Consider the following 144,179-nt stretch of genomic DNA (forward strand, 5'->3'; position numbering starts at 1 on the left):
CCCTTAATGTGTGTGGCTCCTTCTTCCACATGTGGTATTTATGCCATATCCATATTTTTAGCCCTTAGAGCTAATAATAGCACCTTTTTCACTTTTGGGCTTTTGCTTTATATATAAATAACCTTTTTCAAAGTTTCAAATGTTTACACATGCTAAAACCTTTGCCCAATATTAAATCTAATGGATATACATACACAACTACTTGTGTATACACAATCTTGTGCACATATACACATAAAGTAACCTTATGCACATACACACATAAACTCTAGCCACATTAATAGGCTACAAATGTGATCGATTAAATGCTAATACAAAAATATCATAATTAGCACATGATCTTCGTCTTCAACCCACCGCTCAATCCACCATCCGTATGACACTCAATTGGTATCCTTGTACTATGAGACACCTCAATCGGTACTCTCGCACATCTCATCACCTGTACTCGTAGACATAATCCACGTTAGTTAAATAATCAATTGAACACATCAATCAGTCCCAACATTGTCATGAGAAATAGGCAACCATAATATCAAATCACACGTACTCCACTAGCACAGCACACATGGGCGTTCCCGATATAAAATAAAAAATAAAATTTCCATTAACTCAAAAGTGTTTTTCATAACACAAGCCTTATGCAATGCAAATCACAAAAAAGCATAAAATATTTCTTTTTTTTATAGACAGGAGATTTTTTTTTCGTAAAATCATCTTAATGATGAAAAATGTGTAGGCATACCTACTAGGTAGACTTGAAAGTTGATGGTGTTGTTGCTGCAAACTTGAAAGTGTACACTATATATACAAATAGAGAGTTAATACATCATCAAGTTAGGCAATTTAAAGTTGAACTTGGGAGCACTTAGCTGGCTCAAGCTGGCAGTTGCCTGTAGGTCGTGAGCTCAACTATGAAATGTGACATTGTTGTAGATCATGACATGAAGTTAATTCATGGAATATATATTCCCATGTTTTCTATTATTTATGGAGTTAATCCATGGAATATATATTCTCTTGTTTCCCACTTTTATGAATTAGGACGCCTTTCTAAATCTGGGCGATCGTGCATGGGAGTATTGGTTCCATCGTCTTAATGATATGAAGTTTCATATGCTTACTTATATTTTTAGTCAATTAATTTATTAATTGTAAATTAATTGACTACCGTAGTTGATGTCAATGCAAATCATTGAATGTGATAATGGAAGCGAGTTGGTGGTGGTCAGGAATATATTTTGAGACTCAACCTTGGGTGTGACAGATATGCGTGCCTAAAATGACTATTATGAATAAACTAAGGTTGATTATTATTATAATTATCTTTATTCAATGTAAAATAATATTAAATATTAAAAGTAAAAATACATATATTTTAATATCATATAATAACAATATATGTATACTAAAAAACTAATTGATAGAAAAAGTAAAAGATCTCTGTAAAGTACTCTATTTTTACATACAATCGAATTTAGCATTAGGTTGTAGACTGCCACTATTCTAGTAATTTTAAGTATGAACTGAATTATATTCTGGCGAAAGACCAGAGAGTTACAACCGCTGCAACTTGTAGGCCTTTACCTCCTACATACAACGAGCCAAGACAAGCCGAGATATGAAAACATCTACAGAGAGTATTGGTTTCTTTTACTATTTTTCTTGTATGGTTTAATTATTTCTTGAGGAGAGAGAGAGCTCTATTAAACATGATTTGTAAGAATTGCAGGTTCTTTGGATGAAGCTCTTCTTTCTTTCTAGATTCTCCTTTCTTCTCTAATGAGATGAGATGATGTCTCGAAAGAGATTGATTGTACCAAATTACTTCATATCTTAATAAATTATTGATATACTCATGTGTGAGACCGTGTCTCACACATGGGAGGCAAATGTTTTTCCTTTTTCTTCTTGTAGCTATTTTAGACTAGCTTGACAGGGAGCACGATTTCGACCTAGTAAATCGAATCAAATTTTGACTTCTTTTACAAAGTTGTAGAGCTACTGCTGCTCAATTATCTTTTAAGTATATTTACCAAGTAAGTGAATTTATGATTATCTGCTATTCTTAATTACTTTTTTTTGGGTTAATTGTATAATTGAAGAGAGGTATTAAAGGAAACATTTATCACATATATTTGGTCAAGTAGAAAGAACACCTCATCGAAGATTCTCAATGGCTTCCTGATCATGCCCTCTCTGCCTGCATCTTACAGGGATACTCGCCCATGATTATTTATGATTTTGTGACAGCTGAGGACAATTGCTTATCACCCCCGGGGCATGTTATGAGGAGTTAATTCATGGAATATATATTCCCATGTTTTTTATTATTTATGGATTGGAGTTAATCCATAGAATATATATACCCACGTTTCCCACTTTTATGAATTCTTTTAGATGGGTTTATATTGGGACGCCTTTCTAAATCCGAGCGATCATAGCTTACTTTACACATCCGTAGGTGAATCCATACATGCGTAGGAGTATTGGTTGTATCATTTTGATGATATGAAGTTTCGTATGGTTACCTTTATTTTTACTCAATTAATTGATTAATTGATTAGCGTAGTTGATGTAAGTGCAAATTGGTCAGGAATATATTTTAAGACTCAAACTTGGGCGCTAAACAGACACGCATGCCCAAAGTTGATGTAAGTGCAAATTGGTCAAGAATATATTTTTAGACTCAAACTTGGGTGCCAACAAACACGCATGTTCAAAATGACTATTATGAATAATCTAAAGTTGATTATTATACTTATTCAAAATAAAATAATATAAAATATTAAAAGTAAAAATAAATATACTTTTGTATTATATAATAACAATATATGTATATAAAAAACTAATTAATAGAAAAAGCAAAATAGACCTCTCGAAAGTAGTCTATTTTTACATACAATCGAATTTAGCGAAATGGCCAACCTTCAATTAGAAGGCCAAATTTTACTTTGACCCTAGGTAGCCTTGAGATTCACATAAATATGCATATCTTATATGTAAAAAATTCATATTGATGGCGTTTTACTAAGGCTCGTTACACATACCCCATCGCCCATGTATGGGCGGGCGAGATTGCCTGCCCATGAATTATGGGCGGTTGATACCCTGTGTGGATTCGAACCCAGACCGTTTTGAATGACCCACCCAAAAATAGCTTTCATAACTAAATTAACATGATGGCCAATATATATAGGCAGCCGTCTTGACAGTCGATTTTTCTTTCAATCTTTTGTTTGATTCGCGATCGTTTTAACGCTACCACAGACAGTCAAGCTTGAGCTCTCGGAATTCGCAGGCTCTCAAAATTTCCTGTAATTTCAGAGGCTACGCTGGTAGAGCACATGGGGGAGGCATTGGCGGCGTGGCACTCCCTGCCTCTGCAAGTGTTGTATCAGTTCTTGGGCTGGTTCGCCTTCGCAGCATGGTCCTGCAGCTTCTACCCTCAGGTCATTCTCAATTTCCGAAGGAAAAGGCGAGTATGATGCATCGATCTCTACCAATTTGGATCGTTTTATTCGAGATTGTAGTCGATGAATTATTTGGCATCTGTGTTGAACAGTGTCGTGGGTTTGAACTTCGATTTCGTGATGCTCAATCTGACAAAGCACACGTCCTACTTGATCTACAATGCCTGCCTTTATTTTAGCCCTGCCGTGCAACGCCAGTATCATGAGAAATACGGCTCCTCGGAGGTGAGTCACACGCCATTTGAAAGAGTATTACATATCTATATATAAAATGAGGCATCAGGAAGGTTGCAGGGGCACTTTCCATGACATCCTTCTGTTTTTCTCTCCTTGTTTTAACTCTTACCACTCTTTTTCACCCCCCCCTTTGTTTGTCCTTGCAGTTGATTCCTGTGGCAGCAAGTGATGTGGCATTCTCCATCCATGCCGTCCTTCTGACTGGTGTTACCGCCTACCAAGTACTTATTTATGAGGTGTGTAAAAAAACCCCACTACCATGCACTTGAGTATCAAGTACTCTTTTATGAGGTATATGTAGTCTCAACACAGGTAATCGAGAGGGTTCGGGGATGTGTTTGGGTGCTTCCATAAGAGTTGGTATACGGTGAAGTTGTGTGGATGGTTTCATTTTTTGTTGCACTCAAGGACTCAATTGAGGACCTAGATGCACTTTGCGTAGTGAGGTGAGAGCTTGATGGGAAAGGAGAGTCTGTATTTATGTGTCGTGAGCCCCTACATGGCATCCAACTGTTTTTTTGTGGCTTTGCTTTATTAAATCAATATTCTACGCAGCACTTTGTACCAATGTAATTCTGAGCAGGCGGGGGTTTCACAAAACACTTGACCATTAATGCAATTAAAAAGGATATTGTCCATTAATGCAATTAAACAGGATATTGTCCACAATCTTTAAACATATGCCACTTAATTCCACAAAGCTGTAAAAGAGAGATGTGCACATCTGACACCACATAGAAGCGGGAATGGGATGACCCCTCCTTGGAGTATTTTATTACCCAAGAAGAAAAATATCATGTACAAGCTTTGGGGGAGCACATGCTCTAGATTTATCATGAATTTCTCATATACATGGGCTGTCATCCAAAAACCCCATGATAATGCTACTTGCTTCCACTTCATATTCACATATTCTCACACTATTGCCATTGGGCATGAAATTGAGCCATTGGGAACTTGCTATTGCCATGGTGTAATGTATCTGAGCCATATTAGCTTATGGACAACTTTATGGACCTATGATTCAGCCATACGGGCTCATGGACAGCTTTCTGGACTTATGATTCAGCCATATGGGTTTATGGACAGCTATGTGGACTATTGGATAAGCTATGTTGGCCGGTACCCAATTCATTCAATACATTTCAGATCTTGGCTGTCTACTTTCTCTTGTTTGATCTCTAGAAATATGTATATTCCGTGTCTTAACGAACAATGTCCATGCTTATATACATATCTGTAGAACCAATCCGTTGTAGCAAAAAAGCTACTAGTTTGGACAAATGATAAAATGACTAAAAAAGCCTAAACTAAGCTATAAAATAGCTGAAAAATGTGGAAAAAATCCCTAATAACACAGATGAATATCTGGATAAAAAGTGGCATAAAATGGACTGGAGATGACATGTCCAACACCTCCTCTTAGCTATTCGACTCCCATACGGGTAAGGAGCTCATCAATAGTATCTCGAGGAAGATGTTTGATGAAGAGATCAGCAAGGTTGTTCTGAGAAGGACAATCCTCAAGTGTAATGATGCTATTGGCGACCAGAGCACGAATGAAGTGAAAGTGGACCTCAATATGTTTAGTCTTGCCATGGAAGAATGAAGTTCGAGCCAATGCCAAGGCACTTTGGTTGACCGTAAGAATACGGATCAGATAATCCGAGAGTACATCAAGAAGCATGGTACTCAGTCTTAGTAGAAGATGATGAAAATGTATTCTGCTTCTTGGATCTCTAGGAAATAAGACGAGAACCAAGAGTGAATCAATAGCCAGGAGTGAATCGTTGAGTATCCTGATCACCTGCCCAATCAACATCAGAGTATCCAACAAGCTCAGTGCCTCCTTTCAAAGAGAGATGTATCGACCAATCTCCTCCTCGCGACGTCCCATACCGCCATGAAGCTGCCCTTGCGGGCCTCGAGATTGCTGCCGGCCTCGGCTGCATAAAGCAGGTGCACGTCTGCACTAGATCCAGGCTCCAAGACCATAGAGCTCTCATAAACTCGCGAGACTCTCTATAATACAATAACTAACCTTGGCCACCCTTTTATAGGCTCTTGGCCGGTCATCGGGCGTCCACACTTGGACGCCCGCCCGTCCATACTTGGGTGCCCGCTTGTTAGTATTTCCCTAACTCAGCTCGTCAATCAGCTTGCCTAGTTCCAAGCTTTCCCAAGCCTCGAAACTAGTCTTGCGTGCGTGTAGCACACGGTAGATACACACTGTGCACATGACATACTCCCCTTCCTCTAAGAGCTCACTCCTGAGCTCACTAAAAAGCCAGGGTAATCTCTCTGAAGAGTAGTCAATGTCTCCCATGTAGTGTCCTCCTCAACACGATCCTTCCACTTGATCTTGTATTCCGTGGATAAGCGTATTACGCAATCTTCTTTCATGAAATCCAAGAATCTTTTCAGGTTCATGCGGAACAAATGTCATGTCCTCGACATCTATAATTTCTTGAGGAGTAACTAACTGATCTGCTCCACCTAGTACTTCCTTAAGTCTACTGACATGAAATACAGGATGAACTTTCACATGAGAAGGCAAATCCAATTCATATGCAACTGAATCAATCCGTCGTGTAACACGAAATGGTCCACAGTATCTAGGGGATAATTTCGGAGATCTACCTGTCCGTAAAGTCTCGGAGTCTTTCGGAACTCGCAAATACACCATCGTTCCTTCAGAGAACTCTCTGGGTGAACGATGTCTATTAGAATAAAACCTGTCTCGATCTTGAGCACTTCTAATAGATTCCTTCACAACTTGTAATATTTCCTGCATATCTTGCAAAAAATTACGTGCTGCATCATGCTGAAGTCCTGAGAATCCTACTGTAACAGGTGATCTAGGTTAAAAACCATACATAAGCATGAAAGGACTAAAACCTGTACTTGTATGCTTAGTACTGTTATATGCAAATTCTAACATAGGAAGATAATCCTCCCATGAACTCTGTCTTTTAGATACATATGCTCGAAGCATATCCTCTAAAATCTGATTCACTCTTTCAGTCTGGCCATCAGATTGAGGATGATCAGAGGAACTCAAATTCACAACTTCTCAAAAACAAGTTTCCAAAAATGACTCGTAAACTTAGAGTCCCTATCACTGACTATGTCCTGCGGTAACCCGTACAGTCTAAACAATTGCTCGATAAACTGTCGAGCTAATTGCGTAGCTATAATAGTCTTCTGGGTCCGTAAAAATCTAGCCATTTTTGTCAAGCGATCTACCACAACCCAAATAGAATCATGGCCTTGATGTGTTCTTGGCAATCCGGTAATAAAATCCATGGAAATACTTTCCCATTTATTACCTGGGATTTGCAAAAGGATGCAACAACCCAGCCCGTCTAAAGCGTTCAACTTTATTTGCCTGACAAATTTGACACTTGAGAACATAATCTTCTACATACCCTTTCATCTTCGGCCAATAAAAAGTGTGTTTCACTAATGATAGTGTCCTGTGTACCCCAGGGTGTCCAGCAGAAGGGGCGTCGTGACACTCCTTAAGAATCTTGGACCTAATGTCCGGGATCTGTGGTACACAAATTTGTCATTACGGCAAAAATCTCATCTTTTGTACGAAGGATGGGTGGCAATACCACTCTGCCATAAATAATCTCAAACGGGGCCTTTCCCATGGAGGCATGGATCGTATTGTTGTAGGCAAACTCAACAAGTGGAAGATACTTCTCCCTTGCAGTCTTTTGATCTGCCACATAACACTTCAACAAATCTAACACGGCTGAATTTGCAGCTTCACTTTGGCCATCCGTTTGGGGATGATAAGCTGATGAAAATTCAAGTTTAGTGTCCATGTTATCAAATAAAGCCCTCCAGAAGAGGCTCGTAGTCCGGGGATCTCTATCCCCAACAATGGATTTAGGCATACCATGATGTTTGAAAATATTAGCAAGAAAAAACTTCACCATATGATTAACTTTGATGGTTTTCTTGACGGGCAAGAAATGAGCTTGCTTGCTTGCTAAACATGTCCACAATGCTCCAAATAGCATCATTCCCATGATTGGATCTAGGCAAGTCCATAATAAAATCCATAGTAATACTTTCCCATGGCTGCGAGGGAATAGGTAATGCTGAAGCAAACCTGGAGGTTTTTGCCTGTCGAACTTCACTTTTTGGCAAGTAATACATGCACGTACATATGCCTCAATGTCTCTACGCATGCTTGGCCAAAAGAAATATCTCTCAATCATGCGTGTAGTAGGCATGATACCTCTATGACCAGCGTAAGGTGGAGCGTGACATTCGTCCATAACTTTTGGACGCATATCCTTCACCACACATAAGCAGTTATCCTTCATAAGATAACCCTCTATGATCACATAAGAGGCATGCGAGTGACCAGCCATGAAATCAGTCCATATATGACAAAAATCAGCATCCAAATGATACAAATCTCACATAGCAGATAAGTCTCCATGAGAGGTCACTGAAACTGTAGCCACATAAGGCCTCCTGGATAATGCATCTGCCACCACATTTTTCTTTCCCGGAGTATGGACAATCTGAAAATGAAACATGGAAAGAAAGTTTGCCATTTTTATCTGCTTCTCCGAAAGCTTTGTTTGAGATAGAAAATATCTCAAGCTTTGATGATCTGTCTTGACTACAAATTCAGCCCCAAGAAGATAATGTTTCCATATCTTTAAGGCATGAATTACAGCCAAGAGCTCTTTCTCATAGATATCCATATGAAGCTCAGCATCATGCAAACGACGGCTCTCATATGCAACTGCATGCCCTTCTTGATTTAGGACAGCTCCTATACAGTCGCCACAAGCATCACATTCCACTATGAATGACCTTTGTAAGTCGGGAACAATCAATACGGGTCCACATATGATAGCATGCTTGAGTTACAAGAAGGCATCCTGTTCTTTTGGAGTCCATTTGAAAGTTGTTTTCCAAAAGAACAGGATGCCTTCTTGCAACTCAAGCATGCTATCATATGTGGACCCGTATTGATTGTTCCCGACCTACAAAGGTCATTCATAGTGGAATGTGATGCTTGTGGCGACTGTATAGGAGCTGTCCTAAATCAAGAAGGGCATGCAGTTGCATATGAGAGCCGTCGTTTGCATGATGCTGAGCTTCATATGGATATCTATGAGAAAGAGCTCTTGGCTGTAATTCATGCCTTAAAGATATGGAAACATTATCTTCTTGGGGCTGAATTTGTAGTCAAGACAGATCATCAAAGCTTGTGATATTTTCTATCTCAAACAAAGCTTTCAGAGAAGCAGATGAGAATGGCAAACTTTCTTTCCATGTTTCATTTTCAAATTGTCCATACACCGGGAAAGAAAAATGTGGTGGCAGATGCATTATCTAGGAGGCCTTATGTGGCTGCAGTTTCAGTGGCCTCTCATGGAGACTTATTTGCTATGCGAGATTTGTATCATTTGGATGTTGATTTTTGTCATATATGGACTGATTTGATGACTGGTCACTCACATGCCTCTTATGTGATCATAGAGGGTTATCTTATGAAGGATAACTGCTTATGTGTGGTGAAGGATATGCATCCAAAAGTTATGGACGAATGTCACGCTCCACCTTACGCTAGTCATAGAGGTATCATGCCTACTACACGCATGATTGAGAGATATTTCTTTTGGCCAAGCATGCGTAAGGACATTGAGACATATGTACGTGCATGTATTACTTGCCAACATTACCTATTCCCTCGCAACCATGGGAAAGTATTACTATGGATTTTATTATGGACTTGCCTAAATCCCAGCATGGGAATGATGCTATTTGGACCATTGTGGACAGGTTTAGCAAGCAAGCTCATTTCTTGCCCGTCAAGAAAACCATTAAAGTTGATCATATGGTGAAGTTTTTTCTTGCTAATATTTTCAAACATCATGGTATGCCTAAATCCATTGTTGGGGATAGAGATCCCCGGAATACGAGCCACTTCTGGAGGGCTTTATTTGATAAGATGGGCACTAAACTTGAGTTTTCATTAGCTTATTATCCCCAAACGGATGGCCAAAGTGAAGCTGCAAATTCAGCTGTGTTGGATTTGTTGAAGTGTTATGTGGCAGATCAAAAGACTGCATGGGAGAAGTATGTTCCACTTGTTGAGTTTGCCTACAACAATACGATCCATGCCTCCACGGGAAAGGCCCCGTTTGAGATTATTTATGGCAGAGTGGTATTGCCACCCATCCTTCGTACAAAAGATGAGATTTTTGTAGCTGAGGAGTATGTTCGTGACTTGGATGTAGCCTTTGCTCAGGTACGGACAGCCATTGCAAGGTCACAAGATAAGCATAAAATGGCTGCTGACAAGCATAGAAGGGACATGCAAGTCAAAGAAGGTGATTGGGTTTTGCTGAAATTTGAGAAAGCTAGGCTTCGGAAGAGGCCAGGACGAGAAAGATCATATCCTAAGCTTTTTCCTCGCTATTATGGATTCTTAAAGGTGATTCAAAAGATCAATGAAGTGTCATACAGGCTTGCTTTCCCTAGTCATTGGAAGATTCACAATGCATTTCATGTGAGTCTTTTCCGGAAATATGTTGGGCCAGATTGTCATGTGCACAGTGGGTATCTACCGTGTGCTATACGCATGCAAGACTAGTTTTAAGGCTTGGGGAAGCTTGGAACTAGGCAGGCTGATTGACGAGCTGAGTTAGGGATATACTAACGGGCGGGCACCCAAGTATGGACGGGCGGGCGGCCAAGTGTGGACGCCAGATGACCGGCCAAGAGCCTATAAAAGGGTGGCCAAGGTTAGTTATTGTATTATAGAGAGTCTCGCGAGTTTGTGAGAGCTCTATGGTCTTGGAGCCTGGATCTAGTGTAGACGTGCACCTGCTTTATGCAGCCGAGGCCGGCAGCAGTCTCGAGGCCCGCGAGGGCAGCTTCGTGGCGGTATGGGACGTCGCGAGGAGGAGATTGGTCGGTACGTCAACCTAGTTAGCTCAGCTCGTGGCTCGGTGGGGACAGCCAAGACTGTGGGCTCGCCCACGGCTGTCATGGTTGGGAGGTGAGTCAGGCCTGCACCCCCTTGCTTGTTTGTTGTTCGTTTGTTTGCAGGATTCGAGCTTCGAACCAAGATCGATCACGAGGGGATCCGTGGGGATTTGACAGTGGTATCAGAGCATACCTCGTGAATGAGCAAGTCGGTAGGTAGAGAAGAAGAGGTCGAAGAACGGTATGTGTTAAAAAAAAACTTGCTGTTTTTTCTGTGCATACTGCAGTTTTCATATTTTGTGTGTGTTTTTTTTTCATCAAAGAACCCCATGTTGATGGGAGATGGTAGTGTAATAGGGTTGATTACTAGGTTCAATGGCTTTGTTGAGCTTGACTAGGAAAACAACTTGTCTCTTACGTGCTCCCTTGAGAAGGTGTTTTGCCTTGACTACCCTAGATTTAGGTTTACCTGTTTTTTTCTGAATGGATACTACTTGGCCATTCTCATTTTCAAAAGTGATACTCCCCTGGTTACAGTGAATGCTAGCTTTGTTTGTAATTAACTTGTTTATCCCAAGGATTCCATCATAAATTCCTAATGGCAGGACTCTAAAGTGGCCATGAGTTTGCTCATTACCCAGCTCAAAATCAAGGTTTTCTACACAGTGGCAAGATACTACTTCTTTTCCACTAGCTAACTCTACAATCATTCTTCTAGCTGTTTTTCGACCCAAGTTTAATTTTTGCAAACACCTAGGAGAAAGAAATGAATGGGTACTGCCACAATCAATCAAAAGCTGGAATGGCTTACCGCGATGAGTGGCTGGGATTTGGATTACACCAAATTGTTGATTCGGACCTTGATGTTCTACCGCCGCATGGACGGTGGCATGCTCTTCTCAGCCATTTCCAAGGTTGCTTCTTCACTTACAGTGCAGGCGGTTCTAGCAACTGCTTCTCCGCGGCCTCTGCCACGTCCACCACCTCTTGCACCTTGGTGGATAGGGGTTCCACGGCCTTGATTTGCTTTGCCACCTTGGGGAAAAAATGTTGCCTGCTTGGGACAGTTGGTCCTAAAGTGTCCCGGCTCATTGCATTCAAAACACAGAGGGCCTTCTCTGGAAGAAGCAACATACAAGCGGGGAACAAAAGAGTTGCTTTGTCACCCCTCGGTTGTAGCAGAGAAAACTCTGTTGGGGTTTCTTGTAGGGCTGATCTTTAGGGTTTGCCTCAGGGTAAGATCTCTTTTGAGGCTTAGCTTTGTCGGTCCTTAGTTCTTTCACAAGAGGCTTTGCTTGTATGAGAGTGTCCTGTAACGTACTTGGCCTCATTGCTTCGAGGCGGGAATCTAAGGGTTCATTTAAACCTTGGCAGAAATGAGTCACTTGTTGGGAAGTAGTCATAGCTGGGGCTGGGGCATACTTCCGAAGAGTGATAAATTTGGAATAGTAGTCTTCGAGAGTTAAGCTGCACCGCCTGAGACTAAAAAACTCATTCATCTTTATGGACTCATGGGATGGGGGAAGATATCTTTCCTTCACAGCTTGCTTGATGTCTTCCCACGTTTGAGAATGCTCGGTGACTCCCTTGTCACGACACCATTGTTTCCACTAGTGTTTAGCATCTCCGGTGAGGCGAAACCATGCAAGCATAGACTGATTTGCTGCTCCAGTACTGGCAGTAGAGAAATAATCGTCCATTGCTTCAATCCAAACTTCAGCATCCTTCTCAATCTTTGAACCTTCTCCCTTAAAGGAGGGAGGTTGCATTTGCTTGAGCAGGAGCTTCCTCTCTTGGATATTGGTGTAAAGCGCATTGGGAAGTGGAGTCTGATCGTCCTGTCCATCATTGTAAGATTAAATTTTTGAGATTACAAGATTCATACTTTGCACAATGCTTAAGCTTTTTTGAAAGTAAAACATTGAAATCATTTTATTTCCCAAATATTTACAAGGACAAGTTTTATTACAAAGATTTGAGACTAATATAATTAGTCTTATTCGTCATGAAGGGAAATTCCTAAGCTCGACTATGACATAAGGGTAGAGCGGTCTACATAGGTGAAGTATGGGGGTTCCGCTGTAGTTTCTAAGACTTGAAAAACTGATGGTAAGGGTGGTAGACTTTGGATTGGGCTAGGTCCCAACACGGCTACTCTGTCGCGGTAGGTAAGACCTGCAGACCTGCATCACTCGGTCATACACCCAACGGTCCTGTGGTATGTGAATACCATCTATAGTCACAGAGGAGTCGGGCCTGGGAGTACCCATGAACCAATAAACGGACCATCTTCAACTTTTCAATCCAACGAATCTGCTCGGTGGTAAGGTTCCCAACTCGATCCGCTCGGATGAAGAAATATCTCGGCCCGTGACTCTAGAAATCTCTACCCCATCCTCTTTCGATACGAGAGAAATGGGGGAGGGACATCTTCTCTAGTATCTGCACCATGGTGTTACGGAACTCAAAATTTGAGGAGTGACAACGTTTAAAAAAAAATGTGACTTGCGTTAAGCTGTAGGAAGAAAGGGTTGGGAATGGAAAATGCAAAAAAGAGGGCTGCAAAATACAAAACACAAAAAATGGGGTAGGGATAGAATAGAGAACGCAAAAAAAAAAAGCACAAGGAGAGGAGGTTGGGAATGAAAAACGTTGAAAAAAGGAGGCTGCAGAATAGAAAACGCAAAAAAATGGGGTAGGACAGAATACAAAGCGCAAAAAAAAAAGTGACTTGCATTAAGCTACAAGGAGAAGGGGCTGGGAATGAAAAACGGGGGCTGCAAAATACAAAACGTAAAAAACAGGATAGAGACAGAATACAAAACTAAAAAAAAAGCGACTTATGTTTAAGCTGCAGGAGAGAGGGCTGGGAATGAAAATGGGGGCTGCAGAATACAAAATGCAAAAAATGGGGGAGGGACAATATACAAAACGCAAAAAAGCTATTTGCGTTAAGCTGCAAGAAGAGAGGTTTGGGAATGAAAATCGTAGAAAAAAGGGGGCTGCAAAATACGAAACGCAAAAAAACGTGGTAGGTTCATAATAAAAAACACCAAGGAAAAAATGCAACTTGCGTTAAGCTGCAGGGAGAGAGGGATGGGAATGAAAAACGCAAAAAAGGGGGCTACAAGATACAAAAAGCAAAAAATGGGATAGGGATAGAAAACACAAAAATATTTGCGACTTGCGTTAAGCTGCAAAGGAGAGAGGGTTGGGAATGGAAAATGCAGAAAAAGGGGGCTACAGAATACAAAACACAAAAACATGGTAGGGACAGAATACAAAACGCAAAAAAAAAAGTGACTTGTGTTAAGCTATAGCGAGAGAGGGCTAGTAATGAAAAACACAGAAAAAGGGGACTACAGAACACAAAACGCAAAAAGACAGAATACAAAATCCAAAAAGAAAATGTGCAAGGAGAGAGGGATGGGAATGAAAAACGTAGAAAAAAGGGGGTTGCAGAATACAAAGCGCAAAAAATGGGGTAGGAACAGAATACAAAACGCAAAAAAGAAAAAGTGACTTGCGTTAAGCTGCAGGGAGAGAGGGATGGGAATGAAAAACGTAGAAAAAGAGGGCTATAGAATACAAAACGCAAAAAAAAGGCGCAAGGAGATGACTGGGAATGAAAAACGTAGAAACAAGAATACAAATCGCAAAAGAAAAAAATGACTTGCGTTAAGCTGCAAGGTGAGAGGGTTGGGAATGGAAAACGTAGAAAAAGGGGGACTACAGAATACAAAACGCAAAAAATGGAGTATATAAAACGCAAAAAAGTGCAGGAATTGAGGGTTGGGAATGAAAAATGCAAAAAAAGGGGCTATAGAATACAAAACGCAAACAATGGAGTAGTGACAGAATACAAAACACAAAAAATGTGACTTGCGTTAAGCTACAGGGGGAGAGGGTTGGGAATGAAAAACGCAAAAAAGGGGCCTGTAGAATACAAACCGCAAAAAGATAAATGAAATTTGCATTAAGCTGCGGGAGAGAAGGTTGGGAATGAAAAACGCAAGAAAAGGGGGTTGCAAAATACAAAACGTAAAAAACGGAGCAGGGCAGAATACAAACGCAAAAAAAGAAGCGTAGGGAGAGAGGTATGGGAATGAAAAACGTAGAAAAAGGGGACTGTAAAATACAAAACGCAAAAAACGGGGTAGGGATAGAATTTGAAATGAAAAAGAAAGCGACTTGCATTAAGCTATAGGGAGAAAGAAAGATATATTAAGCGTCCACTAAAGACCCAATGGGCCTATGAGACCAGAGTGGTACAATAATGTCCATGCCATATCTCATCATGGAATGGAAAATAAAACAGAATGAAAACATAAATATAGCTATCTCACTGGGGTGATACAAAACTGTCCATGGAAACTCGTGATGGAATACTAAGAACATAAAAACATGGGAGCAACATCAGCTCCGAGTAGATGGTATACCACTCTCCAAAATGTCAAGCATGGGGTATGGCCGAGAGGTCTCCCTCAGCTATGTCACGTGGAAAGGTAGCTCAATGGTGGTGGAGCATGTCCTGGATTTGGAGCTAATGAGGTGATCGTGGCCGACGGGGGGGTCGAGGGTGTCGGGCACGTTGGAGTGCAGAGGCTCGGTCGGAGGTAACTCTTCTCGGGCGAGGTAGGTCCAGAGCAGCTCGTGGAGGGTCCACAAGATCCACTATGTCGGTGTTCTCCACCTCCTGGGTCTGGAAGAAACTGGTGATGGTTGGCTGCCGAGAGAGGGGGTGGGGTGGCTGGGGCCTGTCTCTCAAGAAGGTGTCCCTGTGTCTGCGGAGCTCAAGCAGGAAGAGGCCCAGGAAACGCTGGTCCTGGAAGTCAATGATCCTGGAGAGTGGACCGAATCCCTCATGAAATAGACAGTGAAACCTTCCGCGGATCTCATAGTATACTGGGCAGCGGCATATGTAATGCTCCTCCGTCTCGACCTCTGTTTGGCATAGTCGGCAGATCCTCTCCTCTCTGGGTGTCCGTACGAGCTTCCCGGCTCTGAAGATGCGCTCAGCTCTACCTGCCTCAACTTTGAGTCGGTGGGGAAATCCACATGGCATGGGACATGTGAACACTCAAGTAGCCCGGCTGCTGGATGAATCGAGTGTGAAGAAGTGGTCTCTGTAAAAGTGCATCTTCATGGGGAGCTCCGGGGGTGTGATCCATGTGCAATGTGTGTAGAGGCTAAGAAGATCTGACCGGATAACCCGGTTGGTATCCTCGTGAGACAGCCGGAAAAAAGGAGAGTCCAAACTATACTGAAGGGGAGGTAGGCGGTCCATGCAGAGCCCGTATACTGAGAACCATTGAAAGTGACACCAAGGTAGACATAGGATGAGACAATCTCCATAGGATCCCCTCTATATGTGAAGCTCAATCTGGATGTGACGGGGCGAGAGGTATTGAAGACCATTACCTTGGTTTTACCAAGGTTAATAGAGAGGTCCCACTGTTGCAAAAGTCATGTAAGGCATCCAACTATCTCTGAAGCCCTTCGGCTGAGTCTGAGAGGAGGACGATGTCATCTCCATAAAGTAGTATGGGGATCAATATGCCTGCCAGTGTGGGACCAGTGTCATGGCCCTGTGAAAATGGAGCAGGACAAGTGTGGGCATGGTGGTTGCAGAGTCAGAATATTTTATGATTCACATGGGGGGTGCCCGGACAGTGTTTAAGATGTGTGGATATCCCTAGGTGTGAAGGGGGGGAACTAAAAACATTAAGTTTTAATGTTTATTGGAGTTTGCCCCTAGGCCTTAGTGGCCCTAGGAACTTATTAAAGTTTGGGGCCCTAGGGATTAAATTGGGGAGGAGTTTTCTCTCTCTTCTCTCTCTCTCTTCCCTTTTTGGGGAATCGTGTAGCAAAAGGGGAGTTCCTTCATGCGCATGTTATCCTAGCGTGGAAAAGCTCAAGAGAAAGGAGAAGGCGGCTGTTTTGCTATGGATTGTTGCTGTTTTTCTGAGGGAATCAGCCGTACAGCACTGTACGGCCAGAACTGTGCAAGCTCTTTCTCTCTTTCTCCTCTGTTGCTGGCTGCGCACAGGTACTGCTGCTGGAATACTCTGCGCACAGGTCTGGACAGACTGTACCAGCAGGTACAACAGCCCATACCCTACTGTACGACTGCCGTACAGTGTACGGGCAGTCAGATACAGCAAGTACTGGTGCAGGCGGCGCTTTTCAGGGTGCTGGACAGAACTGTGTATGCTGATTCAGGCAGGTACAGAAGTGGACAGCAGGCTGTTTATGCAAGTACAACGCCTGGCACGTATCCCGAGGCGGTACAAACGGGTACAGTGCTGATTTTCAGATCTGTACTTTTCAAGGACAGCATAAGAGTGAGCATCAGGAGGAGGATACAGGCAAGTGCAAGCACAGATTGGTGCTGTTGCTTCCTCCAGTGTTGTTTCACGAGCTGAACTTGGTAAGCTCTGTTACTGTTCATCCATCTCTCTTTCTACTGCTTGATGTCTGCTACAGGTATGTGTTATCTGGCTCCTTGTGAGAGGAGGGGTATGGCAGATTGACAAGGAATTAAGACAGAGATTGAACAGCACATGTATGTTTGAGCTGAGAAGATGTATCATGCTCTTGAGTTATGCCAGATGTAAGCCCATGGCTGGCCTGCTTTGTGAACTTGGCTGATCAGAGGGAGGCACAGTGTGTTGCTTGAGGACACAGATCTGTGTGCATAGATCCTCTGTGCTGAGAAGGATTTGTGGGCCGTCAGATTGGACTTACAGGTGTAGACTCTTGGCTGGTCTTTGTGTTGTACTCAGCCATACATATTATTTTTTAATTGAATAAAGAAATACCGCAAGGGGCGCCAAGCTTTGGGGCCAACAGGTGTCGCTGTGTTTTCAGATTTGGGCACTCTAGCTCCAATCTGTGTTTTTGTTTCTTATCTAGACTACAAGTGGACGGGTGATTGCTCTTACCGCACTCTGGTTTTCTATCAGAGGCCGGTTTCAAGGTTCCGTTGCCGGGACCAATCATCAACTTTCTGAAGGGGGTGAGCTCGTGGTTGCTTTGAAGAAAGCCATCGCTGAAAATTCAGCAATCATGTCTGATACAGAGGATGAGTACTTCTATCATGAAGAAGAAGAGCAAGAGACTTCTCCTGAAAGAGATGTATCTGAGGATATTTTTGCAGGAGAACAGGCTGCAGATGTTGAGCCTTATGAGGATGTAACACAGCCAGAAGATGTGCATGGTAAAGAGGATGATGATGCTCGGTTCAAAGATCGCTTGGCTAGTGTTATGGATACTTTTATGCAGCTCACACAGAGTGAGAGATTTGCTGAATTTTTAAGATCTCGCACAGAGCCCCGCTAAGAGCCCCAGAAAAAGAAGAAGAAGGTTCGTTCAAAGAATCTTTCTCAAGGTCATAGTGGTACCACTCCACAGGATCCATCTCCTGCACAGTTTCCGAATATGCAGCATGCTTTTGGTGCTAACCCACAGAGTTCCTTCTATGGACAGCCACCTATTCCTCAGCAGAACATGCATCCAGGTTATTTTGGTGGTGGCTCGGTATTTCAATCCATGACTGGGGGATACCCTCAGGGAGGCATGGGTATGTATGGGCCTTTTGGAGCCAATTTTCAGCCTGGCATGCAAGGGAATATGTATGGTGGTATGCAGTCCGGTATGCAAGGAAATGTGTTTGGAGGCATGCAACCTGGGATGCAAGGCAATATGTTTGGTGGCATGCAGCCAGGTATGCATAATGGAATGTATGGAAACATGGCTGGGATGTATGGTATGCCTGGTGTTGGAATGGGAAATGTTGACCCAATGATGGGTATGAATGTTGGGGGCAGCAATCTCACAAAACCACTTCCATATGATAATCTAACGCCTATGGGAAAGGCGAAGGATTACAAGGAAGGAGGAGCTGCAGTGAAGTTTGACACTTTCAGTGGGGCCAAGGATAAATTGAAGGCACTTACCTTTTTACAGCAGTTTGATGCTGCTTTTTCTGGTGGAAATTACACAGAGTCCTCAAAGGTGAGGAAAGCTGCTACTTTTCTCAAGGGCAATGCTTTGCAGTGGTGGTCTACTCTTCTTTTGCAGGGCATAGCACCCACCACATGGGTTCAATTCAAACAGGTTTTCTCTTCCGTATGGCTCACATCTACATTTGAGGTGGATGTTATGACCGCATGGCACAAGCTGGATGCTTCAAAGTGTGATAGTTTGGAGGATTATAACAAGAAGTTTTGGGAAGCTCTACTCCCAGTGACTTCTTATCGTGCCGTGCCATTATCTGAGCAGGTAGAGAAGTATTGTTGTGGGCTGCCCAAGGAGGTACGAGATTATTGTATAAAGACAAGAGTAACGAACATGTCACAGATGATTGAAAATGCTATGACAGCTAATGCGTTACTCACAGGTGGTTCATCTGGGTTTAAAGGCAGTAAGAAATTGAGCAAGAAAGCTGAAAAATTTGGGCATGCTTCTCGTGATGCTAAAGGGTCTTCAGAGACAAAGTATAAGAAGTTGCCAATGCCCAAAAGGACTTCTGAGGAAAGACAGGCTTTGAGAGATGCTCAAAAGTGTTTTTACTGTACTGAAGAGGGGCATATGTCATTCAATTGTCCCAAAAGAACGTCCAAAAAGGACCCTGACAATAAAGGAGAGCCCAAGCCAAAGAAACCAAAGCCTTCTGCAGGCTTAGTTCCTGATCTTGTGGGGGAGCAGCTAGGTGGTGAAGCTACAGAGTTGTGCAGGGCATGGGGCAAAGTGAGAGATCAGAATGCTTTGATCTTCTTTGACACAGGTGCTAGAGCCAACTTCATTTCACCAGATTTGGCTGGCCGATTGGGGATTCGCGCAGAGGAGATGGGGCCGTTACATGAGGCTAATATGGCTTGTCCAGGGTATGCAGAACCCGTTACTCCTATCATTGGGAAGCTTCGGCTTCATTTGCAGGGTTATGTGGACAGCGAAGAGTTCTTCATCATGCCTTTGGATGGCTGTGATGTTTTGTTGGGGATGCCATGGTGCCACAGGGTACATGCGGTGGTGGATACTTACAATAGGAAAATTACTCTGACTCATAGAGGGAAAGAGCATGTATTGGATGTAAAACTCAAAGGGGAATCTGTTCCTATTGTATCCGCTTCGGCGATTTCATCAGTAATGAAAAAGCATCTTTCCGCGTACTTGATTTATGTAAAGGATGCACAGGATGATGAGTCTAAGTCTAATTTGTCAATGTTAGATAAGGACAGGGCTGATTTCTTAAGTGGGTTTCAAGACTGTTTTTCCGAGTCATTGCCAGGAGAATTACCTCCTGAGAGGCCAGAAGATCATGCCATAGATCTGATTCCTGGTAGTACTCCACCGAATAGACCGCCGTATCGTGTTAGTGCAGCCCAACAGGAAGAGATTATGAGTCAGGTGCAGGAGCTATTGAATAAGGGGTTGATTCAGCCTAGCTCATCACCCTTTTGCTCACCTGTGCTCTTAGTGCAGAAGAAGGATTGTTCTTGGCGCATGTGTATAGATTACAGGGCGCTGAATAAGAATACCATCAAGAATCGATTCCCCATACCGAGGATCGATGACATCTTGGACCGCTTACAGGGCTCCACAGTTTTTAGTCGTATTGACTTGAAAAGCGGGTATCATCAGATACGCATCAGACCCGAGGATGTGCATAAGACAGCATTCCGAACCACGTTTGGGTTGTATGAGTTCTTGGTTATGCCCTTTGGTTTAACGAATGCGCCTGCCACATTTAACAGAATGATGGACAGGATTTTCAGGCCTCATAGAGAGTTTGTGGGCACATTCTTTGATGATATGATTGTGCATTCACAAACTGAGGAAGAGCATAGAAGGCATTTGGCCATTGTGTTTGCAGAACTCCGAAACCATAGATTGGTGGTTAATGGCAAGAAGAGTGAGTTTTTCTTGCAGGACATACATTTCTTGGGGCATATTGTGTCTGGTCATGGAGTCCGTATGGATCCAGCAAAGGTGGAAGCAATACTTAATTGGCCAGCTTTGAGGACCGTGCATGATGTACGCAGCTTTCTAGGATTGTGTTCCTATTACAGGCGTTACATACGGCACTTTGCTGAAATTGCTTCACCTCTTCATGCTTTGACGAAGAAAGCAACTCCGTTTAGATGGGCTGATCGGGAAATTACAGCATTCAAAAAGCTCAAAGAAAAGCTTACTTCGGACCCAGTATTGGTGTTACCGGACCTCCGAAAGGCTTTTGTTGTCCAGTGTGATGCATGTGGAAGTAGCATTGGTGCAGTTCTCATGCAAGAGGGACATGTCATAGCCTATGAGAGTAGAGTTTTGCAAGATGCCGAGAAGCATTTACAGGTGTATGAGAAAGAGATGTTGGCTGTAATTCACGCTCTTTCTACATGGAAACACTACTTGCTTGGAGCTGATTTCACTGTGCAGACAGATCATCAGACCTTGCGATATTTCCTCACGCAGACTAAGCTTTCAGAGAAGCATATGCGTTGGGCAAACTTTTTGTCAATGTTTCACTTCCAGATTGTGCATGTGGAAGGCAAAAAGAATGTAGTGGCAGATGCTTTGTCACGCAAGCCACAGGTCTCTGCAGTTTCACTTGCTTATCATCATGAGCTTGATGAAATGAAAGAGCAGTATGCCCATGATGAGGACTTTGAAAAGTTGTATGATCAGATGTCTGAGGGTCAGCGGCATGAGCATTACACTCTCAGAGATGGGTTTTTATTGATGCATGGCAGACTGTGTGTTACCAGGCCATTGCGACTCAAGGTTATGATTGAAAGTCATGCTCCACCGTATGCAGGTCATAGAGGAATTGACGTCACGGTCAAAGCAGTGGAGACTTTCTTTTATTGGCCAACCTTGAGAAGAGATGTTGATGCCCTTGTGAGGCAATGCATCGTATGTCAGAAGGTAAAGTTTGACCGTCAGAAGTCACCAGGGTTATTACAGCCTTTACCTATTCCGGATAGACCTTGGGAGAGCATTGCCATGGATTTTGTATTTGATCTTCCACGGACTCAAACGGGAAATGATGGCATCTGGACTATCATATGCAGGTTCAATAAGCAGGCACATTTCATTCCCGTGAGGAAGACAATTAAAGTGGATCATATGGTGAAGTTGTTCATGGCGAACATCTTCAAGTATCATGGCTTGCCTACGTCTATCATTAGTGACCGTGATCCACAGATGACGAGTTTGTTTTGGAGAGGGTTGTTTGACAACATGGGTACAACTCTCAAGTTTTCATCGTCATTTCATCCACAGACAGATGGTCAATCAGAAGAGGCTAACTCTACAGTGTTGGATCTTCTCAAGTGTTATGTGTCAGAGCACAAGCAACAATGGGAAAAGTATCTCCCTTTGGTGGAGTTTGCATATAACAACACTGTACATAGCTCGACAGGCAAGGCGCCTTTTGAGATTGTAGAAGGAGGGAAGAAGGTTCCACCCATTTTGCATACAAAGGATAAGATCTTTGAGGCTGATCAGTATGTGGAGAGCTTGGATGAAGCTTATCGTAGAGTTAAGTTGGCCCTCCAGAAAACTCAGCAGAAGCAAAAGAAAGCCGCAGACCGTCACAGACGTGATTTACAGTTTGCATTGGGTGATTGGGTTCTTTTGCGTTTTGAAAAGGCTAGACTCAAGAAAATGAAGGGTAAAGAGTGCTTATTCCCTAAGTTGAGCATGCGATATTATGGGCCTTTTCAGGTTTTGGAAAAGATTGGTGAGGTAACCTATCGTTTGAAGTTACCAGATCACTGGAGGATTCACAATGCTTTTCACGTGAGTCTTCTTAGACCTTTCCGTGGGGATGTGCCTGAGGATGTATCCGATGAGGCTCAGCCGGATGAGGTTCTGATTCCAGAGCAGATACTGGCACATAAAGAAAGGAAGGTACAAGGTAAAGTTTCCCGTCGCTATCTTGTGAAGTTCAAGAACTATTCACCGATGGATGCGAAGTGGATGGAGGAAGGTGACTTAACAGATTCACCTCAGGTTTTGCAGCTTTATCTCGATGCCTTTGAGTTAGAGCCGACTCTTATTGTGGCTCATTCAGGTTCAGCAGAGCATGGGTCTGGAGCATTACCTGATGCTCAAGAGGGGGGTAGCACCTCCACTCCCTTGATACAGACAGGCTCAGATGACATCTAGAGGTCGCTTGGTGCAGATCTTATCTCACCCGAAGGTACTGAGGCTGACAGTACATCTGTTTATGGGACTTCTATGATATATGTGTACTAGTCACATGGAGATTTTTGTGGATATGTATGGTTCACAGTGGTATACCACTTGGACTATTACTATGCCATTGGTTTGCAGTGAATGATGATACATGTGTATGGCTCAGAGAGATTGGGACGCTGATCTTGCCATATTGTATATTTCACTTTGGATATTTTGATACATCGCCAGAATGCAATCGAGGACGCTTGCCATCTTTCAAGAGGGGGGGTATGTCATGGCCCTGTGAAAATGGAGCAGGACAAGTGTGGGCATGGTGGTTGCAGAGTCAGAATATTTTATGATTCACATGGGGGGTGCCCGGACAGTGTTTAAGATGTGTGGATATCCCTAGGTGTGAAGGGGGGGAACTAAAAACATTAAGTTTTAATGTTTATTGGAGTTTGCCCCTAGGCCTTAGTGGCCCTAGGAACTTATTAAAGTTTGGGGCCCTAGGGATTAAATTGGGGAGGAGTTTTCTCTCTCTTCTCTCTCTCTCTTCCCTTTTTGGGGAATCGTGTAGCAAAAGGGGAGTTCCTTCATGCGCATGTTATCCTAGCGTGGAAAAGCTCAAGAGAAAGGAGAAGGCGGCTGTTTTGCTGTGGATTGTTGCTGTTTTTCTGAGGGAATCAGCCGTACAGCACTGTACGGCCAGAACTGTGCAAGCTCTTTCTCTCTTTCTCCTCTGTTGCTGGCTGCGCGCAGGTACTGCTGCTGGAATACTCTGCGCACAGGTCTGGACAGACTGTACCAGCAGGTACAACAGCCCATACCCTACTGTACGACTGTCGTACAGTGTACGGGCAGTCAGATACAGCAAGTACTGGTGCAGGCGGCGCTTTTCAGGGTGCTGGACAGAACTGTGTATGCTGATTCAGGCAGGTACAGAAGTGGACAGCAGGCTGTTTATGCAAGTACAACGCCTGGCACGTATCCCGAGGCGGTACAGACGGGTACAGTGCTGATTTTCAGATCTGTACTTTTCAAGGACAGCATAAGAGTGAGCATCAGGAGGAGGATACAGGCAAGTGCAAGCACAGATTGGTGCTGTTGCTTCCTCCAGTGTTGTTTCACGAGCTGAACTTGGTAAGCTCTGTTACTGTTCATCCATCTCTCTTTCTACTGCTTGATGTCTGCTACAGGTATGTGTTATCTGGCTCCTTGTGAGAGGAGGGGTATGGCAGATTGACAAGGAATTAAGACAGAGATTGAACAGCACATGTATGTTTGAGCTGAGAAGATGTATCATGCTCTTGAGTTATGCCAGATGTAAGCCCATGGCTGGCCTGCTTTGTGAACTTGGCTGATCAGAGGGAGGCACAGTGTGTTGCTTGAGGACACAGATCTGTGTGCATAGATCCTCTGTGCTGAGAAGGATTTGTGGGCCGTCAGATTGGACTTACAGGTGTAGACTCTTGGCTGGTCTTTGTGTTGTACTCAGCCATACATATTATTTTTTAATTGAATAAAGAAATACCGCAAGGGGCGCCAAGCTTTGGGGCCAACAGGTGTCGCTGTGTTTTCAGATTTGGGCACTCTAGCTCCAATCTGTGTTTTTGTTTCTTATCTAGACTACAAGTGGACGGGTGATTGCTCTTACCGCACTCTGGTTTTCTATGAGAGGCCGGTTTCAGACCAGCCCCGCCTAATCCATCAATGAAGCTCAAGATCTCATCAATGTAGAGGCCGAAAAGAGTGGGTTATAGAGGGCAGCCCTGTTTCACCCCAGTGGTGCTGGAAATCTCCTCTGATGTACCTCGTGGGGCTCTCACTCGTCCGGTGACGGACTCATAGAGGGCGATGATGCTCCAAACCATGTTAGATGGGACTCCGATCTCCTGTAGACGGTGTAGGAGGCGGGCTCGGGGTACAGTATCAAAAGCTTTGCAGAAATCCACAAAGCAGTAGTAAGTCCTCTGGTGTTGTGCTCTACCCTCCTCGATGATGGCACGGAGGGTGAAGATGTGGTCAAGGGTAGAGTAGCTCCTGCGAAAGCAAGCCTGTCCTGAGGCTCTGCATCCCTGGCTCTCTGCAAATGAAGTGAGCTCCACCTCTAGCACTGATCCATAGAGCTTGGCCAATGTGTGGCCAATCATGATCGTCCTGTAGTTATTAGGATCAAGTGGATCTCCTGCTTTGAGGATGGGGTGATGGTGTTGGGAATAAAAAATGTAGAACAAGGGGATTGCAGAATGCAAAACGCAAAAACGGGGTAGAGACTGAATACGAAACGCAAAAAAAAAAGTGCAGGGGAAGGGTTGGGAATGAAAAATGTAGAAAATGGGGGCTCCAGAATACAAAACGCAAAAAACAGGGTAGGGACAGAATACAAAATGCAAAAAAAGGGGGCTGCATAAAAAAAAAAAACGCAGGTTTCAGGGTTGGCCAAGATGAAGGAAAGAGGCTGAAAATAGCCTAGAGTCAGTGCCAAGAGAAGCGCTGATGTGTACTTGAAGGAGATCTCCAAAACGCAACCACCAAGGGAACAGAGGAGAAAAAACGCAGGCTGAAAACTCTTCTTGCTGATTTGTGGAAGCACAAGATATTTTATACCATGTGAGAATATGTGAATATGAAGCAAAAGCAAGTAGAGATCAAACAAGAGAAAGTAGATAGCCAAGATCTGAAATGTATTGAATGAATTATGGATGAACAATGTCCATTCTTATATACATATGTGTAGAGCTAGTCGGTTGTAGCAAAAAAGCTACTAGTTTGGACAAATGGTAAAATGCCGAAAAAAGCCTAAAACTAAGCTATAAAATAGTTGAAAAATATGGATGGCTGTCCATATATGACCAAAAAAAAAGACAAATGTCTAGCCTTTGAGAGAGAGAAAGAGAGCAGCCATCATTAGAGCAGCCCATAGAGGTAGTAGAGAGCCTTAATCATGGAGTAGCCAACATGGTAGGCTAGTTTTCAGCAATAGAGCCTACTCAAACGAAGAAAGAGGGTTGCAATTTATAGATTTGGGGCTCCCGTGAGCTAGAATACAAGTGTAGAGTGGAGATGACAAGTGTGAGGCCACTTGTCTCACTTTGATCCCTGGCACATGTCCCAATTTTGTGAGATGGTCGCTCCCAAATTTCAACTCTAAAAATATCTCAACTCGTAGGCATTCTGTCAAAGGTGCTTTAGCAAGTCCCCCTATTTGCTTAGCTTAGGACGTAATGATTTGAACGGAATTCCCATTGGGGCTTGTCCAAAAATGGTAACCTCGTAGATTTTAGGAGTGTTTTCCTTTGTATTCTACCTTATTAGAAGGGAAGGCTACCTTTGGCACCACTTCGTGACTTGCTAGGATAACTACCGCAAGATGGTCTTGAAGCAGTTTATTCATGTGGACTATTACTATGAGCTTGGAGTGCTTTGCCTAGAAGTAGAGTGAGCAGGAAATTGACTGCCTAGCACGTTTTTGGAAGCTTCTGCTCATGCTTTGAGGATCGTTGACAGACGGAGAAAGTTGAGCGCTTTGCGTGATGGTTTGAAATTGTCCTTGCACGCAAATGTTCGAGCAAATCAGCCCCTTGAGCTTCCATACACAATTTGTCTTGCTACGACCCTCGAGATGCAGGAGAGTTCCAAGTCTTGAACTCTAGAGAAATTCTAGTAGCAAAAGGGCAAGGAGATTCCTATAGATGGAGTTGTTAAGGCCATGGAGGATAGCAACACTTGTAGTGGGGGAGAGTTGCAGAGACGACTATCTCTTGTGAGCGTTGCAGACACGACTTTCTTAAGAGTTCCGAATCAAGTGACTGGCCGGTCAATGTTTCAAGTGTGTGTCAACCGAGCACATCGCGAAGGATTGTTCATGGACCTTGGAGGAGTAATCCGAGGAGGTGTCTTCTTCACAACCAGAGGAGCAATTTGAGGAGGCGGCTTGTTTAGGAGTAGAGGATGAGTGTGAAGGAGATGCATGTGTGCACATCTTAGGTCTTTGAGAGAGTCTTCACATATTTTTTGGGGTCGTTCAAGAGTATCCTTCTCACTTGCCGTTTGCATTGGGTGGAGTATCTTTAGTGTTTGATGTCATGGAGGTACCACAAGAGGACATATCATCAGATTTGTCTTCGTGCTGGGAGGATAGGGGCCAATGGGCATATCTTAACAATACTTGGAGATTGTATCAACTCCCGTGTAGCAGCGGATGTAGTACTTGGAGTATGCACCGTACATGGGTGGTTTATGTTAGAAGTCATCTCCTGTCTAGTTTTATACACCAGGGCCTTTGTTGTGGGTGTGCCCGCCCTTATGAGGTGTTTTACCATTTTTCCCCACTCTCCGTATTTTTTCCCATTTTCCAGTGGTGTGGAGGGATGCCAGAGGTTGGCAGGAGCACATAGTGGCTGGCCGACTGCCCATCAGCAAGCGTGGAGTGTTTTATTGCTGGCCGACTTGTTGTATGCTGTTGTGGGCTTCATTTATTGCTGGCCGACTATCTAGTGCCTAGGCTCTGATACCATGTCAGAATACGCAGCGGAGATGATGACCAGATCTGGGAACACAAGAGCAAAAACGCATGCAGAAAAATACAGCACAAATCCCAAGAACTATCTAGTGCCTAGGCTCTGATACCATGTCAGAATACGCAGCGGAGATGATGACCAGATCTGGGAACACAAGAGCAAAAACGCATGCAGAAAAATACAGCACAAGAGAAAGAGAGATATAGGCGTGTAACTCTGCTCTATATACACAAGATCCCGCAAAAGACTGAATGAGGAAGTGGTGGGGGCATGGGGCCTATTTATATGCCCCATGTGAGCAGTCGGCCAGCATTGGTGGCCCTCCACATTGTGTGAGCAAGAGGGGGACTGTTGTGTTGCTGATTGGTGGATTGTTTTGGACTAATCGGGAAGAGGAGAAGCAAGAGGACAATGGGCTGATTTGCTTGACTGTCACATGCACTCTGCACTCAGTGCATGGTGACAAGATGGCTCATCATCAGAAGTGCAACAGTTGTATAGTTTTAGAACCCAATAGGATGATAATTGTCGTATGCCGTGACCCCGTTGTACATCCTCAGTCCAGGATAAGTCAGGCGCGAGCTACGTAGGTCATTCCTCAGCCTTAGCGGGTCAGTCAGTCAATCAAGTCCCTTAACCCACTTGGAGAGAATCATTCATGCATGTAGAGTCAGTAGAAGCCTTAGGGTTTGCATCAGAAAGCACTCTGCAGCTTGCATAATATGCATTCATATGCTTGTGCATCATTCAGAACATCCCAAAAGCCTTAGGGAATTTACTAGGATTTATCTGGTATTTTTTCCATATTTAAAAGTATTTATTTAGCATTATTTGCATTATTGGGCATTTATAAACATAAACTTTATTAAATGACCAACCTCCAGTTAGTATAAATAGGCTTGCATAGAGCTTAGTTATTCATTCAGTCTTCATTGTGCTAAGAGCTCTCCTCCTCAGCCCTAGGAGCATCCTTGCCTTCAGCCCTAGACTAATCCAACCCTTGGAGCTCATAAGCTTGCTTCTCTAGCCCCTTGAGAACCCCTTGCTTCAGTCAGCCCTAGGCGCCTGCCATCAGCATCAAATCAGCCTGCATTCAGCTTCAGGCCTTGATTCAGCATACAGACCAGCCACAGTTCAACGCCAGGTTTCAGCCAGCAGATCTGTGTTTTCTGTCCAGCAGCCTTAGAACACCTGCGTTTTCAGTCCATCAGCATCCCTACAGGTCTGCGTTTCTGTCCACAGCAGTTTCCAGCCCTGAATCAACAGTTTGCAGCAGTTTCCAGCCCTGAATCAACAGTTTGCATCAGTATCCAGCCTTCTGTGCATCATCCATGCATGCAACAGTCATCTGGTGAAGGTAACACAGCATTCATAAGTGTTTTCAGCATTCTAACATAGTGTAGAACAGTCCACCTTCTTCTTCTCTCAGCCTCAGGTGTGCAGCCCTTCCTCATGCCTTTGGGAAGAGTGCATAGGCTCGAGATCAGGTCATCGAGGTGTTTCTACAGCCGTGTACAGATCAACCACTCTCCGATCCTCCGAGATCTTGCGTTTGGCTTATCTACAGTCCACAGTCATTCTCTCTAAAGAAATAAAGCAAATACTATCTCATTATCGGGATAGGGGGCCCTTCAGTGGGTAATTCGGGACCCAATCTGGTGTACAGTTCTCATCTCTCTCTCTCTCTCATCTCTTTAAAGTTTGAAGTATTGAAATGGATTGCTAAACTCACGAAACTCAGGATACAGAAGACGGTGTGAGCATTTGTGTGACAGGATCTTCCAATACAAAGACTTCTGCTGCATATCAATTGGTATCAGATTCAGATTGTCCACACACACACACCGTATCCTAGCGTGGGGGCATCCTTGGATGGTTAGATTGCATTCCGGCACGACCACCGACTTCAGCATCATGTCTACAGGAGAGAGTACTCATCAACCGGAAGATGTCTCCCCCAAAGGAGACCTTGTTCTTCCGCCTACAGCAGACACCATAGCTCTTCTTAGAGCTCAGAACCAGCTGCTCATGGAGCGTCTCCAACTCTTGGAGGCAGCAGCAGCACGTCCTTCTACACCTCCAGCAGCACCAGCACGTCCTTCTACACCTCCAGCAGCACCCGACTACATCTCCCTCTTCTTTCAGATGGAACAACAAAGGAGAGAGGACGAGGCCCGAAGGAAAAGAGAAAAAGAAGAAAGACGGGACTATGAGGAAGCCCAACGCAGGATTGACGAAGACCGGCGTCAGGCTGAACTCGCCGCTCGGGAACGCCAACATGAGCTTGATCGAGAACGTATGTTACTCGAACACCAATAGGAAAAGGAGGCCATACACTTGAGGTATCAGCAGCTCTCCTCAGTCTCCCCAGTCATAGGTGTCACCAGCCAGCAGCCCGCAGCAGCATCAACCACCATCATTCGCAGTCAACCAAACTTCAGTAAGTATGATGGTAAGTGTGATCATTCATCAGTTAATCAATTTATTCATCAGTTTAATGCTCATTTTCCATTAGATAGGATCACAGACCCACAAGACAAAGTCCACTTAGCGGCTCCCCATCTCACTGGTGAGGCAGTCACTTGGTGGCAGCATTGGTCTAGTATTCATACAGACCAGGCCACAGGTGTCACAGTCTTTGACTGGGACATCTTTGTCCATGACCTGAAGACCAGATTTCTCCCGCCCCAGTACATGACCGGTCTGAAAGACGAGTTCTATGGACTCAGACAGAACGGATCCCTAGTGCTTCAGTTTTCTGGTAAGGTTATTACTTTAGCACAGCAGTTAGGGTTATCTGAGCAGGCCAAGATGGAGCAATTCATTCGTGGATTGGACTCTAACATTCGGTTCACAGTTCGTAATTTTGAACCAAGTACATATGACCGGGCTCTGACTCTCGCTCAGAATGAAGAAATGAAGCTTAACGGGGGCAAGCCCAAGCAGGCATCTCAGTCCAGTACCAAACCCTAGCAGCAGCAATCAGCTGCACAGACAGGGAAAGGTAATGCGTCTTCTAAAGATGCTAAGAAGGACAACAGTAATAGCTCCAGTTCAGGGGGTAAGAAGGATAACGAACCTAAGAAAACCCCTGATGAAAAGGCTAAAGCAGGCATTACTGAAGGTTATCCTCCTCCAGAGGAGCAAAGGAAGTACCAGTCAGAAAATAGATGTTTTTTCTGTCATATTATAGGGCATGGTAAGAAGGATTGCCACAAATGGCAAGCGGCACAAGCCGCTAAAGCTCCTTCTGCCACAGTTGCCACAACCTCCCCAGCTCCTCCAGCCCCGCCTCCTACCTCAAATGCAGTTCAACTTTTACCTTCCATGCATCCTATGCCATCCGTGGTATTTGATGCTAAGCAGGAGGGTGAGAGCGATGCTACTCAGAAGAGCCTCATCCGAGCTTATGGCTCTGCCCAGGGCCGACAGTTTGTAGTCCTTTTCGATATGGGTAGTTCTGAAGATGCCATCTCTCCCCAGTTGGCTAATAAATTGAACTGCACATTAGTCCCATATCATCTGGATGTGGACAGGTTTACACCTGGTCTTCGCACCCCACAGCAATTTGCCTTTGAAGTTCAGAAGGCCTCATTTCAACGAGATTTCATTGTCTCCTCTCTGTTAGGGTGCGACATGATCTTAGGAATTCAGTGGTTCCGTCAGTATGAGCCTATTTCCAATTGGGGGCAAGACACTTTTACTATTTGTAAAGGTTTTCCTGAGCTTGTCATGATTCGGAGGGATAGAAGCATTCTTGGCATCCCATTGATTTCGCATCTCCAGGCTAGACGAGCTATCGGCAAGGGAGCAGAAGGAGCACTCCTTTATGTTCGTGCTCAAACAGCCCCTCCCTCATTAGTAGCATCCCTTACATCTTCAGTCCCTCAGTTAGGAGACCTCCTATCCAGACACCAGGACATTATGCTTAAGGACGATCTCCCGCTCAGTCTCCCACCCTCTCGCCTTGAGGACCATCACATTGATTTGGTCCCTGGATCAGATCCTCCTAGCAGGTTTCCCTATCGTCTTTCCAAGACTTTAGAGGGCGAGTTAGAAAAGCTGTTATCTGAGCTTCTCCGAGCCAGATTCATTCGGCCTTCTTCCTCCCCATTTGCTGCACCTATCCTATTTGTCCAAAAGAAGGACAAGTTTGCACGCCTTTGTGTAGACTACAGGGCATTAAACAAACTCACTATCAAGAATAAGTTTCCTATGCCCAGGATAGAGTACATTTTGGAGCGTTTAGACGGTGCTAAGTTTTTCACTAAGATCGACCTCAAGAGTGGTTACCATCAGGTCCGCATTTTTGAAGCTGACATTCCAAAAACAGCTTTCCGGATAGAGCATGGTCACTACGAGTTCGTAGTCATGCCTTTTGGGCTTACAAATGCACCCGCAACGTTCAATAAGATGATGTCTAGGATTTTCGCAGTCCACGTTGGGAAGTGCGTTTTAACTTTTCATATTCCTTGATGACATACTAGTCTTCTCAGCCATTGCGGAGCAGCATGAGAAAGATGTGGAGAAAGTCTTGCAACTTTTGCGAGATAATCAGCTCTACATAAACGCCAAAAAGTCTATCTTTGGTGTTCAGGAAGTTCAGTATTTGGGCTACATCATTGGTTCCGATGGGATTCGACTGGACCCATCAAAGGTTCAGGAGATCTTAGATTGGGACATTCCTAAGACCGCCCAAGAAATCCGTTCATTCGTAGGTCTTTGTCAGGCCTATAGTACCCATGTCCATCAAGGGGGTGAAGACTCGCAAGCAGAAAGTCACAGTTACAGGTAAGGCACTTGATGCATTCCGTGCACTCCAGAAAGCTGCCTCAGAAGCACCTGTATTAAAGTTAGCATCATGGGACGAGCCTGTCGAGGTCATCACCGATGCCAGCAATGTAGCCATAGGTGCAGTCCTCCAGCAGGACAATAGATCCGTGGCATATTATAGTAGAAAGTTGGATGTCGCCGAAAAGAATTATTCGATATATGACAAAGAGCTTTTGGGTGTGATCACAACGCTCAAACATTGGAAGCCTTTTCTTTACGGATAGGCTTTCACAGTGAAAACAGACCACCAAGCACTTAAGTGGCTTTAGACTATGCCAAGTGCCCAGTGGAGTGATCGACAGGCCAGGTGGAGTCAAATCTTCCAACAGTTTGGAGGTATGATTGAATACATCCTTGGTAAGCATAACCCGGTAGCAGATGCTCTCAGTCGAAAGTCCAGCATCCAGGCAGTCCAAGAAGCTACCATTCTCTAAATCACGGGGAAGGACTTGGATAGTATTGAAGGCCAATGGAGAGTTAGGGTTAGGGTTTAGAGATGCTGCAAACAGGCGTGGAGAGCAACAGAGAGAGAACACAACTTTAGTGTATTCAGTTGGTAAAATGTGAAGTACAATAGCCACATAATAAGTGACCTAAAGAGATGTGTTCACATGTGACCATAAAATGTGCCGGGTGGACCAAAACACCTATAAATTGCTTATAAGTGAAACTAAGCTAAACTGGGGGGAAAAAACCTCCACTAACTGAAGTAAAAAGTGCCCCAGTAATCTACTGATGATCACTAGCACTCCTCTGGGTGCATACACAGCATAAAACCCAACAAACCCCCCTGGAGTGATATGTGATCACTGTACATCATCCACCAAAAGGAAACAAATTCAAAGCAGTGCGGAATGCTTCGAATTTCGGACATGGTAATGCCTTGGTGAAGATGTCTGCCACATTCTGATTAGTAGGACAGTAGATCAGACTGATATCTCCTGCCTGGGGTCTCTCCCGAACAAAATGATAGTGAATCTCAATGTGTTTCGTGCGAGCATGAAACACAGGATTCCTGGCCACAACAATGGCACTCTGACTATCAGTATAGATAGGTGTAGGCTCCTCCACTGAAATATCCATATCAGTCATGAGACGACGCAGCCAAACACACTCAACAGTAGTAGTGTAGGCTGCTCTGTACTCTGCCTCACAAGACGAAGTGGCCACTGTGGTCTGTTTCTTGCTTAGCCAAGAAATGCATGAAGAGCCAAGAAAGAAACAATTTCCACTAGTGAAATGTTTGGTATCAAAATCACCAGCCCAATCTGAATCACTGTAAGCGTATAACTGCATGTCACCCCCCTCAGGATAAAGCAATCCAAGAGACAAGGTACCCTGCAAATAACGGAATACACGCTTCACAGCTTGCCAATGTGACAACCGCGGGCTGTGCATGAATCTGCTCAACTGAGAGACTGCATACTGAATATCTGGCCTTGTATTACACAAGTAAATAAGGCACCCAACAGCCTGAGCATATGTAGTGGCATCAAAGGAAATGCTGTCATCTTGTAGTGACAGTTTCATCCCAGGCTCCATAGGAGTACTAATAGGCTTGCAATCCTGAAATTTAAACTTCTCCAGAAGTTTAGCAACATAACATGATTGCAACAACCCAATGCCTCTGTTATCCCGCACAAACTGTATGCCCAAATAGTAGTGTACAAGCCCCAAGTCAGACATGTCAAATGTCTGTTGCAGTATCTCTTTAAAAGCTGCAATTTTGTCATCATTTGATCCCATGAGCAAGAGATCATCCACATAAAGACTGATGACCAGCAGATCTGTCTCTTCTTTCTTTACATACAGAGTGGCTTCTGATGGACTGTTCACAAATCCCTGAGTGAGTAGGAAAGCATCTATTTTTGCATACCAAGCTCGTGGAGCTTGTTTCAAACCATACAAGGCCTTTTTCAGCCTGCATACTTTCCCCTCATGACCATGTTCTGCAAAACCCATGGGCTGATATACATAAACTTCCTCCTCGAGGTCCCCATGTAGGAATGCAGTCTTTATATCCAAATGGTGAACAACCCAACCACGATGTGCAGCCAATGCAATGACACACCTAAGTGTCGACATACGGGATGTAGGAGCAAATGTCTCCTCATAATCAATGCCCTTCTTCTGTGCATAGCCCTTTGCAACTAGACGGGCTTTGTACCTGTCAATGGATCCATCTGCATGTCTTTTCAACTTATAGACCCACTTAGTACCAATTGCTTTCTTGCCTTTGGGCAGATCAACCAAATCCCATGTTTGATTCCTTTTAATAGAATCAAGCTCATCCTGCATGATGGCGTTGTTCCAATGCACATTGTCTCGTGCATCCACAAATGAATCAGGCTCATCATCATCCTGTAAACTGGCTGCCATAACCAGATTCAAATCCATGATGTGTGCATGCTCATTGGTCCGTGTCTCCCTACGAGAACGACCAGCAAGAGGACCCTCTAAATGGCTGTCCTGTAATGTCCTCAAATACCATCTAGGTATGTGTCTGACCTGTGGTGCCTGCTGCCCCATATTTGGTTCAGCTTCTGGCTCAATTTGCTGCTGAATTTCTGCACCACCTTCATCATTTGCTGGCTGTCCTGTACCCTCATGAGTTGGTTCACCAACTGTGGAATGAAACTCCATAGGTAGTAGACCTTCAAACACATCATTTTCAGCCTGATTTGCATCATAACCAGCCATGGATATTTCTGATTTTTCATCAAAAATCACATCCCGACTAGTGAATATCTTCCTGGATAGTGGGTCATATAACCGGTAGCCCTTGCTCTCACGGCTATACCCAACAAAAATGCATTTTGTGGCTTTATCATCCAACTTCCTCCTCAACTCTTTGGGTATGTGTGCATATGCAAGACACCCAAAGATACGAAAATGTGATACCGAAGGCTTGCGACCATGCCAAGCCTCAAAAGGAGTAATGGAAACCAATGCCTTTGTGGGACATCGATTCAAAATATGACAAGCGCACATGACAGCTTCCACCCAAAAGATATGTGGTAGCCTCTTTGCCTTTAGCATACATCTGGCCATCTCCATGAGTGACCGATTCTTCCTTTCTGCAACCCCATTCTGCTGTGGAGTATAAGGAGTAGTATACTGATGTTTTATACCTCTACTCCCAAGAAAGGAATTCAGCATGTGTGACATATATTCCCCCCCTCGGTCAGAACGGAGAGTCTTGACCTTGCATCCTGACTCTGTCTCAACAAGTGCTACAAAGGCCAAAAATGCATCATACACCTGTGATTTCTATGTCAAAGGATAGACCCAGCATATACGAGAGAAGTCATCAATAAATGTTGCAAAATAGAAGCAACCACCTAATGACTTCGTCTGCATGGGACCACAAAGATCACTGTGTATAAGCTGCAACTTTGCAGTTGCTCGTAGAGCCTGATCACGTGGGAAGGAAAACCTATGCATTTTTTCCAAAATACATCCTTCACAAATGTGATCTGGAGGCTTCTCCATGAGAGGTAGATCTGTAAACATGTTATGTCGCTGCATAAGCATAAGACTACCAAAATTTACCCCCATGCGAGCATGCCATAACTCCGCATCAACCATAGCTGGAGTAAGAGTGAATGCATTATAAGCAGACTGATCCACTGGCTGAAATGCATCCAACTGATAAAGTCCATGACATAATGTACCAGTAAGCATCAAGGTCAAAGCATTAGCTTTGTCTCTGACCATGCATTTATCATCATCAAAGTGGACTTGCATACCACAATGTGCTAAAGAAGAAATGGACAACAAATTCTTCTTTATCCCTGGTACATATAAGGCATCTGTAAGGCGGAGAATGGAGCCATCAATGGCTGTGAGCTGAATCTCCCCAATGCCACGAACTGGATATGAAGCATTGTTGGCACTCTGAACAGTTTTGCCAACAGGGGCAGGGCCAACATGACTAAACAAATCCCTGCGAGATGTGATATGCTTTGAGGCACCACTATCAAAATACCAAGTACATGCATGCTCTGTCATACTGAGTGCTTGTGAAGACCAAGAGGCATCATAGCTGCATGTATAAAAACAGTAATCCCTGTCCTCAACAAAAGAAGCAGTCTCTGGAGGAGCTTTAGAAGCATCATTAACAGACATCCCAGCTTCTTTTGCCTTCTCTTTGGCAATCCTCTTCCTACATTCAGTGATGTAGTGACCTGGCTTCTTACAGTAATGACATTTGCCCTTCTTGTTGGGCTATCCATCACCTTTCTTGGTATCCTGAGAAGAACCACCATCACCTGAATTCTGATTTGAACTCTTTGGCTGAGTTTTTCCTTTCCCCTTTTGACCTGTAGTAAATGCTTGTTCAGCACTTGTGTTCATATTCATATTCTTCCTCATTTGCTCTTCTTGTAAGCAAGAGAGCAACAAGTTCCTGATACTTGAGGGGTTCAACAGCATTCCTCATGCTGAGGTTCAAAGAGGTATGAAAAGCCAAGTAAGATCTTGGCAAAGAGTGCAAGATGGTGGACACAAGCTGTGTCTCAGGAATAATCTCATCCACATTGATGAGTTGCTCTCTCAAATCCTGCAGCTTGTTTAAGTGGCTAGACATATCATCTTCTTCATTCATTTTCTGATTTTCTAGCTCTCTTTTCAAAAATGAGATCCGAGCCTCATTACGAGCAGCATACATCTGCTCCAAAGTCAACCATGCATTCTGTGAAGAGCCAGCTGAACGAATATGAGGTATAATAGACCTCTGTACTGACAATGCAATGAGTGACAAAGCTTGTGCATCCCTGGCATCCCATGTCTTCTGAGCATTTGTTCTTTGAACAGGCAATGGCTGACCTGGAGCCTGTACCTGTTGTCCTCGTCCACGAGCACCCCCTTGGGGAGGAGTCTCTGGAGCCAATGGACCTGGACGTGGTTCATCACCACTAACAAAATCCCAAAGACCTTTTGCCACAAGCACATTTTTTAGCATAAAACTCCACAAGGAGGAGTTCGTGCCGTCCAATTTGTCTTCCTTAGACAAATACGTGAATACATCACTCTGCTGTTGATTTGCCATTATGCCTATGCACAATGTTGTACCTGTGTATCAAAAAACCCAATAGCAAGAACCCTGAAAACAACTGTACTCCACTGAATACAGTTCACCCAAATATGCCTGCACTCTCAATCCTCTGAATGTGCAACTCAATGCACCAATGACTGAGTAGAGCAGCAAAAATGGCGTACACAATGCCAAAATGCCCCAAAAATGCCCAAATTTACTGCATCCTAAATTGTGCGAAAAGCCTGTAGACTTCTTTGCAAGAAAGTCTGCCTGTAGTGCTTGTAGATTTTCACAGAGAAAATAGAATTGCCCAAAAAACAAAATTTGTAATGCTTACCACAGTTGTACTGAGTAGGTTGAATATATGCAGGTACAGTCCACCAAATGAATAAGTACAGTTGACTGTAGTGTGTAGGTACAGTCGACTTGTACTGTACGGAACAGAAGGCAATTGCAAATGTTTACTGTGTGCAGGTACGTTTACCGTGTTGAGCGGGCAGGGCGACCAGGTACAGCTGGTGCAGTTGACTGTATGCAGGAAGGCAGGTACAGTACGAGGGGCTCTAACAGATGCAGTCGGCGTTGACAGCTGACTGGTGCAGTCGGCGCTGACAGGTGCTGTACGGGCTGGTACAGTACGATACCAGTGGAAGGCGGCGCTGACAGGAACTGAAGCTGCAGTACGGCGGCGAACAGGTACGGTAGCTGCAGGCGAAGCTGTTGCTGGCGAGGCTGTATGGGTACTGTAGATGGCGCACAGTGTACTGGCAGATGTACGGATAGTGCAATACGAACAGTAACAGAAGGCGGCTGTGTACAAGCTGGGCAATGGCAGGCCAACACAGCTCTGATACCAAATGAAGGCCAATGGAGAGTTAGGGTTAGGGTTTAGAGATACTGCAAACAGGCGTGGAGAGCAACAGAGAGAGAACAGGACTTTAGTGTATTCAGTTGATAAAATGTGAAGTACAATAGCCACATAATAAGTGACCTAAAGAGATGTGTTCACATGTCCGGCCATAAAATATGCCGGGTGGACCAAAACACCTATAAACTGCTTATAAGTGAAACTAAGCTAAACTGGGGAAAAAAACCTCCACTAACTGAAGTAAAAGGTGCCCGAGTAATCTACTGATGATCACTAGCACTCCTCTGGGTGCATACACAGCATAAAACCCAACAAGTATGAAAGACCAATATGTCGACTCCCCTGAGTTTGGTACTTAGCATAGTTTGGCCCTCACTTCTGAGCCTGGCCACTATTCAATACAAAACGGTTGGTTGTTCTACAAGAACTGTCTCTGTGTTACTCGGGAAAAGCGTTCCGCTCTTCTCCACGATGCCCATGACTCCTTAGTTGGAGGACATAGGGGTATCAACAGTACCCTCGAGAAATTAGAACGGTCCTTTTATTGGCCAAAGATGAGGCGTGATGTCTATGCACATGTACAAGCTTGTAAGATTTGTCAAAAAGTCAAGGTTCCCCATACAAAGAAGGCAGGTTTACTTCAACCTTTGGCTATCCCCGACGGACCTTTCATCGACATATCTATGGACTTTGTAGGGCCTCTACCAGCATCCACTGGATCCCGTAACACTCAGTGTTTTACCATTGTGGATCGCTTTAGTAAATTCTGCATGCTCATCCCATGCAAGCATACGGCCACAGCCGAGGACGTAGCACGTCTGTTTCTCAAGCATTGGTATCCAATTTGTGGTTTGCCTAGCACCATAACATCAGATAGAGATTCCAAGTTTACCTCGCATTTCTGGAGGGCATTATTTGAAACCTTTGGAACTAAGTTGCAGTTGTCTAGTGCATTCCATCCCCAGACAGATGGCCAGACAGAAATTTATAACCAGTTGGCCTTTGATGTCCTCAAGTCATACTGTCATGACCAGCAGTCCAAATGGGAGCTCTATCTTTCATTGGTCCAAGCTATCTTGAATGACACTCATTCATCCAGTGTCGGACGGACTCCATATGAAGCAGCCTTTGGTCGCCGTTTTTCTTCTCTTTTGACGAGAATGGTGTCTCCATCTTTAGAGGCTAATAAAACCACGGAAGCATTTTCCGAGATCATTGAGTCAGTCAAGGACCGCTTGACCAAAGCTCAGGAAGCATATAGCATACAGGCAAATAAGTCTAGACGAGATGTCCACTTTAAAGAAGGGGATTGGGTCTATTTGCATATCATGAAGCAAAGATTGAAACAAGTGGACAAACGTTGTTCCAAGCTTTCATTCCGTAGTTTTGGCCCTTTTCCATTAGTTAAGAAGATAAGTGATGTCTCAAGGAAGTTAAAGTTGCCTGCCAGTTGGACAATGCATGATGTTTTCCATGTTTCTTGGCTAAAACCATATGTTGGTCCAGAAGTGTTTGATGTTTCAGATGAACAGCAGCCAGACGTGGTAGACGAGGCAGAAGTTATTGAGCCTTAGCATATCCTTCTTCATCGATTCCGGTCGACGGATTCGTCAGTTCTATACGAAATTCCAAGATCGAGGCACCCACGAAGCCGTATGGTTGACGAGGAGTTCTTCCAGGAGTACCCCCAGTTATTGGCGGACTACTTGGAAGCCATGAACCTGCCGCCAAGCTAATTAGGAGGGAATGTCACATGCACTCTGCACTCTGTGCATGGTGACAAGATGGCTCATCATCAGAAGTGCAACAGTTGTACAGTTTTAGAACCCAATAGGATGATAATTGTCGTACGCCGTGACCCCATTGTACATCCTCAGTCCAGGATAAGTCAGGCACGAGCTACATAGGTCATTCCTCAGCCTTAGCGGGTCAGTCAGTCAGTCAAGTCCCTTAACCCACTTGGAGAGAATCATTCATGCATATAGAGTCAGTAGAAGCCTTAGGGTTTGCATCAGAAAGCACTCTGCATCTTGCATAATATGCATTCATATGCTTGTGCATCATTCAGAACATCCCAGAAGCCTTAGGGAATGTACTAGGATTTATATGGTATTTTTTCCATATTTAAAAGTATTTATTTAGCATTATTTGCATTATTGGGCATTTATAAATATAAACTTTATTAAATGACCAACCTCCAGTTAGTATAAATAGGCTTGCATAGAGCTTAGTTATTCATTCAATCTTCATTCTGCTAAGAGCTCTCCTCCTCAGCCCTAGGAGCATCCTTGCCTTCAGCCCTAGACTAATCCAGCCCTTGGAGCTCATAAGCTTGCTTCTCCAGCCCCTTGATAACCCCTTGCTTCAGTCAGCCCTAGGCGCCTGCCATCAGCATCAAATCAGCCTGCATTCAGCATCACTTCAGGCCTTGATTCAGCATACAGACCAGCCACAGTTCAACGCCAGGTTTCAGCCAGCAGATCTGTGTTTTCTGTCCAGCAGCCTCAGAACACGTGCGTTTCTGTCCAGCAGCCTCAGAACACCTGCGTTTTCAGTCCATCAGCATCCCTACAGGTCTGCGTTTCTGTCCACAGCAGTTTCCAGCCCTGAATCAACAGTTTGCAGCAGTTTCCAGCCCTGAATCAACAGTTTGCATCAGTATCCAGCCTTCTGTGCATCATCCATGCATGCAGCAGTCATCTGGTGAAGGTAACACAGCATTCATAAGTGTTTTCAGCATTCTAACATAGTGTAGAACAGTCCACCTTCTTCTTCTCTCAGCCTCAGGTGTGCAGCCCTTCCTCATGCCCTTGGGAAGAGTGCGTAGGCTCGAGATCAGGTCATCGAGGTGTTTCTACAGCCGTGTACAGATCAGCCACTCTCCGATCCTCCGAGATCTTGCGTTTGGCTTATCTACAGTCCACAGTCATTCTCTCTAAAGAAATAAAGCAAATACTATCTCGTTATCGGGATAGGGGGTCCTTCAGTGGGTAATTCGGGACTTCCGCTGCATATCACATGGACAGCCACTTGCAGGTATTAGTTCTTCTTTGTTCCCACCCACCCACCCTTTTCAGAGTACATCCCCGCAATGGCAGATCTGTTTGAGATGGCCGAGAGGCATGTGAAGATCCCGACACTCCCCACGTTCCCGGTGGACCGTCAGTTGGACGGGAGCAACTACGGCATATGGAAGGTTATGATGGAATCTGTTATGGAGTCTTACGACCTCGCTGATTTCGTCGTTGTTGGGGTTCCACAGCCAGAAGTAGAGGAAGGGGAGTTACCGTCGATCCGAAAGGACTGGGAGGCTCAGACACAGATGTGGGATCGTGTCGACGCCAGGGTCCGTTCGTTTATCTTTCTCAACGGCACACCGCAGGTAATCAATCATGTAAAGCACATGACGCTGGCCAGAGGTATATGGCAGCATTTGGCCTCTCTTTACAATAGGGTATCGCCCATGAAGAGGATTTCCTTGGAAGTACAGATGCGGGTTATGAACCCTGCAAAGTCGTCGACGATGCGGGAGCATATTAACAAGCTGCAGGCTCTTCAACAGGAAGTTCTTCAGGCTGGGAAGGAGATATCGTCAGAGGACATGGCCATAACGTTGCTGTCGCACTTGCCCTCTTAGTACTCAGCATTTTACTCGTCTTTGATTACCAGTGGCAGGCTCAGCACCATCACGTGGGAGGAGCTTGTGCCCATGGTCATGGATCAGGAGGAACGATTCACGAACCCTCCTCAGGGTGGAGGTTCGGAGGCCTTAATTGGCCAACGGTCGAAAGGCTGTAACACGGGCAAAGGGAAGGCTTCGTCGGAGAAGTCTTCTGAGAAGAAGTCCGTTACTGACCGCCGCGAGAAACTAAAGGCAGAGAAAGAAAGAAAGAAAGTTATATTAACGTCCACGGGAGGCCGAATCCGACCTATGGGACAGATCAGGTACATCCATTTACATTCCACTCTGGGTATCGATGCCAAAGAGGCATAAAACTGAAAAAAAATAACTCAAAATGAACTCTTAAGACTCTTAAGAGTTTAAATTACAATGGGTTCTATTGCATCTAGTTCGAAATTGAGGTTCAAAATAAAAATAGCTATATTTCATCCATGGATGGATTTGCTCTTGAGGGGGGTGGGGTACGGAATTCTTTAATGATTGCTTGTCCTCCTCTGTATACTGCCCATTTGCCATTCTTTCTTGCTTCTTTAACTTTATTCAGCTCTGCCGATCTGTTCTTGAGTTGTAGCGGGGTGAGTTCATCAGCTATCCATACCTTTGTCCCTTGGAGAGACCTTGTTTGCTTCATCACTGCTATTTTCTCATTGTTGTCCATATAGGAGACTTTTGCCTGTGTACCCTTTACTATAATAGAGATAGGGTCTCCTAAGTCCATGAAGGGGACTACTTTGCTCAATTGTGCTGTAAGTACATCTGTATCTAATATGTAGTCTTCTCGAAGCTCTTGAGCTATGACTGCCCTATCCCAGCCTTGAGGAAGACCACCGACTCTGATGACCTTTTTGTTACTTTCCATTCGTTCCTTTTCTTTGACCGCTGATATGACTTCTTTAACAAAATCTTGTGAGTTAACTGAATTTACCTTTGAAACATGGTTTGTCGTTTCTGTTTGTAGTGTTGTAGGTATGGGTTCTTCTCGTGCTTCCTCTTGCTTCGTCTTCATGGCTTGCACTTGCACTTTCAGTTCGTTGATTTGTTCATCTTTCTTGATAGTCTCGTGTTTGAGTGCTGCTAATTCTCCCTGGAGTTTCTTCAGTTCTTGCATGAGGTAGGCTTCCCATGGTGTCGGCTTGCTCACGGGTGGAGGAATGGGCGGTAATCGTGAAGCGGTGACTGAGGCAAAAGACTTCTTACTTTCCATGTGTTGCTGCTGATAAAGGAGAGGGCTGTTGGTGGAACGAGTCCCCCCTCAAGGGTACCCTCTCCCCTTTGGGGGAGACTCAGAAAATGCGACCTACAAGATGCTTAGCTACAGGTGCAGGGGAGAGTTATGTTGCTGCCTTGGGGGCCTGAGCAGAGGTGGGTGGGGAAAGGGGGCGACGAGAGAGAAGGTGGGAAGAGAAGAGGTGCAGGCGGCGAATAAAGAGCGAAGCGGGTGAAAGGGGCGACGAGAGAGAAGGTGGGAAGAGAAGAGGTGCAGGCGGCGAAGAAAGAGCGAAGCGGGTGAAAGGGGCGAAGAGAGAGAAGGTGGGAAGAGAAGAGGTGCAGGCGGCGAAGAAAGAGCGAAGGGGGCGAAGAGAGAGAAGGTGGGAAGAGAAGAGGTGCAGGCGGCGAATAAAGAGCGAAGCGGGTGAAAGGGGCGAAGAGAGAGAAGGTGGGAAGCGAAGAGGTGCAGGCGGCGAAGAAAGAGCGAAGCGGGTGAAAGGGGCGACGAGAGAGAAGGTGGGAAGAGAAGAGGTGCAGGCGGCGAAGAAAGAGCGAAGCGGGTGAAAGGGGCGAAGAGAGAGAAGGTGGGAAGAGAAGAGGTGCAGGCGGCGAAGAAAGAGCGAAGGGGGCGAAGAGAGAGAAGGTGGGAAGAGAAGAGGTGCAGGCGGCGAATAAAGAGCGAAGCGGGTGAAAGGGGCGAAGAGAGAGAAGGTGGGAAGCGAAGAGGTGCAGGCGGCGAAGAAAGAGCGAAGCGGGTGAAAGGGGCGACGAGAGAGAAGGTGGGAAGAGAAGAGGTGCAGGCGGCGAAGAAAGAGCGAAGCGGGTGAAAGGGGCGAAGAGAGAGAAGGTGGGAAGAGAAGAGGTGCAGGCGGCGAAGAAAGAGCGAAGGGGGCGAAGAGAGAGAAGGTGGGAAGAGAAGAGGTGCAGGCGGCGAATAAAGAGCGAAGCGGGTGAAAGGGGCGAAGAGAGAGAAGGTGGGAAGCGAAGAGGTGCAGGCGGCGAAGAAAGAGCGAAGCGGGTGAAAGGGGCGACGAGAGAGAAGGTGGGAAGAGAAGAGGTGCAGGCGGCGAAGAAAGAGCGAAGCGGGTGAAAGGGGCGAAGAGAGAGAAGGTGGGAAGAGAAGAGGTGCAGGCGGCGAAGAAAGAGCGAAGGGGGCGAAGAGAGAGAAGGTGGGAAGAGAAGAGGTGCAGGCGGCGAATAAAGAGCGAAGCGGGTGAAAGGGGCGAAGAGAGAGAAGGTGGGAAGCGAAGAGGTGCAGGCGGCGAAGAAAGAGCGAAGCGGGTGAAAGGGGCGACGAGAGAGAAGGTGGGAAGAGAAGAGGTGCAGGCGGCGAAGAAAGAGCGAAGCGGGTGAAAGGGGCGAAGAGAGAGAAGGTGGGAAGAGAAGAGGTGCAGGCGGCGAAGAAAGAGCGAAGGGGGCGAAGAGAGAGAAGGTGGGAAGAGAAGAGGTGCAGGCGGCGAATAAAGAGCGAAGCGGGTGAAAGGGGCGAAGAGAGAGAAGGTGGGAAGCGAAGAGGTGCAGGCGGCGAAGAAAGAGCGAAGCGGGTGAAAGGGGCGACGAGAGAGAAGGTGGGAAGAGAAGAGGTGCAGGCGGCGAAGAAAGAGCGAAGCGGGTGAAAGGGGCGAAGAGAGAGAAGGTGGGAAGAGAAGAGGTGCAGGCGGCGAAGAAAGAGCGAAGGGGGCGAAGAGAGAGAAGGTGGGAAGAGAAGAGCGAAGCGGGTGAAAGGGGACATGTAATGATTGTGGCGAGAAAGGCCACTATTGGAGACAGTGTCCCAAGCGGAAGACCGAGAAGGGTGAAGATTCCTCAGTAGCAATCATGAAGACTCCGGCTTTTGTGCACTTGGAGGTGGTGGACACCGATGTTTCATTTTCTTCAGGTAGGGAGGAGATTGGAGGACTCTCCGCAGCGGATACTCGGGAGTGGATTCTAGATAGTGGTGCTTCCAGGCACATGACTCCTTCCCGTTCCGGTTTACAGGATCTCTGCAGGCTTTCTGGTCACATTCTTACTGGGGATACATCCACTATCCCAGTTCACAGTGAGGGCAAGATGGAGATAGTTCCCGATGGCAGAGGGGGGAAGCATTCCTCCCAGGTGTTGTATGTTCCGGCACTTGGTTTTCATCTGTTGTCAGTATATCAGGTTTGCAAGACTGGCGTACGGGTGGAGTTTGATGAGCATTTTGTTGCTCTCCGGGATAAAGCAACAGGCCAGGTGTTGTATGTTCCGGCACTTGGTTTTCATCTGTTGTCAGTATATCAGGTTTGCAAGACTGGCGTACGGGTGGAGTTTGATGAGCATTTTGTTGCTCTCCGGGATAAAGCAACAGGCCAGGTGGTTTGGGAAGGCGGAGTGGAGAATGGAGTTTACAAGCTTTCAGAACTCTCTCTCCCAGGTCCTCAGGTTTGTGATGAGTGGCAGTCTGGTAATGGCCACTTGTGTGTGGATACGCTACAGGTGCAGGCTTTCCGGGACCAGATGGTGGATAGCTTGCCAGTAGATGGCAGCAGTTGGCAGGAACTTTCCAATACTGATGTTGGTAGTTCTTGTGTTCGTCAGTCAGAGGAAACTGAACAGGTAACTTATGCTCTAATGTCTCGTAGTATTCGGGACAAAGAACCTCCAGTAGATGAGGATGTTCTTTCCATGGAGACCTTTCGGAAAGACAAGCAGGTGTGGCAGTTGATTACTTGCAGAAGGAGGTGTTTTCTCCAGGCTTTGTGGTTCCGGATTCAGAGGGGGTGGTTGACAGGTTTTAGAAGGCCTTGCGTGGTCTTCAGCAGGTTTCCAAGACTTGTTTTTGCACCGTAACAGGTGTTGATCCTTGTGAGCAGTGTGATGCCTTTTTGACTCAGAAGCAGAATGGTTCATTGATTTGGTTGATGGACAGCGGATTGGACGGGAGCTTCCTGATGAGGCAGTTGAGCTCATGGTTGCGGATGACTCTTTGGGAGGCAGGATTGCGTTTCTTGTGGTTTCTGCGGCATGCGAAGGATCATGGACTCTTGTACATAGGAGGGGGATTGTTGGATGGAGTCCGACTCCACGGTTGGAGTGACTCAGTTTGGGGAGGAGATCCGGACACGAGGAGATCTACTTCAGGTCCAGGAGCAGTTTTACGGAGCAGTAAGAGGCAGTCATCTTTTGCCTTGTCGTTGACAGAGGCAGAGAACTGGGCTGCTTGTGATGTTGCTTGTGAGGTGGTGAGGATGCAGAGGTTGCATTGCAAGTTTGGGCTTCCACTGGAGGAACCCATGGTCATCCAGAGGCACTTTGTTCGTGGACAGATCGTTGCTGATGGCATCTTGCTAGACGGAGGACAGTACGGTGGACCTCTTCACGAAGTCGCTATCTCAGGATTTGCTCAGGCGGCACCCCAGCTCCCTGTGGTTGGTTTCACAGCTAGGAGCTGAGAGGGGGTGTTAGAAGTCATCTCCTGTCTAGTTTTTTACACCAGGGCCTTTGTTGTGGGTGTGCCCGCCCTTATGAGGTGTTTTACCATTTTTCCCCACTCTTCGTATTTTTTCCCTATTTTTTCCCATTTTCCAGTGGTGTGGAGGGATGCCAGAGGTTGGCAGGAGCACCTAGTGGCTGGCCGACTGCCCATCAGCAAGGGTGGAGTGTTTTATTGCTGGTGTCACCATTTGGCCACCCAAATGGTTCACTCTTGCTTTCACACTATGTACATATTGGATTGGTGTCCATGGCTTATGGAATATGCCTATGCAGGTGATTGACACGTGTCATGCTATATAGTTGGATATGATATTCCGCTGGGACTTGATGTTATCATGCCCGGAATATCTGGAGGACTTGGCTTTCCGCTGGGACTTGTGCCTTTCTGTAAATGCCCGGAAACGCCTGGAGGACTTGGCTTTCCGCTGGGACTTGTGCCTGTGTACATGCCCGGAAACGCCTGGAGGATTGGCTTTCCACTGGGTCTGGTATCGCATATACTTGCCTGGAAACGCCTGGTCTTATATGGTTTCATGAACGGGAATTGCTCATGCCAATGCTGCATTGCATAGCATCTTTATGTGCTTGCCTGCAAATGAAATTGCATGCTGTTTTCATGCCTGCATGACCTATGTGTAGTTCCGGGCTAGGGGACGCCCGCCCGTGAACCGTGCGTGTGAAACTGTCTGCTGACATGGTTGTGTGGCATGTGAACAGGTGGTAAGTATTACCCAATCTAGGCTCAAATAGCCCTTAGGACTTAGCCAATATTTATAAGTGAGTGCGTTCCCATTTCATTAAAGTTTGGGCGCCCAAAAGTCACTTATAAATTATGACCGCTTCCAAGTTTACACTCACTGAAGTCCCGAGGCGGACAAGACTCAATGTCCAGGACCTGATCCTCCCTTTTTACTCATAAATGGGCATCTCCCCATGTCCCTTCACCTGATTGGACCCCAATTCACTTACTTATTAAGAGAAATTCGTGTTTTCTCTTCATGAGGATTTTTGGAGGCTGAAAACTCTGTTTTTCCACCATTTTTCTCCATTTCCAAGCTCTCCATAGCCATACCCAACTTGCTAGGGTGTTTTCCAAGCTTCCAAGAGTGTTTCCAAGTGCTAATCACTCTCCTACTCACTCCCAATGACTGAAATTCAGCAAAACAGCTCTCATTTTTGCTGTAATTTCTGGTCTTTTTGCTGAAAACCCTAATTTCAGCCTTCCTTTCTCAAGTTGAACCATAGGGGAAGCTTTCCCAAGGTTCCCTTCATCCTCTTGAAGACTTTTGTCGCGAAGGATTGCGGCAAATCGAAGATATCAACACTTCTAAAGCTTCCAACGCGAAGGCTTCCGCTTGCAACAACTTCTATGAAGACTGGTAAGCTAATTGGACAATGTGTTGTCATTACTTACTCAGTAGAAGGGTAGGACTCCTTGTTTAGCCGCCCTGTGTAGTATTTCTCTTGTCCTATGTGCTCTTGAAGATGTTGCTACCTTGCTTGGTAGAACATAGAGCCAATGGTAGAGAATATGGGCACTGAAGTCGGGCCGGGCATCAAGGCAGCTCCTTGGTGATCTACATCGACATACCATTGTTTTCTAAATGCTGAATTTCATATGCATTGGCATGGAGGATTTGGCAATGGATGCCCGTGAAGCTATGTATTGAATTTCTCCAATAGTAATACAATTTACTCAAGGGAGGGGTCGGCCGTTCCGGCTCATTGTGTGCCTCTTGTCAATTCAGCAATTTACTTCTTGTATTTGAGCAAGTGTCCTTCAAATCTTAGTGTATTTAAGTGTATTGATTAGCATTGTGTTCAACCAAGTTACAGCTGGCCAACTTGCTGTATGTAGTCGTGGGCTTCATTTATTGCTGGCTGACTGCTCATGCAGTCGTGGAGGGCCACAGTGCTGGCCGACTGCTCACATGGGGCATATAAATAGGCCCCATGTCCCCACCACTTCCTCATTCAGTCTTTTGCGGGATCTTGTCTATATAGAGCAGAGTTACACGCCTATACCTCTCTTTCTCTTGTGCTGTATTGTTCTGCATGCGTTTTTGCTCGTGTTCCCAGATCTTCTCTGCTGTGTATTCTGACAATTTAGACATACAGGTGCTGAGCAGTACTGATGGATATAGATTTGGTGCAGCGTTGAGTGTTGTTATTGGTTTTGCTTTTGACACACCTCACCTGTGGTACACAGAGGATAGCATGTACAGGCCTGTGGATAGGCGGATGTGTCACGTGGGAGTGATGACGCGACGATGATGACACATGGTAGGTCGACAACAAGACAACATATACTAGTAGCATTGGTGCATTCATATACGTGGGTAGTCAAATCATCATAATCATTTGCTTTCCTCAGTGTTGGACTTCACAGAGCGTCTCTTTGTAGGTGAAGTGCTAGTAGCCAGGAGTGTACAGTAGGTCCAGGGTTGCAGTTGATGGTTTCACTCAACTGCATCCGATTGTATTACTTCTTTCTTATACATAATACAGACAATAGTTTATGGGTCTTGTATGTACTGTGTGTGATTCCTCTGCATTCTTCTTTCTCTGTGAAAACCCTGGCACATAGGTACAAGTGTTCTACATATACACGAGAAAGAACCCAAATAATTTCGGGGTGCCAATACAACAAAAAGATAGTGGTTTTTCCCAAACCCGGCCTTGTGCACTCATGGAATCTAGGGGCTCCACCCTATCCAATCAGTCAACGCACATGGGTGCACACGAGGCTGTGATACCAACTGTGGAGCACCTGTGCCTATGTGCTAGGGAGAGAAGAGTGCAACAAAATCACACATACAGCACACACGAGTCCTAAACTACCATTTGTATTATTAAGAAATGAAGACTCAAATCGCAACCCAAGCATTGCTGAAGATCTCCTTGGCTAGCCCATGCTCGAAGAGAAACGCTGTGTAGAGAGACTAGTAGTGAGAAATGTAGATGATAATAACGATTACCAAGGCCATGTATATATATGGTACACTGCTGCTGGCCAGCCTGTACTACCACTGTCCACCTGCTCTGCCCGACTTGCCACGTGGTAGTCTCTGATAGCCATGCCCTGTATCGGGCCCACTATTGCTGTACACTGCCCTAACTGCCCACGGCCAATACTTGCAGGCTGCCGTGGTGCTACTGCAGGTGAGGTGTGTCACAGTCAGCCTACTGGTCATGGGTGAGATTGAGGAGAAAAATCCCTTTTGACCACTTTCTTTTCTAGGACAGTTATCTAGGGCACCCAAGGCTCCTTCAGAGCTTCCAAAAGTCCTTGCAAATATGGAGCATTTGCTGGATGGTTGGGATTTCTTCATTTCCAGCCTGTGCTTTACAGAATCTTTTGCTCTTCAGCTCTTGTTTGGCTTTCCTTGATTCTTCTAGTCTTCATTTGATCTTTCCATTGGTCTCGTGATCCTATTTTGCAAATCACACTTGACTTCTGGTTCATAAGCGTCACATATTTCCACATAGAGCATAGAGCATCGGTTTCCGGCTGCACACTGTTTTCGAGAGTTGCCGGCCTGTCCATCTTCATATGACCATGTGTCTCTAGGATGGCTGGCTTGCTTTCCACTTTGGGTGACTCTAAATTTGGTTTTGTTGTCGAATGAGTTTAATGCTTATGTTTATGCGTTTCATGGCTTTAGTGTTTCAGGTATTTTCATTTCCTGCAATTCAAATAGTCCAACTGCATTACGAGGGGGGTTCTGCATGTCCTACGAGGATTTTAAATCAAGCTAGAGATTAACTTGGATATAAACTTTGCAGAGAGGTGGCCAAAAAGTGTCAATGACTGCAATGGGTATATCAGGTGGAGCATGGGTTGCAGCTGCTATTTGTGTGGCAGTAGCCTGGCCCCAAGGCAGATGGCTTTGGCTCGTTTCGGACTTCAAGTGAGTTTTGTTGTGGTGGTGTAGAGATATGCATCACTCATTTGTGGTTCTTAATGGTTGCCAGATCATCTGTATGTGCAAAACAGATCATCCATTGGTCTTATTTTGTGTGTAAGAGAGAGTAATTATATTTCATAAGAGGTTGGGGTCCAAACTCGTGCCCCCAGGTGGGGAATGTGGTGCCATAGCCACTTGGGCAAGGGCCAGCTGACTTGCGTAATTTCTTTTTAGTTCAAAGGGTATTTTTTCAAGGCTAAGTATGCCTACATGTTTTTCTTTTTTGGAACAGTATCATTCAAGTTGTCATGACACTTATCAAATACATCCCTCAGGTACGTGATTCTTCCATGCTAAGCAACCCTAGTGCAAGAGGAAGGACATGGGTTCTGAATTGTTAACCATGAAGGGGGTAGTCTTTGCTGCAAATGCTCTCATGAAACAATCCATGATCTGATCTTGCTCAACTACGATCTTACATGCTTTTTGCATCAGAGATGTTGCGAATTTCTAACTAACCCCCCTCCCACCCTCCCCCACAACGCCTGCCACCCCTTCCTCCCACTTCCCGGCTTTCCGTTATTTGTAGGCATGGATGAACTATAAACGGAAGAGCACAGCCGGTTGGAGTATTGGAAACATTCTTCTGGATTTGTCTGGTGGACTTGGTAACTTTTTGCAAATGGGTGTGCAGTCTATTGATCAAGGTATGCTTGTAATTTTTTTTGTGTAGAGCTGCAAATGTCTGTGCCCTTGTGATTTTGGTTCTAGAAACAAGTAAGCATTTTTAACATGGCCGTGAGAGGCTCTGCTCAACTCCTCCCACCAGAAGTTCTCCAAACATGCCATGCCATCAGGTTGTATCAAGGGGACTTTCAGGGAAAGTTGGGTTGGGGGAGGGGGGGAGATAGGTATCTCAATAAGAAAAGAATCAGTGTTCTGCCTCCTTGCTTAGAAGCCTATAGTCTTCGCCAGCTTCTATGTGAAGTTGCTCTTTGTGTCCTGCTGCAACTCTATATTGTGCTCGAACATTTTTGTTTGGTACTCTATCTTGGCTTTCTTCTTCTTCGACTTGGCTTTTAGATGCACCTTTTGCTGCTTCAGCTGGGTCTTCTTCAGTGTCTGCTTCTTGTTGCAGCCTGCAGGTCAGTCTAGACTCTACGCTGATATCTGCTGCTAAATGGCTGAGGTTTAGCTCCCACTGAGAGGTGCTGAATAAGAGGGAATGCCCTCTCTAAAGGTTGTAGAAAACACGTGACATTCATGCACGAGGACACTATGGGGTTCCAATGTCACCGCTCCTCAACCATCCCCCCCCCCCCTTTCTCTCCCCCTCTTTTCCCTTCCCTTTTACCTCACTGCGCTTTCAATGTCTTACCAAACTGGGAACTATGGCAGAACTCTGTCAGGTTTGGTCAGTCGCTTTCCATTCGAATTTGTCTGTTATTTTCTATGAGGACCTGTCTATCTGCAAAGGAGCGGGGTGCTGCTTGCTGAATTTTCGGTGTCTGAGCTTCTCACAAAGCTCCCTTGGGATACATTATATATATATATATAAACACAACACTCCCCCCCCCCCCCCCCCCCCCCCAAAAAAAAATCCTGCTGCTTTATTTAACCAGAGGTCATGGGCAAGAAATAGGCTTTATTGTCCTATTTTTTCAGCCTCTCGAGTTGCTTTTCACCCACCCACCCAGCCACAGCCAAGACCCTCCCCACATGGGATCGTCGGTGGGGTGGCTGTTTGGGGTGCCCCAGGGTTTTTGCTCACCCGTTTGAATCTGGGTCTTCATTGGCTGATTTGCCTTGTGGAATGTCCCCAAACTTATGATGGTGGGGTCTTCTTTGCTGATGTCTCTTGCATGTGTCACATGGCAGTAGGTGTCTCGTACTGCCTTTTACTTGTCCTTCTGGTTCCTGGCTAGTCCATTCTCATAGGCCAGGTGCCTCCGGGTGGCTATAAGTTGTTGTTGGCATGCATCTACATCTACCTAGCATGTGCAACCCTAATCTACACCTGGAGTCGCTCCTCGACCACACTCCTTCAGGGCTCACAAAGGTTCTGCTGAATCCGACGCGCTGTGTTTTGTGTTACCTACCTAGGGTGCCTCTAGTGACAAAGGAGTCCGAAGGCTCTTCGAGTGAGAAAGGGGCTGGGGTTCCAAGTATGCAAGAAAAGGGCTCAGTGCTGCCATGTCCCTGAAGGGTGTGTACAAGGTCCGTCCAAATGGACCGGCTGGTCTTTGTGGGCGGGGTGATGGAAATCGCACTTGTGGTCATCCTTGTAGAGTAAGGACAAACCGATCAAGCAATCAATCCTTGGGTGATGGTCAGGAGTGTGGTGCGCTTGGAGGTGAAACATGCATAGAATTCTCCAGAAAATTTTCTGGGCCCTTGGCCGATGTCAAACGCAATGGCACTACGTCTCATGGGGAGTGCCACATTGGTGACAAGAAGCTGTTCGGCCCGCAATTGGCCATTGTTGTCACTGAGATGCAGCGGTGCGAGAGCATGAGGGCCAGGCGGCCTCTGTCATCCTCGTAGAAGATTTCTGGGCCGGCCCCCCCCTCTTCCTTTTCCTGCCCCGTCCCCTGCTCCCAGGAATGGTGCGGGCAGCTGCAGGGTCGGAAGTGATTAGGAGGAAAATGCGCCACCAAACCTGTTGGGTCTAGGAAGGTCGTCGGGATCCCCTGATCCTGCTTGGGGGGGGCAGGGCGGGGGGCGTCAATCTGCTGTTGGAGGATCCGACATCCCAGTTTAGCCGAGTACTTGAAGAAGGGGTGCTGTCAATCTGCTGTAGGAGGATCCAACACCCCAGTTTAGCCGAGTACTCGAAGAAGGGGTAGGGGGGTCATCAGGAGAAGCTATTGTCATTAGCTGATCACAACATATCTCACTCTACACAAGATCATCTGTTGATCACATGTACTGTTAGATGTTTTCATTTTACTTTTTCTTTCAGTTTTCCATGGCTCAGTATATCCATGGTACCATTTCATTCAATTTGAATGAAATGAAACGCGTTTCATTCATGTCTACCTAGAAACTGTACGATTTAAGCATTTTTTACCCAAATTCTTTAGTTTTTACTTGAAAACATGTTTTAATGTGTAAATGATGCATGTTTAATATTGTTTTGGAGGGAAGGCAACATATTTTTTACATATTATAAACTTATATATAAATTTTGGGGCCTATAATGTAAGATTCCTCCCCCAAGCCCTCATAATGTCCAGTATCTTCCCCTGTAATTCATTCCTCTCTTCAGGAATATAAAAGATCTTGTTTCCACACTTTGCATATATTTAGGGCTTTTCTGCATTATCAATTCTACCTCAAAATTAAAGTCTTCAGCATGCCAAACATTTGGGGATTTCTCAAAAATTGGAGAAATTAGCTCAAATTGAAGCCCCTACCTCAACCAAAAATTTGGGCTTTTCTATTTTAGGGCTAATTGACACTTCTGCAACAACATAAATTTGGGGAATTTTTCACAAATCAGCCAAAATTGGGCAAATCATATCTCCTTCCCATAAGGTCATGGACGGGGCACAGTACAATGGAAGAGAGCCGGAAAAGGCGACATACCAGCATCAAGGGGAGATTTAATCTTCTAAAATCATTTTCATGTTTTTATGTGTTGAGAGTCATGGGCCCTTTGCCTGGAATGTCCCCCAAAATTGATTGTAATAAATATTCACCATGTGTGTCTATTTTCCTACATTAATGTAATAAAAGGCTTTGATGTATCCAGTTTTCCCAAATAGGAGCTAGGGGAGCTGATCTCGCTGCCTCGATCTTACCTTGATAGGAGAGACTACCATTGCACAGGAGGTGCAGATGGTGAGTCTAGCTCTGAGGTAGGGTGGGTGGGTAGAAACTTTTTTGCGTGAGGGTCTCACCACCTTCGTTGGTTTGTTGGGTATTTCGGAGCTTCACATGTGTGTCCATCGTGTGTTTGTATAACCTTGTTTGTGTATCTGCGTGTGTTTGTGTACAACCTCTAAAAGGGCTAAAATGTGTACGTCCATCTTGTTCATTTATGAGTGTGTGAACACCTGCTTAGATGTGAACGCCCTCTTATGTGGATAAGATAAGTATGTGTTATGTATCATGTGCCCATTAGTACTTGCGATTTGTGTGAGTCAAAAGATAAGGTCTTGCATCTACAAAAAAGAGCATGTACTTTCATTTTATAATCAATGAAGCATTATGTGAGTTTGTGCCCAACACTCGTGCCTCACCATGGAGGACATTGAGGATATCCGCCATCGACCGATGAGAGACATCTTTGGATAGTGATGTGTATGATGCTTACCTTTGTTGCTGGAGTTTTCCTCCCACATGTTATCCATTAGGAGCTCCTGGTACCGTACTTTTCCTCATAGTTGTTTCAGTTTCAGTTAGTTGTTTAATTGTTTTTAGCTTTCCTTACACAGACATTGTATCAGATCCACCAATTGTTGTAACCTTTTTGGTCTCATAGGTCATTTTGGCCTTTTGAAGACGTTAATATATCATTTCATTTCATTTCATTTCTCTCTCTCTCTCTCTCTCTCTCTCTCTCTCTCTCTCTCTCTCGGGCAAAGTTCTCCTTTTAGGGGACTTCAACGCCAGGACTTGGAGCGAGAAGGCATTTGTATATGACCAGGAGGAGCCAACCATGAAGGAGATAGACTCAGAAGAGATTAGCATTTAGCGAGCATCACAGGACAGAGGGGACATTACAACATCAGCGAGAGAGTTCCTCATGCTGGGGACCACACATGGCTTAGCCATCTTCAACGGGATGTCCCGTTCGCCTTCTTCCGGAGCTCTCACATCCTTCCCACATGGTGGAGGCTCGAATACAGTGGATTTACCTGATGGGATCTCCGGCTATTGCCACGTCCATACATACCTTCACCATTCCCACTTGCCCCCCTTGGAGCCGACCATGCCTATCTAAGGGACAATACAAGGACTATTACCAATCTCTAAAAGGTGTGAACTGTACTGAGGGTTGGAAGAAAATCCAGGAGAAATGCCCACCCACACCCATTACATCTCCATTCATATGGCACACATATGCACGATCCGTGTACGAAGTACTAGATCAACCCCCATCCCACCACCATCACATCCACCTTCTTCACACCTCTCATGGTAGCCCGAGCCATCCGGAGACGCAAAAATGGTAGATCACAAGACCACAAGGGCCTCTTGGCAGAGCACATCTCCCAAGCGGGGGAGACTCTAGTGGCCCATATGTTCAACAACCAAGCTCTTTTGGAAGGCTTCCCACCCACCTGGACAGCTCATATCATCACACCCATCCATAAAGCCGGAGATCCCATGGACCCCAACAATTAACGGACCCAATAATTACAGGACTAATATGATTGGCCACACATTGGCCAAACTTTATGGGTTGGTACTTGAGATTGAGCTCAACACACTAGTAGAGAGACATGGGCGCACAGCATCAGGGCAGGCAGGCTTCCGTAGTTCATTCTCTACTTTGGATCACAGCTTCACCCTCCGAGCCATCACAGAAGAGGCCAGAGCATGACACCGACGGGTTTACTATTGCTTTGTGGATTTCCGCAAAGCATTTGATATGGTGCCTCGAGCTAGACTACTACAGAGACTGTAGGATATGGGGGCACCACCAGACATGATTTGGGGGATCATGGCATTATATGAGTCAGTCATAGAGATGCCTAGGAGGATTATCAGAGAAGGTCTCCAATACCATTGGAGTGAAGCAAGGATGCCCATTGTCCCCCACTCTCTTTGGCCTCTACATCGACGAGATTTCAGCCTTCATTGATAGAGGAGGGGGAGTGTATCACTAGTAGGCATCGTGATAACATAGTGCTTATTGCAGATTCTCCAGAGGCATCTTTACACATTACAAGACTTTTGTGCACAGCGGGTAAATCTTGGGAAAACCAAGGTTATGGTCTTCAACACATCCCCACTAAGTTTCACCTATTAATTGAATATGTGTATTGGAGACCTTAGCCTAAGGGTCCACATTTTCAGAAATTTTTGATTAAGGTCCAAATAAGGTTCTAAAGGGCCAATAGGATTAATCCAAGTGTTAGGATGAGAAAAATACAAAGAATAAAAGAAAATCCCCCAAAAATGATTAAATGTTCACATAAGATGAACAGTTGACCAAGTACTGGGTTTATTAGTAAAAAAAAGGGGATATTATGATAAAATAATGAAATTTTGACACCTTAGTAAGGAGGGAAAGGGCTCATGAAGTAGGCGCCTTTTTCTCACCATTATTCAAAAAAATGAGATATTTTTATCTCTCTTCTTGTAAACTGGATCAAATAGGGAGCCAAACTAGTCCAAATCTTGTCCAAATTGGGTCAAACTGAAGCTAAAAACCTCTGGAACCGAGTTGGACTTGGTTAGTGGCCTTCCTCACCTATAAATAGACCCTCATTCCTTTGTATTTCTATCTTTGAGTAATTACATGCTAGTATTATCTTCATTTTAGTGTAATTCTAATATCCCTTTATTTTGCCTCTCCTTTTGGAAGCTTTGGAGCTTCACAATTCTTCATCCTCTCTTGGAGATTACCCTCCCCAACTTCGTGGTGGCCAAAGCTTGCTTTGTGGGCTTCACTCTTTTCTTCTTAAAGAAACAAGCCAATAAGCCTTAATCCAATGGTTTTTCTATGTTTCTCAATGGTTATCTCCTTCCCAATCCCTCTAATGATTGGGAAGCTTGGCCCACTAGAGATTGTGCACACTCATATGTGTACTTAGGAGTCACTTTTACAGGATCAGTCATCTCGATGAGCCATGCTGCAGAGGCTAGACTGATGCGAGGGTATGCTTTTCTTGCTCTCATGGAGAGAGAGTGCTTCCACGCCCATTTCTAGGATGTTCATGAGGCAGGGACTTAGGATGGATCGCCTCTCCCAACTCCAAAATGACCCGAACTCCCCATTCATCAGGCTCTCTCAGCATGACAGGAACCACATGATCAGATATGATTGATTGGGAATATACATACAGGATCCCTAGATCACAACACATGAGCCGCCCTCACACAAACGGCAATACTACATGGATACTTTGATGAGGCTTACAGAGGATGGTTTCATATTGAGGGCCAGTATCTTGACATATACATGTCACATGCCATGCGGATTGCATTGGGCCAGTTGCAGGTGTCAACAAACCTTTCGAGAATAGTCACAAGGAGAGCCATGCAGATACCTTGTGAGGAGAGGATTTGCACTATGTGCCAACAGAAGGTTGAGTCAGAGGAGCACTTTATATGCAAGTGCACCATATATTATGAGATTCGAGGGAGGTGCCACTCTCTCTTCACAGAGGGGTTTGAACCCTTATCCAAGACCCAAATCAGAGGTGCCTGGGTCTCTTCCTACTAGAGCTTCATCGCCACAAAGACTCACTGATTAGGGAGTTGAGACCCCATGGTAGACATCCACCCCGGCCCCAGGTGACCATCACTCGGTTCTTTCGACCATGAGAAAGAAAGAAAGATATATTAACGTCTACAAAAGGCCAAAATTGGCCTATGAGACAAACAAGTAGTACAATGATGTTCCTCTAGTCATCAAGAGGAAAATGTGGAGTGAGGATGCCCCACCAGCCACCAGACTCCCTGGACTTTGCCAGCAACACAGACATCAGCCCTAGTTTGAGGAGATCTTGGAGAGGCACAAAGCCATCTTCCCACACCCAGCAGATCTGCAGAGCCTCCTAAAGGCTAACCCCATACTCGATATCCTTGATGGCTCCCTCCCCTTACCGGGGGGTTAGCTTCAAAGGTTGTATGATGATGGTCCAACTTTGTATCATATGGCTCGGATTTGACATTCCCAGCTCATAGTTGTAGTCTTTGTTTTCTTTTGTACCGTGAGGAGATTACATGGACATTATTGTATCACTTTAAGACGAGTCATACATTGCATACAAGAGCCTCTCCATTTTCCCGAGGCTACTGTAGACTAGGCGGTTCAGATCCAAAGAGCTAGGCACCCAAGACCTACTGGGCCACATAGGCGCTCCACTCGTCAGCTCCAAGTCCAGGAGATGCTCCGACGATACAGAGATGCCCACACAGGACATGTGGACATTAATGCCCTTTACACAGTTCCTGAGGATGATGATGGGACCTCTCCACCAACCACCCTAGCTTGATGTTCCTTGGACCTTAAGTCATCATGCTATTGTATGCGTGATGATGTATTCCTGAGGATGCTACTTGTATTTGTAGCTAGTAGTCTTATTTCCAGTGTTTTATTTTTCTGTTTTACCAGGATCAGTGTAGCACTTGGATACTTTGTAATACCTTTTTTGTCTCATAGACCCTAGTGGTCTTTTGAAGACGTTAATAAAAGTTTCTTTCTTTCTCTGTCTCTCTCCATGCTATGGAGTTTCAGCCCCCATAGCTGCTGCAGCCATTGCCTAACCCTAGGACTGTTGGTCTTTCAAATGGGACCCTGGTGAGTGGAGCTAGCACGACCCCACCTCCGCCTCGACCAAAACCGATCTAATGCTGGAGTGAATGTCAGGTCTCTGTGATGGGAACGTGTCATGTCGGTGGAGAACCTCACGAATCCTTCTCTGTGTGGCGGAGGTTCCTGATGCTTTGGGTCGGGGACGTCTGGCTCGCAGAATGGATCAAGCTCTCTCACTAAGAACTCCTCTAGGCTGTAAGACCCCCGCCCCCTCCGCGATGCACCCTCCGAGGGCGCTGGCGGCGGAAGCAAGCGGCGGCCTCTTGCGCGGGGCAGGGATCCCCACTCGGGGCCTCGCCCACGGATATCCGGACAAGAGACTAGCTCGGTGGTTCATCCAAAACCGAACCTAGAAAAACTTTCCTCGCTCGGAAGACACGGGCGATTCCACCAGGAAAATCATTTAAAGGGAGAATTGATCTAACGAGTCAAAGTCTTAACTACTCAAACTGATCCGATCGAAGCCTAAAATCACATGGTCAGATCGAGGAAGAGACTTGCACTCGGCCCATAGAATCACCGCTTTTTTTTCCCTTTAGCGAGGCACAGCCATTGATTCCCTCCCACAGAACAAGGGTCTTCCTGGGACTTAATCTAACTAACGTAACTTAATCGTAACTATTTGTATCGCAGGAATCTCCCGATCGAGCCTAACCTCAACTGGCCCATGGATTAGCCAACCGCCCAACCACTGTATTGGTGGGATTTCTTTATAAAAATTTGGTTATGTTTTGCTTGAGTACCGAGGAAAAGAGTTCCCAAGCTCCCTAGCCAGTGCTTCAAGCAAAATTCAAGATAGTCATACCACTTACGCATTCAATATGAAATTGCCATTTTAACAGATTCGGTTGTCTTTAAAACAATCTTTCAGTGAAATCATAGTATTATTGATCATAATTCTCCAAAATATTGAGTCCATTGTTTTACAAAATATATCATCCGGACTAGTTGGTCAACCAACGAGATTCAATATCAAAATTCAGTTCACAAAAGTAATTCTTTTCAGTTTATTCGTATCTTCCTCGACGTATGCATGGGTGTCCTAGCAACCGCGAGCCCGTGTATCATCTGGTCACTCAGAATCCTCTAGGATCCTACTTAGGTGTCGTAGCACTTTACGCAAGGACCTCTTCGTCAGTCCTCACCCATCGTACCGGAAGCGCACCATTTTAACCATATCGAGGCTGATCAAGACCTTGGTAGGCTTTGCCGCGAGCGACGTCCCTCGACGACTCCCCGCCAGCTGTTGCAACGAGTCTCTCCTTAGTTAATCACATACCAAATGCTTCCTCCAACATTCTAGCGTAAACAGTCCTTTAAAAGAAAACAGAGGTTCTATGCAAGTAGAATTTCCGGTTTGAGTTTGATTCCACAGAATCCTTTTTCCATAATCTAGATTCTCTTAATGAGAATCATTGATCTCTCATCAGGATAATCTATCTATCATTTGATTGAATTTCCAACTAGATTCTTGGTGATTTCGGTTACGGAAAAATTACGCTAATTCAACGGTAGTCTAACCTTTGTGTCAAGATTTGGAATTGGTCTCGAAGTTTTTGCTTGATTCAGATTCGAGAGATGGGCAAGTAGCCTAGTGGCCGCCATTCTCACAGTCGGGGTCTAACCAAAATTATTCGGTTTACTTCTAACTTTGATTCTTAAGGATTTTCTTCAGATAAAAGTCTACTGAACTTCTAACTATAAGAAAAATTCCAACTTTATGAATTTCATTTCTTACTAACCACAATAGATTAAGAAATAGTTCTTACGAGAATATCAGGATTTTATAAAAATGCTCTTCTTCCACTAATCTAATTTTGAGTAAATATCAATATGGTGATTTATCCACATAAAATATCTAAGAATATTCTTTTCACTAATTTAGTTATCAACCCTAATTTTCTAAGTGAAATTATGGTAAAATTTTCTCTTTTGTCATCAAAATTACTTTAAATCTTTTTCTACCATAAAAATTCATCTTTTAATTAAATATAAATATCTATTTTTTTATATACTTAAAATTTCTCTTTTTGCATTTAAATGATTGAATTTCAAATGTCATGGAAATTTCTCTTTTATCATTTAAAAATTCTTATGCATAAAATAAATTTATAAAAAATTTCTCTTTTTCTTAATTAAATAAAAATATCCATTATTTTGAATATGTCAAAAATTTCTCTTTTTGCATTTAAATGATTGAATTTCAAATGTTATGGAAATTTCTCTTTTATCATTTAAAAATTCTTATGCAAAAGATAAATTTATAAAAATTTATCTTTTTCTTAATTAAATAATTATGCGTAAATATAACAAAAAGTATTCTTTCCTAAAAATAGTCAAAAACATTCTTTTGCTTTAAATTTCTAAACCTACAATATAGTAGGAGTTCCTCTTTTAGTATTATGCATAAAAAAAAGATATGTATTTTTTTCAGTAAAAATTACCATACCTTAGTTGCTATTACTGATAATTTTTAATTTTCCTAAAAGAATAAAATGTTGTAATGAAAATATGATATAAGATCTACTTTTAAGCTTAAATCTAAACTATGAATTTAAATCATAATTTTAACCATACTCATAAACTTAATTATGATTATCTCACTAGATTAAGCTAATTTTATTATTCCTCTTTTTGCAATTTGATAAGATAATCTATTTCTCATTTAGAATCAATTAAAGTAGTTTTTAACTACTTATAAATAATCTAAAAGAAATAACCATTATTTTGTTAACACAAAATCATGAAAATACCATTTTCTTAATGTCTAGCTTATCAAGCCTAGAGTTTGGTTTTGAAATAAGAAATTATCAATGAGAAGCGTTCTTTTGCTAAAGAATTAGCCATAGAGATGACTATTCGTTTTGAGAGAGAGATATACATAAGAAAGCATTCTAAATAAGTATAATGATTAATTTTTTCTTAATTAAACATTAAGATTTTTAGGGAAAGCTTGATTTTTTTTTTCCGAGAAAAGATCCTTTCATTAGTTATGTAAAAAACGCCCGAAGGGCTACAAAAGAAATCCCTCCTGCTCCTAACAGAGAGAAGAGCAGTGAATACATCATGGCAGCCCGGGAGACTCTCCCTAGGTGCTGCAAAATACAAGCATCAGTCTAAAGGACTGAGCGGCTAAATCATACAATGGGGGGGGGAAAGAGCCAAACAGGTGGCCTGTAGTGCCAACGGGGGGATCCCGTGTGTAGGGTGTAGAACGGGCCGCAGCGCCAAGTGGTATGAAAGGCCTGGCACCGTAAGATCGCCTCATCCGAGTCTCCCCGGATGCGGTCGTACTGTCCTCGCAGGGTGTGGATCAACTCCTGCCAAATCCCCCGAACAGTCTCTGCTGGTGGCTCTAATCTCCCCTCAAAGGCCGTAAAGCACCGGGCCCTCCAGGTGAACCAGATGGTGAGGCTGCTGAGGAGCTCCCATCGTAAATCCCTCTCCTGTGTCCAGCTGGCGGACGAGAAATCCGGTGCCGGAACCAGGCGAGGCTGGCCCCTAATAAATCTGATGGCCTGACTGCCCTGCTCCATCTCATAGCCCATAGCAGGCCCTGACGAAGTCGACCAAGCAGCGGCACCCCACGTAAACATACCCTCTGGAGAGAGGGGGGCCAGAATACGCAGCATCCGCAGCCAAATCTGCTGTGCCTGAGGGCAGTCCCAAAGGCAGTGTCTCTGTGTCTCCATAGGGTGGCCGCATCGGACGCAGGCCGCCGGAAGACCGCTGTAAACAAGCCAAGTGCCAACTGCTGAGCCCCTGTGGGCGACCAGCCACTGAAAAACCGAGATCCTGCGGGCCTGTCGACTAGCCCAGAGCCGAGCCCAGAAATCCTCCAGGAACTCCTGTGATAGTCCCTGCAATCGCCAATGCCCCGCTGCCGCTGGAGAAACCGTCCTCCTCGCCGTCAAAATATGCCGTCCCAGCCGAACAGTATACTGGAAAAATGTGATCTCTGTGGCCTCAAGGGATGCATAAGGATCATGCCACTCGTACTCTCCGGGGTCCCACTGTAGCCGGGCCAAGGGGCGCGCTGCATATGCCCATATGCGCCAATCCGGGAGCACGTTAGCAGGGTCGGGGTCAATATGCCACTTCCGAGAAGCGGCAGCCACTACCCGAATCCTCTGAAAGGTGCACTCTGCAACCAAAGGCGACTCCACCTCCACTCTCTGGAGTCTGCCCTCATCCTGAATCTCATAATAGAGGCATCTGCCATCCTCAGTGCTAGCTCTGACAGCAATCAGGATCTCCAACTGCGTAAAGGCTCCCATCCACCGTGGGGCCACTGGCTCGATAGGTGTGAACCACTCCTCTGAAAGTGCCTCCTGAATATCATCCCTCATAATCAACCCCCCTCTGAAGTGACTCAGCCTCTCCACCTGGGTCTCCTCTGGTAGACTGCTGAAAGCCTGCCAGTCTCCAAAGCTACGAGCTGGGCCTGCCGCTAAAGGTCCCCAGGCTAGACGAGGCCGAGAACCCAGCATATGACCCTGCTCTGTACGAACCGCTGGGCTCCAGATGAGCGGCTGCCTGGCCCGCTCCTCAACACAAGAAGGAGGCCGCTGAGAGAGCCCCGGTCTCAGCAGCTCCCAAGCTCTCAGGATACTCAAAGCAAATCTGTCCTCCCATCCTCTACTGAGGCCTGTCCTCCTCATCTCTATGAAGATCCAGCGAATCTCTGGTGCCCAAGTACCCCCTGCAGGAGGCGCCCGGGCCTGCAGTCGCTGCAAGAGGAGCTCTTTCCAAGGCTCCGCGCCTGGAAGCAACCCCCGAACAATAAGCTTCCCCAATAAGGCTCTACTCTGATCGACTGGATCTATAATGCCCAAACCGCCCTGAGCCAGCGGAAGTGTAATAACTGCCCATGCAACCTTTGCCCGAGCTGGCTGACCGTCCCGCCCAGACCACAGAAAGTTCCTGATCAGCCTCTGTACCTGGCTGATGCAAGAGCTCGAGAAAATCCAGCAAGACGTAATGTACCACATAGTCGCTAACAGCACCTGATTTGCCACCACCACCCTCCCAGCCAAGGATAGTCGAGCTGTACTCCAATACAATAGCTTCTTCCGAATGCTCAGAAGAAGCGGGGCAATCTGCTGCTCTGGTGACAAATCGAGGCCAATCTGGCATCCCAAATACCGCACTGCTGTGCCGGGAGGAATCCATCTAAAACCGGGGTCCGGACTCCATGCCGGAGTGGGAGCACTACTGATCCAAAAGGCCACTGTCTTGCGCCAATTGATCAATGCTCCCGAAGCTGCACTAAAAACCTGGAGCGACTGCTCAGCCCGAATAAGATTGGCCTCTTGGCCATGCAAAAATAAGCCCGTGTCGTCTGCAAACTCAGCATCAAGCACATCCTCCCCCCGGACTGGGAGCTGAAGTCCTCTCAAACCAACCTCCTCTGCCGTCAAATACATACTCATAGCCTCCGCAAAGAAGAGAAAAAGGAAAGGGGCGAGAGGACACCCCTGACGGACTGATCTGGTCAGCTCAAAACTCGGCCCCCGACCTCCTGCAATCAGCACCTGGCTGCGAGCTGTGGAATACAAAGCTGCCACCCCTCTGATCCATCCTGGCTCAAAGCCCAGGCGTAGCATAGTGCCCTCTAAGAATCCCCAATGAACTCTATCGTATGCCTTCTCAAAATCGAGAAGCATCACGACCAAGTCCTCGCCAAGAAACCTAGCTCGGGCCGTCGCCTCCCAGAAAGTAAAGATGTTGTCAAGGATACTGCGCTCCTTGACAAATCCTGTCTGAGTAGCATGAATCAACTCCCCCAGGAAGGGCTGGATCCTCAAACTCAAGGCCTTTGCCAAGACCTTGTAGACAGTATTGAGGATCGTAATAGGCCTCCAATGCCGAATATCATCTGATACTCCCTCGCCCTTGGGGATAAGATAGATCAAGCCCTCTGAAAAGCTCTGCGGCATCACCCCAGTGTCCAAAACATGCTGAAAGCCCCTGCGGAGGCCTGGCCCCAAAAGGTCCCAATAGCGCATAAAAAAGGCCGGCGTCAGTCCGTCCTCCCCTGGGCAACTATGTCGCGGTAGGACCCTCAAGGCCTCGGCAAGCTCAATCTCTGACAGAGGCGCACCTAGAACTGTGCGCATATGGTCTGTGACCCTCCTCTGCACATGGGCCCACACAGTCTGTCTGCATACATCTCGATCCTCAGTGGCTGGCTCCGCTGAAAGCAAGTCACTATAAAAAGCAGTGGCAATGGCTCTGATCTCCCCGAGCTCAGTAGCTATCGATCCATCCGGTCTACCAAGCTGGCGAACCCCTGCTCGCGCATGACGGGGTCCAGTGATCTCAAAAAACTCCCCAATCACTCTATCACCAAGCTGCGTCCACTGAGAGGCCTGACGACGATAGTAAAACTCATGTCTCTGCTCCTCTGCCTCTCTAACCTCCTGGCGTGCCTGGCTCAGCTGGGACGCCACCCACTCACATGCTGGCTGCTGCTCCTGAAGGCGCTGTAGCGAAGCAAGGCTGCGTCTCAGCCGTTGCTCCCGCTCGCGAATCTCTCCCAATCGTGTCAAAGCTGCAGCGTGCAGAAAAGAGCTAAGATCAATGAGTCCCTGGGCACACTGGCCCGCTGCATCCTGGTCAGAGCGCTGACTATCATGCCAGATCCTCTCAATGTCCTCAGCGAGACTGGGGTCTGCAAGTACCCGCTCTGGGATCCTCAACTGCAAGCTGGGCTCCCGTGCCCCCTCCTCCAAAGTCAATATAACTGGCGCATGATCTGAAAATGAGGTGCCAGCAAGAATGCCGACGGAGCCCCCTCGCTCCCCCAACCAATCGCCCACATAAAAGCGATCAATCCGAGATAGATTAGTCCCTCCCTGCCGGCGATCCGACCGAGAGAAACTAAGACTGTCCTGAGACCGGGAGAAAGCCCCATGCTGCCATGCATGAGTGATCCTCAGTGACATGCAAAACCGGTCCCAAGCTGCAAGCTCCGTGCCGTGCACTGTAACATGACTGCCTCCCACCCTATCTGCCGGGTCCTCAAGCATGTTGAAGTCTCCCCCAACACACCAATGTGCGGCCTCTGGCAATGCATCTGTAACCTGAGTCCAGAACTCTGCTCTGGCACTAGCATGATTGGGCGCATAGATGTTGAGCACACCCAATAGCTCATCATGCATCCTCAGAATGACATACTGTGCTCGACCAGGCACAATGATCCCTCGATCCACAATGGCCTGCCGCCATGCATCTGCAATAACCATGCATACTCCTCCCTGTCCACCCAAAGGACCAAACCCTGCAGACCAGAAAGTGTCCCATCTACCAGGCATCACCGAACCATATCTCCGGATCCTGCTCTCACCCAAGTGGTGCTCCTGCATCATCAGAATGTCAATGCTGCCACCAACCAGGCATCTCTGTAGCTCCTGCCTCAAGCAGCCTCGATAGCGTATAAAGTGTGCTCCGCCAAGGCCCTGTACATTCCATGAGATGATCCTCATGGATGTCCTACTGAGGTGGATGCTGTCTCAGCCGTGCGGCGAGCCTTCGCAAGCGGCTTGGATGGAGAGTAGTCCCCATCCGAACGGCTGCGAGTCTGCCCACCCGGTGTACTGCAAGAATCCCGGATCAGGCGCCAGTGGCTGTGACCCATGGCGACTGCCTCCTGCTCTGACATAGTAACCTCGTGTATACTCACATATCCTGGGTCGCGTGCCAAATCTGCAACTATGCGCACGACCAAATGCCGAATCCCGGATGTATCCACACTCCCGGGATCCAAGAAAAAATGAGCCAACTCCCAAAGTCGGCCTATCACATCTGTAACCTCCAAATCGCTCATGTGATGCGAAAACTCCACTGCCTGAGTCTTCAACGTGCTGAGAGCGAGCTCTAGAGTCCACTCCCGGTCACAAGGTCCACATAGAGGGAACGAGAAGGCCACCGCTGAGTCTAGTGCCTCCTCCCCGCGGGCCGGAGGTATCACTACATGCACTCGGATGGGTGCTGGCTCATGAGGGCCCTCTGCTCCAAAAAGCCGTGTAAAGGTATAATCAAACGCCTCCGAGCGCTGTCGAATGCCGAGGCGACTCAGCCGACTGCGGATAGATGAAATCCGTGAGGCCCTAATCGGCATGGGTCTCCTCTGTGATGCTCGAGCGAGGTCTGTGCTCAGCGCTCTCCGGACTGCAGGTGAGCGCCAGGGAACTGCCAGGGTCTCCCGGGAAGGTGAGGCGGGCGGAGGGGGAGGAGGGGGAGGCGAGGGAGGTGGAGAGGGAGCCGCTGCCGAAACCGGAGCGGGGGCGGGCGGAGGCGAAGGTGGAAGCGAGGCGGTGGGAGGGGACGGGGGTGGGGGAGGTGAAGGAGGGGGAGCTGGCATCTCCTGGTCCTCGGTCGCTGCAGGGGTCTCCTCCCGAAGGGGAGCAAAGCTGTTCCTCACTGGAACCCAGTGAGACTGAGACTGTGGCTGCTGATGCAGCGGTCTCTGTGCGTGCTGCTGTGGCTGTCTCCCTCGGCGGCGCCCCTGTCCAGGCTGCCACTCCGAGGTCTCTGTGGCCTGAGCAGGTGTCCCTGAGGCAGCCTGCCGAGCCGAATCTGTGGGCGGGCCATCAGTAGCCTGCTGCTGTGGTGCGGGTCGAGGTCTCCTGCGAGGGCAGGCCTTGGCCAAATGACCGACCTGCCTGCAAATGAAGCACTGGTTCGGGAGCCCCGAAAACTCCACTCTCTGATCTATCCACCCCCCCCTATCCTAGGTAGCTGAATGACCTTAGGAAGGGAGGAGATGTCAGACACCAACACTCTGACCGAAGGTAGCCCAGCTGCTCTGGCCACCACTGAAGCAGCTGAGGGGCCCGTCTCTAGTACCGAGCCCACCAATGCTCCGAGCCTGGAGAGGAGCGGAAGATACTCCCGGCGGAGACCAGGGAAACAGACTGTAATATGGAAGAGGCGCTCTCCCTGCTCCGCCGCTGCTGGGTCAAATCCATGCTGCCAAGGTCTGAAGAAAGCCCGAGCACCCCTGATGTCCAGAGGACTCATGGCAAGGACCTTGGCAACGCTCTGGGCGGCCTCGAATTCGATCTGATAATGGCCCCGGCCCAGGAGCTGTACATCTAGGATCTTGCCCACATCTACAAGAAGGCGAGCCTGAAGAAGATCCCTGATCTCCCCTTTGCTGGGGCGAGTGCCGACTATACGGCAGATGGTGGAATGAGCCTGGAGGCGTTCCACCTCTGCGGTGAGGCTCGCTTCCTCTTCCGGCGAAAGAGAAAGCCTGATGGGGATGTCCTCGGGGGCGGGCGAGGGGGCTGCGGATGAGTCCCTCTGAGGCGAGGCGGGAGGATTCTCCATCAGAGTCTGAAGCTCAGGCGAAGGCGAGGCGAATGCGGGAAACCTGCAAGAAACGGGCTGCACACGAAGAGGCGGGAGACCGGAAGAAAATGAAGAAAAAACAAGAACCCCCTGGGGGTGAGAAACAGCACGAACGAGGAGGGAAGGGGGAAAAAAGAAGGAGAAGCCCTGAGGGGGGGGGGCGGCAATGAAAAAAGGCGAAAGGGAGGGGAGGCGAGGCGATGCTGAGGGGAGGCGGGTGCGAACAGGCGGAGAGGGGGGGAGGCGGCGAACAGGCGAAGAGGGGGCGGCTAGGAGGGGGGGACGAAATGGCGAAGAGGGGGGAGGCGAAGCAGCGAGGCAGGAGGGAGGGGGGGGCGCAGCGGCGAGAAGAAGGCAGGCGGGGGATTGGAGGGGCGAATAGGCGGAGAGGAGGGAGGGCGAACAGGCGAGAGAGAGAGGGGGGACAGGCGGGCGCGTGCAGAGCAGGGTGGAGGCGGGGCTTCAGCGAGCTCGAGTCTCGATCATGGGGAAAGCTTGATTTGAATTTAAAACAATCATTTAGAAAGCTTCTCAAGCTTGAGAGGGGTTGAGAAGAGAAGTCATTTGAGAAAATTAACAAAAAATCATAAAAATCCATTCTTACCTCAAGGATTAGCTTGATTCTTTCTCTAGAAGTGAAGCCCCTAACCAATCAATTGGTTAGCAAGAGGAGAAGAGAACTCCAAGAGTTGTTGAAGAGAGAGAGAGAGAAGCTCCAAGCTCCCTAAAAGTAGAGTAAAATTTAGGGATAATCGAAAATATGATTATTTTAATGTAATATTGACATGGTATAGCTCAAAGATGAGAATACAAAGGAATGAGGGTCTATTTATAGGTGAGAGAAACTACTAACTAAGTCCAACTGGGTTCTAGAATTTTTCAGGTTCAGTTTGACTCAATTTAGACAAGATTTGGATCAGTTTGGCTCCTTTTTTAATCCAGTTTGATCCAAGAGAGATAAAAATATCACAATTTTTTAAATTAAAAAATCCTTCCATACATGTTGTGCGCTTTTGCCGCACAGGTCGTAGCTGGGGACTTGCCAGACACCGTATGCGAGCCACGAATGGCTACAAGCATACAACCAGGGAAGGAAGCTCAAAACAGAATGCAAAAAGGTGTGTCACTCACCGCTTAACTGCCGCCTTGAAGGATTCCCGCGTCGCAGTCGTGAAGGAGGAGCCGCCGTCGCCGCTCTACCGCCTCTCCGCCGCCGTGCCGCTACACAGTGCTCGATCACTCTCTCTCTCTCTCTCTCTCACACACACACGCAGGAGAAGGAAACCAAAGAGATAAGGCAAGAGCACTCTCGTATTCACAACACCTGAGAATGAGGATTTTAGGGTTACATTTGACTCATATAGGTGACTTGGCCGTTCACACTTGGGCGCCCATACATGGCCGGCCGACCTTAACCCTTATCCTACTGATATCCAAGGTGCGCCTCTCATCGGCGATCACCCAATCCCTTTATCCTTAACATATGGTGCCAACAAGCCCGGCCCATGACTCAGAATATTTAAATTAATGACGTAAAACATAGTGCGTCCGCCATGGGTTAACATGCCCCCCTTCCTGATGTAGATTCCGTCCCCGGAAGCTATGGTATGGTAGAGGGTTGTTGTGGTAGACCGTCTGCAAAATAGGGAAGTAGAGTGAAAGTGTTACATTCCCGTAACGCCGCTACGGGCATTACCACAAGAGGGGACGGCCTCTGGCTCACCACCCAGCCATAGAGGAAGAATGAGGATTGCCCCTCATCCCCCAGGCTATATAGTGTGTGGCCTGCCGTCCACACTAGCTTGGCCGCCCATGACTCCGCATGGGCGTCCTCTCCCACTGAACCCCGGATATGGCCATCCGGTCTGCCGTCGGTCACAGGCATTACAGCCTACGTGACATTACCCCCCCCTTAAGAAGAGTTTTCGTCCTCGAAAACAAACTGGGGAAACCTTTTGGAAATTGCACTACGGCGTTCCCAGGTTGCCACTTTCTCATCCCTATCTGTCCATTTAACAAGTACCTCCTGGTACACTTTATGTCGGGTTTGTATGTCTCGATACCCAAGAATCCTTTCCGGTTTATGTGGTATCTTTGGTGGAGTGATCAATTCCATTAAAATATCTAGAGAAACTACGTTCTCTAACCCGTGAACTGATTTCTTCAGTTTACTAACATGGAAGACAGGATGAACTTGAGAACTCTCCGGTAACTCAAGTTTGTAGGCTACGTCCCCAATCTTCTTAAGGACCTTGAAAGGACCGCAACATCTAGGAGAAAGTTTATCACACTTTCCCGTTTGCATGGTTGCTGACTGCGCAGGAACCTTTAAAAATACAAAGTCACCTTCTGCAAAGGTCACTTGTCTGCGTCCTTTATCGGCAAATGTTTTAGCGCGATCCTGTGCGCTACGAATGCTCTCGCGTACAGCTTTGAGCATATCATTCATATCTTCAAGGAAATCCTTGACAGATTGAATCTTCTCCTTTTCTAGGCCTACAGCCATTGGAGATCTCGGCTGGAATCCATACATTAACATGAATGGTGTAAATCCAGTCGCTGAGTGTTTAGAGCTGTTATAGGCAAACTCCAATAAGGGCAAGTACTCTTCCCAATTAGATTGCTTCTTACTAATATAAGAACACAACATATCCTCGAGTATTTGGTTAACTTTTCAGTTTGACCATCAGACTCCGGATGATCTACCATACTCATACTCAGAGTAGTATCCAACTTTTTGAAGATTTCCCTCCAAAAATGACTGTTGAACTTTTATCTTCATCCGACACTATATCTGCGGGCAGGCCATATAGCTTGTAGAGATGTTCAATAAAGAGTTTTGCCAACTCTGGCGTTTTTACAGTTTTTCTCGTGGTAATAAACTTTGCCAGTTTAATTCACCTGTCCACTACCACCCACACCGAGTCATTCCTTCAACTCGTCTTGGGTAAACCGGTAATGAAATCCATGGAAATGTTTCCCATTTCCTTTGAGGAATCTCCAGTGGACGGAGTAGTCCTCCAACCTTAAGACGTTCATGTTTATTGACCTGGCACTTACTGCATTTCAGCACATAAGTCTGGACGTTCTTAAACAAACTAGGCCAATAAAACTGTCTTTTTACTAGTGCATAGGTCTTCTGAATCCCAGGATGACCCGCACTTGGACTATCAAAACTATACCTCGAAGACTCGGCTAGCCTCTCCGGACTAACTCTCGCCTCGCTACCCGCCGCACCTACGGCCAGTCTCTCCGGACTAGCATTACGTGCCGGCGAGGGCGCGGCTGTGACAAAGTGCGTACGCGTACAGCACGCCAGACCTCTGTAAAGACAGGATCATGCTCACACAAGCCATGATTTGGTATTTCAACCAAAACCCCAAGGCAAATTTCATGCCTTGATTTTGCATCATGTCATTAGCACAGAAGCTAATGTACTGGAGAGCACTCTAGTAGCGCAAGTTGTTAGACTATGCTACTAGATATTTGTAGACTACGCTACCATGTTGTTTCACCAACTTGTTAAAACTTCTCCTTGGAAAGCTCTACGGCCATAGGAGAAATAAACTAGAGCCAATCTAATCATGCATCACAAGGATTAGTTCCAAAGCTGAGAGATATTTTCTCTCTTAGAGTAACATCTTTGCACAAGCATATGCTCTAGAATCTTGTTGAGTTTCTAACTACCATCAATCTACAGATGGTTAAACTCCACTCTAACTCAGAGTAAATGTAAGTTTTGAAAATTTCCATTCAAATATAACAATCAAACTTCCTATCTCTTATGCCATACTATATATGCGAGCAGATCATATAGTATGTGGAGATGTTTGATAAAGATTCTTGCACCACTACGGGTGTCTGGAATTACATCCATTCACTTACAACTCTTTGTTGCTATTACCAGACATATCCCTTCAAGTATTGTTTGGACTCACACAACTATTCGAGTTTATGTGATATTTGAGGATATCCCTCCTTTCCCTTAAGAAAGGTTTTTGTCCTCAAAAACTGTACTCTCAAGCGGACTACGCGCTCGTGTCATAGGTCCAAGAATAAATCTAGACCGTGTTTAATATCATATGTTATATTCTTGAGTCCTTCCAAGAAACTTTTAAACATCTTGCAACGAAGATGTGGTATAGTGTCTACGCACATATGGTGGTACTATTGATAAAATGCTTTGCAACAACAGATCAGTGGTTTCACACTTGTAACAAAGTGCTTCATTGTTGCATATTATTACCCTTCATAAGCGGTTACACACTTATGAATTATTTGGGTGGGTTGTACCATCTATCAAGAAAAATTCCAAACTACTAATAACCACATTATCAATCCACAGATAATGACTGAGCTTGCTACGAAGCCATAGGTTGCTAGATAATTGATGGTAATTACACAAGCCCAATGTCTCATTACATCATACATTCAATATAAATGCAAACATCACAGTACTTCGTGATGATGAACTTAGGAATTTCATCCTATCCCTGTTTGGTGTTGATATGAAGTATAACTATGAGAACATTATTTGCTGCCTCCTCATTATAGCGGCAAAGCTACCTACCCATCACAGGTGGCAATCTCTACCAAGCTATAACCAATGACAAGCAAATAAACGAGTACTCTTGTAAGAACTTCATAACCATATCTCACACCCAACTCATAATCACTACGGACTAAATGCCAGGGCTTGCAAAATTGAATGTTATCTGATAGGTAGAGGGGATCATCAAACTACGGATGACCTCGACAATTCACTAGGACTAGTGATATGTAACTTTTAAGTTACTCCACTCTCCTTGCTTATTCCATACCATCGAACAAATCGGTCCCTCGATTTGAGCAACGTTAACATATTTATGAGTACCTCGATACTCATGGATTGTGGTTCGGTAATTTAAAATGTTGATCTAGAGTGTCTTTCACTCGAGGATCTTAATTTTATTAGCAGTTATGTATTAGTAGTGAGTAACTACGTACCCACTATCATCACACTAGTAGCTCCATACTAGTCTGTGAGTAACTCCGTACCCAATGGCGTACCTCCCCCGAGTGGGAGTACCATATACAACCATCTATAACAAGATGATTAAGTCACTTGCTGCTAAAAAGTGACTACACAAATTGACCCCTCCATTGCACATTGCAGTACAATCTCTGGTATTACAACACGAATTTTTGGACGTCCTTATCATAGAGGTCAACTTAAAAACTAGTGCATAGGTCTTGTGGAGTCTCGGCCGACCTAACCACACCACTGGTGACTTTCTAAAAAAAATGTGGCGCCGAAGTCACCACCTATGTACTTTAACTCCGTAAAGTACATGGTCTTCATCTATCATCTATGGAAAGTTGTAAAACATTCCTGCGAGATGGATTTTTATCACCCTAAAATTATAGTGCACTATTTTAGTGTGAAGAGCTTTTTTCTTGGGTACCATGGTTCACCCCAAGCTCATTTTTTGCTAAATTCTCCGATTTAACAAAAGATATGTCTGCCTCCGAACACTCCGGTTCAGCCCCAGACTTTGAGTTTACTTCTTAACACTCCGGTTAAGTCAAAACTCACCAGATACAGTAGGATTTACCACTAAGCTCTCCGGCTTAGCCTTCTATCCTAACTCAGCCCGAGTTTATGTACACTTCATATGTCGGATCCGATACTAACAACAACCAGGCTTATCTGAAGTGAGATACTACTCACTATTGCCATGTAAAACCTTATTAAATCCATGGAATGCTCCACTCATTCCCAAGGGGTCTTACGACTTATAGGGTTTACATGCACATGAACTTTGTAAGCAAAATAGCCTGTCATGCAATATTACAATTGCTTATGTAGGAAAGTAATGTATTTCCCAAATTCATATGGTAGCAACTAAAATGTGCTCACACAATCGCACACTTATGTTGAACATAAGCAAGACTACACTTGCAAAATGCTAAAGGGGTCCCTAGCATGAAACTGTCCAACCAAACTAGTCTTACTGCTAACCTCTAGATTTAGATCACTCCGGAACTAAATCACGTTAGCACTAGTACACCATCATGGTCTTGCTATCTACAGCTTCTCCGAACTTGTAACTGGGTTTTATCCCATCTTATGGCTATATTTGGTAATTTTCAAAGTTCAAATTTTATCTTGCACACTTTATCACTACAAACAAGTGTACATACAGACCTGCCAAAGAGTCAAGTTACATGCACAAGCCTTGGCGTCCCATTCCACCAAGACTACAGTCGATTCCGTGAGAATTGATGTCCCATACCATCAAATTACCACCAAACCAATTGATGTGACATATAAAAAGGCTCTTTCCCCCCTCGAAAGATCACCACAAACTCTCGAGCAGTGGGATGTCGACGCATGGCAATAAAAAGAAGAGAAAACCATGCTTAGTAAGTTTAAGAACAGTTCTCTTCGATCAACTTCTATTTATAAGGGCATTGAGCATTACATCTCAAGATTATACCCCTTCAGATTTGTTTGTCACTACAAAACAAACACAAATTTGTCCGAACAAAACTTTAACTCTAGCAAGACAACGCTCGCAAAAGTGGAAATTGAAATCTGGCGAGGCTACGCTCCCAGAGTCTAACACTAGTCATGTCTAGAGAGTACGTTGCTAATGGGGTCATGTGATCAAGGCTACTAGCAGGTAATCGATAAATGCGACCTCAATCCCAGCTATCTTAAATGCCATTGACCAATTTTAGTAGTCATGACCATAGCAAGACTGCGCTTGCAAAAGTGTCTCTACGGACTACATTTGTTCGTCACAATGGACCATGTCCAAGTAGACATTTTTCATTGGGTCTAAGCACATTGGAGCCACGAACTTCTTCTTGTGGACTTTCAACAAGAACAATGTGTCTGATTTGCTCTCATATTACTTTGTGGTAAACCACATGGTTAAACCACTAACAGAGAGAATTTATATCATGTATTTATGTATTGTCAACGAATACTTCTCGAACTACGCGAGAACATTACCATCGATTTCCCTCTTGCCACCTTAAAAAAATTCTAGTGCACTACGGCACAATGTGGGTATGAGTGCACTCACGACATGGCACCAACATGTGCATGCCATGACATGACGTGTGTGCAAGACTGTCAATGGTTCAGCAGACATGGGCACGCTACGGCACCCTTAGACGTACGTGCACCGCACGAGCAAGTGCGTTATGCCACAAATGGCCAGGGTGCACTACGGCACGACTGTGCCACACTTCTCCCAAAGATATAACTCCAAGTGTTGGTGGGGGATTAGTGTGCTACGGCACATATATTCGTCTACTACACCATGAATGCAAAGCATGTGCACTACGGCACGAATCATTTCGAGGTGCTACGGTCATAGACGTGTTCACTAGGCACAACGGCCATAGAACGGCTTTGTCTCGAAGGACTCGGCACTACGGCCGTGGGATTTGTCTCTTTCTTAGCACGCGGCGCTATGGCCGTGTGCGGTGGGTCTCTTTCGTGGAAAACAGGCACTACGGCCACACGGCGCGACGGCCGTGTGGTTTTGTTTCGTGGAGTGTGCCGTTGTTTTGTTTTGTTTTTTTTTTTAAATTTAAATTTAAAAAAAAAAAATAACGGGCCGGGCCGACCCTCGCCGCTTCGGGCGGGGCCGCCCGCCCGTGGGGAGTGTTTAGGGCCAAGTTTGGCCGCCTGCTGGGCTGGCCGCCCGCTTCATTTTTAATAAATTAAAAATGAACAATTATTTTTTTTAAAAAAAAATAATAATGGGCCGGGCCGGCCATTGCCGCTTTTGCCCGCCCATGGGGAGCGTGCCTAAGGGTTGGCCGCCCGCTATTTTCATTATTCATAAAAATAAATAATGAAAGTATATTTAAAAAAAATAAATTGTTTTTTTTTTACCCCTTTAAAAAAAAAAAATCATTTTTCCGGCCGTGTGCAGCGCTGGTGGCTGGCCTGCTTTGGCCGCCGCCGCCTAGCGCTGGCCTGGCTGGGTGGCCGCCGCCGCCGCCTAGCGCTGGCCTGGCTGGCTGGCCGCCGCCGCCGCTGGCCGCCCAAGGCTTGGCTGGCCTGGCCGGGCCTCAGCAGGGCCGTCATTTCACCTTAAAGCAGGCTCGCAGGCCCTCAACGCGCACGCGCACGCAGCCTGGGCTCAAACGGCGCAGGCCCTCACCAGCAGCGAAAGTGGTCGACTCCCCCACTTTCGCGTACGCAGCAACGGGGCTGGGGCTGCTCTTCGCCCCCCCCCCCCCCCCCCCCCCCCCCCCCCCCCCCCCTTCAACGTGGTCTTCTCCGTCTCAGTAGCATTCGTGGGCTGGTGTCGTTTCCCCCACACCCAAGCTTCAAAGAAGCTTTCGCAGACAGGGGGGCTGCTCTTCGCCCCCCCTCCCACCTCCCCCACACACAGATAGAGGAGCTTCATTGAAACGAATTGCAACTCAAACGATTTCAACGCAGAAAAGAAAAAAAAACGGAAATTGCTTACTTGATTTTCCTTGCTGTGTGTGTGTCAGGGAGAGAGAGAGAGATAGAGTTCTTCCCCTCCATTCTTCCATGGCTGCCTCCCTCCACACCCTCCATTCGAGATAAGGATAAGGAGACGAATGGTCGAAAACCATCGAGTGGGCTCCGGTCCCCCGGTCACGCGCGGGCTCTGACAATCCCATCGAACCACGCTCTGATACCAATGTTACATTCCCGTAACGCCGCTACGGGCATTACCACAAGAGGGGACGGCCTCTGGCTCACCACCCAGCCATAGAGGAAGAATGAGGATTGCCCCTCATCCCCCAGGCTATATAGTGTGTGGCCTGCCGTCCACACTAGCCTGGCCGCCCATGACTCCGCATGGGCGTCCTCTCCCACTGAACCCCGGATATGGCCATCCGGTCTGCCGTCGGTCACAGGCATTACAGCCTACGTGACAGAAAGTATGCTAGAATTCAAAAGATATAAAGTGTAGAAATTCAAGCATGTTAGACCACAATGGATGTTGCGATGAGATCTTAGTTTAAGGGTCACATGAATGAGCTAGTGTAGTAAATTAACAGGAGTTTAAAATTATTGAAAGTAAATCAAGAGTTAGCAAGGTGTCAAAGGTTAAGCAAGGTTTATAACTGGCCTAAGTCAAGGAAAAGAACCAAGCTTAATAAATAAACAGATGACCACACGGTGTCTACTCTAAGAACAAGTTTATACCCCAAGCCTAGGGACACAAGAAACATTAGAGTTACAGGAGCCTTTTGCCTTTATTTCTTCATGCACGTGACAATTTTTATACACAATGGCGACCTTCCTAAGGCAAAACTAACATCGATCCTGGTACCATGTTTAACACAAGGCATTATCCAGGAATCTATTAGCTCACTTTAGGCAAGGCTACCCCCTACCAACCAAGGCATCGGTCTGGAGTAGAATACTCCTCGCCTACCAAGTATCAATAAGGCGATAGGCCAACATTAAAGCACATCATAGACTTGTATTGCCATTTATTGTAGGCTTTTTTTTTTTTTTTGGAGATTTTTTTTTTTGATCTTCGCTCCTGAACTAAAATGTGTTCTTACATCCTTTCGACAAGGGGTCAAAGCTATGTCCTAGAGGTCAACACACACACAGCCAGGTGTTCAAACATTAAGATGGTTTGACCTTAGACCTAAGACAATCGTATTCCAAGGTTAACTAAAGACGTCATGCTGCCTAGGAATATTTCCTATAAAGTTAAGCTCATTAATGATTTACACTAGCATGCAAGCAACTTCAAAAACTAAGTAGTACATTGACAATTTCCATGTGGTCATGCCTTATAGTTTATGAAATTAATTGAACAGTAAAAACGAAAGAGAGTGGGTATGGAAGAATTACACCTGTAATTGGAGATCTCCTTGATTTGACGAGACAGCTTGCAATTTGATGTAGATATATTTTGATGAACGTTGCGGCAGTCTCAGGACTTGAAAGCGAACCCACCTCAAACTTTTCAACCTGTTCAATCAACTAACAAGCACTATACCTCGAGAGGCACATCAGTGTGAAAATTTCAAGACTTGTTTAAGGAATCTAAACTAGAAAAAACTTGGAAACGCTAACCTACCTACCAGTCACCACACTACTACTGAGGATACGGTAAGAGGATGTTGTAGAGTCCTGGCTCTAGCCCTAAGGCTAAGCCTCTATCCGCATCATCCAAACAAATAAAGTCAACCTCAGTAGTGCCATGAGTTTCATCCGTCCATTCATCATTGTCAGATATTTCCTTTTCATTTTCCCATCCACATAAACTCATCAAAAATGTAACCATGCGAGGATAGTCATCTTGTGGAAAAGGAAAGCATTGGGCTATCGGGGATATGTCCTCTACGGAGTAGGGGTCAGTCATGGTCAATAGGCGAATTAGCCATTCTAATTCCTCAACATTTTCCTCATTGGCTAGTACATCTATATGATCCCATTCAGTTTCAATTACAGGATAGCACATGTGGAATATCTGAGAAAGGTACAGATGATACCTCTCACCAAAGGTAGGAGTTGATGAAGTGTATGATGATCGTGCATCTGCCATATCTGCAAACACAGATATAGCATCAGTAGGTTTGTGACAGGTCAATCTAGTTCTTGATTGTATACGGATATCTCTGCTCTGAACGTGCTCTTGCTCTTTTTTACTATTTTTTTATTTTGTTTTCTTTGTTTTGTTTATGTATGAAGCTATATATATACATCCCCTTGAATTTGGCAATTACATGGTCAGGGGAGAAGGTTAAGGAGGAAGCATTAGAATGTCGAGCGTGAGTACATGCTCCCCCTTTCCTTGGGTAGATCATATTATTTGCAATGATGTTGCAGCCTCTTGGAACCAATTTGTCCAGCGGGTCATAGGTTGTGATGTGGGCAGATAGCTTTTTATGACCCTTGTGGCCACATCCAATTGTAGAGATGGTAGTGTACGCTCCCATTGACGAATGGAGGAAATGGTTTCCGACGATACTATTACAAGGGGAGACGTAGACTCATCGGTTTTTTGTTGGGTGTTGACAAGAGTAGGTGTAGAGCATGTAGAAACTTCTATATGATTGTGTGCCTGGCATGAGGAGCTAGAAGCTTCATGTGGCTCCCCCCTTCCTGAGCTAGGTGGTAATGATCGATATCGTTTGGGAATCCAAACTAACTCTGGAAGTAGTGCGGAGCACTCTGTTACCTTTCCCTTACCACGGTCTTGAATTGTCATTGGGGTGGCAACAATTGGTTTGCAAGGTTTTATAGGTGATGTAGAGGGATTCACCTTATGTTTAGGGACCCAAATCTGGTCATTCCCCTCGTAGTACCCTTGGGCTACTAATAATTTTTTAGGGATCCATCGCGATGTTACATTGCCCTTTCTCGGGTGGGTAGCTACTTTCCTTTTACTACGAGGCTTCTTGGTGGCTGAACGAGATTGAGCAGGGGAAGTAGCTGTTAACGAAGCTTTGGGGACCCATTTGTATGTACTCTTTGGCATAGTAAGCGAAGCTTTAGGGACCACCTTGCCTGTTTCCACTCTTGGCGTTGAAGCGTTAGAGGGGTGGCAAACAATCAAAGATGGTTTTGCCCCTGGACTTTGTGATTTTTCGTTATCTAATATTTGAGTGGATGACTTAGGTGCGGGATTTTGAGCGGTCAGACCTAGTATTGGTTCTTGCGTTGTGACTTGTCTGGTTGCCCAATCGATATTGCACTTGGTGGCCATCATCCATTTGCGCCCTAAGATTACAGTCCCTTCCATGGTACCAGCAGGCATAACCAAAAAGCTTTGAATTATGGTTCCCTTGTCATAAGCAACCGGAGTGTGCAGAATTCCTGAGACAGGGGTTTTCTTCTTGTTGATTCCTTGAACTTGGATAGAACTCTTGGATAAAGGTGGTTTTCCCAGTTGACACCACACGCCATATGATAGCAAATTGTGTTGAGCTCCTGTATCCAATAATGCATTATACAGCACCTCCCCGTAAGGACTCTGTAACTCAATTGGGTACCTTAGAGGTGGGTCAGATTCCAGTGCATCCTCTTCTGCTTCCTCGAAAAATACTTGCGTAATTCCCAAGTTGGCTTCTCGTTGTCTCTTAGCACGCTGTTGACGTTCTTTGGCTTCGACTCTTGCTTGTATCTTTTTAAGCTCAGCCTGTTCTTTAGCTGCCTTCTTTTGACGGATTGCGTGTAACTCCTCCTGGCTCAGGGGGTCATAGTATCTTTTGAATTTACTCCCATTAAGGAATCCAATGGTTTCAACTCCGTCGAGAGTCTCCACTCTGATGGTACCTTGCGGTGTAATTTCACATACTCTATACGGTCCCTTACCAGCATATTTGAGCTTCTTCTTTTCGTTTCGCACTCCATACATCAGGACTTTATCCCCAACCTTGATGTCCTTGTCCTTTAGATGGCGATCAAACTATTTTTTCCTTCTATCCTTCTCCACAAGGGCATTGTATACAGCCAATTGTCTTTCTTCGTTTAGTCGCTCAAGGATATACAGACGCTCTGCTAAGGGATTACCATCCCAACCCTCTTGAGTAGCAACACGAAGACTAGGAATGACAAATTCCCATGGCATGACTGCTTCTTGGCCATATACCATTTTGAATGGTGTGCAATTAATAGCCACTTTGTACGCAGTACGATAGGTCCATAAAGCTGTCGTGAGCTTTAGATCCCAATCCGTGCGATGAGCTTCAACTGTCTTTGTCAAAACAGAGATTAATGTCTTGTTTGTACTCTCGGCTTGGCCATTCGCTTGCGGATAATAAGGAGTAGATTTATGATGGGATATCATGAAATTTGTTGTGAGCTCCTTAATCACTTCATTTATAAAATGCGTACCATTGTCGCTCACAAGTTCAAAAGGACAACCGAAGCGTGTGATTATATTTTCAAAGAGAAACTTGGCTGTTGTCCTCGCATCTGCCTTACGTGTCGCTTTCGCTTCAGCCCATTTGGTCATATAGTCAGTGGCCACAATAATATAGCGAGATTGTGTGTTTCGGGCCGCTGGGCTAATTGGACCTACAAAGTCTAAACCCCACTTTTCAAATGGTTGGTTTACTTTGATTGGATGTAGGGGCATCTGATCTTTCCGTTGGGGTTTCTTGTATCGTTGGCATTCATCGCAACCCTTCACAAAGAGTGATGCATCTTGGAACATAGTGGGCCACCAATACCCTGATTGTAAGATCTTTCGCGCAGTTAAGTCTCCTGAGAAGTGACCACCGGCTACGCCCATGTGTGCCTCTTGCAAAATGTATAGATACTCATCCTCTCGGGCACAACGCCTAAGAACATCATCCTTTCCTCTTTTATAAAGAGTCCCGGCTATCAGGCAATAGGGTTCGCATTCTTTGATCAGCTTCCGAGCTAGATCTTTACGAAGCTCCTTGGGTGGAAAGCCATTAATAAAAAAGTTAACAATTTTCTCACTCCATTCAGGCATTGTCTCTACCATGAACAGGGAAGTGTCAGGTAAGTCATCATCAACCCCCGTAGGAGCCTCACCATTAGGTATGCGAGACAAATGATCAGCCATAACATGTTTTTTGCCAGGTCTCACAACAACAGTGAAATCAAACTCAAGAAGAATCAATAGCCATCGTGTGATTCTTCCTGTGGAGCATGGTTTGTTTACCAGATACAACAATGCTTGATGATCCACATAGAAAACAAACTTGGTGGCAAGGAGGTAATAACGAAATTTCCTTACTGCATATATCATTGCCAACCCTTCTCGCTCCGTAGTGGTGTAGTTCATCTCAGCATCGTTCAACTGGCGACTGGCAAAGCTAATGGGGTAGTCTAGCTTATGTTCTCCAGGTTGAGTTAACACACACCCAATAGCAAAGTTTGATGCATCAATATGCACATGGAAGAGTAAATCCCAGTTAGGCATTCTCAAGATTGGAGCACTTGCCAAGGCCTTCTTTAATAGCTCATAGGCACGATCACATTCTTCGGTCCAAATAAACTCGATGAGAAGCTTATACAATGGTCGAGCTATCTCGGCGAAGAATAGAATAAACCTTCGATAATAACCAACGTGGCCCATAAAGCGTTGGACTCCCTTGTAGTTGGTGGGTGGGGGTAATTCCAGAATGACCTTGATTTTACTCTCGTCCGTGGAAATCCCATTTTTGGACACTATATGCCCTAAGATAACTCCGTGTTTAACCCAGAATTGGCATTTGAAAGGATTCAAGGAGATGCGATATAATCTACACCTTTCAAATATTTTTCGTAAACACATCAAGTGCTCGTCCCAAGAGGAATGAACACAAAGATCATCTAAGAAAGCTTCACAGAAGTCCCTTAGATATTCCTTAAAGGCCGTGTTTATCAATCGTTGGAATGTTGCAGGTGCATTGGTCAAGCCAAAAGCCATGACGCGAAAGGCAAACACTCCAAACTCCGTGATAAATGCTGTTTTAGCTTGGTCCTCGACTGCAATTGTGATGTGATTGTAACCCGAGTACCCATCTAAAAAGCTATATGCCTCCTTGCCTGCCACTCTTTCAAGCACATGTTCAGAATATGGCAAGGGGTAATGATCCCTTCTGGTGGCTGCATTAACCTTTTTGAGATCAACGCACACTCTGAGTTTCCCATTCTTCTTTGGTACGATGACTATCGGAGAAACCCTTTCTGAGTGCTCAATAGGGTATATGAATCCACATTTTACAAGCTTTTCAATTTCCTCTTGTACAATCTTTGCGTACTTAGGATTCATTGGGTAGGGACGTCCTGGACTGGTTTAGCAGTGCTAATCATTGGAATCGTGTGTTGCACCACCGAGGGTGGAACACCCTTCATATCATGATATGTCCAAGCAAATATGTCCTTGAATTCTTTAAGAAGCTTCGTAAGTGCAGCTTCTTCCGCCTTGGTGAGGTCTTGAGCAATATAAACTGGTTTAGACTCCTCACTCGGATCTGCTAAGTCTATCTCCTTAACTACCGCAGGGCCATCGTAGACACCGCTACTCCCATTGGTAGGCGTTCGTTGGGCTTTTGTGTAGACTACTTTACGTTCCCCTGTGGTGAATGATTTGAAATGCTCGGGTGCGGGGTGTAAGTCTACTGGTTCTTGTTGTGCCCGGTTTTTTTCTTTTAATTCCGCCTCCTTTTGTTGTTGAGCCAACTCTTGGTTTTGCCGCCTTCTTGCAGTACGACTTAGTTTCGGCTTCTCTTCGATTTCTAATTGGGCGACGTCATGAGGTTGCGGAATACACCACATGACACTTTGGAGGTATTGTCCCCAATTATCCGCTATCTTCCGATGAGCATCAATGGCTCCTACATAACTAAGCCATTCTGCAGTGGATCTTTCCTTGTTTATTGCAGTTCGTACATTAGCTCGATAGCGTTGGCGCTTATGTCTCGTTTTCTTCTTACCAAGTTTTTGATTTTTGTTTCTATCCGATTCGGACTCACTTGGTCGATCTTCACTTTCGGATGAACTGCAGGAGGCCACTGTCCTAGGCCTTGAGCACCTTGCTTCCATTCATTTTTCCCATCGGGCTCAGGGTCAGTTTCTTCTTGAGATTCATACTCAGAGTTGCATTGGTCAGAGTCTTCGCTACTTTCAGTGTCGGTGGAGGTTGCCACTTTCTCGCCACCATCAGGGGTCAAGTGCATAACACCTATCATGTTTATTGGCACTAACGGTGGCATATCTTGCCCCTCAGGTGTTACCCAACTTGTGCCTCTATTTCCCCATGTGTCTATGGTTGCCGCTAGGTGTACCCAATCCACGTTATCCGACTCAGTCATACCCAGTAGGACATCCATATAAGGAGAATCTTTCCCATCATCAGTCTCTTTTTTGCATGTATAGCAATACCTTAATGGGGCAGAGTGAACAGTGGTATCCGATCGATTATCAATGATAACCTTGCTTCCTAAGGGATGCGCACGACCATTCTCAAGATCAACTCGAATGACAGAGTCCTGGAATTGTAGATAGACATGGTTTTTCGACCAGTCATGCACCATTTGTGCTTCCCTCATGAAAGGACGTCCTAAGATCATTTGATATGACATAGGATGCTTGGAGAAATCCATTACAATGAAGGTATGTTTTACCTTGTATCCCAGGACCTTGATCTTGAGGTCCCTTAACATTCCAATAGGTTTAGCTATGGTTCCGTTTGCCATCTTAACCACTATGTTTGTGACTCCGAGGTGAGGTCTTCCCATGGATTCCCAACAGTTTTTAGTCACAATGCTCACTCCAGCACCACCATCAAGGATTCCCTTTAGAGTTAATCCCTTGGTAGTAATGGGGAGGGTTGCATTAGATTCGTCACCTTCAAAGTACTGTCCCAACTTGTTCACAGGTATTTCCACGACCGAATCTTCATCAAAGTTGGGTTGTAGATCCCAATGCTCCCCTTCATCTTGAAGCGTGTCGGGTCTATCCATATTTGCAAATTGTGGTAACCCCGCCTTTAGTTCTCCATTGAGAAATGCCCGAAGAGCTAAGAATAGCTCAGGATCTCCGTATAATTTGGATATGATCGTGGTTCTGATCTCGGAGGACATGAAATCCATTAGCTTAGACACATTCAACGGTACTTTTCGAGACATCGCCCCTTGACTAGGGACTGGTGAAGATGGAATCACTTCCTCCTCGATGGGATCAGGCATTCTCTCACTAAACATTCTTTCAAGCAAAAAGGGTGTTTGCCCACTTCCTGATGTTCTATCCTCACTTTCTTCTCGAATGATACTCGGTATAGCTAACGGTTTATGGTTCCGGTGAGGCTGAACTTGCGTAGGAAACACTGTGTCTGGAATTTTGATTTTTCTCGGGTTTGGCTCCAGTTCTCTTTGTGTTTCTTCCACCAAACCCCTTAAGTGTTGCACTTGTTCAATCTCCTCAACTGGGTTTGGGTAAGTTCCAATCTTTTTCTTGAGGGTTTTTGGCCCACGTGGCTTGTCTTGGGGAGTCTCGGCAGTCAGTTTGGGTGGTCGAGAGGGCATTAACTGACTTGGTTGTGGGACCGAGGAAGTTTCCTTCTGTTTTTTCTTATTTATGTACTCGCTTGATTCTCCTTCATTGAGCTCCCGAGTGGGTTCCTCCCTTAAGGTAGTGGCTTTGGTCCCCATGGTTTCTATTGAATCGGAATCATCTTCAGGATCATTCATATACACGGGGTCGTCTCCCGTCCCTATGTTAGTCTTTGAACTGGGCTTGGAGCTCGTGGCATTAAGCGATCTCTTTCGTCGTGTTTTCTTTTTCTTTCCCTGAGTGATTGATGCAGTATCCCTCTCTTCGAGAATGTAGTTTTGATTTTGAAGCATTGACCGTGTAACTACATTCGCGGGTACAACAACGGGTATGGTTCTTCGTGCTTGGTTGGTGACCTCAACCAAATTCAATGGCGTAATCTTGGGTGCATTAGGATTATGTGGACATTGAGCGATCAAATGATCTATGCCACAACGATTACATGTAAGTACCGGCATTCCCGATGTGCTCCCTTGATTTGGTTGCATCTGAGTAGCGATCTTTTGTAACCTATTAGGGCACTCCGCTACACGATGCGGTCCACCACAATCATAGCATTGAAGAGGTGGTCTCCTCGCCAAGGTATTAAGGTTTTGCCCTCTTGTGGCGAGAGCAGCCGCTTGATATACAGGCTTAACTTGCCCGAAATGATCCTCCATGTAGTACTGGGGAATCATTTCAAACGTATCAATCCCGTATGGAGCAGTAGGGTCTATCTCCTCTTCATAATCCCCACATGCACTATGTGACTCACAACCCATCTGGTTTATTGGGGTAATCCTTGGTGGATGTGGAGGTTGTGGTCCTAGCACTGGCGGTGGTAACGGCACAGACTGGACTACATTCGGATTCCTTGGAACTATGTGCTGTGACGGTTGCTCGATAGGTTGTGCAGCTATTAGCGCGGGTACTTGAGGTGTGTTTGACCAAGCTAGTGGTGCCTGGTTTGCCAACATTCGCTTAAGTGTTAGGCAATCTTTAGATTGATGGCCATACTTACCACATGCATTGCAATTCCCATTGAATTTGACTCTAAATGTGGGACATTCACTCGTGCTATGTGGTCCTAAGCACACCGAACACCATTGTTGCTCTCTTCTTGGGTACATATGGCTATTCTGAGGAGCTCGATTACCCCTAAAGTATTCTTGGAGGCTTAGTAAGGTCGGTCACAGACATTTCAGATATCTTGGGCTCCTTGGCAATTGGTTTTACCGTCATTGGCTCGTGCCCAGATACTTGCGAACTAACGGATTTTGTTTCTGAAGACACCTTTTTACCTGCAATCATCAAGTTGTCTTCTAACTGGATTGCATTGGCAGTGACTGCTTCCCACGTTGTAAGACCTCTAATGACTAGGCCATTGTAAATGTCCTCGTGGCGCAATCCTCGGATGAATCTATCGAGGAGTTGGTTGTTATTAAAGCGCTCGTCGGGAGTGCAACGAGAATTTAGATGCTTCAATCGACTTATAAAGTCTCTCACTGACTCCCCTTCCTCGCGTTCAGCTTTTTGGAGTTGAGATGCTACTCCCCAAAGCACACCCTCACGTATGTATTCTTTCAAGAACAATCTCTTGAGAGTGGGGTAGTGAGTACGCTCTTCAACCCTTAAGGTTCGATACCAATCTCCGGCCTTCCCACTCAAGGTTAAGCCTAAGGCTTTACACTTATGCAGCTCATTGTGCTCTTCCAAGGAATCACACACGTGTTCAAAGACCTCAATGTGCTTCCTAACATCCTCGTTACCACTGAAGTTTTGAGTGAGCTTAGCCACTTGTACTGCCTTGCTTCTAGGTTCTCTCTCAGGCATACCCCGCATGTTTTCTGCAATGGATCGTCCGATCGTCTGAGCAAATGCTGCGAGATCACCTAAGTGAGCAGGCATAGTTGGTGGAGGCACTTCTGGGATAGCCTGGCTGATAGGAGTTGGCATTGGTCTGAGTAGGTTGGCAAATGACGTAGAATATGATATGTGACTAGGCCTAGCTCCCCTTGGATAATGGTTATGATAAGGCGGTCGTGGAGCATACGCCATTGGCATACTAAGAGGCGTAGGAGCTACCTGAGCATGAGTAGCGATAGGTACATAGGGTCGATAGGCACTGGCACGCACTGTTGTAGGTACTGTTCCACTAGGTAGCGGTGTCGTACTAACTACAGCGGTAACAGGTGCACTTTCAGCTATGCTCATCATTGGGGTAGGCATTGCAGATTCCCTAATGGAAAGTTGAGCCAAGGTTGGAAAGCTAAAGTTACTGCTCGTGGGCTCAACTTGCATTGAAACTCCAGGCGAAACAACATATGAAGGGTCTATGGGACTCACCGAGGGAGTCTCCAATTGTGATAGGGTTGGTTGTTTGGCCTTGCCTGTATCCAAGAATCTCATAGGGCCAGTGGAACCTAAGTTCACTCCCCTATTTTGCCTCTCAATTTGGATAATTCTATGAATAACCTCACATATCATTTGCTGCTGCTCTTCTAGATTAGTGGCGCTAGATGTAGATCGTAGGACTTCTAACCAACCTACATGGTATGTGTAACCCGTGTATAGGTCCGTTAGAGTCTCTGTGTGTAGATCATATTCCCAATTTTCATTGAGAAATACCCCATCCAGACTTGGTGTGCCAAACGGTTCTCTTGAAGTGGACGCAATGTCACTTCTTATGGATTGGCTTCTAGGGACCTCTACTTTAGGAAGAGCATCGGAATGTGGTAGCTCAGTAGGGCCCTCATTGAACAAAGTCGGTAGAATATCCACATGGACACTCTTTGGGAGGGTAGGGTCTACATAAGATGTGAATGGCGAATCCACTACCCCTCCTTCCTCATTTACTTCGCTTGTTGCATGCTCAGAGCGTGTAGCTCTACTAAAGGTCTCGATTAGACGACTAAACATGCTAGATTCAGGTTGTGGGGCCCACACTGGCATGTTTTGGCTTGTCTCCTCAGGGTTCTTGGTAGGGTGTCCTTCCATGGCTTCTGAGTCAGAGGACGAGTCACTATCCACTATTCGAGGATCTTGGGTTGCACTCCCTTGGGTTCCAGCCGAAGGCCAAGATGCCAACGTGGAGGGATGGTGTGAGCCTGCGTAGACTGAAACGCTTTCTAGTGGTTCAGGCTCTAGCACCCGACCAGAACGTAGATGCATGTGACGTGGGTACCCTACGTGCGTTGGTAACTACCCTTGAAGCCCACACAAGTGGTTTCTTGGGTATTTTGCACCTCGTTTTTACTTGTTTTTAGATTGTTTTTAACTCGTTTTTGACCCCCTTACTTACGGTCGAACTTGGACTAGGGCGTGTGATAGCTCGAAACGAGCGTATCGTTTAAAGGGTCCTAGTGTGCTTTACAGCACCGTGTTCGCCTATCTAGAGCTCCTGTAGTCCTCAAAATAGTCCGTTTCCTTTGGGGGGAAGGGGCAAAAGCCTATTTGCTTGTGGAGGAAAGGGTGAGGGCTTTATCCCACATGCTCACTTTACTCCTTGGGGAGTGGGCTACATATAGGGCACGACTTCCCATAAGCTCTCACTTGAGAGAAAGCTATGGAGGCTCACTCTCCTATATATATATATCAAAAGACCGAGACCGAGACCGAGGCCGGGGCCGGGGTCGGGGTCGGGGTCGGGGTCGTGGGTCGTGGGTCAATTGGGGTTCTTTCTTTTCAAAAAATTTTTCTCCAATTAGAAAAGCTTTCCTCTCCACACGTTTGGTTCTTTCTTTGAAAATAAAATTTAATTTTTTCTTTTTTCTTTTTTATAATTTTTTTATTTTTTATTTTCTGTTTTTTTTTTGTGAGATAAGTTTTCTAGGGTTTCCTTAGGGTTCAGCCTTGGCCGCGGTGCAGTTCGCACACACAGCACAGATCTGGGGATTCAGAAATCCCTCTCACACGCAGAAACCAGATAACAGAACGTACGCCTACACGCGGAGCGAAAATATAACAAAAGAAACAGGGATACAGAAGACAAATTGCAGAAACAGAGATTGAAAACCACAGAAACACCTCAACAGCAACACAGACGCCTTTCCTGCAGTGTAGATTAAACTTCACGCAGCAGCCAAGCTGCAAACTGGAGCTTGGTGCAGGGCAACTCCCCGGCAGCGGCGCCAAAAATGTGCGCTTTTGCTGCACAGGTCGTAGCTGGGGACTTGCCAGACACCGTATGCGAGCCACGAATGGCTACAAGCATACAACCAGGGAAGGAAGCTCAAAACAGAATGCAAAAAGGTGTGTCACTCACCGCTTAACTGCCGCCTTGAAGGATTCCCGCGTCGCAGTCGTGAAGGAGGAGCCGCCGTCACCGCTCTACCGCCTCTCCGCCGCCGTGCCGCTACACAGTGCTCGATCACTCTCTCTCTCTCTCTCTCTCTCTCTCTCTCACACACACACACACACGCAGGAGAAGGAAACCAAAGAGATAAGGCAAGAGCACTCTCGTATTCACAACACCTGAGAATGAGGATTTTAGGGTTACATTTGACTCATATAGGTGACTTGGCCGTTCACACTTGGGCGCCCATACATGGCCGGCCGACCTTAACCCTTATCCTACTGATATCCAAGGTGCGCCTCTCATCGGCGATCACCCAATCCCTTTATCCTTAACATATGGTGCCGACAAGCCCGGCCCATGACTCAGAATATTTAAATTAATGACGTAAAACATAGTGCGTCCGCCATGGGTTAACACATGTGAAAAAGGGGCCTACCTTAAAGGTCTCCCCTCTCCTTATTACCAAGGTGTCAAAAATGCATCATTTTTTTAAAATATCTCTTTTTTTTAGTAATATCTTTTAATTTTTAACTAATAAATCTTGTACTCAGTCAACTCTTTATCTTATGTGAGCATTTACTCATTTTTGGATATTTTCTTTTATTCTTTGGATTTATCTTATCCCAACACTAGGATTAATCCTATTGGCCCATAGGAATCTTAATTGGACTATAATCCAAATTTTTTTGAAAATCTAGACCCTTAGGCTAAGGTCTCTTATATCATTTTTAATTGATTCCTAATGCACATTGGAGAATTTATTTTGAACTTCTGTTTCAGGAAAATATATTTCAGATATTAAGAGAATTTTTATATCCAAAAATATCTCAATATTGAATTACCTCTCTCTAGAATTTTTCTTCTCTCTAGGAAAAAACAAGAAAAAATAATATTTTCTTGCATTGTGAAATAGGAAATGATTACAAAGGATTGAGGTAAAAGCTTATTCATTATTCAGGTTGAGGAGGAATCTTACATCTAGGGCATAGAGCTGCAGTGTGGGTACGGATGGTGGACTTCGATGTCGTAGTAGAGGAACTGTCGTGGGCATTCGAGAGAGAGAGAAAGAAAGAAAGAAAGAAAGAAAGCTGTTTTTTTTTTTTGAAAAACGATCCTTCTATTAGTTAATGAGAAAACGCCATAAGGCTACAAAGCTCACCTCACAAGGAGGGATAATAAACACTGAACACCTGAGCTCCACCCCCTGTGGCTGGCCGCTCTCTGGGGGGGGCTACCTAGTAGTACATGCGGGAGGTGAGAAGAGCCAAACTGGAGGCCTGTACTGCCAAATGACATCCTCGCCTCTCGCAATGAGGAAAGGAAGTGCGGAGGAACGCCTTGCGGCGACCTCTCATGCGATCCGAGTCGCCTTGAAGTTTCCCCCAGTGTCCTCTCAAGGTGTGAATGATGTCCACCCAGAGGGCCTGTATGACCTCCGCCGGTGGAGTCGCTTGGCGGTCCATGGCCTCCCTACATCGGGCTCTCCATATGTGCTAAGCCGTCATGCTGCTGATCATCTCCCATCTGTGCCCGTCCCCCTCCTGGGAGACTGCCGAAGAGAAGTCTGGCGTCGGAACCACCGCCATCGCCCTGTCAGAAACCTGGATGGTCACACTGCCAGGGACGTCCTCGTATCCAAGGGCCGGGCCGCTGTCTGTGGCCCAAGTCACCGCACCCCACGTCACCATCATCTCACCTGGCGAGCCTGCAAAAACCATCCTGAGAGCGTGCTGCCAGACCTGTTGTGCCTGTGGGCAATCCCATAAGCAGTGCCGCTGCGACTCCTGTGCATGGCCGCACCGAGGGCAGGACGCTGGGTGTCTGCCAAAAGCTAGCGAAGCCCCAACAGCCAGTCCTCTATGCGCTGTAAGCCAGAGAAAAAGCGTCACCTTTCGGGGCCGGAAGCTGGCCCAAAGGCGCTGCCAGAAGTCCCTAAGGAAGGCAGGGGAGAGCCCCTGTCGCCGCCGCCGGGGTGCCCGCTATCCTGTGCCTCTGGGTCCGCCGCCCCAGCCTCGCTGTGTACTGAAAAAAGAGGATGCCTGGGCTGGTAGGGGCCGAGTAGGGATCTCGCCAAAGCCACTCACCTGGATCCCACTGAAGGCGAATAAGAGGCTTGCTGTTCCAAGCCCATAATCTCCAAGAAAGGTCCTCCCCTATCGAGGCCGGTGAGGGGTCTACATGCCACTGTCTTTGATGAAAGCCGACCACCCGCACCCTCTGAAAAATACAACCCTGGAGCTCATCCAAATCTAGTCGGGTCCTCTGAAGCTGGCCTCCCTCTCCCACCTCGAAAGTGAGTGGGGCGACTCTCTCTGCTGAGCCGCAGACTGCTAGAAGGATCTCATGCCGAGTGAAGACGCCCATCCACTGTGGAGGTGGAGGGTCCTGTACTAGAGTCCGCCACTCCCAGGGATGGCCGCCTCAATGTCCTGCCTCATCAACTCTCTGCCCCTCATCCCGCTGAGTCTCCTCTCCTGAGCCTCTAGAGGCAGTTGCTGAAAACATATCCAGTCGTCTAGGGACTGGGCTGGGCCGGAGCTCAACGGGCCCCACGACACGTGAGATCGCGATCCAACCATATGACCACTGGGAAGTCGGATCAAGGGGTTCCAGATCAATGGCTGCCTCAGGCGCTCCTCATCGGTGCCCGGGGGAGTCTGGAAGAGTGACGGCCTCAGATGCTCCCAGGCCCTCAGAAGGCTAGCTGCAAAACGCTCCTCGAAGCCAAGGCCCACTCCTCTGGATCGTTGCTCTGTAAAGATCCACCTGATGCTGGGGGTCCAGGGGCCGCTAAGAGAAGGAGTGCGGCTGAGAATCCTGGAAACAAGAAACTCCTTCCACGGCTCAGCGCCTGGTAGGAGGCCACGAACCACCAACTTGCCAAGCAAAGCTCGGCTTTGGCAAATAGGATCAACTATGCCCAGGCCGCCTCTCTCCCTCGGCTGAGTGATCACAGCCCATGCCACCTTGGCCCTGGCGGGCCGCCCGTCGCCACCGGACCAAAGAAAGTTCCTGATGAGCCTCTGTACCTGGCCAATGCACGCCCGAGAGAAGGCCCAGCAAGAAGTGATGTACCACATGGTAGCAAGCAGAACCTGGTTGGCCACAACCACTCGGCCAGCCAGAGATAAACGAGCGGTACTCCAATACAGAAGCTTCTTCCGAATGCTCAGAAGAAGGGGGGCTATCTGCTGCTCCGGAGATATGTCAATGCCCACATAGCATCCCAAATAGCGCACTGTAGTGCCGGGGGGCAGCCAGTGAAACCCATCAACTGGCCTCCAAGTCGGGGGGGGCACAGAACTGACCCACAACCCACACGACTCGTGCCAGTTGATCAAAGCGCCCGAAGCTCTGCAAAACCTGTCCATGGCTGAGGCGAAGCCTCCTCCCCTCCGTGAAGATAGACAGCAGTGTCATCCGCAAACTCCGAGTCTAGGAGCTCCTCCGAGGTACGGATGGGGAGCTGGAGGCCCCGCAAACCTGTATCCTGTGCCGTCAAAAAAGTGCTCATGGCCTCTGCCACAAAAAGAAAAAGAAAGGGCGCCAAGAGGCACCCCTGCCGCACCGAGCACGAGAGCTGGAACCTCTCTCCGCGCACGCCCTGTATCAGCACCTGGCTATGAGCCGATGTGTAGAGTGCAGAGACCCCACGGATCCACTGAGGGGGGAAGCCCATCCTCTCCATAGTGCCTTCCAGGAAGGCCCAGTCCACCCGATCATATGCCTTCTCGAAGTCGAGAAGGAGCACAGCCAGATCCTCCTGCCGAAATCTAGCCAAAGCCGTAGCCTCCCAGAAAGAGAAGATGTTATCCAGGATGCTCCTATCCTGGATGAAGCCTGTCTGCGTGGAGTGGATGATGTCCGGAAGGTGAGGCTGAAGCCGCCTGCTGATCGCCTTAGCTAGGACCTTGTAGGCCGTGCCTAGCAAGGTGATCGGTCTCCACTGTCTAATCTCCAATCTGTCTCCTCCCACTTTGGGGATCAAGTGAATCAGCCCCTCTGCCATGCTGTCCGACATGTCTCCGACTCCATAATCTCCTGGAATGCCAATCTGAAACTCCTATGCAAGAGACCCCAGTACCTCTGGAAGAAAGCCACCGAGAGACCGTCCTCTCCTGGGCATTTGCCCCGAGGAAGTGCCTGAAGAGCCTCCTCCAGTTCCGTATCCGAGAAGGGGGAGAGAAGGGAGTGCTGCAAATGGGCCGGCACAACCGGTCTCGTGAAGCTCCAGACTGCCTCCCGAGCCTCTCTCACCCTGTCATTTGCTGGCTCAACAGAGAGCAGATCCCTGTAAAAATCGGTGGCTATCGCCCGAACCCTGGGGGGATCCACCACTACCTGGCCATCAGCCTGCCGAAGACGCCTGAGGCCCTCTCGTCTGAAGCGAGGCCCTGTCGCCTCAGAAATCTGGAGTCACTTTGTCTCCAGCCTGTCTCCAAAAAGAAGCCTGAGCATGGAATCGGAACTCCACCCTCCTCTCCTCGATGGATCTGATCTCTGTGCGAGCTGACTCCATCTGCTCTAAAATCCAAGGGCTCGTAGGATCCCTCTCCTGGAGTCTCTGAAGGGAAGCTAGACTCCTCCGCAAGCTCCTCTCGTGCTCTCTGAAAGCCTCCAGACGGTCCAGGGCAGCCTGTCTGAGCATCCTACTGATCTCCTGCAAACCCCTGGCAAGATCGCTGGCTGCCGATCCTCTCCTGAACTGAAGCTCCTGCCAGACCTGCTCAACTCTGGTCGCAATCTCAGGCTCCTCTAAGAGACAATCTGGAATCCGGACACTCTGGCCTCGCTCTCCTCTCGTAGGGTCCTCGATCTGGAGAAGCACTGGAAAGTGGTCTGAAAACGAGGAGCCTGCAAGTATACCCACAGTGCCACCTCTATCACAAGCCCACTCATCAATGTAAAACCTGTCAATGCGGGAAAGGTTAACCCCTGTGGCCCGTCTATCCGAGCGCGAGAAAGATAAACTCCCCTGCAACGTGCCAAACTCCGAGAGAGTCCACGGATCCTGGCCTCTCACCTGCAGCACTAGTTCCTCCCAGGCAGCGAGCTCCGGCCCATGAATGGTCTCCTGGCTGCCCCCCATCCTGTCCTCTGCATCCTCCAGCATGTTGCAATCCCACCCTAGGCACCAATGGTCTGCCATGGGGAGGGACTGCCTAATGGTGCTCCAGAACTCGGCTCTCCCGGTCGCCCCATTAGGGGCGTAGAAGTTGAGGAAGCCAATGCGGTCTTCCCCAACCCGAAGGATGATCCACTGCGCTCGACCCTGGACCAGAGTGCCAGAATCCACAACCTCGGATAGAAGCTGCTCGCTGACTGAGATGCATACTCCACCCTGGTTCCCCTGGGAGCCATATGCCGGTGACCAAAAAGTGTGACTCCTGCCTGGCAAGATCTTCCCGCAGGTGCGGGTACGCCCGGCAGAAAGGTGGTGTTCCTGAATGAAAAGGATATCTATGGGTCCTCCAACGAGAGCCCTCTGGATCTCTTGGCGGAGTCTGCCCCGACCAATGTAGCAGCGATGTCCACCAAGACCCTGGATGTTCCATGAGAGGATCCTCATGGATGAGCTATGGCAAGTGAAGCAGCCGCCACTGGCTCACCCCTCTCAGCCGGCCCGGATGATCTGCCCTCCACTCTGAGAGTCTTGGGCGCCGGCTTGGAGGGAGAATAGTTACTGTCTGTCCAGGTGCGGAGTCTCTCCAAAAAGAGGGTGACCTGTCTCTGTCTCCAGCCCCACTCCGTCTTCGCCCTGTTCAGGGCATAGGCGTGAGACCAATCCTCTGCATATATGTATCTAAAGGTAGGCTGCACCCTCGGGGCGGCATGGAGGAGAATCAGTAGCACCGCCTCAACTGAGGTGTGGACCGGATCCGCCCGCCAATCTCCTATACCAAACAAGCTCATGCGGGCTGAGTGTAATCGGGTCTGCAATAGGTCCGTGAGCCCCAAGTCACTGAAGTGGTGAGAAAACTCCAGTATCTGATCACGCAAAACTTCCTCTACAGAGTTGCAATCCCATGCTGTATCTGGGGCAACACTGAGAGGAAAGGAGAAGGCCACCATGCTGCTCACCACATTGAAGGAGAACGAGAGGGATGGCACACCACGCAAACTCGCAAGGGTGCGACCAGTGTCTCGAACGGGCCAGCATCCAGTTGGGAACACCTGAAAAAACCGTAATCCACTGGGAGCCCCATCACTCGCGGGGGGCCCCCAGGGGAGGTCGGAGAGAACTCTGTGGCAGGCGAAGCTAGGATCGCCATCTCCACCGGCCCGGAGTGGCGGTGGAACAGCCGCTGGACTGAACTCTGGCCTACCCAGCTGCGCTGCCCCGGGGCAGTGGGTGGTCTGGCGGAGTATCATGGAGAGGCCGAGGGAGGGATGGTGGCTCGCGGAGAGGAGGGGGGAGAGCGAGGAGAGGATGGAGAGGCATCTGCCAGAGGATAGGTGTCAGGGGGGGCCGCCGGGGGAGGCGGGAGGGGGGGAGAGGGGGGGGTGGAAGGAGTGCTCTCCGAGTGAGGGGAAGAGGAGCCGGGGGTCGCAGTGTGCGGCCCGGGATCCTCAGGAATCTGCTCCATGGAGGGGGTGGGGCCCCCCGCGGGGGGAGGCGGGAGCGGGGTCTCCACGTGGGGGGCTCCACCGGAGGCCTCAATGGGCACTGAGTCTGAATCCTCGTCCATCGGGGTGGGACCTGTTGGCCGCCTATCCCTGACTGGAGCATAAGTGCGGGTAGGTGCCTGGACGCCAGCCGGAGTCACCTGTCCGCTAGCCTGTGCTGCCTGCTGGCGTCGGCGACGGTCCCTGCGGGTCGGGCGTTTCCACCGCCGGTGAACCTCCTGCCATCCGCCAGCCTCCTAGGTCTGCGCGGCATCCTCCGCCGGGGCCTGCTCGTCAGATGATGGCGCCTGCTGAGACGAGCCAGGGATGTCCGGTCTCTGAGGTGGATGGCCACCCCTCGGGCCTCCTGAAGGGGGTCCAGAGGTGGCAGTGCGTGGAGGATGAACCTCCTTGCGGGGACAGGCGCGTGCGAGGTGGCCCATCTCCCGACAGATGTAGCACTGGCCGGGGAGGCCCGAATACTCCACGCGCTATATCAGATGTCCTCCAGAAAGACAAGGGAGGAGGATCGTCTTCGGGAGGGACTCCGGTGACGGAACCACAACACGAATGGCCGGGAGTCCTGCTGCCCGAGCTATCACTGAAGCCGCTGTCTGAGGCGTCTCCACCACCTGTCCGAACGCCTTGCCAATGGATGACAAGAGGGGCAAGTACTCCCTGCGGAGTCCAGGAAAGCAAATAGTGATGGGGAAAGCTGTCGCGCCTGCTAGCGGGTCAGAAGCGGGGTCGAAACCGTGAGTCCATCGCGCCAGGAACGCCCGGGATGAGTGGAGGGCAATGGGGCTCCGAGCCAGCACCATCTGAGCTGCTTGGGGGGACTCGAAATCCACCTGGTAGTAGCCACGTCCCAAAAAATCGACGCTGACGATCTTGGCAGGCACGCCAACGAGGCTGCCTTGCAGAAGGTCGCGAAGCTCTCTCCGCATCGGACGGCTACTCACTATCTTGCAGACCAAGGAGGAGGCCTCAAGAGCGGATACTGTGGAAACAAACAACTGATGATCTGCAGCTGTGAACTCCAGACAGAGACCGGAATCGGCAGGGGTAGTCGGAGCGGCTTCCATGGAGTCCTCCAGAGGGAAAAGGCCAGAAACCGGGGTCACCAACGGGAGGGACACAGCCCTACGAGGAAACGGAGAGGCGGAAGGTTAGCGGATAGCGGGGGCGGGGCGGGGGGAGCGGAGCGGAGGCGGGGGAACTAGCGGTGGGGGGAGGGGCGAGACGGAAGGGGAGGTGAGGGAGAAGGCGGGGGGGAAGAGCCGCGCAGCGGAAGAGAAGGCGGGGGGGGGGGGGGGGGGGGGGAAGAGATGGCGGGGGAGAGAAGCGAGGCGGAGGAGAAGGCGGGGGGGGAGAGATGGCGGAGGAGAAGGCGGGGGAAGAGAAGCGAGGAAGGAGGCGGGGGAGAGAAGCGAGGAAGGAGGCGGGGGGGGGAGAGATGGCGGGGGAGGAAACGAGGAAGGAGGTGGAGGAGGAGAAGGCGGGGGGGGAGAGATGGCGGGGGGAGAAGGCGAGGAAGGAGGCGGGGGGGAGAGGGGGGTGCGCGACGGCGAGAAGCAGCGGGAGGGGGAAGAGGCGGCGCTCGCAGGGGTAGATCACGACAGTGTAAGGTTTTTAGAAAGAAAGCTGTATTAACGTCTACTAGAGGCCGAACTCGACTTATGAGACAAATCAATGTCTTTTGGATGTCCAGAAATAAAAGGACAAAATGAACATGAAATAAAGTATGAAAGTACTGAGCTAGTGGGGGGGGTGATGAATGGAGCACTACTGCTAGAGGCTCAGTATGCAACCTATATGTGTAGGGTATACAAGAATGCAATGCAGATCTGTCTAGCTTCAACCAGTACCATAATGGGGGGTGTAATATGTGATACATAAGCGATGGTGAGGCAAAAATACCTCGGAGCATGATCTCCGGGTGTGAGTGTAAGTGAGCTAGCCGCTCCTGGATATGGTGCTAATGTCGAGCCCGTATCTCTGTGATCTCCCTCTGATGTAGTCTGGGAGTCTGGTAGCTTGGTGTTCTCGGTCTCCGTCTAGCTCGGAGGTCCGCAGCGCGCTGAAGTGTAACCTCCTCCTGTGTCAGGGTAGGCACTGGGATAGATCTCTGAAAGAAATCAGTGAGCTGGAGCTGTCGCCCACCTCTCCCTGTGGTATGAGTCCGTATTAGTGTCTCTCTGTGGTGCTGTGTCTCTAACAAGAACTGGCCAAATTTGCGCTGGTCTGCGGACTCCATGATCTAGCGGAGTGAGGGATGTCTACTGAAGATGGTGGTGTATCTCTCTCTAATGACACTATATGCTCTGCATTTGCATATATAATGTTGCTCACTCTTAATCTCCTCTTGGCATAATCTGCATATCCTCTCTGCTCTGGGGATCCGTGCTACCCTACCTGGCTCAATCTCAAGCTGGTGTGATGACACTCTGAGCTGGCCAATCGCCACTCGGGCACTGTGAGGCATGTACACATCCATGTATCCAGGTCTCTGTATGAATCCATCCGCTGAGATACGCATAAACTGATCTTTGTAGTATAGCATCTTCGGCGGTAGAGGCTTCTTGATAGCTTCATCAACTGCTGAGAATAATTACGTTGAGGTGCTACTGACACCAAAAAGAAATGAATATAGCCAACAGCAGTATGATAGACTGGGTGTAATCCAAGTCTCGAGTGTATCGTTGCCATAAATCCTGCCGAAGGACTCTGTTCCTCTCACTGTGAGAGAGTTGGATGTGTGGTGTATGTATATCATACTGGAAAGGTGGCAGGTGATCTATGTCGAGACCATGCTGAGTGAGCCACTGTATCATCTGTGAATACCATGATCTCCTATCTCCACTCTCTGTGCGAGCTACCTGGACGCCTCAAAAGCTCTATGTGAGAGTCGATCTGATGGCATATCTCTGATCCTCCGTATGAAGCAGATCGTCTGGAAGAGGACCTCTACTAGCATAGGAGATGCAGCAAACTCCGTGTTGGGCACAAACTCATAATGCTTCATTGTTTATAAAATGAAAGTACATTCTCTTTTTGTAGGTGCAAGGTCTTATCTTTTGAATCACACAAATCACAAGTACTAATGGGAACATGACACATAGCACATACTTATCTTATCCAGATAAGAGGACATTCATATCTAACAGGTGTTCACAAACTTATAAATGAACAAGGTGGTCATACACATTTAGCCCTTTTAGAGGCTTTACACATGGACACATGTAGATACACAAACACAGTTATATAAGCACACAATGGACACACGTGAAGCTCCGAAATACCCAACACCATTGGACATGCACCAAAGGTCTATTCACTGAAAGTCGTAAGTGCTAGGATGTGACACCCATGATCTCAACAGGGGGGGGGGGGGGGGATTGATGTCCCACTTCCTCTCCTAGAGGCCCATGATGTAGACTCTTTGGACGAAAGTGGGAATAGTACCATCAAAGATCTATCATGAGTGGGTGAGGCTCCTATGGGGACCAACCTCCTATGGAGAACCCCCGTCTTGAAGGACTCCATCCAGGCATCATCCTCATCAAAGGATAGGATAGAGAGTACCACACAGTAAACCAAACCAAATTGGGTACAATCTCCCCTCTCAAGCGTGTAGCTCCACTTCCACGACTTAAGTATTTTGAGACACATTTACACCTATACATTAATCTTGTGTTAACCTGCACATTCCATTAAAGTGAATCCTGCACAAATTAAATTAAACATATTTTTGTAATTCATTAAAAAAAATGAATAAATATATACTTGTAAAACAGTCCTCCCGTTTGAGGAAGCAATTGTAAAACAGTTCTCTCGTTTGAGGAAGCAATTGTCCTCAATTGCGTAAGAAAAATGTTAAGAGAACAAGATTGTTGATGTCATAGCCTGCAAGGTAAACTTAGAGGTCTGAACATGGCTCAGAGGCACAAAGGCATGGCTCAGAGGTTCTTATGGATATGGAATACCAATCAAGAAAACTCGTGCGACACCAAAGTTGGTGATCATCACACTGATTATCAAATCAAGAAAACATGTACAAAAATGATCATCATCTTCACACCACCTCACAATCCACCAGCCATACGACACCTCAATCGGTACCCTCGTATAGTGCGACACGTCAATCGGTATCCTCATACATCTCATGCAATGCGACATCTCAATCGGTATCCTCGCACTTCTCGTTGCTATACTCAGACGCTATCCACGTTAGTTAATTAAACAATTAATTGAACACATCAGTTAATCCTAACGTCGTCTTGAGATATAGATAACCCATAAATAATCAAATACAGCCATACACATGTTTGCCAGGCGTAAGTATCCAGAGAATCACCTCTCCATACGAGCCAACTGAAACAAACAGTGAAAGCAGCCACACACATGTTTGCCAGGCGTAAGTATCCAAGGAATCACCCCTCAATACGAACCAACAATGGAGGTATGTATACATATTCGCCTTCTTTTATAACAACTTTTTCATAAGTTTTTCTATAATCTCATTTCAACCTAATAATGTAATTACTAAACCTTACATTAAGATTAGTTCAAGCTCAATAAAATAAATGAAATTTCTAGATAGAGAAAAATTATGTCGGAATTTAAGTTTCACAGGGAGCTGGCACTCTGCCTCAAACTTTTATTCTGAAGAAAGTAATGTATAAAATTAATCTGGTGGTATGGGACATCAGATTGCTTTCATATACTTACTCCAGACGCATTTATGTCTTCTATCTTTCTACCATCCTATGTTTGTATGTACAACACGACTATGTGGTATGGGACACATAGGCTCGTCTTACATACATTCATTTGATTGATTCACTGCATATTAGATCTAGTCTTTCACACCAATCATAAAGCCATCCTCTCATGCGTTTATGCTACCGTATATCGGGGACGCCCGTATATGGTATGCTTTTGTGTCCTCACTGTTTGTTTCAGTTGGTTCGTATGGAGGGGTGATTCCCTGGATACTTACGCCTGGCAAACATGTGTGTGGCTGCCTTCATTGTTTGTTTCAGTTGGTTCGTATGGAGGGGTGATTCCTTGGGTACTTACGCCTGGCAAACAGGGGTATGGTTGTATTTGATTATTTATGGGTTATCTATATCTCAAGACGACATTGGGATTAATTGATGTATTCAATTAATTATTTAACTAACGTGGATAGCGTCTAAGTATAGCAACGAGAAGTGCGAGGATACCGATTGAGGTGTCGCACTGCATGAGATGTACGAGGGTACCGATTGACGTGTCGCACTATACGAGGGTATCGATTGAGGTATCGTATGGTTGGTAGATTGTGCGGTGGTGTAAAGATGATGATCATTTTTGTATATGTTTTCTTGATTTGACAATCAGTGTAATGATCACCAACTTTGGTGTCGCACGAGTTTTCTTGATTGGTATTCCATGTCCATAAGAACCTTTGAGCTATGCCTTTGTGCCTCTGAGCCATGTTCGGACCTCTGAGTTTACCTTGCATATTATGACATCAACAATCTTGTTCTCTTGACATTTTTCTTACGCAATTGAGGACAATTGCTTCCTCAAACGGGAGGACTGTTACAAGTATATATTTATTCATATTTTTTTGATGAATTACAAAAATATGCTTAATTTAATTTATGGAGGATTCAGTTTAATGAAATGTGCAAGTTGGTACAAGATTAATGTATAGGTGTAAATGTGCACAAAGTCATTTTTTGTAACAAGGCCCATTAGCAATTTTATTTGGGCAAAGGTTTTTATATGTACAAACCTTAGGAGATTTCATACGGTTAAAAATGTGTAAAGCAATACCCCAAAAGTGGGAGAAGGAAGCCCAATATGTACGCTCATCTATTCTTAGCTCCTTGGGCTATTTTTATTAATAAAATTCTCAAAATACTCAAGTCATGGAAGTGGAGCTACACGCTTGAGGGGGGAGATTGTACCCAATTTGGTTTGGTTTACTGTGTGGTACTCTCTGTCCTATCCTTTGATGATGATGATGTTATTTTATTTCCTTTTCTTAATGTTATGTTACGTTATTTGATTTTAATTTAAATTCAAGACTTTGTTTTAATAATTGATGTATTTTATGAGTGTTTAATTATTTCTTCTCAAGAAGTACAAAAAGGGTTTCCGTGACAGAATCCCTGATTAAGTGAGCATTTAGGGCATCATTAGCAGCATCACAGAATTACCATCAACATCAGCATCATCAACAGAACCATCAGTATCACCATCTACAGCATAGGAGGGCTTGGCACCCTGTCGACAGCCAGCAGAAGGCCCAAGCAGCAGGTGGCCAAGTGATAGGCACGTAGGCAGAAGTGTGGACAGCACAGTACAGGAAGCGCATCATTTACAAGGGGATTTATCCATGAAGGTTGTCCAGTACTGGCCGACAGCTCCTGTAGCTGGCCGACCAGCCTCCTTAGCATATATAAAAGTATGGGACATCATTTTCAGAAGTCAAGTCATTTCTATCATTCATTGATCATAGAAGTTATTAGTAGGAGAGTATGTAGGGCCAGAAGTCAACCCCTTTGGGGCTGACCAAGGGCCTCAAGCCATAAGCAACCTTTTTGTACCATATAATACAAAGAAAAACCCTGCTCTCTCTTCTTCTCTCTCCTCTGTCTTAATCATGTTTAAATCAGCATCTTGTTCTTTATCAGGCTTAGGGCTGTGGATCAATACAGCAAGGCTTCCGCACATGCAACAGCTGGTAACACTGATGCTGGCCCTTGTCGCGGTGGCAATTGCGGTTGCAGTTGCCAATAGTGTACTACTCCAAGTCTAGCTCCTTGTGGGGATGAGGCCCCAGGTGAGGACTTTGCACTTGGAGCCACGGCTGCCGGATGCTTGGGGTGCTGTGGTGCGGCAAAGGGGGCAAGCACGTGCAAGGTGTCCCATCTGTCAGCATATATACCACTGGTGTGGATGCCCAGAAAACTCCACTCTCTGTAGAAAATGGGAGTTATTGAGGCGGGGGATCGGCAAGTGGTAAGGTAGGTTCATTGGGGAGGCTTCAAGTATTTGGAGTGTGGGGTGTCACATTCCAAGGCTATCAGGTTAGGTTAACCATAGCCTATGGGTAAGGCATCTTAAGTGGGGTAAGTAGCTATTATGACTCATAAGGGTGCTTTCTGTCAAGGCTGTTGTTTCTGATGTAGCCATTGCCCAAGAACTGGATGTTGGTCATCCGTCCTTGGTTCCCAATGAGAGCTGCCTGCAGGAGGTCTCAGAGTTGCCTGCTCGGGCTGCCGACAAGCATGGTGGCTTCTAACGATTTCACAGAGAAGATGAGGGCTGGAGTCCACAATACACAGTTGGGGGCGGCCATAAAGTCCTCCAAGGGGGATAGACTCGGAGGGGGATGAGGGAGCGGCTGCCATAAAGTCCTCCAAGGGGGATAGACAAGGGGTGGGCACCAATTGTGGATAGAGCACGTGACCAATGACCAGGTGGAATCAACGAGAAGTGGGCGGACGGGCGGAGAGAGGACCGAAGTGTGTGGGCGCTGGGGCGAAGTGGAACTGAAGGGCGAGCAGGGTGGAGAGGCAGGTGAGGGTGAAGTGGGGCAGGGGCAGGGGTAGGGAGGCTGTGCACAGGGGCTGCACATGGCAGGGCGGGCAGAGGAGGTAGGCGGCGAAGAAGGGCGAGGGTGGAGAGGTGGTGCACAGGCAGGCAGCGTGTGAAGATGCGAAGCAGGAGGGGGGGTGTGGACAGTGCGAGGAGGTAGGGGACGAGCAGAGTGGAGGGGGTTGTGATGGTGATGGCTAGGGCAGGGCGCGAGCAAGGTGCATGGGGAGGGAGGTCACGGCCGTGGGAGCTCCAGCTTGATTATCTTCTACATATCTTTTGAAGCAGGGGGAAGAAAATCAGCAGAATTAGCCCAAAACAGCATCAAATCCGCCCTCAGAAGCAGCTTGAACAACAGCAATTAATGCATGTTAACAATGGATACAGCTGCATATAGTACACCCTGGACCCACTCCAGGTGTGGTGTGCAAAAGAGAACTCTATGCATGGCTGGAGGGTGAACCAGAAAGAACTGACAGGTAGGTCAAAAGTAAGACTGAAAGCACCATGCTCCAGCCCAGCAAGAGACCAAGATCCCATGCAAGAGATAGGTTTCCCCCCAACACTCTTATTTGTCAGCTAAGAAAACTCTTGTCTGATCTGCTGACTTATTCTGAATCGTTTTCTCAGGCTCTACAGATAATTTTTCAGGCAACATCGGAAAGTTGCTGTTGTCACTGGTGCGTAACTTTGGATTCTCTTTTTTTTTTTGGAAGTAATTTTTGTATATCTAGATAATCCCTTTGTCAGGGGAAGCAGAAAACAAGAATTTCAACCTCCGGCCTTGCCCAACTGATGATATCCCATATTAAACAAACTAATAAAGTAGACTTGAATTCTCTTCACATAGTGGCCTCATCTTTTGATCTTGAACTATCCTTTTTTTTGTTCAGATCGTTATTGCATTCGATCTCCTTTTCATTGTCCAACATTATGTTCTCTACCGGGCAACGAAGCTCCAAAATACCTTGTACTATCTGTTGGATTCAGAAGACACGGAAGTGAAGGGTGAAGATGCCACTGAAGTTCAGAAGTTTCATGTATAGAAATCTCTATATAGTCCTGCTATCTTGTGAAAGTAAGCTCTGTATTTTATTTATTTATTTTTTGTGGGAGCATTATCCAAATACAAATACAAGGGCTACAAATACAAGGGCAGGGCCAGCTAGCTTCAAACACCCCCCTCCCCTTTACCCCCAACTTTTATGCTTACTCAGTTGGGAGGAGGTGGTGCTCCTCTAACCAAATGGTTTTCTGAAATTTTAGGATGTTGCAGCTATTTATGTAACATCCATATCCACAGGGTGTATCAATGTGTTCTCCAGTAACCAGCAGTTTATCACAATTAGTGATAAACAATGATAGTTTATCATTGTACACTGTCCTTTACGTTGTTTGTTTGACCTTATATTGTTGTCTGCATGTCCTCTTGAATCACTTCACTCTTTGATGAGTATTCTATCAGGTAGCTTGTCTATTTTGAGTTCATAGAATTTGTGTAAACTCAGGAACATTGCATTAAGACTTAGAGAACCTTTTGGTGCTGTTTTTTCTCAAGCACATTGAGCTCTTTGCTCTACTTGCTTGTTTCAAGTTGACTTTTGTTGGATGTCTTGAAGACATTATGCAGTTAATACACATCTAAACTGGGTTTTTTTTTAAAGCACAGATATGCCCCTTCAGGTGATAGGATTCCTAAAACCAGAGAAGGAAGAGGCTGTTGCCTTCTATTCCATTCAGTCTTGATGGCAGATGAAGAGATGTGATGTACAGGTGATCGCACTTGGTTCTTTGATCTGTACAGTGAGAGTAGTGGGTCGCTATGGGAAGCCTTGGTATACTGATACTTCCCTAGTGATGGTTACTCGTGCTTCGTGGTATGAGGTGAGACGCATCCACCGCTAGGGGACCTATGGCTATATAGTGGATGTTCTATCAAATATCTACATTGGGACCCTTACGAGTGGGAATAGCCCTTACGAGTGGGAATGGACTGATGATACTTACCCCATGAGAAGCATACCTTTCTTCAGCTACACTACATTGTGTGTAATGCTTAGTTGCTCATGCTTGGACAAACCCTTAGTCTCACTCTTAGGCCTCACTGGGAGACATATGACATTACATCCCATGGCTTTCTTGTCACTCATAGAAACACAATCACAAGAGCTTACCTTCGCGAGCTACAACCATCGTGGGGATCTTTCCAATGGCTAAACTTGAGTACACCGCTTTAAGAGCTCCACACCCCACCGTCTCCGAGCATTTCGCACCGTTACGTTGGACTAGAGGTCCTTGTCCCTCCTCTAACCTCAAATCACTCATACACACTCACTAGCATGCATTAGAAGAGATAATTAGTTAGCGAGTTAGCAAGAGTAAGACTCTTATTGCATAATGGAAGACTATATTGCATTATGAGAGAAAGTAACTTATATACAAGGCTATAAGTGTTCACACTTTAACCGTGCTGATCGGATGCCCAAGGCTCATAAGAGGCCTATTGCTTATACCATACTTCAGGGAATCCATTCAAGCTTGTTGCCACATGCTCTTGGAGTGAAATTGCTCTATAAGTATTTCATCGGCGGACAATTTCTAGGCGCCCTTCCAAGTTGTAGATTTGGACACCGTTGCTCGGTAATTCCCCTTGTCGATCGCATTCATGATTGAGTAAAAGATTGTGTTGTGGAGGAGAAGCTGTTTTGTTGATGCTTATGAATATCCAATGATCATTGTTCCTTCGGAAGGAATGGGGAAGGCTAGTTATTAAATGATAAAGATATCGATTTCTGCTTGAGTGATTGCATTTTTGGATTTTTGTTTTTGTTTATCTGTTTTTGTTTGTGGCAATCACAAGCAAGTTTATATTAATTAGATAAGTTAGCAACAATTCTAAGCCTTGTTAGAAATGGAGGAAATGGAGGAGAAGGTGTGGGGGATCCGAAGGAATGCTGTTTAATCCATCAGAACTAGTGTCTCAGTCCTCATTCGATTCATTGAACCAATGCAAATGTTGTTCTAGGTTATTACTTTTCCTTGTTGCAAGACACTATCAAATGATCCGAAAGTGGATTTATCTCTGTATTCTTCTTGCCATGTGTTTTTTGTTTTTAATGTATAAATATGTTTTGTTGCTCTTATAAGTAGATATCATTGGCATTAAAGTGAGTCAAGCAGACTCTTGATGTAGTTGTTTTTTATGTCAAAATCATTAGAGAGGCATGAAAGAAATCTTTTGACTTGCGAGGTTAATTAAAAAATTCTTCATCTTTTTGAGACAAGTGTGGATTTTATGGTGAAGAGATTATTGCTGAGGGTTTTGTTGATGGGGAGGTTTTAATGAATGTCATCATGTAAAGAAAAATCTAGGTGATGGATTATATCATTCGTCTACCATGTCTCCCTCACATCTAGAGATGTACTTGGAAGGATGTTGATGACGAGGTTATGGTACATACAAACTTGTATTTTTTTTCACTAATGGATAAGTGTGTACTCACGGAGTAACTGCTATAGTAGTTAGCCAATTGAAAGTAGAATGGTAAGTCTATCAACTTACCCATTGATGTAATTGACTATTGACGACAATGAATGTTTTGGTGTTTTTTTTACGGTAAATATTGATTGGGTAGTAATAATTAGGATTTGTTAATATGCACTGAAGTGATCTGTAGGCCTATGTAGTGATATGGAAGGATTCCATGTTACATGAAAAACTAGACTAATTTTTGCGATAAATATTGATTGGGTAGTAATAATTAGGATTTGTTAATATGCACTAAAGTGATCTGTAGGCTTGTGTAGTGATATGGAAGGATTCCATGTTACATGAAAAACTAGACTAATTTTTCATGGCATGAATATCTTGAGATATTCACGTCAAAAAAAGTCATCATTTTGAGGTACAAATAGGCTAAAATGCATAAGATGTGATCACTGTGGAAAAAGTCATTCTTGAACCTTTTTTCTGACGTGAAAAAACATCTAGCTTTTCATGGCGTGAATATCTTGAGATATTCATGGATGAAAATTTGTATAGTTTGGATTCTTTTTATGTATATTACTATCATAGATCACTCAGATGGTGAATGTAGGTTAGTAGATCATGTAATGTATATGATTAGTGTGATGCAAATAACTAGGATAGCATATTCACAAATAAATTACGTCAAACGAATGATTTGATGTAAAATGATGGTAGATGGATGTGCTAAGTTTAGAGAAAAAAGGTATGAGAATTGACTATTTTTAGGGACTTTAACTTGGCTATACATAGCTTTGGTCAAAAAGATGTGGACATGAAAAACCGGATTGGTTTTTCACTACGTGAACATTAATACTGGTTTTTCATACCAAATGAAGTTTTGATTTTTCTCGTGTTGAAGTGATTTTGTGCTTTACCTAATCATTGGGAGCGGCTAGGATTGATTCATGCTACTCTTCAAATATTTTTTTTGGATGTGAAAAAATCCAGATGTTCACGATTGTGAATTTTCATTGGTTTTTCACGCCAATTGAACTTTTGTTTTTGTTTTTTTTGTTTTTGAGTTGATTTTTTGAAGTACATATTCACTATGAAGACCTTGGTTTGATTTTCATTGCTTTTGAACCACCTTTTTTGGAAATAAAAAACTTGAGATTTTATACTTCAAGGGTCATGAGATTATGTTCACACCATGGATAAAGTTGGGCTTGAATTGTGTTTATATTTTCAAAGGCTTTTAAATCTTGCATCAAATCTTAGAAGATTTAGAGTAGGGTCTAGTTCAAGCATTGGGATTTCAGTATTTATCACATCAATGTTTCTAGGAGTGAGTGCTAGTTTTCCCAAGGTTATCCAAGTTTCTTGGATGTGATGTTGTGACTAGCGTTAGGACTAATCATTGCTCTTTTTTTGTTCTAGCTAAACTTTGATCGACTCCTTAAATGGGATCATGGAGGTGTTAATTTCACACTGTCAACATTTTCAAGATTCCTCAATGTGAACAATGGCATTGTAGGTTCTCTTATTGTGTTTATTGAGACTTTGTTTAGAAGCTTGTGAAGACCTTGAAGGTTTATATGCGGCATTAGAACACCCTTCGATGTAAGCTTTTAGACTGAGGTACAATTCAAAATTAGATTGGAGAGGTGCAATGATGGAGGTTACATGATCACAAGATGAGACTTGTTTAGAAGCTTGTGATGAAGACCTTGAAGGTTTGCATGCGGCATTAGAACACCCTTCGATGTAAGCTTTTAGACCGAGGTACAAGTCAAAATTAGATTGGAGGCGTGCAATGATGGAGGTTACATGATCACAAGATGAGATTGTGTCTCTCAGTGCAAATCTGAAATGAGATGTCATCACAAACTCTCTAGATCTTTCAATCTCATTTTCAGTTGAATACTGACTTGCATTATTCTTTGGTTTTGAGTTGATTGTTGTACACTTGTTGCATGTTTACGTAAATACATACATTGTGAGATGTCATGATTGAAAGCCTTGCAATGACTGCAATAAAGTAAGACTGGTTTAGGATGCAAGTGAAGTGTTATAGAATTCTGTAATGGATTATAAAGTAAGAGTGGTTTAGGATGCAAGTGAAGTGTGATAGAATTCTGTAATGGATATCTCAAAGATCAATGTCTCTTTACTCCTTGCTTATTGATTTAGACGAGGAAGAATTGGATTACTTTTTTTTGTAACATTGAGCAAAAGAGTTTGGATTTAAGACTATGATCCAATTGTGCAAGTGTTTTTCTTTAATCCTATGGGAAACATCGCTTTATTTGCACATCATTAAGTTATCCCAGTCCTCACATTATTGCGAGTTAAGGGTTTTCATGCGTAAGGTGTAAAACCATACGGTTTCCTCAAGTCTCCACTCTATCGTGTAGAGCTTTGTTGTAGCACTTCATCTAGGGTCTTGTCTCGAGAATCCGTAGATAAAGACAGTCTTCAGAGTTTTGAAATTTATCTTGCATCAATGTGATGAACCATCTATTGGACTTACTTACTAAGCATTGATTGAGCACATGCACCTTGGTAGGGCAATCCGGATTGTCTCGAGAATGTAAGATGTAATCCCACATGGTTTTCTTAGGTCTCCACTCTATCATGTAAAGCTTTGTTATAGCACTTCACCTAGGGCCTTGTCTCGAGAATTCGTAGATAAAGACAGTCTTTAGAGTTTTGAAATTTGTCTTAATCGCAGGCATAAATGTGATGAACCATCTATTGGACTTACTTACTAAGCATAGATTGAGTGCATGTAACTTGGTAGGAAAATCCTAATTGCCAAACGCTTCACATTGTTGCTCCAATATTCGCATGAATTAAACATGATCAAGAATTCCATCATATTTGTCCATGGGCTTGTAAAATTCTATGGACTCGAGTTTAGATGACTCCTTTGGGTTATGTGCAGGTCCTTCCTTGGTTAAAGCACCATGAATTCCTTATGCAACTCCCCTTTCTAGATTGTTCAATAGTGTTAAAGTTTGGACACCTAGGGGTCGCGAGGTGTGTGGCATACCCACTTCGAGCATTTGCAAGAAGGTCGGACCAATTTTTGTATTTGGCATAGGACTAATAATTGTGGGAATTGGAGTCACCAAGGGTTTGAAACCTGGTGGCACAAATAAAGGTATTTGATTGGTCCATGCGTGGCAGATGTGACTATGGGTTATACTTGAGGCATGGGCCTCAAGGACTGATAAGTTTTAGCTGTTGGATTCAGGTTTGATATTGGCACGCTTAACCTCCCTAGGTTAGCCATTATGTTCACTATTTTCTTGATTTGTTTTTTGTTTTTTTTTTGTTTCCTTGTAGCCCGAAACAACCTTTGTATGATAGGTCTACCTTTTATGTCTCAAACAAGGGTTTGCCAGGGTTCGTTTACATGATTCTTCTCCTAGACGCTAGGGTATGTGAACACCCTCCAAGAAATATTTGTTCGAAAGTGCACAAGCCAATAGTTTTCCAAACGATAGAGAAGAACTCAAAACTTGTTTTCCATCGTGGTCAAATCATGCGTGTTTTTTTTTAAAAAAATATCAAAATGATTTAGTTTTTGCAGTCTTTTTTCAAATGTTAGCCTACAAAAAGAATTTGGATACAAATTCTATGAGAGAGTTAAAATATTTTTGGATTTGCTCTCCTAATCCTCTTAGAATTCTTATGTTTGGTGGCTCAAATGGTAGTTCGAAAATGGTCTACAAGCTTGTTTTGGTTGATTTCAGTGTGTTTTTTTTCCTTGGTTTTCGGGTCGACTTTTTAACAATTGGTGGGAGGGCCAAAACGATGGAAATTGTCTTGGTCCGTTCAAAGGAATATTTAAAGAGCCCCGAAAGATCTTGAAGATGAACATTAGCATAGGTTCATTGACCTTTGTGGTTTGGGAAAGATATACATGCCTACAAACATGGCTACTTTTTATACTCTTTTTTTAAAATAAAACCCTCTAGTTTTTCACACGTGAATATCTAGGAGATAGTTACGGCGGTGAAAAATGTGTTTTTCAAGTTATATTTTTTTCAAGTTTTGAGTGCAAATTTATTACCAATAAAGTCTAACACTCGGTCCAATATATGTAATCACCTTGCCAACCGCAAAAGATGAAATTTTTTTGATGTGATCTTCTCAAGAAATCCTCGACATGAATATCTAGGAGAGTCATGGCCGTGAAAAACTTTGGTTTTTCATCCCAATTTGTTTTTTAATTTTTAGGTTCAAAATCACTTCCATTGGACTTTCAATTGGTCCCTATCATTTGGTCACCTTCTCAATCCCAATATATGAAATTTTTGATGTGATTTGCTCAAGAAATTCACGGCATGAATATCTAGAAGATAGTCATGGCCATGAAAAACTTTGTTTTTTCATGCAAAAAAAATGAGGATAAGATTTTCAGGATAAAGTTTTCTAGTCTTGGCAAGGTAAGTCCTCTAATCACAAAGTGGTTTTCAAAGCTTTTTTTTGTGTGAATTTCTTTGGTTTTTTATGCGAGCATTGACGTGAATATCTCATTTTTCATTTCTCTCCTTTAAAAAAAAAGTGGTTTTTGAAATCCGGGTTGTGCGGATAGAGGTTTTCTTTTTGTTTTGTTTTCCTAAGGGTGGATTTGAAAAAGGTGTGGGTGAGAAAAGTCAACACCTCACTTACACTCTGTTTAAAGCTTTCTCTTTTTTCGGCCTTCACCCTTACACATGCATTGAAGGCCTCTTACACCCTCTTACACATGCCTTGAATGCATTCCAAAAAAGGAAATATTCAAACAAACTAATCTATTTTTAATTAACTCTAATCCATTATTAAAAGTTATGCTTAAGAGCTAATCAAAAGATTAACTCACTTGCTAATGTTCTCCCTTTGTGTCTAATCCTTGGGTTCAAGCTAATCTTTAATATGAGTTAATTAACATAACCAAGCACATCATTAGATCGCTTATGTGATTGCTAAACCATGTGCATGGTTTAAGAGAAGATCATATTATACTTTTCCTTAGAGGCATTAGCTCAAAGATATTTTCTTCTCAGGATGTCTCATAGTCACAATATATCCCACCTTCATGGAGTATCAACACCATCTCGGAGATTATTACTAGTATCACAACAGGGCACTTTTGGAAGGCCAAATGCTCAGAGGAATTTGAGGGTATTCAGGTTTATGACACCCAATGTATGTGAAGTATATGGCATGACACACTCTTGTGGGCATTTAGGCTTTGCATATAGGGAGCTTCTAGAGCTGCATGGATAAAGTGCAATAGATTATGAGTGGAACCATGGTATTTTCTACTCGTCCACTCCTACAGGGTTTTTATGGCAGCATAGTGCCCTGAATTGGTTGAGATCTCCCTACTTTTGGTTTGAGATCTCCCTTTGTATAGTTTTATTTTACTTAACTTCTAGGGGAAAAAATACAAGCCTAGACCATGAAAGGTCTCATGTTAGTTAAAGAGATCACTTTTAGCTCTTGGAGGGAGGGACCCTTGTAAAGGGAAGACTATAGAAGGTTTAATTATAAGCGCAAAAGAATAGAAATGGTAGATCACTTTATTAATTTTGATTTTCACGGCGGTAAAGACTTGTCCCTTTCAAAGCATTGCCCATTTTGTCTTTAGATACTATCATTGGAGATGAAGTGTGACCTAAAAATTGCATTACATGGGCTTCATGAGATTCAAAACCTGCACCTCTATATTTTGGTATGTTGTCTCTTGTGAAGGTAGGCACATGCATTCAAAAGCATGTTGTATGTGGAAGTGTTTCAAGCTACCTAACTGTGCTTTGTATGCTATTATGCCTATCTATTTGAGTTGTTGGAGTGAGTTTCACTCATATGCAAAGGTGTTGACATGTTGTGTGTGTGAAAGAGAGGGAGAGAGTTTTATTAAACTTTTCAAAAGAATATTAACATTCAACATTTACAAAAGACTAAAGGCTTTATGTGACCAAAGTGTTACAATGAGTCCATGAAGGAACTTTTTTTATGAAAAAATTAGCTACTACACCTAGATAAAACAATCATATGTGAGACCATGCTATAAGGACCATCATCTTCGAAGACTATCTTCTTTGGCTCTTTTCGCCTTCTCCTCCTGCCCAGATTCCATTTCCACCCATAGGGTGGTATGCCTATTGGTTCTAACTTTGGTACTCCCCTTCCCCTTTTTGCTAGGTGACCCCGTGCTGAGGGGCACTAGCAGTATCACTCTTCGAATGAGATGTTGCCTCCTCACTCGGATCTGCGATTCATAAGAGCCCATTGCTTCCACGCAGTGCTTTAGATCTGGGGGAGGGGCTTCTTCCCTGAGCGGCGGCTCTGGCCCTATTTTGCTGCCTTAGTAGGTGCTTCCAACTGGTTCATGAATTTTACAATTTCATCCCTATTGGAAGGCCTTATGGCACCTGCCTGCTAAGCCGTCTGGATTAAAATTTGCATACACTTTAGTGCAGTCTCCTTCCAGAGGCCCATGCTCTTTTGGCCCATTTCTTCTTGGATCCTTTTCTGTAGGTCCTCCTTTAACCTTTTTTCTCTTTTTGCCCAGCTTTGGAAGTCTTCAAACATCTTTTCCTTTGTTTGCACTCCCTCTGCATGTGCCTTTCTCATGGCCTCTATTTGGTTTGTTCTCTTTTGGAGGTTAGCATTGGTTGTCACCTCATCAAAGCGACATTTAGCTCATTTATTGTCATTTCCCCCCCTTTCCCTCTTGTCACCCTTACAGGTGTAGCTACCTCTACCTCCTTTTTCAGGGCCTTTATCGTTTTTCCATCCTATTTCTGCCATTCTTTGAATTCTTTGGCAGGTGACTCCAACTCTTCAATCTGGACTTTAAGTATGGCCTCATTGTTTTCTTTTTCTTCTAGTTTCTTTGTAGCTGCCCATGCATGCTCTTTTATTTCGTCATTTAGGGATTAGGTCCATTGATGAACCTTTCTATAGCACAATTTCTTTCCCCTTCCCTTTTAACTATGCGGCTGGCTTCTTTCCAGTTCCCTTCAAGGCAGTGAATTTCTTTTTCTAGGTCTCTCAATTTCTTGCCACAACTACTTATTTTCCATTTGCAGCCCTTCCTCCCTTCTGGCGCCTCACCCACCTGTCTCGCCAACCTCCTTGCCCACTTGGCCGGTTTTGCAGCTACTTCTAAGGCCTTTGTTGGCTTTGGGTTGCTGTGTCGGGGCGGATCCCCTGTTCGGATTTCTACCTTGTGATTGGTGGGGAACCATCTGTTCTACAGAGGAAGGTATGGGGGCTTGCATTATAGTTGCTAATTTCTCTAGATATTCTCCCCACACCTCCTTAAGATCATCTATTAGATGACCTTCCCACACCTCCTTAAGGTCATCTATTAGATGACCTTCCCATTGTTCCATCTTCTTGGCATCTAGATCAAACTCCTCTACATCCAGGACTACCAGCTTGGCTCTTGCTTTTATCAACTCTACTTTGTCTCTGTCAGCCCTATCCTACACCTCTTTAATGATTTTAAGGTGCTTCTCATGGATCAGGGTGACGACCCTCCGTTCTTGCTTGGCTTTCCCTGGCCCCTTCCAAATCATCATGCAGCTTGCCCAGTTACCTGTTATTTTTTGGCCATCATTTCCTTCATCTTTTTCATTTCCACTTTCATTTCCCAATTGGCCTTTTGGAGTTTCTGGATTTGCTTTTGCATCTCATCCAACCAGCCAACTTCCATCCTTCTCCTACGTAGCTCCTCTTGCAGCTTGCTAGCTCCTCTCACCACTTGGATGGCAACATCCTTTTCCTTGAGTGATGAGTGACTGTAGATTTGTCATCTCCTTCAAACCATCTGTCATGCAGCGTTGGAGGTAGTTAAGGGCTCCCTGCACCCACTTTGTGTCGATTGAATTTGGAAAGTTTGAAGAGCTAGTTAAAGATAAAAGAGAGATCTGATTATGTAAGTTCATGAAGGTGGTAGCCTCCTATTTGTTGTTGCTCCAGTCTCTAGGATAGGACTGACTTGCCAATATCGACCAAGTTCTCTTTTAGCTACTGTCGGCTGCCTATTGCCTTCGTTGCCCCCTATTGGCCCTCTCCTTGGCAATCCTCCCTTTCTTGCTGCCTGTCTTTTTCTCCCCAAACTCGAAGACTCTTTTCCCAATCCCGATGCCGCCTAGTCTTTGCCCCGGTCCGGACATAGTCTGGTTGCCCTGTCCAAAAACCGGACACAATTTTTCTCTTGTTCTGGCATCTATCCAATGATAAGGCTTGAGCTTATACCCATTCACCATTTTCCTTAGCCTTTCCCCATCCAGGCTTGCTAGCTCAAAGGTTTATGTCCCCATTTTTCTAACAATTCTAAATGGGCCCGCTGTTCGTCTCATTTTCAACTTTCATGGGTGGGGTCCCATTCTTGACGAGAAAAGCAGGACTACATCTCCTTTTGAAGATCTTAAATTCTGTGTTTCTGTCCACCTGGAGCTTTCTCCTCTTCTATACAATTTTGGTTGTCCATGCACTATGTAGTCTCCTTTCATCTAGCCAAAGGAGTTGCTCAATTCTATGTACTTCTGACTCTTCTCGGAGAGAGTCTTTTTGCTACTGCTATCCTAAGGCTCTTATGTGAGGAACCCCATGGGCACTACTACTTTGAATCCATACACCATGGTGAAAGGTGTAAGTCCTGTTGCATTCTTGTAAGCTGTTCAGAATGCCCATAATGCTGAGTGCAGCTTTGTGTCCCATCGATTCTATTTTCATTCACCGTCTTGACTAGGATTCCATTCAGGATTTTCTCAATGGATTTTACTTTGCCCATTTTCGTGTGTAGTAGATTGTGGACTTCTTATGTATGATTGTATGTTGCTCTGTCAGCTTCTTAATCACTTCATTGAGGAGGTGGCTCCCTTGGTCGCTAACTGTCTCTATTGGGCATCCGAATCTTATCATGATAGTTTGATAAAGAAACTTTGCTACTTTGCTACTGACGCTGTCTTATTACTGTCTCTTAGAGCCTTGGCTTCTACCTATTTTGTGCAGTAATCCACAGCCACAAGATTGTATTTATTTCTTTTTCGCTGAGCTACTCACTTGAATGGGCCGACGAATTCTAGACCCCACTTTTGGAATGGTGCTAGGGATAATATTGGGTTTTCAGACATTCTATCTGCATCATTTGGTTGCCCCATCTAGCGTATGTCGTACTCCTTTCCGAACTTATGTGTATCTTTTAATGTCGTCGGCCACCATAATCCTACCTAAAACACTTTCCACCCTATGAATTCTCCGAAAAAGTTCCCTCCTCCACTTATTCCTTGATGCGCTTCAGCCAACACAACCTGTTGTTCATGCAGGGATGCATCTTCTCAATATTTGATCAATGCCTATCTTGTAGAGCTAACCTACTACCACCATAAATGACTTGCTTTGTAGAGTCAACTTTTTTCTCTAGAAAGGATAAGTTGGAGAGAAACTGTAGCATGTCATCATACCAGCTAGGTTTTTCTCCATCTATAAATGAAGAGCTACGTATCCAAGAAGTTATCTTCCATCCCTTATAGATCTTCTCCTGACCCCAGCCGCCAGGATAGGAAATTTGCTACTGTGTGCTTGCTAGGTCTGGTTTGTTCACATGTACAAGAGTGATTTGTGATCCACGTGAAATTCAAACACATTTTCTAATAGATAGTGTTTGAATTCCTTAATCGAGTAGATCATCTCCAATGACTCCTTTTCTGTGGTGGAGTAGTTCCTTTTTGGCTTGGGATGTGGACTTTAGGATGAGTGTCTTCCTCATCTTCCTTTGCACTCTCTTCATTCATTAGCACTTCAGGATGAGTGTCTTCCTCATCTTCCTTTGCACTCTCTTCATTCATTAGCACTTCAGGATGAGTGATCAGGACTTATGGATCATATCTCTATACAATCCTCTCAATATACACCTCAAATAGTGACATCAACAGATCTCGATTTTCTTTCAGGGTCTGCTCTTCTTCATCGTCTTCTACCCCTTCCAAGTAATTTAGGTCTTCTGCATGCAGTAGTTGGCTCGCCATATTCAACTTGTCTTTTCCTGTGAACTGAGATGTAGACCTTCTTTTTGCCCCTCCAAATTATGATCCTGTCCGTATCCAAGTTGTGCTTGATCCTTCCACTTCTGAGCCACGGTCTTCCCAATAGCATGGGATATGCACCCATTATCTCAGTCATTTTCAGGACTATGAACACGACATTAAACACGCATCCTGTCACTTTTATTTGTTCTCCCTTGATTATTCCAACTGGTGGGACTCTTCTCTGATCAACCATGTGGATCTAGAACAACGGAGCCAACTGCATATCCGCGATTTGTAGCTTTTTGGCTAGGCTATGTGATATTAAGTTAACTCCTGATCCTCCATCCATGATGGCCCTTACCACTGTCTCCCCTCTGATCTTTATGGTCACGTCCAGAACGGATGCGTCACAGTCTTGGCTGCTCGGGGGATTCACTATATGTAAATCCTCTGTATATCACGTTGTGTGGCTAAAAATAGAGGGTGATAATGTGTACATATGTGTACATGGCGTGTGTGAAGTTTTGCTTTTGAGAGCATTGCCAGGTGTACAGGGTGGACGGTATTGGCTTTGAGCTTGTTGCAGGCCTGTCGGGTGAGAGGTCAGATGATGGAGAAGATGTCAGCTGTTTGATGGCTCGTATGTGTGTGTGGCCGTTTGGTATGTGTGGGCACGTCAAAGTACAAAGGGCACTAAGCTGCATTTGAAGTTGGTGGAGGGCTTGTCTTGGACATGGTGTGAAAAGAGAACATGGTGGTTTTTTTTTCTTCAAAATAAATAAAATAAAATGATGAAAAATATGGCCACTTATAAGGCAACTGCGTGGAGCCTTGAATGGCTGCCAACGCAGCTTCTGGAAAAGCGTGGCAAGCACGTGAAGGCGAAGCATGGAGAAGGGCTGAGGAGTCAGCGCAGCTGGAAGGCGTGAGGGGGTCGTGTTGTTTGAAGGGGGACTCTCTGAGGTTCAGGAGCGGTGTGCAGCCGCCGCGGGTGTGGTTGCAGTGGTGGGGGGTCTCGTTGGAGCGCAGGACAGCAGGGCTCGTGTGTTTTGGGTGGCTTGCTGCAGCCAGACAGGTGCATGGAGAGAAGCGTGGGCGAAGGGAGTTCGCCGTGTAGAGAGCTGGGAGACTCTCTGGGGGTCCAGTATAGCGGGTAGGCTTGCTGGCGCAACAAGGAGAGGGACGTGAGAAGCGCAGCTGGAAGGAAGTGACGGGGATGGTGCTGTTGCAAGGGAAGGCTCCTTGGTGAGCGCATGGGTAGTAGAGCCGAAAGAAACTGGCGACAGTGTGAAGGTGGCTGGAGGCGTGGAGAGCAGTCCTGTGCAGTGGGCCGCATGTGGGTTCTAGGTGTTTGTGTGAAGCCTAGAGTGAGCTGGGTGTGCTGGTCAAGGGGTGACAGGGGAGACAGCTACAGGCAGGCGAAGTGCAGAGGGGCGCAGGCTTGGTGGGCCTTTGGTATTGTGTGGTTTGGGCTAGTTGTTGGGTTTGTGACAAAGTCAGAAGGGTGACTGGTTCTTTGCGTGAGGACTGGCAGTGTGCTGGTGGTGTAGCAGAGAGATCCAAAGCTGAGGTGCAGAGCAGAGAGTGAAGAGGTCGGTTGTAGAGAACCAAGAGAGAACTGATTCGGAGCGACCAGGAGCTGGAGAGAGGGCTGATTGCGAGCGGGTGCTTGATGAAGCTGGTGTTTGGGATATTTTTGGGATATCCACCTCTGTAAAGGTCAAGGTCCTTTCTGAAATATAAGTCTTGTTCATGCTCTTTGGTCTGGTGTTCTGGTGTGTTTGCATGCGTGTGTGGAAGTGTGGCGCTCTATAAAGGCGTAGACAGCTCTACCGCTTCCGTGCCATCACTTTTTGGTGCCCCCACTGAGGAGCAGATTTCCTCTGGTTTGTGAAAGAGAAAAAGGGCTGTGTGAAGAAAGATTTGGAAATGGCTCAGGATTTTCCGGAGTATTGGGGATTGCCCACAGGAGAATGCAACCAGGTTTCTGGAGAAGATGGAGTTTACAGCTTTGATGAAAGACAGGGCAACCCCGGAGATCCTTTCTCATATTTTGGCTTATTGCTTGCAAGGTGATGCAAAAGTATGGCTGCAGATGTTTGTGACTGCACACAGGAATGTTCATCAACAGGATCCTGAGTACCGTGTAGTCAGAGCTGCCTTTTTGGCATAGTTTGTCCATGTGAAGAGTCTGAATGAAGTATGGAAGGAGTTGTGTAACATTCAGCAGAAGGATGGTCAGGATGTGGATCAGTATCTGATAGAGTTTGGTAGACTGTGGAGTCTATGGTGTGAGGCTCTGATTCCTGAATTACCCCCGCAGATGATAAAGAGGGAGCGGTTTGTGGCTGGTCTCTGGAGCCAACGATCCGTCTGAAAGTGGAGCTGAAGAACCTGGATAGCTTTGAGGAGGCTGTCAGAGTTGCTCGTGAGAAGGAGTGGAAGGTGAAGCGTCTGAGGCAGATGGGAATGCGGGAAGAGCCGAAAAGATTTGTGAAGGTGCCAGAGATTGAGGGTATGCATCCTGGAAGAAAAGCTGCTGTTGTTTCTAAACAGGAGGATTCTTTGAGGAGGGAGGTTCATGATGCAGTGGAGCTCATGGAGTCTTTAAGCGTGAATTGGATAGAGTCTACAGGAGGAAGAGGAAGAGGCATGGGTGTTATTGAAAGGAAGACTGATGCATCATCTCGTTCTGGAGGAAATTCAGCGGATATTGGAAGAGGGAGAGGGTATCTGAGTGATGTGCAATGCCGAAATTGTGGTGAGTGGGGTCATATTAGTCCACAATGTGAGAGACTAGCCAAAGCTAATGGTGGAATATATCAATTGTCTTTGGGAATGAGTGATAAGGTGATGGGCCCTAATATGCAGGTGAAGGATGTAATCCAGCCCAATGTTCATGAAGTTTGTAAGGTCACATTTGCAGAGCAGGATATGGGACAGATTAATCTGTTGGAAATGGAGAAGGATAAGGTTTCTGGAATCAGCCCCTGAAGAGCTTTCAGAAGGTGAGGAGGAGAAGGATGGAATAATGGATGGTGTTGTGGATTGTGAAAGTGATGCTAGTGCTGTGGAGCCTGATGAGTTTGAGTATGGATATGGCTTGGATGATCTCTTTGATTCAGAGAAGAGTAATGACTTGTAGGTGCCTGTACTTCAACCAGTCAAGGTAGAGAGTGATGATCAAGGTGTCACTAATGAAGATGCTGTGGATGGAGTATCTATGGATGATCCGGGTAATGAGTTGGATATTGCAGCTTGTGAGAGTGTGGATGGTGAGCTGGACAGTGTACTTGATAGTGCACTGGGATGATCTGTTGGAGATGGCTTCCTTGAAGAAGATAACAGATACTTACATGCCAATTGTGCAGCAGGAAGAGAGTGATGGTATGACTGATGGTGAGCTGGATGTTACTTTGAATGGTGGTGTGATAGATTTCGCAGGTGTGGATGCTGATCATAAGGTGTGTGTTCCTTGTCATGCCCAAGAAGATGAGGTGGTTGTGAGTGGTGAGGATGCATGTGAGGCTATTGTTGTTGGTCAGGGGGACCAAGATGCTTTGCCTGGGAGTTTGGGGAGCTTGGACTTGGTTGGGATGCCTGTGCAAGATGTGGAGAATCTTGCAGGATCGCCAATGGTCTTGAAGCTGGAGAAACTGCAGGAAAGCGACAATGATGAGTCTGCAGTGCATGAAGTTGCTGTGTGTGATGTTGATGGGCTAAAGGGAAGTGAGTGTATGGTGAACACACCATATGTGGATGCTCAGCATATGGATGAGTGGTTTGGTTATAGTTCGAGTTTGGCAGATTGCCCAGAGAAGGGGTTGGAAGCCAATGATGTGGGTGGCAAATTGGATGACCGTAAGGTGGAAGTTGATGATGAGATATCTGTTATTTCGGTATATGATTATGAATGGGAGTCAGATGTGTCCGAGGGGAGTAGAGGTGAGGAATGGTTGTTTCCCTCACAAGGTTATGTGAGCTGGTCTGGAGGAGGAAATGCAACAGAAGATGGTGATGAGGCCATGTACAAAGAGCCGAGGGGGTTGCTGAAAGTAGGTCATGACAGAATCTGTCAATGGTTGTTTGATGGAGGAAGATGCTTGAAGGATTGGAAGGTAGATGCACCGAGGTTTCTGTTTGATCCAGGGGGATAAGTGGTTTCTGATTGTGTAGCTGCTGGACATAAATGTCTCAGCAGAAGAAAGGGGGTTGCTAAATATGTGTGGCTAAAAATAGAGGGTGATAATGTGTACATATGTGTACATGGCGTGTGTGAAGTTTTGCTTTTGAGAGCATTGCCAGGTGTACAGGGTGGACGGTATTGGCTTTGAGCTTGTTGCAGGCCTGTCGGGTGAGAGGTCAGATGATGGAGAAGATGTCAGCTGTTCGATGGCTCGTATGTGTGTGTGGCCGTTTGGTATGTGTGGGCTCGTCAAAGTACAAAGGGCACTAAGCGTTGAAGTTGGTGGAGGGCTTGTCTTGGACATGGTGTGAAAAGAGAACATGGTGGTTTTTTTTCTTCAAAATAAATAAAATAAAATGATGAAAAATGTGGCCACTTATAAGGCAACTGCGTGGAGCCTTGAATGGCTGCCAACGCAGCTTCTGGAAGCGTGGCAAGCACGTGAAGGCGAAGCATGGAGAAGGGCTGAGGAGTCAGCACAGCTGGAAGGCGTGAGGGGGTCGTGTTGTTTGAAGGGGGACGACTCTCTGAGGTTCAGGAGCGGTGTGCAGCCGCGAGTGTGGTTGCAGTGGTGGGGGGTCTCGTTGGAGCGCAGGACAGCAGGGCTCGTGTGTTTTGGGTGGCTTGCTGCAGCCACACAGGTGCATGGAGAGAAGCGTGGGCGAAGGGAGTTCGTTGTGTAGAGAGCTGGGAGACTCTCTGGGGGTCCAGTATAGCGGGTAGGCTTGCTGGTGCAACAGGGAGAGGGACGTGAGAAGCGCAGCTGGAAGGAAGTGACGGGGATGGTGTTGTTGCAAGGGAAGGCTCCTTGGTGAGCGCATGGGTAGTAGAGTCGAAAGAAACTGGCGACAGTGCGAAGGTGGCTGGAGGCGTGGAGAGCAGTCCTGTGCAGTGGGCCGCATGTGGGTTCTAGGTGTTTGTGTGAAGCCTGGAGTGAGCTGGGTGTGCTGGTCAAAGGGGTGACAGGCTGGAGCGGACAGCGTAGTGGGTGGTGCAAAGAAAAAGAGAGAGATGATGGAATAGTGGGCTGTTGAAAGAGCCTGGATCATCAAGTGAAGAGTCTGAATTGCTGAGGCGACTGGGGAGACAGCTACAGGCAGGCGAAGTGCAGAGAGGGGCGCAGGCTTGGTGGGCCTTTGGTATTGTGTGGTTTGGGCTGGTTGTTGGGTTTGTGACAAAGTCAGAAGGGTGACTGGTTCTTTGCGTGAGGACTGGCAGTGTGCTGGTGGTGTAGCAGAGAGATCCAAAGCTGAGGTGCAGAGCAGAGAGTGAAGAGGTCGGCTGCAGAGAACCAAGAGGGAACTGATTCGGAGCGACCAGGAGCTGGAGAGGGCTGATTGCGAGCGGGTGCTTGATGAAGCTGGTGTTTGGGATATTTTTGGGATATCCACCTCTGTAAAGGTCAAGGTCCTTTCTGAAATATAAGTCTTGTTCATGCTCTTTGGTCTGGTGTTCTGGTGTGTTTGCATGCGTGTGTGGAAGTGTGGCGCTCTATAAAGGCGTAGACAGCTCTACCGCTCCTGTGCCATCAACGTGCGTTCAAGGCCTACTTTAAAATCCCATATCTGTGAATTTTTCATGAATAAAACACACCCTTTTTCTATTCAACGTGTGAATACTCCCTTTAAATGGTACCCTTCTGTATGTAAAAAAAGTGTAAAAAAGGGATTTTAAAAATCCCTTCTGTTGAACCCACGTGCTACGCTTACATATTTATGAGTGACGCCCCCCCGAGTCAGACTGTTTTCACATTTTTGCATTCAGTTGTGCCGAATTTTCTATTTCCTACACAGGCATCTGCACCAATCTCTCATTTGGTACTATGGCTTGAAGCAGCTTTTGCATGTAGTTGGGAAATAGATTCAACATTTGATCCAATATGATATTAAGTTTCATCTTGTTGAGATACTCCCACATGTCATATTCCTTCATATAAGATTCCTCCTTAGCCTGAATAATGAATAAGCCTTTACTTCAATCCCCTGTAATCATTCCCTGTTTCTGAATACAAGAAAATATTATTTTTTCTTATTTTTACCTAGAGATAAAAAATTCTAGAGAGTGGTAATTCAATATTGAGATATTTTTGGATAAACAAATTCTTCTAATATCAAAAATATGTTTTCCTAAAACAGAAAATCAAAATAAAATTTTCAAGGTGCATTAAGAATCAATTAAAAATAATTTTAAAGACCTTAGCCTAAGGATCAAGATTTTCTAAATTTTTTGGATTATAGTCCAGTTAAGGTTCCTATGGACCAATAAGATTAATCCAAGTGTTGGGATGAGATAAATCCAATGAATAAAAGAAAATATCAAAAAATGAGTTGGACCCAGTTAGTGGCCTTCCTCGCCTATAAATAAACCCTCAATCTTTTGTATTCTCATCTGTGCCAGTATTACCTTAAAATAAGTATATTTTCTATTATCCTCTAAAAATCCTCTACAGAGAGATTGGAGCTTCTCTCTCTCTCTTCAACCTTCCTTGGAGCTTTCCTCTCAACATACTAACTAATTGATTGGTTGGGGGCCTCTCCTAAGAATCAAGCAAAACAAGAGGTAAGATAGAGAATCAAGCAAAACAAGAGGTAAGGTGTGACTTTATGTTTTTTTTCTTAATCTTCTAAATGTTTTTCACTTCTCAACCCCTCTCAACCAAGTATTCAATTGAATGGTTCTTAAATGCAAATGCAGCTCTCTAATGAATTTTAATGATTCATCTTATAAAGTTTACATTTATACTTAATTAGAATATTTTTTAAGCATTAATCTCTCTCTCCTCCAAAGAATGGTCATTCCTATGATCAATTCTCTATTCAAATGATGCTTCTCATGGAACAATTCTTAATTCTAAAAGTAAACTCTATGCTAGTCAAGTTAGAGGCCAAAAAAGTAGCTTTTTAATGCTTTTATGTTGGATAAACTTAGGGATTAAGTCTATAAATTAGATATTGGTCCAAATGATAGTTATTCTATAATATTATATTACTAAACCTTATGCTTTTTAAAATTATTAAAAATTATCAGTAATAATAGCAGTCGCGCTATGGTAAAATTTTTAAAAATTAACACATAAATCATTTTCATGCATAATGTGAAAAGAGGACTTCCTACCATATTCTAGGATTAGTCATCCTATGTTAAATGAATAATTCTCATCATATCCATGGAAATTAAATTTTAATGTTTATGCATGAATAGTTAATTAGAGAAAAAGAGAAATTTTTAGTACTTTTATTTTTATAATAAAAGAGAAATTTCCATGATAATGGAGATCCATATATTCCATTGGAGAAAGAGAAAATTTGGAATACTAAAAAAATGGATATTTTATTTAAAATTAAAGAAGAATTTTAGATAAATTATTTTTATGCATGAAAAATTTAAATGATGAAAATTTTTTTTATCATAATTGTAATTCAATCATTTAAATGGAAAAATTGAAGTTCTTGTCATATTTAGAATAATGGATATTTTTATATAATTTTTAAGAGAAATTTTACTTAAAATTATTTTATGCATGAATAGATTTAAATGATGAAAGAGGAATTCCCATCATATTTGAAATTCAATCATTTAAATAGAAAAAGATGAATTTTTGGTATATTTAAAATATTAAGTATTTTTATTTAATTTTTAAGAGAAATTTTAGTTAAAATTATTTTATGCATCTATAAATTTAAATGATGAAAGAGGAATTCCCATCATATTTGGAATTCAATCATTTAAACAGAAAAAGAAGAATTCTTGGTATATTAGAATATTAAATATTTTTTATTTAATTTAAAGAGAAATTTTAGATAGATTTAAGTTATAATGGTAAAAGAGGAATTCCCATGACATTGGATTGCACTCATTAAATGAGAAAAAGAGAAATTTCAAGCTTATTCAAAAAATAGATATTGGTATTTAGTTAAAAGAAAATTTTTATGATATTTAAGAAAAGAAAGATTTAAATTAAGTTTAGGTGTCAAAAGATAAATTTAAACCATAAGTCTACCTGGGGAATTAGGGTTGAGAAATTAAATGGTAGAAAGAATATCTTTAGATATTTTATGTGGCTAAATCACTAAATTGGTATTTATCCAAAAGTAAATGTTTATCTGAAGAAAATCCTTGTTAGTACTAAACCAAATGATTAGACTATGATAGGGACTGACAGTAAACCTACTTATCCATCTCTCGATCTGAATCACGCAAAAAACTTCGTGACCGATTCCAGTTCCTAAATACAAAGAATAGACCACCGTTGAATTAAACTAGTTTTCCTTTGACCGAAATCACCCAGAATCTAGTTGGACAATCATTCAAATGATGGGTAGATTACCCTGATGAGAGATCAAGGATTCTCATTATGAAATTGAAGAATTAAGGAAAAAGGAGTTTTGTGGAACCAATCTCAAACTGAGAATTTTTACTTACATAGAACCTCTATTTTCATTTAAAGGACTGTCTTATGCTGCCAGAATACTGGAGGAAGCATTTGACATGTGTTTTACTAAGAGGAGGTTCGTTGTGCAACAGCTGGTGAGACGAGGAGTGGTCGAGGGACGTCGCTCGTGGCAAAGCCTGCCGAGGTCTTGATGACCACTCTCGGTACGGGTTAAAATGGTGTGCTTCCGGTACGCTGGGCAACAACCGACGAAGCGGTCCCTGAGTGAAGTGCTAGGACACCTAAGAAGGATCCTAGAGGCTTTTGACCAGGTGATGCATGGGCTCGCGGTTTCTAGGACACCGATGCGTGCATCGAGGAAGATTCAGATGGACTAAAGAGAGAGATTTTTGTGAATCAAATTTTGGTATTAGATCTCGTTGGTTGGCTCGGTGGTCTTCAACAGAGAGTCCAAATGACACATTTTGTAACACAATGGACTCAAAATTTTGGAGGATGATGATCAGTAATATTATGATTTCTATTGAAGGATTGTTTTAAAAATAATCTAATCTGTTATAAATGGCAATTTCATATTGGGTGTGTATGTGGAATGCCTACCTTAATTTTTACATGAAACGCCGGTTAGGGGGCCTGGGAACTCTTTTTCTCGATACCCAGGCAAAACACAACCTAGGAACTCTTTTGCCTCGGTACCCAGGCAAAACACAACCAAATCTTTATAAAGGAATCCCACCAATACAGTGGTCCGGTGGTTGGCTAAACCATGGGCCAGTTGGGGTAGGCTGGACAGGAGGATTCCTGCGAAACAATTAAGATGCGATTAGTTACGTTAGTTAGATTAAGTCCTAAGAAGACCTTGTTCTGTGGGAGGGGATTAGCGGTTGTGCCTCGTTTTTAAAGGAGGAAAAAAGCGGTGATTCCATGGACCAAGTGCAAGTCTCTTCTTGATCTGACCAAGTGACATCAGGTTAGGTCAAATCAGTTTAACTAGTTAAGACTTTGACTCGTTAGAGTAATTCCCTCGTTAGAAGATTTTTCCATGGCAGAATCGCCCGTGCCTTTCGGGCGAGGGGAGTCTTTCCGGGCTCGATTTCGGAGGAACTGCCCGGGCTAGTCTCTCATCCGGACATCCGTGGGCGAGGCCCCAAGTGTGGATCCCCACCTCGTGTTAAATTTGCAGCAATGTGATGAGCTATGGTGGATCAAATGCTAGAATCAACATCATCAACAAAGAGATTAGATGATAATTAAGACATTTTTAGTGAGCAATTTAACTGATAGCTTAATGTAGGCATGGATAATAAAAAACCAGCAAATTCTCATTAGGCCAATGCCTCAATTTATAGAGTTTACATCCAAGCATCTAATCCCACTGATCTCTCCTTGATTCACTCCACCTCTTTTGCTTGATTCTCTCCACCTCTCCCAGAATATCTCCACACCTCCTAAATCTCCTTATGCTACCCTTTATTCTCTCCCAGTAGATACTTCTCACCTTTTCACAGGTTCTCTCACATTTACAGATTCTCTTTTACAGCTCCTTGCCAAGGGCTTGTTCCCGCACACACCCTATTCACTTGTATATTTCAACAGCTCCCCTCAAGTGAATACTCCTAGCATGCCTGGACCCTATTCACTTGTATATTTCAACATCTCCCCTCAAGCGAATACTCCTAGCACGCCTTGACCCTATGCCAAGTTTTCCTCTTGCTTGATAGTCCGCGACCAGTGCCTCAAGTCCCTAAACTCATAGTCCTTGACTCTCTCTCTCTCTATGTGTCCAAGGCTACTCTACAAGTGCTCGTGATCGTGACTAAAGTGCTCACACATACATCTACCACATGGCCTACATCATTGGTGGCTTAGAGGTAGTTTTACTTTGTTGGGGCAGGTTACATTGTGTTGTGGGGTCTCTCTCTCTCTCTCTCTCTCTCTCTCTCTCTCTCTCTCTCTCTCTCTCTCATAAAAGATGATCTGACTCCACTTTCTTAGGAGCCTCCATGAAGTTTGCCGATGTCGTTCCTTCTCCACTAGGTTTGCTGTAGCAGTCTCTTGCCACCATGTGTCCTGGCTTTCCACAATTGTGGCAAGTGAAGTTCCTTTCCATTTTCCCCTCTCACCTCTAGGCATTCATCTTTTCCCTCAACTAGCCCCCACAGATTTTCTCTCATGAGTAGATACATGGTTTTTGTCTGCCATGTGTAAAATTGCTCCCCATTAAATTTGGCTATCTCTTGTGCCGTACTCATGATAATGTGAAGGGGGTCTTACCTCTCTTGATAATGTGAAGGGGGTCTTACCTCTTGATCCAATTTCAAGATTCAAGGGCAGTGTCTACCCTTTTACAACTCAATCTGGTGTTTAGGTGATGATTACAATAGATTTATCCGCATAATTTTACCAGAAATAACATTAAACCAAGGGTAACAAATCTATACAGAATGGTTGGAGTATCAAACCATCTCCGAATTGTAATCTGAAGTTATAGGGATATGTATCTCCTTCAGTCATGCTACGGCAAGGAACCCAAGAAGTGGTTAAGCCATTTGCATGTGGTCGAATTTGCTTACAATGCTTCTTACCATCAAAGCATTGGGATGAGCCCTTTCAAAGCTTTGTATGGGCAAGATTGCCTTACACCGTTGAGTTGATCTGAGCCATTGATCAGAGTCGAAATGTTTAGACAAATGCTTGATGACATAGACCAGCAAATGCAATCAATCTGTAAAGATATAAAGGCAGCACAAGATAGGCAAAAGCAGTATGCAAATAAAAAGAGATCAAAGAGAGAGTTTGAAGAATCAGATATGGTCTTCATTCGAGTACGACCAAAAAGAAGTTATCCTTAGTAGGGAAGTACAAGAAGCTCTCTCCCAGATACTGTGGGCCATATGCTATTATAAAGAAAGTGGACTATCTAGTCTATAAACTTCTTCTACCTCCCCATCTCAAGGTACATAATGTATTCCATGTCAGTTTGCTTAAGAAGTATGTACCCAGCCCAAGTCACGTGCTTGATGATGAACAATTGATTTCTCCGACTCAAGGCCAGATGGTACTCCAACAATCTGAGGAATTCCTTGACATTCGAGAGAAGATTCTCAGGAGCAGAGTCCTCAGAGAACTTTTAGTAAAGTGGAAGTTCTTCCCTTTAGAAGACGCCACCTGGGAGAAAGAAGAAGAGTTGGCGAAAGATTACCCCCACTTTGCAAGATGAGGACATCTCGCGTTTTTCAAGTGGGAGAGGATGTAAGATTTCTCCTCAGCCTGAATAATGAACAAGCCTAAATTACTTCAATCCCCTGTAATCATTCCCTGTTTTTTGAATACAAGAAAATATTATTTTTCCTTGTTTTTGCCTAGAGAGATGAAAAATTCTAAAGAGTGGTAATTCAATATTGAGATATTTTTGGATAAACAAATTCTTCTAATATCAAAAATATATTTCTATGAAAAAGAAAATCAAAATAAATTTTCCAAGGTGCATTAGGAATCGATAAAAAATGATTTAAAAGTCCTTAGCCTAAGGGTCAAGATTTTCTGAAATTTTTGGATTATGGTCCAATTAAGGTTCCTATGGACCAATAATATTAATCCAAGTGTTGGGATGAGATAAATCCAATGAATAAAAAAAATATCCAAAAATGAGTAAATGCTCGCATAAGATGAAGAGTTGACTGAGTACAAGGTTTATTAGTTAAAAATTATTAAATATTACTAAAAAAATAAGATATTTTAGAGTAATCATACAATTTTGACACCTTGGTAAGGAAAGGGGGAGCCTTCAAGGAGGCACCTATTTCACACATGTGAATGAGTTTTAAATTAAAAAATATTAAGATATTTTTATCTCTCCTCCATGCTTGATCAATTCGGGGTGATTTGACCATATACCCAACCATTGCTCAATTTTGCGCGATTGAACTTGGTGAGATTTAGCCACTAAGAATGTTTTCTTCTTAAGATAGGTAAGGCATTGCAACATTGTTTTTGCTTGGCACTTATAAATTTGTCCAATCACTCTCTCATGTAAGATGTGTAGATAGGTGTGTGTAGCCAAGCAGCTTTGTATTCACCATCATACCAAATGTGTTGATTTATGGTTCCACATGAGTAGGGGGTAGATAAGTTATGTTTTGAGAGGTTGTGAGAGACCAGAAAAGATGTGGTGATAAAGGTGATCATGATATACATTATCTAAATCATGGTGGAAATGTATCCATGTATAGGTGGATATTGGCATGCCATAAAATGTATTGTGATTTATGTCTTATAATGCCTACAAATGACCCAAGTCATAATACAAGTGTGCCAAGCACATGGAGGGGTTGCATACCACATGAGCCTGACAAATACAATGTATTGTGATTTATGTCTTATAATGCCTACAAATGACCCAAGTCATAATACAAGTGTGCCAAGCACATGGAGGGGTTGCATACCACATGAGCCTGACAAATACAATTGGTAGTAATGTATCCAATTTTCCTCATCCTATCTATAATACCCATCTTTTGAGTTACTGCTTTTTGTGTTGTCAAAGTATATTCTTGGTCTAAAGCTGGCAAGATAAAGGATCTAGTAATTTTATCATCCCAATCCCATAAGGCTAGGGACCCATTGGGTCTGAGTAACTACTACACTAATTATTACATAACTAGAGGACAAGTAGGTTTTTAGAGGGTATTGGATCATCTCTTCTCACAATGTTGGCAACCAATCAACCCGTTTGGCTGCTGCTCGGACTGACCGTTGTTATTGAGCCTTCTTGTTTTGTAACAAACTTATAACAGTTTCTTGAAGAACGGGTAGTACCTATGTGTTTGTAAAGGGGCAAAGGGGCATTAGTCGGATGTGTGGATTAGAGGATAGGGAAGAGTTGGCCTACCTAGCTGAGATTGTAGGAAAAAGAGTGTGTTTTTGCCTTCATAGTTCAAGAATCATGCGGGTCTACTTGGGCCCGAAGAAGATGAATAGTACTGAATGGAAGATAAGAGAGTTGAGTGAGCGGTTCATGAGCAGAGCTCTTGCTAAGGAATTGTACTATATTGTTCAAACTATTACTCAAGAATGACACATGGGTTGATCTTTATCTTATTTCTAGTCTAAATAGTTTTTTCTATTGTGCATTCACTTCTGTGTTAAGTCTAGTATGTCTGGATGTGGACTCCTATCCAGATTCAGGATAGACCCACGAACTAACATGATTGTAGTTGTGATCAACTCCCCGAGCTTAGGCAGATAGGTAGCTCAATGTCCTAGAATTGGCTTATTGCATTGGTCACAGTTGCATTAGTCGACCACTCTTCTGGAGCTGACTAGGTGGTTCGGAACCACAAAAGTGCCAGGTCTTGACCGAACACCAACACTTTTGGCGATCCTATTGGGGAACTTGTATGCCAAGTAGGGGAGAAGGAATATAGAGGCTAGTTCTAAGGTCAATCCTCCTGCACAACAGTAAGTCAATAGAGAAAAGCTAGTTGAAATAGATCTAGAAAGGAAGTGTGCACACATTAGTGTCAGGAATGTTCACAAGAAATTCATAGGAGTACAATGGAGAGTGCATGAAGAATGAAGGGATCTCAAATAGAACAATGCAGTACCATCACAGATAGGCCGAAGCTACACGAAATGAAGAACAGTTGCATCATCCAAGAAGACTTCTAGAAGGGATTCCGCACCACCAAGAAGACTTCTAGAAGGGATTCCGCACCACCAAGAACAATTGCATCATCCAAGAAGACTTCTAGAAGGGATTCCGCACCACCAAGAATGGCAGGTTTAGAAACCACTGAGAAATCAAGAAGGAGATCACCAAGAGCTTCAAAACAGGAGGCAGGAAGCTCAAGAAGAAGAAGAACCGATAGTTGTAGGAAGAATGTCTCTCAAGTACCCAAAATTCAAAGGCAGGAAAAGAGGACAATCCAAATGCCCACATCTTTGCCTTTGAAACTACATTCTTGGCCACCCGAGCTCCATTGCCACAAAAGACAGAGTATTTTGCGACAACTTTGGGTGGCAAGGCTACTAGATCTGGTATGCACAATATGGTTTGGAGCACTTCCAGGCGTTTGAAGAATTGATGAAAGCCTTCTTGAAAAGATTGAGGAAAGACAAGACCATAACAAAAGTACTTGAAAAGCTACAGATGCTAACTCAAAAAAAGAGGGCAACAGAGGATTATGCAGCTGAATTCCGAGCATTACTAATGTGTCTAGATCAACCCAACAAACCTACTCCAGTCATGCCGAGTCAGTGGTTCGTGAAAGCAACTAGAGCTAAGGGGATCTTGAAGCAAACAAGCAAAGAACCCAAGAAGAAAAACAAGGATAAAAGGAAGAAGAGGGAGAAAGAAACTTCTGAATCAGATTTCGAAGAAGATACCTCAGAATAGAATTCGAGTCAGGAGTCAGATGCCGAAGAGCGAAATCCTCAAAAAAAGAAAGGCAAGAAGCAAGCAGTAGACATTCAAGAAGAACTGAGGGCTGCCCTAGCCAAGATTATCGAAGGACACATAGGATCCAAACTCAAACCGGATGTCTGGTGCACAAGGTGTAAAAATCAAGGTCATGCAAAGGGGGAGTGCCAATTGAAAAGCATGCAACAGATATCTATGGAAGGAGCAACCATGCCGCAGAGATGTGTTTTTACAACACTTGGAATAGGAATCTGAGAGTGATGGAAAGGTAGCAACAACAAGTCCTAGCTCTCCAACCAAGTCGACCACGAAGCCTCAAAACAATAGACCATATGGAAGAGGAGGTGGAAGATTTGGGCCGAGGGGAGTTTGCTTCTACTGCAATGGTCCAGGGGGCATAGACAAAATGATTGACCCATAATACAATGCCATCAAGCAGGAACTGCAAGAGGCAAGGCCACAAAGGGAGGCAAACCCAACAGGAACTGATGCAGTAGTAAACATGGTAAAAGTGGACCAAAGGGCAGAAAACAACATGAAAAGCCACTAGAGGTGATGGCTATGACAAGATTGCAAGGGCTTGTCAAGACGTTCAATAGGTAGGAATCTCGAGTTGGGATAGAAGGAGAAGCCAAAACCGTGGGTAGGGCAGTAGCAGAGAGTCCATGATGAGCAAATCACCAAGTTGGTGCAGAGTGCACAAGGGATGGTGGTAAGGACAATGCACGAAAGCCCACTCTTGGGAGAGCATGCTAATGAGGGTCTAGACACGACAAGCCTAGTCAAGAGAAGGGAAGAAATTATAGCAGGAAAGAAGATGGTGTGCAATGATAGAGCAACCAAAGAAAGGATGTTGAGGTGCCAACTGGAACCAATTATAGCCCAAAGTAGCAAAAGTGTCTTAAGAAAAGAAGTGGAAAGGAATTCGGAAGAAGTCCATATAGGAAAGCTAACAAGGGAATGTCAGGGAAAAGAAAGGGAAGAAAAGGAGGAAGAAGGAAGAATATATAGAGGCAAAGGTATGCCCAATGCAAGGAGACAAAAGCAATAATTATGTGAAGTGTGAGACCCCCCTCCGGGTTTCCGATGGTGGAAGCAGCATCGGCCTCCCGCGAGGCCGATGCTGCTTCCGATGGTGGAAGCAGCATCGGCCTCCCGCGAGGGGCGTGGATTCACACCTGAGGCCTCGCCCCGGATGTTCGGACGAGCGACTAGCCCAGGCGGTTCCTCTGAAACCAAGCCCGAAAAAACTCCCCTCGCTCGGAAGGCACGGGAGATTCCGCCATGGGAAAATCTTCTAACGAGGGAACTACTCAATGAGTCAAAGTCTTAACTAGTTAAACTAATCTAACCAAACCTGAAGTCACCTATCAAGATCAAGAAGAGACTTGCACTTGCTCCATGGAATCACCACTTTTTTCCTCCTTTAACGAGGCACAGATGCTGATCCCCTCCCACAGAACAAGGTCTTCTCAGGACTTAATCTAACTAACATAACTAATCGCATCTTAATTGTTTCGCAGGAACCACCGATCTAGCCAACCACCCGACCATTGTATTGGTGGGATTCCTTTATAAAGATTTGGTTGTGTTTTTCCGGGTACTGAGGAAAAGAGTTCCTAGGCCCCCTAGCTGGCGTTTCATGCAAAAATTAAGGTAGGCATTCCACATACACACCCAATATGAAATTACCATTTATAACAGATTAGATTATCTTTAAAACAATCCTTCAATAGAAATCATAATATTATTGATCATCATCCTCCAAAATTTTGAGTCCATTGTGTTACAAAATGTGTCATCTGGACTCTCCGTTGAAGACCAGCTGGCCAACCAACGAGATCCAATACCGAAATTTGATTCACAAAAATCTCTCTTTAGTCCATCCGAATCTTCCTCTTGGTGATTTCGGTCAAAGGAAAACTAGTTTAATTCAACCGTGGTCTATTCTTTGTATTTAGAAACTGGAATCGGTCACGAAGTTTTTTGCTTGATTCAGATCGAGAGATGGACAAGTAGGTTTACTGTCAGTCCCTCTCGTAGTCTAATCATTCGGTTTAGTTCTAACAAGGATTTTTTTCAGATAAACATCTACTTTTGGGTAAATACCAATTTAGTGATTTAGCCACATAAAATATCTAAAGATATTCTTTCTACCATTTTAATTCCCTAGGTAGAATTATGGTGAAAATTCATCTTTTGACACCTAAAATTAATTCAAATCTTTCTTTTAACTAAATACCAATATCTATTTTTTAAATAAGCTTGAAATTCTCCTTTTTCTCATTTAATGAGTGCAATCCAAATGTTATGGGAATTTCTCTTTTATCATAACTTAAATCTATCTAAAATTCCTCTTTAAATTAAATAAAAATATTCAATATTCCAATATACCAAGAATTCCTATTTTTCCATTTAAATGATTGAATTCCAAATACGATGGGAATTCCTCTTTCATCATTTAAATTTATACATGCATAAAATAATTCCAAATATGATGGGAATTCCTCTTTCATCATTTAAATCTATTCATGCATAAAATAATATTAACTAAAATTTCTCTTAAAAATTACATAAAATATTCATTAATCCAAATATGACAAGAATTTCACTTTTTCCATTTAAATTATTGAATTTCAATTATGGTGGAAATTCCTCTTTCATCATTTAAATTTTTCATGCATAAAAATAATTTATCTAAAATTCTTCTTTAATTTTAACTAAAATATCCATTATTTTAGTATTCTAAATTTTCTCTTTCTCCATTGGATTACATCGATCTCCATTATCATGGGAATTCCTCTTTTATCATAAAAATAAAAGTACTAGAAATTTCTCTTTTTCTCTAATTAACTATTTATGCATAAACATTAAAAATTAATTTTCCATGGATATGATGAGAATGATTCATTCAACATAGGATGAATAGTCCTAGAATATGGTAGGAAGTCCTCTTTTCACATTATGCATAGAAATGATTTATGTGTTAATTTTTAAAAACTTTACCATAGCTCCATTGCTATTACTGCTAATTTTTAATAATTTTGAAAAGCATAAGGTTTAGTAATACAATATGATAGAATAACTATCATTTGGACCAATAACTAATTTATGGACTTAATTCCTAAGTTTATCATAATTTAAGTAACATAAAAGCATTAAAAAGCCACTTCTTTGGCCTCTAACTTGACTAGCATAGAGTTTACTTTTAGAATTAAGAATTGTTCCATGAGAAGCATCATTTGAATGGTCATAGGGATGACCATTCTTTGGGGGAGAGAGAGATATGCTTAAAAAACATTCTAATAGCATAAATGTAAACTTTATGTGATTAATCATTAAAATTCATTAGAGAGCTTCATTTGCATTGAAGAACCATTCAATTGAATACTTCTCAAGCTTGAGAGGGGTTGAGAAGTGAAAAACATTTAGAAGTTTAAGAAAAAAACCATAAAGTCACACCTTACCTCTTGTTTTGCTTGATTCTCTATTCTTAGGAGAGGTCCCCAGCCAATCAATTGGTTAGTATGTTGAGAGGAAAGCTCCAAGGAAGGTTAAAGAGAGAGAGAAGCTCCAATCTCTCCAAAACCTCTTGTTTTGCTTGATTCTCTATTCTTAGGAGAGGTCCCCAACCAATCAATTGGTTAGTATGTTGAGAGGAAAGCTCCAAGGAAGGTTAAAGAGAGAGAGAGAAGCTCCAATCTCTCCAAAATCTCTCCAAATTGTAGAGTATTTTTAGAGGATAATAGAAAATATACTTATTTTAAGGTAATACTGGCATGGTCTAGTTCATAGATGAGAATACAAAAGAATGAGGGTTTATTTATAGGTGAGGGAGGCCACTAACTGAGTCCAACTAAGTTCTAGAATTTTCTAGCTTCAGTTTGGTTGAATTTGGACAAGATTTGGACCAGTTTAGCTTCCTTTTTGATCTAGTTTGATGTGTGAGAATGCATTTCAGCAATTATTTTTTAGTCTAGAGACAGTGATGTAGCATGGAAAAAATGTCTTACGTAAAAGCCGCCCACCTTATCACACCTGATCCATCCATTTGGCACACATGTCTTAAAAATGTATGACATACCCAAACACACCATCTTAGCATGTTTTCACAGGTGTTAGAGTCAAATGTGAGACTTTGTGGGCTCCTCCGATCACAACGCAGTAGTTCAAGAGTGTTTGCTTTAGTAGCACATACATTACTAGTCTGTGGATCACAGTCTCATTGAGTCAAGGAGATACATTTTAAATTTGTAGCAATGTGATGAGCTATGGTGGATCAAATGCTAGAATCAACATCATTAATAAAGAGATTAGATAATAATTAAGATGTGATTAGTGAGCAATTAAGATATGATTAATGGGTAATTAAGATGTGATTAGTAAGCAATTAACTGATAGCTTAATGTAGGCATGGATAATCAAAAACCAACAAATTCTCATTAGGCCAATGCCTCAATTTATAGAGTTTATATCCAATCCCACTGATTTCTCCTTGATTCACTCCACCTCTTTTGCTTGATTCTCTCCACCTCTCCCAGAATATCTCCACACCTCCTAAATCTCCTCATGCTACCCTTTATTCTCTCCCAGTAGATACTTCTCACCTTTTCACAGTTTCTCTCACATTAACAAATTCTCTTTTACAGCCTCTTGCTAAGGGCTTGTTCCCGCACACACCCTATTCACTTGTATATTTCAACAATACATTGGCGGCTTTATATAGAAATATGTAATATTTTTTGTTGATGCATTTTGGATATTTATCTGTATTAGACAATTAAATGAAGAAATGAAATGTTGTCGCATGGAGTGGGTGAGTGAACTATGTATGTAGTTGTGTGCATGTGTATTGAAAAAAGGAATTTCAATTATGGGTGTGTGAGTTCACACCGGCTCCATGGGCCTAGTGGTGGAGGGCAAAGTTTAGGCCCATGGTATTCGAGGGTGGAAGGCTAGACCCATGGGATTAGATAGGGCCAGGCTAAGTCTATGGATCTGGTCGAAGTCATAAATAACAGGATTAAACTCTAGAAAGCAGGAGGCTGGGTGGACAAGAGATTAACTTAGACACTTGGGAAGAACATGAGACCCAATCTATTTGAAAAATTCTAGAAAGCAGGAGGCTAGGTGGACAAGAGATTATAGTGCTTTCCAAACGTGAGACCCAATATGTTTAAAAAAACTTGGACACTTGGGAAGAACATGAGACCCAATCTATTTGAAAAACTTAGACACTTGGGAGAAACAAGAATTAGATTTAGATTTAAAGAAATAGCAACTGGGTCCTACTTGTGGGAATTAGGAAGAAGAAACTTACTTGGAGGAGTCGTGTTTATTTCCCAACGTAAGGTCTATTTCGATGGGTCCTACTTGTTGTGAGAAGTTATTGGATAGCCGAACATTAGGATATTAATACATGGAGGCCTTGAGTGGGATGCTTTACCCTCATAATAGTCTGCAGCTTATAGATTTTTATAATTATCGAGAGGTATGGTCTCACATAACTAAAAATCTACATTAGAAGATGATTATTAGGGTAAAGCATCCCACTTGGAGAGTAGGCCCCGAGTGGGATGCTTTACTCTCATAATAGTCTTTTGCTATTGAAGGGTAGGGATCTCATGTAACTAATATTATGAATTTTTTGCTATAGATAATTGAGGGGTAGGGATCTCATGTAACTAATATTATGAATTTTTTGCTATAGATAATTGAGGGGTAGGGATCTCATGTAACTAATATTATGAATTTTTTGGTGGTTTCAAAGACATTTTTTCTTGAAATTTGGTGGACCAACCTTTGAATTGCTTAACTAGTTATCTCAAAATTTTTATGCAACTATAGGTGAGGTTTTATTCAGTTGTGAAAGAATGTTTTTTTCATTGTATGCACCTGTACATAGTGCCTATACTTTAAAATGCATATGGAAGGATAACTATTCTAACCCCCCCCCCACCCTCTTCCCTTCCCCAAACCTCCCCCAAACTTATCCTCAACAATTTTATAGTATTTGCTTGATATTAGATTGTTTAAAGGAAGATTAATTTGGTGGTGGAGCATGGAAGAGAGGGATTTTCTCACTAAATTATTAATACACATCCATATTACGTCATTTTACACTAAATTATTCTTACAAATCCCTATTAGGTATATTTTGTATAACATTTGTTGAAAGAGACTCTTGTTTGGAATTTTAAGCGTTACACTCATAGTGTATAAAAGAGAATGGTTTTTACAATTATGTAAGTATTCTTGCATTTCATCATCACTATTTTTTTCTAATTGTTAATCAAGAGCTATTTAACTAATCAAATGCTAAATAAAATGCAAGGAGAAACACAAACGCTCTACGATCACACTAGACTTTTGAGCTATTAAGATCATGCATTAAGATGCAACATACCCTTAGAGAAAGGTATCCTTGCATCCTAGAGCATAAATTAAGATGCAAGGTATACATGCATCCTAAAGAGAGAATGCATTAGGATGCCAGGTATACTTGCATCCTAAAGCAAGCATGCATTAAGATGCAACCTACAAAAGCAAAACTCAACATTTTTAAAAAAATTAGTCCAAGTTATGGATAATCGTCTTAGCATCTTCAATTCAATTAGCATACAAAATCCTCGTTGTGGGATAGGACTCCATTGCAAGACATTCCTATTCTTGTTAAGGATGAATGCACAAGATACAATACTAGTTATATATGCAAGGGCTCGTATCATAAAATAAAATATGAGCCTCATTTACTCAAGTTTGTTCCAAGGTTTGATCGGATAATAAACAAGTTCTCTTAAGTTTGTTCCAAGGCTTATTTACTCAAGTTTGTTCCAAGTTTTGATCGGATAATAAACACATGTTTTTTATTATTTTCATCATTTTAGCCCAATTTTTGGGTAAAATTAAGATGAATGGTGCATGAAGTGATGAAAACCCTCAACAACATGTGGATGTATTGGTCCAAGTTTATTGATCGGCCTTTTCACACATGATGGTCTTCTCCAAAGAAACCTTGTCAAAGTCTTATTAGATTTGGAGTTATTCAAGGATTTTGGGTACTAATTTGTCCAAGGATTTTCACATGCACATTGGTCCAAAGATTTTTAGATACACCTACTTGTTGATGCTTGAAGGTTTTAAACTTAGCTTTCCTCAATGGCTTGGTAAAAATCTCAACAACTTGATCATTAGTGGAATAGTAGTGTAGGTTGATATTAAACATTTGAAAGTGAGATGAAATTTGATGTACTTGTTATGGCTCACCCTAACCCTCCTTGAAACACATCCAATAAGAGATTACCTGGTAAACCACAACTATCGTGAGGATCTTTCCAATGGCCGAGCTCGTAACCCTTGAGGTCTCCAAGCTCTACAACTCCTTGAGAAGCAATTCCACCGTGTCTCCCATGAGCATTGTCACACCGCTGCATTGCACTACGTGTGCTTGTCCCTCCTCTCCTCACATCACTCACACATGCTCACTAGCATGCATTAGAGACACAGATTAGCAACAAGAGGACTAGCAAGAGCAAGACTTTATGCACAATGGGAGAGTCCTTTGTATTATGAGATATATTCACTTATATGCATGGCCATATGTGTTCACACTCACTTAAACTATGGTTGACCGGAAACTTTAGGCTCATAAGAGGCCTAATGCTATTACAATGACTACTCTCATAATATACACATGAAGTACATCACTTGGGACTTCATCCTAACTTACTACCACACGCTCGTGAAGCAGAAATCACCATAAGTATTCCATAGGACCATTACGGGTGCCCATCCAAGATGTAGATTTGGACACCATTACTGCATATCTTGTATGTATGACCTTTTGGTGTATCTACCTTGACTCCTTGATATAAGATAATGGTAGTAGCTCTTGTTAACCCTAGGAAAGGGTTAATAGTACTCAGTCCTTGCATACAAAAACTAGATTTCTTGCTTGTTGAATATTACTTTGGTTATGTGAATGAATGCTCTTTGGGTCTTCATATTGTACCTTTTGATCCATAAGTAGTCTTTTTAGCCACATTGTTTCACATGTCACATTAGTTGAACCTCTTTGTTTTGCTATTTTTTGATGATAGTAGCCTTTGAGACATCAAATAACTTAATATAACACATCAAAGGCTACAAATACAACTCATTAAGGGTAACTAATTGGATTACTCATTTATCTCAGATCACATAAGTCTAGACATTTCTTATATTTAGTTGGAGTGTAAAGCCAATTCATGCAAGAACCTAAACAAACACACACATAAGAGTAGCCAAAAGAGAAGAACTAGCCAAAAGAGAAGAAGCCAAGAATCAAGAACCACTACTAATATTTCTAGTTACAATTTTTTAAAGGCATTAGGCAAAATATGGACTCCCATTTTTGGCCCCTTAAGGATTTCCACACCTCCTCTCTCTAGAAAAATGGGTTCATGGTGAAATTTGGCATGTTACATCATCAATTTGGGGACTTCTTGAATATGAAAAATTTCCCATCATGTTATATATCATTGGAAAGGTCTCGAAGAGTAGATTCCAAATGTCCAAACTCCACTCACTTTTGAGTTGATTTACAAAAATTTCACATGAGCCCATTTTTCTAGAGAGAGGAGATGTGGAAATCCTTAAGGGGAAAAATTGAGAGTCCATATTTTGCCTAATGCGAATTGAGTGGCATAAGGTCAGTGCTAGGAGTATATAATTTATGCACAACTACTAGCATCCACGGGTACGTGTCCTATGTAGAGTTTAAGAGATAATTCCTTCGTAAATAAGTGCATCACATATAAAACTTCCTTGTTGCGTTTCAAATGCATCAATTTGAATAACATGCTACACGAAAGAATTGAAGTTAGAGAATCACCATAACATAAAATAGCACAATAAGACTCTTCTCTCTTCTTTAGACCATGAAGTAAAACTTCCTTGTTGCGTTTCAAATGCATCAATTTGAACAACATGCTACACATAAAAGAATGAAGTTAGAGAAGCACCATAAACATAAAAATAGCATAATAAGACTCTTCTCCCTTCTTTAGACCATGAAGTAAAGGAACTCCTCCCTTCACTGTATCAAGTAGTAGCTTTTGTACATAGTCAAAATTCTTGCCTTTAGGATCCTTTGTTGACATTAGAGATGCGGATGTTTTCTCCAGATGACATTGTTTTCTTACATTTAAGCATTACACTAAATCATGCAAAGGACAAATAAAGTGCTTGCTTTACTAATAAGTAGTCAAGAAGGTGAATTTTAATCTTGAGAGCATCTTGTAACATGGCGGTTTATAGCATTGAGAGTAGGGGAGGCTCCATCATTTCCAATACTAATTAAGAAGATGAATTTGGCATTCCATGAGACAAGAAGTGTATATCTTTTCCTCCACGCCTAGAGGGTTGGATTCTTGTCGAGAAATTTTCTTTTTCCTCCACACCTAGAGAATCCATCATTTCCCATATTAAGAAGATGAATGTGGCATTCCATGAGACAAGAAGTGTATATCTTTTTCCTCCACACCTAGAGGGTTGGATTCTTGTCAAGAAATTTTCTTACCTTGACCATCAATTAACATTATCTAAGTTATTGAAGTCTCTTCACAAATGTAGGTGCATTGTTGATATATAAGACAAGGGAGCAAGGCACACCTTTGATGTTACTATTAGGAAAATTTAGGATTTAGGGACCAAAAACTTCTTCATTTGTTGCGTTTTCTTCCACAATATATCATGGTGTAAAAGGGTTGCGATTTAAAAATCAGATTCATGCTTCTATACCTCTTGAAATTGGTCCATGAAAGAAACTCAAGGAATCAATAAAAACTTTTAGTGTCCTTGTTGGTGAAGAAAGGAGAAAGTGAAAAGTAGAAAAGAAGTGCATAAGATGGAGAATAACAATTTCTATATCCACTCCATCACCCTCAACTTCAAGAGTTATGTAAGATTCCTCCCTCCAGCTTTTGAGGTGTGCAGGTGTAAGAACCTCCCCTTCTGATCTTATAATTATTCCCCTCTCTGAAATAAAAGAAAGATCCTGTTTTACCCTGTTTTGGCTTAGAGAGAGAAAATGTCTAGAGGGAGGTAATTCAAAATTGAGATATTTTTGGATATAAAAATCCTCCTAGTGTCTAAAATGCTTTCCCTTGAAATAGAAATTCAAAAAAAACTTTCCAATGTGCAATTGGAATAAATTGAAAATAGGTATAAAGGACCTTAGCCTAAGGGTCCAGATTTTCAGAAATTTTTGGATTATGGTCCAATTAAGGTTTCTATGGACCAATAAGATTAATCCAAATGTAGGAAGGAGATAAATTGAAGAATAAAAGAAAACCTCCCCAAAATGAGTAAATGCTCACATAAGATAAAGAGTGGACTAAAGAGTGGACTAAGGACCAAAGAAAAGAATTAAAAAGCTTAATTTTGACACCTTAGTGTGGTGTGGGGATCTCCCCTCATGAAGTAGGTGCCTTTTTTCTCATCATTACCTCCAATTCTTAATCAATAAAATGAGATATTTTCATCTTTCCTCTCTCCTGTTTCAAAACTAGATCCAAAAAGTAAGCTGAATTGACCAAAAAATGGTCAAAATTAGACCAAACTGATCTGGAAAATTCTAGAATCAGTTTGCTTGGTTAGAGGCTCACTTTTTCCTATAAATAGGAGCCTCCCCCTTTGTAAAAGCTTAATGGTGTTTATGCACCATTACTCTACTCCTGCCCTGAGCCATCTACATTGAATTTTTTAATAATTGAATCAGACTATGAGCAAGACTATGACCAAGACCAAACTCTTATCCGACTCCAACCTTGAATCAGACTATGACCAAGACCAAACTCTTTTGTTAGTTTCGAGGAAAGAAGGTGTGACCAGTTTAGAAAAATACACTCAAAACTCCCGCCAAATTTGAAACTAAGTTTGAGACCCTTCGAATTGATCTGTGGGGATCAAGGTTATAGAATTCGAGGAATTCTGGTATGAAATTCAGAATTTCGATCAAGAAGTTTTAGGGATACTGATTCAAGAAATATCCCTTATATTCAAAAGAAAATCAAACTGAAAACTTGCATAGAAACCCTGTTTTCTTAAAGGACTGTCTTATGCCAGAATGAGATATGATGACAAGTGAATCAGATAGATGTGAATGAATGGATGGATGGGATGTGATGTGAATAGATGTGATGAGATGTCATGTGAATCAGATAGGTGTGAATGAATGTGGATGAGATGTGATGAGATGTCATGTGAATCAGATAGGTGTGAATGAATGTGGATGAGATGTGAAGTAAATGGATGATATGTGATGAAAATGGATGTGAATGTGTATGTGAAGAATGAATGTGGATATATGTGAAAGAATGAATGTGGATATGTATGTGAAAGAATGGATGTGGATGTGTATGTGAAAGAATAGATGAGATGTGGATGTATGTGAAAGAATGGATGTGGATGTGTATGTGAAAGAATGGATGTGGCTGTGTATGTGAAAGAATGTGATGTGATGTAAAGAGATGTGATGTGACATGAATATATGTGGATGTGAAGTGATAGATATGAATGTATGGATAGATGTGGGTAGTCGTACATGTGAACGATTGGATGGATGTAGATGAATGAGATGAGATGTGTATGAATGAGAGATGATATGGATAGATGTGATGTGATGTGATGTTATGTGGATAGAATGTATGTGATGGGATGGTGATGAGAATGAATGTGATGTGATGGATGTGAATGGATGGAGGTGATGTGATGTGAAATGGATAGATGTGAGTGAATGAGATGTGATGTGAATCGGGATGTGAATGGATGAGATGTGAATGAATGTGATGTGATGATGAGATGTGGATATTGGGTAGATGCGAGTGGATGAGATCTGATGAGGATAAATGAGGAAAGATGTGATGAGATGAAAATGATCTGATTGGATGAGAATGGGAATACATATG

The 144,179-nt window shown here is 44.6% G+C and overlaps 1 protein-coding gene across 2 annotated transcripts; it reads left to right on the plus strand.

Moving 5' to 3' along the window:
- Window positions 1–3,214: 3,214 nt before the first annotated feature.
- LOC147614556 (PQ-loop repeat family protein / transmembrane family protein) lies at window positions 3,215–105,110 on the plus strand. 2 transcript variants are annotated; one of them, XM_086781107.1, is made up of 8 exons: window positions 3,215–3,478; window positions 3,566–3,698; window positions 3,857–3,946; window positions 50,255–50,379; window positions 50,669–50,711; window positions 50,966–51,083; window positions 104,356–104,405; window positions 104,619–105,110. In XM_086781107.1, exons 1-8 carry the CDS (start codon window positions 3,348–3,350, stop codon window positions 104,769–104,771), a joined length of 843 nt encoding a protein of 280 aa, XP_086637233.1. In that variant the 5' UTR covers window positions 3,215–3,347; the 3' UTR covers window positions 104,772–105,110. The 2 variants fall into 2 exon arrangements, with proteins under 2 accessions (XP_086637233.1, XP_086637234.1); XM_086781108.1 differs by lacking the exons at window positions 104,356–104,405; window positions 104,619–105,110 and adding an exon at window positions 104,014–104,219.
- The last annotated feature ends 39,069 nt before the right edge of the window (window positions 105,111–144,179 follow it).

Source organism: Cibotium barometz, chromosome 42 (genome assembly GCF_041138505.1).
Source record: "Cibotium barometz isolate CiBa-2024 chromosome 42, ASM4113850v1, whole genome shotgun sequence".
NCBI lineage: Eukaryota > Viridiplantae > Streptophyta > Polypodiopsida > Cyatheales > Cibotiaceae > Cibotium > Cibotium barometz.

Excerpts from the sequence above, each read along its gene's own strand:
- LOC147614556 (XM_086781107.1), top strand. The coding sequence starts at position 3,348 with ATGGGGGAGGCATTGGCGGCGTGGCACTCCCTGCCTCTGCAAGTGTTG. Across the intron at positions 3,479-3,565 it reads CTCAATTTCCGAAGGAAAAG|TGTCGTGGGTTTGAACTTCG; the intron begins GCGAGTATGATG and ends TGTGTTGAACAG. Across the intron at positions 3,699-3,856 it reads AGAAATACGGCTCCTCGGAG|TTGATTCCTGTGGCAGCAAG; the intron begins GTGAGTCACACG and ends TTGTCCTTGCAG.